General features: G+C 36.6%; 1 protein-coding gene across 1 annotated transcript; it reads left to right on the top strand.

Moving 5' to 3' along the window:
- The first annotated feature begins 5,704 nt into the window (after positions 1–5,704).
- Positions 5,705–85,849, top strand: LOC115343415 (sodium channel protein type 2 subunit alpha-like). The gene is given in 28 exon segments (XM_041124224.1): positions 5,705–5,787; positions 33,378–33,701; positions 35,979–36,097; positions 36,480–36,569; positions 37,448–37,576; positions 38,020–38,111; positions 39,171–39,407; positions 43,015–43,078; positions 44,365–44,506; positions 45,355–45,561; positions 46,421–46,711; positions 47,063–47,443; positions 49,879–50,011; positions 50,841–51,079; positions 52,901–53,074; positions 54,249–54,605; positions 56,518–56,970; positions 65,472–65,589; positions 68,102–68,256; positions 69,495–69,668; positions 74,400–74,522; positions 74,791–75,072; positions 77,522–77,575; positions 78,360–78,497; positions 81,609–81,713; positions 82,125–82,395; positions 82,742–83,882; positions 83,884–85,849. Coding segments are annotated over 27 exon segments (5,979 nt in total). The 5' UTR covers positions 5,705–5,787; positions 33,378–33,428; the 3' UTR covers positions 83,921–85,849.
- Positions 85,850–102,118: the final 16,269 nt, after the last annotated feature.

A 102,118-nucleotide genomic window follows, 5' to 3' on the forward strand; every position in this document is an offset into this window, starting at 1 on the left:
TGCGTGCTGGTAAGTGGCTAAAGAACTGTCTGCTGAGCTTGTCTAAAAGGACTGACTGGTCTACAGGTATTTAAGATTACTCATGATAATGGCTCCACTCCAAACAGACAGAATGGGATCCAGTCTTCAAATACCTGGCTGAGTGCAAGTTATGACACTTCTACAAAATACATTTTTCCATCCACTTCACCTGTTTTGGTATTTATAATGAAGTGAGAAAAGACTGTGTTTGCAGTGTAAAACTGATAATCAGATGTTGCAAGAGTCCAGCAATCCAATGAGATTCTGCACTAAATCCTTAGTTTGATCTCTCTACAGTGTTGGCTCAGTCACTTGTATCGAGACAAAAAAAGCAATACAAAAGGTGTTTTAGAAATACTCATTTTCTTTAAAACTCCTTATAGTCAACAAGAAGTTGAATGCAACCTTTTGTAAACGAGTTATATTTGTGGATGACAATTCCACTAAGAGAAAAAAACCAATATCCAAGTCTTCAGCAAGAGGTAGGAGACCACTGTTGGTGGACTGTTGAAAGAGGGTGAAAGAGTAAAAGCAGTACATTAATTCCCTTAATTCAACTCACCGTCTTGAAGCAGTGTTTTCTGTATAGCCTCTGCAGCTCAGTGAGACCTTTCAGATACTGCTTCTAGGTTGCTTTGCATAGCAAGAAATTATTTTTGCTTAAACTGAAATGGATGTACTATAGGAAAAGTTTTAACTGCAAATTTTGACTGCTGTTCACTTTTCCAGTATTTTTTTAAGTTAGATAATTTCATAGCCATATTCTAGTTCATTAGCAGATTTTGAAAGATCTTAGTACCTCGGTGATAATAGTCCACTAGTTCTGTGGCACAAGCCAATGGCAGATACACTGTGGAAGAGCAGAGGAATCACGTAGCCAGCAACGCATTAGCTTCTACAATTAGCAAGCAATTTGATGCAACAGCACTTTAGAATCAGCTGAAGCTAGACCTGTAGTTCATGGGGCTGCTGCAGCAGTGTCTCATGACACTTTTGGCTTTACTATTTATTTACATACTGCGTATTTTGGCATGTATATTTTCTATGCTAATACTGACTTATACCATCAAAACCCATCTTGCATTGGAAGTTGATGTTGAATTCTTAGAATACTGTCATGGCAGAATGAGTTCACACACATGACAATTCTCCTGTGGGGTGCCATCTGAATGGCTTATCTTAAAATACAGGAGAAGCTACAGTAAAGAAAAGCCAGGAGAAGGTAGATGTTATCATGCCAGAAAGAGACACCTAACTGGACAGTGTAAGCTGTGAAGTCTGATGGTACAATTTTTAAAGAAAAATGACAACTACTGACCAAGAGGAAGGGAAGATTAATATAAGGACATGTTAAAAAAGAATCCAGTGAAAAATGGTTTCTGACTGTTGACAGGCATTGAGGAAGTTGCTGATCTTGGCTTATTGTAGAGACACCAGTGAAACAGCTCCTGGAATAGCAATATTTCATGACTGACAGAAACAAGGATTGCTGGAGAAGAAAATAGGATCATTTTAATTTCACATATATCCAGTCCTCGTGAGGAAACCATCCCATTAATACAAGCATCGTGACTTTAACACGGCCCAATGCCAAGCTGGAAATATGATGCAAGAGGCTAGACTTTCTGAAGCCAATTATCGACCATCTCCTTGCTAATCATGTTCATGAATGAAAAGGTAGCACAGTAATGCATTATATGGTATAATATTATTTGGCAGGAAGCGTGGGCAGAGGGTAAGTCTATTCTGTTCTCCAGGATGATCTATTCTAAGTAGGAAAGTAGATAAGGAACTAAAGGACTAAACGGGTCAAAATTTCTTTCTTAGCTTTTGGAGAAAAGATGCTGGTAACAAACTGTAGTGATTTCCATTCCATTAATACTTCCATTTGGCTCATTTATATCAAGATAGGTACTAGACATTTTTCTTCCAGTATGTTTATATTCAGCACACATTTGTATCCATGGTTTACTGCTCTCATGGTATACAATAAGTAAGCTGCACATTGCCATATGTATAGGATTACTGAGATTATAAATGGCACAATCACTGTGTTTCTTCAGGTGGCAACGCAGCTGTTAAGAAATGTACTGATTAGGAAGCTATATCCAGTTTGAACACTGAGTGGTGCTACGGTATTAACTATTGCAATTCACTCGCTCTTCTCCCTCGGAAACAGGTTGTACCATCTGATAAACCCCATCACTTTTCACTTATTAATTAGCAATTACAGTTATGATCCTATTACTTGTATTAGAAAGTAATAATGGCTTTATTATTATTATTATTATGGGGCGTGACTAAGACTTTGCATGAAAACAGAGACCAAATAAGTAAATTAGCTGTAGTCTGTACTCATTGTCTGTGCGACTCCAGCACTGAGTAATTGCAGCCTAGTAATGAATCCAGATCCCACTGCAGTAGATGTTGTTACGTAAACAGATGAAAAATGCCACAGCTGTGTGGGGACGCTTTTGAATGACTTATTTCAATTTAATGTAACAAATTACTTACTTAATATTAATTTAGCAGTCTGTGTCATAAGGAAATCTATTGGTTGTATAATGCACGGTAATTTTTAAAAGCATTGTCATTGTTAGCCAACTACATATTCATCATTATCTGGAATACTGCAGGCCTGTCTTGTCCCTAAGACAAACATGACATTTCATCCAGTAACGTTGGATACTGAAATATTTCAGATTTCAACACAGACAAGGCATTCGGAAGGAAAATGTACATCAGTACTAAAATGTCAAAATGATAAGGAAAAGAAAAAAAATTGGAAACAACTTAAAAAAACTGAGTAAAAAGGGGAAAAAACCCTTTATTTGGGTTGCGTTTTGAGAGAGAAGGAGAAAAAAAAAAAATCTCCCTCTGCATGTGATCTCTTCCAGTTTAACATTCAGCTTCAAACGCATACAGAAATCTAAAGGGTTTAATTTGTAGTTGCCAAAGTCAGGTAACACTGTCTCCTGTGCTAAATTACAGCTTCTTAGAAAATATGTTGTTCGGAGCAACCAGACTGAAGCTATCAAATACTGTTACTATACTGCAGAGAAGATGTGCCATTTTTAATTTTTTTAAACTCATTTAAAATTAAGAGAAAACTAGACACAATCAAGAAGCTGGTTTCTGGCAGTCAGACAGGACAATATGGGTACCTTTTCGTGCAGGCTCCACGCACCTGGGGGCTGGTACCGAATCTGACACAACTTGGGGAAAGGACTAAGTCTGCTACAGACACACGTGACCCACTACCTGTGCTAAAATGATGGAAGTGAAGAGGAAAACACCCTCTTAGCACCTCTTCCTCCCTGCCGTGGAATGCTGGTGCTGCATCAGGAAAAGTGACAGATTTTGGGCAAGCAAATGAGAGTACAGAAGACAGATCACATAAGAACATTTTCAAATTTATGCTTGTGAATTTTGTTAATGTATTTTTCATAGTTCTAAAGAAGGCGAAGATTTATTTCTAAAGATGAAGAAAACAAATGCTATTACTTATTGTTTTGTTGTAACAGGTATATGGTGAATTTTCATACCCTGACATCAAAACTATCCTATGTTGCCTTTCCCCGCTCTGCAGCAGCAGGGAATTCAAGGTATTTCCAGTGACTTTTCACGGTCTTATGCTATGACCACAGACAAAAAACTACAGATGTGACTATTTTATACAGCCGTCTAGAGCCACTGAGGTTCTAAGAATATCAGAACGGGGAGGTGGTGCAGGCCACAGCAGGTGGTCTCTGGGAATATGAAGAACAAGAACTGGTGGTGGAAGTGCTGGGGAGCCATGGTGGGCTGGCATTTTAACTTGGGGGCTAGGCACTTTAACTTACGCTTAGCTGTGGTTTTGCTTGCGGCTAACTATCCGTAATGGTTTCAGATACACATCGTAAGAAACGAGGCTCTACAGCTCTAATGCTTAGTGCTCTTCAGGTGCCTATGTTCCCCTAAAGCCTGTACCGAATTATTGTCTGTTGTCCACACCCAAAAGCACAGAGGGCATTTTTATTGTCTAAGCAAGACTCAACAACTCTGAGGCACTTCCTTTGGTAAAATAACACGTAAACACTTCCTCTTGCACTGAGCTGCAGACTAGCTTATTTTTCATTGCTTGCTTTCCAGGAGATCTTCAAAAGGTATTACAATTGGCCATCGGTAGGAGAAGCACACCTAAGTATTTTTCACAAGCTCGCTGGGCAAACGTGTCACGTCGCTGCCTTGGATCGCGGCCCACGGACACCGAGGAGCGACTTCCACCCGGCAACCCATTTAGCGTTCCGCGCGACCGAAGAACAGCGAAAGAGAACGGCTGCGAAGAACCACTTCGGCTTGCCGGGGGCAGGAAACGACCCACGCAGGCGAAGGGAAGAGCAGAGGCGCGTCCGCCGCCCCCAGAGCCCCCGCCGCCGCCGCCCAAGCAGGGGCGGGAGCTGGCGGGGGGCCGCGGCCCGCACCCCCCGCGAGCGGACAGACCCGCGGGCCGGCGACGCGCCCGTCGCCCCGCCTAGCGCCCCGCGTCCCCGCTGCCCGCGCCCCTCGGGGCCGCCGTCTCCACCCGCCCCCCCTCCCGCCCGCCCGCCGGTCGCGGCCCCCCCGCTCCGGCTCCCCGTGGCCTCCCCGCCCCCCCCCCCGCCCCGCACGGCCGGCTGCCCGGAAGAAAGGCGCTCTCCGGCCGGGAAGTTTCTACGAGGCCGCCTCCCGGCGGCGGCATCCCCTCCCGCGGGGAGCCCTGCGCGCTCCCTCCACTCCGCGCTCCCGGCCGGGCGGCCCCCGCCCCCGGGCACCCACCCTCTCCCCGCCGCCGCGCCACGGCCCGGCCGCGCCCTCCGGCCCCGCCCGGCCCGCGGCCTTCCGCGAGGGGCGCTGCGGCGCCGGGCGGGGCTGCGGGGAGGCGGTGGCGGTGGGGCGGGGCGGGGCGGGGCGGGGCGGGGCGCGGCGGAGACGGCCCCGGCGGCCGGGAGGAGGAGGCGGCGGTGGCGGTCGCTCTCTCTGCAGCGCGGAGACACCTACCTGTGGCATGGGAGAAGTGAGTATTTTCTTTCCTCCGTCTCGCTTGCGGGGTTTTGCCCCGGCTTTGCTCTTCGCTGCCGCTCGCGAGTCCCTCTGCCCCCTCCTCGCCTGGCCTCGCCCCGGAGGAGGGCTGGGGCACTGAGTAAAAGTAGGTAGTGTATTCGGTTGATTCCCTTGTCTTTCTGTTGCTTTTCTCTTCCCCATCACCGTGGCATCTGGCTTTTTCTGCCCCCCCCCCCCCCTTTTTTTCTTTTTTTTTTTTTTTTTAAGCGGCAGTAGAATTTGGGGAGCTGTTTTACTGGCAGGTGTCAGGTTCTCCTAGTCTACAGCTTGCTAAATTCTCCCACGTACTCCCACCAAGGAAAGAAAATTCAGCTCATACCAAGCTACGTCTGAGGTCCCACTTGGTATCTCTGAGGCAACAGAGAAAACGTATTCTTCTTAATTTGCCGTGAAAGATAGTTCGCAGCCGTGGAGGTGGAGCCGGGTGAGCCCTAGATGGAGGTTTTCCCTCTGTGCCATCACGTCCCCTTGGTTGCTAAGCAGTGGTGACCACATCTGTAGGAAGATGGAAGAAGCACACAGAGGAGAGAGAGCAACAGGGAAAGCTGGGGAGAACAACATGTTCTCATCTCGGGCAGCCTTATCTGCTGTGTACTTGTGTAGAAAGTAAAAACCCGACATATTAATCGTTCTTATGCGCCTTGTTACCTCAACTCTAAACTTGCATCGCATCTTGTACTCCGGGTAGAGCAAAGTTATTTTGTTTATCCACATTGGTTTCTCGTGACTTTTATACAAAGAGTAGTAATTTAGAAAAGCGCTCATCGTGCTTTCCACAAGTGGTATTGCTTCAGGCTCAAAAAAATCTTGGTAGGAAAATGAATGATGGGAGCAACCCTTATACAAAAGTACATGGTTAATTTCTGAAAAGTCATGTAGTGGGAAGTTTTCCATCAAGAAAATGAATTTCAGTGCACTTTTCCCCTATTATGTAAATTCAGATTTTGCCATTTAACTTGAGGACTCCAATCTGTATAATGTTTCTTTGTTACCAAATATCTCATTGTTTCTGGAATATATTAAAAAGACTTCTAGTTTGAGTGGGATGCAAAAAGCAAAATTAAGTAGTGGAAAGGAAAATCTGAAATTTTTTTTTTTTCGCAGTTGAACTTGGTTGTTAGCAAATATATGTGTGGGAGTTAGCAACAAAAAGCCCCCCAAACCTTAGTATTTTGTAAGATGAATTACTGTAATGACATATTTACCATTTGATGCATAGCACTACAGCACTATAAGGAGTGAATTTTCATATGGAATGAAAGGCAGCTCTGACGCTGCCATTTTCGTGTTAATTGTGTGTGTGTGTGTGTGTGTGTGTGTGTGAAACATCTTCTAGCTTCCAAGTGGACTGAAAATCTACTTTTTATTAGAAACTGATCAGTTGCTGCATCGTCGTCGTTGTTTGCCAAATGCAGCTGTTGCAGGCAAATAGGAAGAATCCATCCTATATGTTGGCTCTGATCGCTCTGTGAGAAACACAGCGGCTCTTTGGCCGGTCCTGATGGAAAAGGGTGTGTCAGGGTGGGAAGGCAGGGCTGTGTCGTGTGCATCGCACACGGGTCCGAGGCGGTCAGGGGTGAGCACAGGGTGCTCCGAGATTTGCCAAGGGCCACGTTGGCCGTCAGCCAGTCCAAGGGGTTTGATGTCCTCTTCACCCACACTCCATCCCTGTCACCTGTCTGTGTTAGGGATTCAAGAGGATAGTTTCATCTAGGCTCTTGGTTTTTTCTTCTTTCTTACGTATTTTTAAAAATGCGGTGTTTTTTAAATGGTCTTCTAAAGGTGTATTTTGCTGAAGTTTATATCAACAGAGATTTGGTGAAAGTGCAAGATCTGTGTAAATCTTAGGCATTGATGGATACTTTTATATTATTCCTAAGAGACACAAAAGCAAACGTTGCCCCTTTCATATTTAAAACATTATTCAGTGTTTGCAGCTGAAGTTCAACAGAGAGAAATCGAAATGAGTGAAACAGATTGTTGATTTTAAAATTACACACTTTAAAAGAAATGCAAAGTGCAGATAAATAGTATGAGATGTGGACAAATTCCCGGGCTTTTAAATAGATTTTGCTAATCTAAGGTTTAATTATCAGCAGTACAATACTGATATGGACAGTTTTTGCCTTCAATTTTTTATTTTAAAACTCATTTCTTTTGTTTGAGGCAAAGATGAAGCTTTGGGGTAATGCTGAAAAGATAAATACTTTGTTTTTCTTCATATAAACAAATTTAATTTATTATTAATACATACTTAGTACTAATAAGCAGTCATAGCATGTAGAAGACATTCCACCTTATTCCAGTCCAAGGAAACATACTATTCCTGGATCCAATCCTTTAAGCACATATGTCCTCATTTAATTTTTTTATAGGGACGTTAAGTTGGATGCCTTCTGCAGCATGTCCTTTGGGACTGCATATGTGCATACAAATCCAGAACACATGGAGAGAAAACTGGTATAATTTAATCTTTGAAAAGCTTTTTTCCTCCTGTTAAATAAATTGTAAACTCAACCCAGGACAAGGATGTATTTATCAATAATAATCACAGATGTCACGCTCCTTAGAGAGAATTGAATCTTCTCAACGTTGAGTGGTTGTGCTGGTTGAAGCACTTGTGTCCAAAGTACATTGGTCTGTTACCAGGGAAGATTTCCCATTAATTGTCTTGTTCCTCTTGTTAAGGTTTTTGTCACTGTTAACTAGTTGATTTCCAGATAGGAGATAAACCCTTTCTCACATTTCTAAGTACAGGTTGCATTTTTCCATGCAATGTAATAAGTTCAGTATAGTTTGCTTAAAATCTTGGAAGAAATGCACTGTAGAAATTCAGTAGCAAAGCAGAAGCTTAAAAGAAAAATTAAACCATCTTGCATGCAGTTGTTGCATTCTGGGAAAAAAAAAACCCAAACAAACCCACAATGGAAATTTGAATATATTTTCATATGTGAGCAGCTAAGTTTAATACAGTTATTTCCATAGAAGTTCTGTCAAGTTCTCTGTCAAGATTGGACTCTTTCTTTGTGTCGTGGTTTAACCCCAGCCAGCAACTAAGCACCACGCAGCCGCTCACTCACTCCCCCCCCACCCAGTGGGATGGGGGAGAAAATCGGGAAAAAGAAGCAAAACCCACGGGTTGAGATAAGAACAGTTTAATAGAACAGAAAAGAAGAAACGAATAATGATAATGATAACACTAATAAAAAGACAACAGCAATAATGAAAGGATTGGAATGTACAAATGATGCGCAGTGCAATTGCTCACCACCCGCCGACCGGCACCCAGCTAGTCCCCCGAGCGGCGATTCCCCGCCCCCACTTCCCAGTTCCTATACTAGATGTGACGTCCCATGGTATGGAATACCCTGTTGGCCACTTTGGGTCAGGTGCCCTGGCTGTGTCCTGTGCCAGCTTCTTGTGCCCCTCCAGCTTTCTCGCTGGCTGGGCATGAGAAGCTGAAAAATCCTTGACTTTAGTCTAAACACTACTTAGCAGCAACTGAAAACATCAGTGTTATCAACATTCTTCACATACTGAACTCAAAACATAGCACTGTACCAGCTACTAGGAAGACAGTTAACTCTATCCCAGCTGAAACTAGGACACTTTGAAAGTCACACCATGCAATTTTCTTGCCTGGAGTTCAACAGGTTAAGGGAAAACAATAACAATGCTCCAGTAAGCCTCCTTGAGAATATGCACTTTTGTGACAGATAGTAAATGGGAGTCCCTCCCATATCTACACGTTTAGTTGATCTTCTTGGGTTATTATTCTGTTGATGAGATTATTGACGTATAGCTCTAGTTCATTTTTCTTCTAGCCTGAAATGGTATCTTTCTTAGATGATGCATTTGCAGAATCATTATCCAATGTTATCCTGAACTTTTGGACATAAAATGCTTGTTTAAAATTGCCATATCTTAGAGTGGCCTGAGTAGCCAAGAGACGTAAGGAGTCCCTTTGTGCCCTTGCAGTGTTACCTGCTTCTGCAGATGGGCTGGAGCACATATCCTCTAGCGGCTGTTCCTTGTATCCGCGGGCTGGCAGCGCTGGGGTGCCATAGGGACTGGTACTGTGCCTAGCGTACTTGCCAGGGTATAGAAATCTGATGCCATTTATGCTGCACCCAAAGCAGCAGCAGCAGGCAGGTTGTCTCTAGTTTTGGTCTGTCTTGTGGGTACTCCTGAGAGACTGCCAAGTCTTGCTGCCTGAGTTTCTGGAAAAAGCTAAGCAAGCCCTTTGCATTTGACTCACTGTTTGGCTTTTATCTGGACAAGTATGATTTACTGTACAGATTATCCTGGTATGAAAATCAGTAGTTAATACAGCGAGAAGATATTATGGAGGAAAATTAACCAAATAGCAAACACAATCTTGAAACCCATTTTGATCTCATTTTAAGGTGCATATAACTTTACAATACTTCTATAGATACCGATTTACCTTGCTACAATGTCATTGACGAGGGTTCTTTTGCGCCTTAAGTATGCAATTTGAAATCCTACTGTGTTCATTAATACATCTCCAGGTTTCCTGAATGTATAAGGTATGTCTTGGAATATTTACAACATCCCTGAGAAGTGTTCTGCCCAAATATTTTTACTGTGTATAAATAACTTCTAGATCAGCGGATAGGCTATTACAGATTGTATAAAGGCTGCATCCTCCCCTTCCTACTGCATTTGCTGCATTTCTCTTCCTTCTGTTAGTAATTCTCGACTGTTTCACACCTCATCTTTCTTACCATAGCCACCTTGTGTCTCTACCCTTCCCTTCTGACTTACCCTCATGTTGCTGCCTCCACGCACTGTGATGTTTGCCCTCCCAGCTTTGACACAGTTGTGCAGCAATCATGCTGGCAGTTTAGCTGCACATGTAGAGGAAATGTTTGATATTTGATCGGATAGCAGCTGGGAAGGAGCTTTTTGTTTCTAGTACCCAAATGCTTAATTAATATGTGTATACTTCTTGGCCATCTGGCTTGATCAACTAGCATGCAAATAATTTATAAAGTGAGAAATGTGCCTTCTGAGCAGCTGGCCAGTCAGTGAGGAAATGGTTTTTTTGGAGGTCTGCCTCCTAGTAGGGACTTCTCCTTCTTTGCCCTAAATCCATCAGTGGCTTCTCTCGTACCTGCTGCCTGGGAGCTGCACATTTTCTCAGCATTGGGATTGTGGTTGGCCAGCAAGTGGTGTGGTTTTGTGCTTGCTCAGCTCTCGTATCTCCATCCTGATTCTATCTGGGAACGCTTCTTTTACAGCAAGGTTTATATTCATGCAGAAAACCTCAAAGGAATTGAAATAAATGTAATGATTTGAAGATAGGCAGTACCTTCAGGGTTTTTAATACGTATAGCCAGGTTAATCGGTACAGTCAGAGGCAGAGGAAAGCAGTTGCAATATACTGTGTAACTACAATGTGTTTTATAAAGGCTTTGCAGTGTTTTGTTGATAGAACTTCTGATTTGTTGGAAGTTTTACTGGATTTATTTATCTGGTTCATGGGGTGTTTTAATTTTATTTTTTTTTTTTTTTTTTTCTTCCTAACTACATAGTTGGTAAGGGAAGGGTGGGGGTCATTATTCAGGAGCTGAAATTACTGGGTAGAGTACTTCTAGTATTGGTTGTCTTTGAATACATACAGGCCAACCGAGGCAAGAGGAAGGAGAGAGTGGGGCTCTAAAAACAGTCACAGTGAAGTGATACTTATTGAGGAAAATAATATGTGGAGGCACTGCTTAGGTAACATGTCTATAGAAATAGCAGTGGGGATGAAGAAACTTCATATTTGGAGTGATCTCATGTTAAGGATGCCATGAAGGTGACTGCCTTTCTTACCAATCCATCAAAACCTGAAAGATCTTTATTTAAAGTAGAGACTTCAGGTTCAGCACAGTCAGAGGGATCTCATCCAGGAACAGAGCCACTTATTGGGTAGGAGACACCAATTTTCATGGTGTAGTCTATTTTTTATTCTTCTCTCCTATCCCAGTAAAAGTACAATTCTTTTTCTGTTACAGTACGTCTGTCTTGGGACTTGGACTCCAGCTTTTGTGTAGAGCAGTGGTGGTGATGGGTTGTGTTGAACTTCTGTTGATCTCACGGTCTGTCTTAGAGGATATAAGGTAGTAGCTTGCTTGACCTCTCCGTGCTGTCAGTCCTGTCACTTTCAGATTCAAAATTCTTGATCAATACAGCCTGTATTTCTTCTGTAGCCTGTGCATGAGATTTCAAAGGGCATAACTACATGACATAGTGGACCACTGTGTTAGATAATTTTGAGCTCTATATTTTATACCATGTTTATTAGAGAAAAATATGTTAATTAACTTACATTTGGATTCAATAATAGATCCTAATTCTTGGAAGCTTAGTTTTCTGTTTGCAGGCTAACTCATGTATTTTTAAGAAGGATTTACTATATCTTCCCATGTTAAAAATTGTATACAGCTCTTTTTACAAAAAGAGATCTCAACTTACTCTCAAGTTACTCACTTCATTAATAACATGACCTTCAGTTTTAGGAGGAAAAAGATATTTCAGAACTAGAGTGACACCTGGGAGGACTTGTAAAGAATATATAGATAAGTAAAACCAATGAGAATTGTTATGTTTATTTACCTTTATAATCTTAAAGCTTAATCTTAAAGCTCTTTAAATCTGTTGTATGTCCTTCAAGTGATGTATCAATTTTCAGTTTTTTGTAAGACAAAGACTGTTACAGAGAAGACGTGATTTAAAGCTTTCAGGGTGTAGATACTTGTGGTTAATACTTAATGATTTTCAGAGATGATATTTAATGATACTTTGTAGCAGTTTCTGTGGCTTAAAAAAGTTTATTTTGTTAATTAGATTTAATAAATTGAATGAAAGAAGAGTCCATTTGTCTGGAGCACCAAACAGCCATGATCACTTATTTTGTCTTTCTTTCCTTCACCACTCTTCCGTCTCTTGATCCCTAGAGGCATATTTTATTTTCATCTTGTTGCGTCTTTGTCCTTTTACTAAATTCAAGCAGAATTTTTTCCTTCCATGTAGTGATGATATACTACTTCGTGGATGATGAAAAGGAATAAAATCATGACTTCCATAGGCTTTGCTGCACTAAGTAAACAGAGATTGGATTTGTGATGATCTACACTTATGAGCAAAAGTATCTGCATTTATTTTATTTCTAAATAATCACAGTGGTTTTCTATTTAGGGATAAAACACATACTATTACCGTGAAACATGTGCACCAATACATCTGAGATGATAATTTAGAGAAGTCCAGAAGCTTGAAACGGACTTTGGTGAGGCACTATGAAACTAAGACTGTCTCTCTTTTTCTGCTGTAGAAAGTTAAATTAATTCTTGACAAAGTCTTCAGACACTCACTTTTCGAGAAGGTTTATCTATTGTGAAAAGAGAGTACAGAAATTACCGTAGCCGTGTGCTTTTCCACCTTTTTGTTTTGTGGATTCAAAAAATTTTCCAGAGCCTTTCAGAAATACTGCTTTTCTAGATTGTTGTATGCACTTTCTGCTGCATAATGCTTTACTTACTTTTTGTGGATTTCTTTGAGTTGGACACAGGGCCAAATGGACCAGTGGCCCACAAGATTCAAACTTACCTAATAATTTAAAGGCATGCAGAGGGTGAGAGAGTGTTTCTATTAATATAAAAAAAAATGATTTGACAACTCTAAAATGACAAACCATAGGAATTACTTTAAAATTAAAGAGTACTGCATGGATATGCTGAAAAATTATCTCATAATTTTAGTGAGGGACATAGATATAGAAGTAGGGTGCTCTGCACTGAACCAAAGTCACTCTATTCTAGAAATGAATCTCAAGTTCTTATCCTGTAAAGTGTTTTTTAGGGTTTGTGTTTTGGGGGTGTGGGGGTTTCGTGGTTTGGGGTTTTTTTGGTGGGCTTGTGGGGTTTTTTTACAGCCTTCATATTGTACCATTAGCTTTCACTGTAAGAAAAAAGTAAATAAGTAAATTTCTAGTTCTTGGGGGAGTGATGACTGTTTATTTTTGGATTTTAGAGAAATGGTTGACTGTGGCAACTGAATCACAGAGGCAGATAAACCAGAAGGCAAATAGCATCAAGCATTTATAAGCCTCAGAACAGCAACTCCCATTCTTTTAAGCAAGTGCCATCATTTCTAGGGCCAAAAAAAGGTGTATTGTATATTTTAGAGCAGTACTGATACCTTTTTCTTTTTCTCAAGCTTTTACATTGTTAAAACATTTATGTTAAAACTCTAGAAGCAGGACAAGGGTGTCTGACAAGGACACTAGTTGCTACTCCATTTGTATTTGTTGTTCATGAGGATTCTAGTCAAGCTCAAATGGAAATAATAAATGATGTTTAGTTTTAAGTTTTGCTGTTTAGAATCTGCCCCTGGTCAGTCAGGTTGAGAACAATGTTCCTCCCATCCTTGGAATAATGTGTCAAATGACAGTAGCTTGGTACTTTGTAAGTAATTTAAGAAATGTAAATGTGTTATCCACAAAACCCACTGCCTTTTTCATGGTTTTGCATTACGGGGATGAGTGCTCATAGGACTCTTTTAGAAGGAGATGGGTGTTTAATTTTGGGGATTGAAGAAGTCTCTGGTAACATTTTCTAAAACTGGTATTGTTTTAGTGCCATTCTTCTAGTTTCTTAGGCAGTGTGAATTTTCTAGTTCTTTTCAAAAAATTGTAACATTTCGTTTATACTGGTTCTTTACTCACTTTTAATTTTAGAAAGCTGTGCGTGAATTTGAAGATACTCAAAGTTTCTTTTTTTCTTAAGGTCATAGAGCTGTTTTTTGGCTAAGCTATAAAATGCACAGATAAAAAGACGTACACTTCCACCTGGTCTGGAATTCTAAGAGATGCAAGGAAGTGTGGGGGAAGGAATGCAGGCACAGACTAATAGGCTATTCCTCTGTCCTGATGAATACTTGATTAAATTATTTATTCCTACTGTATGACTGGGAAGGAAGGAACACGGAAGATTTTGAAGCTGAGTGTCATTCCACGGTGCTGCTAAAGTACAGTGGCTCTGGTGGTCTGGTCTGAAACAGCTGCTTTCTTTTTGCCTGAAAAAGAAAATGGTGGTAAATTAAGTAAAACCAGGAAATTACTTTTTTAAACCAACTGCTGCACTTTATATAGTACTTGTTTAATAAATGTTTTTTGTGAATGTGGTGCAATTCTGTTTTAATTATATTGCAGTTGTGCAATACAATCAATGCTTTCTGCAGCAAGGTCGCATTTTGGGGCAAAGACTCCCTTGTTTCTAGGGTACTATGTACTACTACTGCATGTATATTAAGAAAAGTTGTGTGCCTACATCAAGGAACAATAGATTAGTCTGTATACCAAATAACACTTTTTTATTTTTTCATTGGGTGGTTTTGGTTTGGGTTTTTTTTTTTTTTCTTTCTCTCTCTCTCTCTCTCTTTTTTTTTTTTTTTACATGGCCACCTGAAAAGATGTCTTCAATCCACTGGGGCAGCAGAGAAATGTGGGGTTGAGTTTTGGCACTTCACATTCTGAATTCAACAGAATTTATTTTCTTCTGCGCACAAAAGTTACAAATGTGCATATGAGTTAAGCAGTGGTAGTCAATACAGAAAGCTTTAGCCAAAAATACAATACTTTGATGTCAAGATGCATGATGGCAAATGCTATGTTGCTGAACCTTCTGAAGTGTATGTTTGAAATCATCACAATGAGTTTGTAAAAGCTGTTTAAAATACAAGTATTTAATTTTAAGAATATTTTCACACGAAGAAAGCATATTATGATGATTTCTAATATTTTCCTTTAAATTTCATGTTGCAATCCACCCAAGAGCTTTTGTTTATATGCAGTTTGCCCTCTGCTCTCTCAGCTTTGATGTAGGGGTTGGGGAGGAGACACGGCCTCTCAAGCCCTTCTCATTCCTTCAAATGTTGCAAAAAAAGCCCTCAAATTGCTTATTTTACTCCACCTTTACTCCAGATTTTATAGCAAGACCCTTTCATTCAATTGCATATTTGCGTTAGGGTGATTCCAGAGCCTCCCTTAAAATGACAAAATTGTATGAAGAATGAATTTGATCCGGTATTATGGAATGAGCTACCTGTTATCTTACCAGTCATCCTTTATGTGGAATATTGTTTCATCAGTTTTTTAAAGGCACGTTGTGATATAGCCTTCTTTTTCAGTTGCAAATCTGAGCTGGAAGAATTGGGGAAATGTCTGTCCCCCTATATGCTTATGACTACTTTTAGTTACTGTTGCTGTAGACATATTTTCAAAGATCTGCCTGTAGGTTGCCCATATTCATCTGGTGCTTTGTGCTCCAAAGTAAACGATTAACAGGTGTTGTTTCTGGAAGTATTACTAATGGCTCTAGATTTGATGATGGACAAACACTGATAACTATCAGGGAAATCAATTTGGATATTTCCTGTGCTGATCATGCTGTATTAATAAAAGTGGGACTCTATGAAGTGCTTTCATGTGTGTGAGGTGGGGCCTGTAAAGATCAAAAGGGTATTTACCTGTCTATATTGGAGACAGGGACATCTTTCAGGCAGGGGACAGGCAGACATGCCTCTCACTGGATCAGGGTGCTCAAAGCCCTGTCCAACCTGGCTTGTTGAACCACACCAGGTGCCCACGTGGGCTTGTTCAGAAGGGTTGTGAATTGCTAGGTTCAAGGCAGGGGAAATTGGTGATTCCAAGCCAGTAGATGGTTCTGTGACTTCTGCATAGGTATTATTGGCAGACATGTTTCTGTGGGCTTTTTTTTTCCTTCTACCAAGTGGCACACCCTGATAATACAGTGTGAACTTGGCAGATTTTTTTTTAATGTAGTCAGGCAGCTGATTCAATGATTGCAAACATTTTGAATATTTCAGAATTTATCAAAAGCTAGGTCAATAAAACTATCAACTTTGTCTCCTTAGTCTTAATCATTGAATTTTTGAGCATGTTTGGGAAAATATGGATATCTATGATACTAGTATGAGGTGAAAAAAATAATTTTCTTTTGAATTCTTTATATGTTGTCAATGACCAGAAGAGTGGATTGCACCAGAACACTACATTTATCTTTGTCTACAGATTATCATGAAATAGCTCATAGAAGATGATCCTTTTCTTGCCGATCTTCAAGAATCTTTTATACTTAATTGCTGAAAGTTGTTTCTCATTGGACATAGCAGTGACATCCTTTAGACAGGACTCTGAATCAGGTAAATTGGTTGCAGAATGTATTTCACTGGTTTGATTTTAATATTATCAATAGTAATGCTTCATTAATAATGATAAATTTTTCAATATTTTTCAACAATCCAATGTGGTGTAGTGTTTTACTGCTGCCTCTCATTCATGTATCAGCTGGCAATCGATATCAGCCAGTGCAACCTTGATTTTGAAACTCTAACTTTAAATGTGGAGGACAAAACATTTTGAGTGGAAAGAAAATAATTACAAAATTAAATTACTATTTCAGATTTGCATTTCCTTTTTCATTCAGCAGATTTTGTTTTCTTTTAGAGGATACTGTCATATCTGTTTGTTTGTTCAACATTTCCCCTGCAGGTGCAAGGGTAGCATTAACTTTGGGGTTTTGTTTTAAAATAACGTAATCTAATCCAGTTAATTTTTTGTTGCCCATAATCATTGTTTACACAATCTAGGACAGGAGTAATTTTTCAAAAGTGAGTACATAAGAAAAGTAAATGAAAACATGAGAGGTGTGTTTCCAAATGTCCTTTAGAGTCTTCGGTGGTGTGGGTTTTGTATGGTTTTGTGCAAGTTGAGAAAGCTTTCTTGTTGTATTTTTGCCAACTGGATGTACTGTCAGATAATTTTTAATGCAGACCTGTCTCACAATATAGAGCCAAGTAGAACAGAAAGCCAAGAAGAAAAAGGGATGAGGGAGGACAAATACTTCAGAAAATAGACTTTTGGATTCAAGCCCCAGGGAAAACTACTGCCAAAGCTGCCTTTAAGTTCAATTGTTCTGGCTTATGATCACATGAGTGTCTGAAAATGACTGATAACGACTAAGAGAATTAACATTGTTTACAGAAAAGACTCAGTGGTCATAGGGAAAAAATTTCTTTCAAAAAGAATTATATCCCTGAACAAAACTGAGCAAAACAGATGGAGTGTAACAAATGCAGGGCTTATTTGATTGTGAAAGAAACCTGTGGTTGTCATCCTAGTCTCACTATGGCATTTTCTAACACTTCAAATTCAAGCAACCTGATTTCCAAGTTTCTTTCAAAATCTTTTTTCCCTTTGTCTTTTACTTGTGATAGAAAGCAATTCTGTAGTGAAATAGGTCTGACTGTTAGAAAGTGTAGGAAAACCAAAGGAAATGCTTCCTATATCTTTACTTCAGCCACTGGCATAATAGTGGGAATAGTTTGGTTAATATTTGGGTTAAAAACAATGATGATGGGAGTGCCTGTTTTTCTTTTTTGTGATAAATTTGGCATGAGCAAAAGGCCATCAGTGCTTCCTCTCATTCCATTACGTCCACTCTAACTGTTACACTGTTTGTAATCTGTGACCATGTTCTGCATGTTCCTACATTGCTGTTTAGCTGGCATATATATATTTCCTGTATATATTTTCTGCTTCAGCCAGAAAAGTTTCTTTGAAACTCTAACACATGTTGATTTGTCTATACCCTCCTGGCACCTTTGCTTGATGGGCATTCATGTGGATATTACATAGCTACAGTGTCAAAGGGAAGGCACAATCTTACGTTAGTGTTCATATTGACAAAAAGTAGTCGGTTTTTGTGAACTCACAGAAATATAGGCAAATGTAAGTGAATCTTTAATATTACTGTGCTGTATTAATTGAATTGGTCAGGACAGAATATGCAGATGATAGGATTCATTCCCTTATATTTACTATATTTTTGTTTGTAGATCATATTGCTTTTTGGCAGTAAGGCTGGAGTTGAATGTAACTGTGATTTGGTTTTTTTAATATGTATATCATCAATAATAGTAAAATACTGTAGAAAGAGGAGGAAATAATTGAAATCCGAGTTTAATCAACAGTTCCAGCTTGATACAAAATTTTAGTAAAGTCAAAGGCTGTGTTCAGTAGGTTTTGATTCAAAATACTGATTTAAATTCAAACTAAAAAAATAATGTTACAATATATACAAATAGTTATTCCATGTATCCCATTTTGTCTTATATTTTAGTCTTTTAAAAAAGTTACTTGGCTCATAGACCTGCTAATTCAGAGTTGGTAATTAGTTTCCAGGCTTGGTCTGTTGCAAATTCCTGCCTCTTGTATGTCAATTCATGTTCCTATACATCTGGGAATATCTGTTTTCTTGCTCAAGTATGGAAGCACTTTCATTATCTGTTTCAAAAATTATATAATTGATTAATTACTAAATTGTAACTGAGGCCAGGTTGCAGTTTCTGGAGAAAAAGCTAGCTATCATTTTTATCTTGGAATGAACTATCTAAATAGATCACCCAGGACTAAATGTCAGATAATGTTCCTTTCAGATCCCAGAAACTTCAAAGCCTAGGTCATGTTAAAGCTTAAATGTAATTTTAAATATCTTAACTGTGGCCAAAACAAGATCTTTTTACTAACAGATTAGCAAGCACTTCTGTGTTTGTCTACTATTCTTACTATTTGGCAGTTTTTGTATGAACTGCTTTACAAGCTTAGGAAATCAATAATACTTGTATTTCCTTATTTCTTAAATACATCTACTCATGCATGTTGTATTTAGGGGTGCAGTTTATATAAACAGGCTTCATACTACTTTAGTGGGTGAGGGGAAAGAAAAAGGTAACTGAGATTGCCAAGGGACCTCTTCTTTCATTCCAGCCCTTTCTAAGACCCTGCATTGTCAAGATTCTGCAGGTTTTGGTGGCAATCGCTGTTCTGTTCCCATAACTGAGTTACCTCCAGGCGGGACATTGGGAAAACCAGCATCTTTGATAAACATCCATGCAGCTCCTGTGTTCTGGCTTTACTTAGGGGGATACAGCTATTCTTAGAGCACTACTCTGTGAAGAACTGAATGTGAAACTCTTAAAGTATGCTAGTATTTTCTTGCTGCTGGTTTATTAAAAAAATGGCATTAAAAACTGCATTTGTTACGGGTTTTGTTTTGGTTTTAGTGCAGATTCAAATATTTAAAAAGTAAAGCTGTCTATGTATGGATTGGATGCAGTATAAACAGTGGCATCAGTATTGCTCCAAAATGTCTCATTATTGTGGACAGAACTTTTAGCTGGAAGTGGTTAGCAAGGCTTTGTCATGAGAATTAAGTTTCTCTTACATGTCTGCTTTGGTGTTTATCTCCTGTGACTTCCCATCGTGGTGGCAGGTATTCTAGCATATTTTCTCTCTCCTTCTCATGCTCTCATGTTCGTTGGGAAGCAGATAGTGAACTTTGCCAATGTGGTTGACAGCCTCAAAATCTCTTGTAGCAACACAGCACTGCATTTTAGGCTGTTGAACTGGAAAGAATAATTGGTATTGAACTCTCATCTCAATTTTACAGGCTTATTCTGCTTCTGTGGCTTTTTAATGGATGTCATGAGTAAACAGGTTTTTTTCTGATACGTATAAAAATTCAATAATACACTGGCGGTGCTAAATCCTTTTTGAACCTGACAGGTGAACCTTTTCAAGAACATCCTGCCATACATTTCTGCGATGATGTATGCTGATGCAATTTTCCATTTTCAGAGTGTTTGCACAAAGATATAGAATGGATTTGGGAATTTTGCCTCCCTATCGCTATAACCCAAGCCAGGTTTTACCAATCACCCCCAGCCTGCATCCATTTGCAGAACAGCAGCTGAGCCTCACTAGGAAATTAGACAGGCATAAAAAGTAGACTCAGATTACACTAATGAGCCCATTAAATGAAGTATAGGGAGCCTGTCTGGCCAGAATGAGGAACTGGAAGAGGTCTGGCTGTACTCCTTGCTTTGTCTTTTACATTCTGTAGCCAGTTTTCACCTTCTGTATATTTACTTGGCGGGGGGGGGGGGGGGGGGGGGGGAGGAGTTGCTTTTTTCTCCCCCTCCTTCTCTCCTGTATTCTCTTATTTGCAAAAAGAAAAGAAAAAATCTTACTCTTTTCTAACATTTGAGGGAGAAAACCTGATGCTATTGGTGTTTGCAGGCTATAAAGCTTGCAACAAGGCACTAACAAAGCACATTCGCTTTCTAAAATCTTTCAAATGATATGTCTGTTCAGTTATGCTTTCTGACCATTTTATAGAACTCCTTATTTACTACATGGAAAACTAAAGTGCAACAAAATTACTACTTTTTAAAATAATCATTAGAAACACCTGATAAAAATCCCATCATGGTTATTATGTCATAACAATGTTATCCATAACAGCAAATAAACTTAGTTTGCTTCAGAATTTTGGCGGTTTTCCATATGATAATAGACCAGCAAAAACCTGCAGCAAATATTGCAGAGCTCCACCTGGTAGAACGCAAGCCAGAAAGCTGGAAGGGCAGATGATGCCGAGGGCTAATAGAGAGCTGGTAAAAGAAGCCTGGGCTTCCACAAGGAGCAGGTTGGAATATGGTGGGTGGAGGATTTACTAGGGCACCTTGGGAGATCCTGAGAGACCCAGTGGAGGGGCATGGGGAAGCAACCTGGAACGGACCCCTTGAACCTACTGAGTTCTTAGTGTAGGTGACAGAAGGTAGGTAACCGTAGCCTCATTCTGAGCTGGAGTTTGGACTATCTGACTTCTGTAATCTTATTTTACATAACTGATTATAAATACAATACCAACAATTTTATTAGAAATTGTCATATTTTTTTTCTCTAGCTGCAGTTGAAATAAACTAAATCTTCTACTTCAGACATGGCATACATGTTCCCTGTGTGGAACAACCAAATCCAATGTTTTCTTCTAACTTTCATTAAATCAGTCATAATTCACGTAATACTTTCTGCATTAATGAAAGTTTCATTGATGTAAAGACGGTGTTGGTACAGTCAGTTAGGGGGATGTCAATACATTGTCTTTAATCTGACAGAGGTAAGGCATTCAAGATAATTTTATTTTTAAATCAATTTTACAGTAAAGTTATCGGAATGATGACAACAAAACTGAACCTTATAACAGTCTGAAGTCTAAAAAATTTATAGCAAGTGGTACACTTGCATCATTTGGAATAAATCACTTGGAGATTTTTCTGCAGTGTCTGAGTATCATGTATACAAAGTTTGAGTAATTTACATGGAACATTCTGATATACGTGGCTCAACAGATGACTTTTTGATTCCGTGCTTATAACAGCCAAGCTAATAAAGAATCCCATGTACGTGGATGTGTGCAGTTTCTTTGCTGTGCATAGTGCTTATGTACTTCGTAATATTGTGTGCATGTAATTTATTTATTACTGTATTAATAATTCATTAATACTAGATTATGAGGTCTGAACAAATTGTGGATCAGTTCTGATTTGCTGCTGAGGCAGTCTCTCTGGATAGTAAAGATGAACTTTGGGAGGATATATTTTAATGGACCAGCAATGGATTCACTGTGAAAATTCCAGCACCTAGCTATAAAAAGGCAAAAGAAACTCTCAATTTCTTTCCTTCCTCCCAGCCCTAAATCCTTTAACTTGCAGTGGAAACATCTTTAAAGGGAGGATTATCTACTTATTTTCATGAGAGAGAGAACTGAATCTGAAATTTTTCTTGGGTTGTCTAATTTTTCTGTCAAAAGCTTGGTTTAAGTTATTTCTCTAGTAAATGTTTTGTGTCTTTTGTAGCTATGACTGATTCCAAGAATTATCCTCCTTCCTAAAAACTGATAAATTACACAAAATCCAGTGAGTTGCCCTCAGAAAACCAGAGGTTCATCTTGGTGTATCCTAGTAACTACTGACAGCAGTTCTGTTGGACGTGGGGTTTTCCCCAGGTGCCAATGCAGAGGCTCAGCCATATCCCTTCAAGAATTCTTTCTCAAGTAGCACCCTTAAGGGAGTAATTTATCTGAGGCATTTTGCCACTATTCCAGCTCCTCCTGTGTAACATTGTGTTATCTAATGATTGGTAAGAATGACCAATCAGTAAATTTAGATTGTCTTCCAGAGTCACAGGCAGAGCTCTGTAGATATCAGTATGATGATAATATATTGCTAACAATGTGAGAAACGTGTCTTTTCTAAACAAAACCAAGAAAAGCCATATTCTTTTAGTTGGCTTTGTGGACCACACTAAATTTTTGATGATTAATGGATGTCATGGTTTAACCCCAGCCAGCAACTAAGCACCACACAGCCGCTCACTCGGCCACGACTGTGTATTTGGTGGTATGTATCAAAATGTATTTGATCATAAAAGGACGTGGCCATTAGCAGTACCACTGTATAACAAGGGGGAAAAAAAAAGGTTAATCAACAAAATAGGTTATTGAAAACTCATACTATGTTTGATGTAACGGTCTTGCTAGGCTTTAGTTAGACCAGTGTATCATATGGATTAACTTGAAATCCCCTTTTGTTTAAGAAGTGAATGCAGATAGTTGAGATAGGCTCACCTCCTTTCATTTGCTGCAACGTGTTTGCTGACATAGTGTGCAGTATGACCTAACTCCTCCTCCTAAATTTACTTAATGTTGAGTTCTTCTCTTTCAGGGGAGACTCATTTAGAAGTTCAAGTCATTTAAAATTTCAGCTAGATTATATATTTGTTTAGGAAGATAATGAATTGCTTGCTTGCATTATATAGACATGAAGTTCCAACTGCTGGAGGCAAGAAATTTTGTGTTTGTGTCTCTGAAGGAAAGCAGAATATGGGTAATTTAAAGAAGTGACCTGTTTCAGGGGAAACAATATCCTGAAGTGGGAAGTCGTAAACCTCTTGAGTAATAATAATTGTTTGGATGCAGAGATCATTAGATTTGTTATTTCTGGTACTGCTGCTTTTCGCTATGAGACCAGAAAATTCTTATCTGTAGAAATGTATAGAAATTTCTATATGCAAGAAGAGATGCATGTTCCTTTTGTCTCAGCTGTTTAAAATAATCTGATTGCCATTGTTTGTAGATACACATCCCCAGAATTAAAGCTCTCAATGAAGTGGAGATATTTCAGAACTTCTTTGGTTTGATTGACTGGTTGTCTTTGGTTGCAGTATAACACTGGCATTCTCTTGTGTGAGTTTGTTAAAGGTGGTAATTTACTGTAAGGTTGACTGATGCCTAGAGATTTCTGACGCTCAGCTTTTTTCAGAGAGTTCTTGGGAAGAGCCTCTGACTTATTACTGTTTCAGTCGTAGAGTGTTTTCAGTCCATCACCTTTATTCACAGCCCTGAGTTTTGGGAGACTTAACTGAGACTTTCTCCTATCATGTAGTGCTGGACATAGGACTGGTAGAGCAGCTGTGTATTTTGGGTTTTTTTTCCTTTGGTTTTCATTTTACAAAACAATAGTGAAAAAGATCTCTGACAACACTACAGTTTACACACAAGCTTAAAACTATCTTGGATTTTGAACTCAACATGAATATATTTAACATAGAGAAGTGTCATGGCTGTGGTTTTGCAATGAGGCTTCTTGCAATAGAATGTAGATGTTAGGCCAAGTGTTATGTATCTTGTCTCCACGTCCATTTTATTTTGCAGGAAGTTTGCATTTTCTGCATGGAAAGATGCCTCTGCTTTTCATTTAACATGTCCTTCTCCAAGCATGTCACTTAATATGTTAAAATACATTATCCTGGTTTTATATGCAAATGTAATACAATGCAAATTCACTTCTCATGAAAGTTATCATTCTCCCATTAATTGAGAAAAGAAATGTTGCTTATTGTCTCCAAGTTTATAATTTCCAAATGTAGTTTTTTTGTAAATGTTCTCTCTTGATAACAAAGACTGTTTGGGAGACCTTAACCTTTAAAGATAATTGAGTTTGGTTTTTTTTTTTTAATCTCCTTCATATGTTAATGGAAGTTGAGAGTGGCTTTGGATAAAACTAATTTAACATTAGTCATGTAACATAATGTTGTATACAATTATGCTTATTCTTCTGCTGTGCGAGAAAGCAGAGTAGCTGAGTGTCTTCCAATAAATAGTCCATTACACAAGGAGGATCTGCATATCAGTTTTAGATATTATGTTAAAAGCTTCAATTCTCATGTATATGCTAAATCAAATAAGAATTCCTGACTTAAGAACTTGGACCAAATTCTGGGTCTTAAGTTTGTTGTAACTTAGCATTGACAGATAATAAATGAGCTTGTGAACTTGAAAGAAACATTTTTCCAATTTCTAATAGTGCAATTCCTGGATTTCTTTGTACCTGTATGTGAATATTAAACTCTTATTCTGTGGACAGAGTCCTGCTAAGGACCACATAGCTTTGTCAGGATCCCATTTGAAAAAGAAAAAAAAAAAAAAAAAAAACCACAAAAAACCCTCACCTCATTTTTATTTTTTTCCACTTCACAAAAAAAGAAAGATTATTCCTCCAAAAATATTGTTTTTCAAGCAAAAAGATTATTTTTTTTTTACTCATTTTAAAAATTGCATTATCCAAGAAAATGTTAAGTGAACACATGTGCTGGTAATAATACGATGACTGCAGTCTGTAAGAATTTCGTACATGTCTGGACTTTATGTAGGCAGAACATTTGAAAGCAAAAATTCTGCCTATTGTGGCAATTATTTTCTTCACAATTTCATTTGAAGGATGTGTGCTTTTCTTTTTCAGCTGGCATTCATTCAGTGAAGGTGAAATCTGAGCCAGAGAGCTTCTGAAAATTTAATCTAGAAGTACTGTAGTACTTCTTTTCTGAAAGTGTTATTTATTGACTTCTTGGAATCACTGCAGAAAATCTGTAATGTAAAAGAAATCTAACTCGGAAAAGTAACTTGCAATGTTGTCATTGCATTCTTGTTTTTCTTGTAACTTTGAGGTCTTATTCTGGTCTTATTTGAGGTAAGTAAGGCCGGAGTAAGTAATTCTGAAAAATCTGGGTTTTTTTATTTATTGGAGTTTTGTCTTTTTTTAAAACATTTTTATTCCTTCCTTTAAATTTCAATGCTCAAGATAAAAGACACCCTCCTGGAGAACTGTTTTCAATTTACTTTTAAACATCCTGCTAAGCTGCCTTTCCTAAAACTCTATTTTCTCTGTTGTACAAAAATAAAATTTCTTTTTCACTGTGTTTTCATGAACTTCTCTTGGTGCAAAAACTTATAGGATTTAAATGATAAAAGATCAAGTCCATACAATTCTGGATAAAATAAATTTTGGATTGTCATTTGGGGAATCTGGCAGTTACATCCTAAAGAGTTCATATAGGTAAAGCAAGTTTAAGTGGTGTATTCAGTTTTGTAACTGAACACAATTATTGGGTAACAAGTCCTCTGTGTGAAGAAAATAAATCTATCCTCTATGATGGTTGCCCTTCCTTCATACTCTTTTTCAGCTAATGAATACAAAGAAACTAAACACTGTGCAAGTACCGTGATTAGTTGAAAATACATATAGAGAGTACTGTTTCATAGCTTAATCTTTAAGCAGCTCTGGTATGTTATTAAATGGTATCCATGGAGGTATTTAATTTTTCTATTTGCATTTTAAGCATCAAAACAAGGAGTTAGTTGCATGCTCATTTAAAGCCACAGGTAGAAATAGTATTTAAAAGCTTTGCTATGAATTTATACAGAAAAAATATCCAAACTTACACAAATAAAGATCATAATGTAGTTAACTTGATGTCATCATCTTTGGTTTCATAAGAGAGAAGTGGTTTGGCGCAAAGGTCACCCAGCACACATTATCAGTGCTTTGTGTTGGAAATTACATAAAGTCTTATTTTGTCATAATCTGGTTTAATGACACAAAAATACAGCAGCAAACTGAGGGAGGAATCTGGAGAATGAAGGAGAAAAAAAGCCCAACACATTGCTAGTGAAACCTTGCAAGACTGAACACCAGGATTTACAAAAGCAAACCTGCCCCACAAAGTAACATAAACACAAAAATGTAAAAATAACTTTCAATGACTGGTATAATTTATTTGACTCAAAGAAAAGGGTCACTGAACTCGTATCACTGGATGAAAATTTCAGAGATGAGAATTTTTACTGTAAATACGTGAAAGTAGCAAGCACCAGTGGCTGACGGGCTATTGAAGTGAAGAATAGCCTTAGTGTAAGAGCAAATCTGATGTAAACTTGTCTTCATATTGTAAAAGGAATTAACAGTTTGAGGAAGCTTTAAATTAGGATTACTATCCAGGGACTTGACTACATGATTTGTTTGGACCTAATTAGAAGCAGGGTCTTCAAATTTTGAGAAGTATTTCTGTGGTCTGGAAAAATGTCATAGTAGTCACTCATACATAAATATCATACTTGCTAGAATAAAAATATGTGCATGTCACATTTCTGACAATGTAAATATGTTTTTCACTGGTTTTCATTGTGTTGGCAACAATAAAAAACTTTTACAGTTTTGTACTTGCTATGTGTTGGCTCTATTCCAGATTTTCTCTTTGATACATCAGTGATTGGATTGCTTGTTTGTGAGGAGTGAATTTCCTGGATCTGCACTTGATGAATACATTTTCTGACATAAAGGAAAGAGGCAGATCAGTTTGCCTAAGTGGTTGCAGATTCTAAAAATTGGCTTATATTAGAGAAATTTTCTTTTTTTAAGATGAGCTGTAGCATCCTCTACCTTTTAAATATTTTTCTTTCCTGCAATATTAATATTTTTCAGATGTCTTCTGAGTATTACTATAAATTCACATGTTGAAATCAGAGGTTATTGAATTGAAAATAGCTAGTTTAGAGTAACTTTGGAAAAGATACAGGTCATGTAAGGTGAGTTGCATATAAGTTGAATCCCTAGAACCAAACAAATTCAGTCTGTCTTCCACAGGCATTTGTTTTAGTCTTTAAAATGATTTTCAATAAAAAGCTATAGAGGAAGAAACAACTTATAAATGAAGGACATGGCAAAATCTTTTGTTTAAAATGAGTTGTCCCACTTAGTGCTACTGTATTGCCACAGTCTCCTGCCGAGAAGTATCAGGGGTGAAATGTACCTTAGGTCTAATTTATTCAGTCTCAGAGCAATTAATAATTCAGAAATGTTTTAGTTTTTATTGATGTTTAGCATTGTAAGTGGACACATAGTGTATGTACTGTTAGCATCTACACAGGAAACTATTTGAGAGCAGAAGGAAGACTACCAGATTTTTAATTGTTGATTAGAGAAGATGCTTTCTAGATTAACCCATTTTCCTAAGAACTTTCTGGATTTGTATTATCACAGAATAGTAATATTGAAGTAGCAGGGATAAAACCAGCTTATTTTCTGTAGAAACTGTAACAGTGCGAAGGCTGCATCATTGAATAATGACAATATAGTAGTTAATAATGTAAGTCTTAATTTATATAGTAAAATTCAGTATCCCTGGGAAAAAAGCCATATTCTTTTATATACACACATGCACAAAACAGAGTGTAGCAAAGAAAATATATGTAGGTTTGCTTATGACACATCAAATTTGATCATTTGCCTAATTGAATTGCACTGTACATCTTCACCTGACTGTTATGGTAATAGCTTCTTATTTTTAATTAATTTTCATACATGTGAGACATATGGTTATTGAGACTTAGTAATTTCACCTGGCTCCTTTAGTATGCTGAAAACTTTATTCATGTTATTCGAATAGCACTATGAAATGCACCATCGTACAGAGAACACTGAAAATAATATTGTAAAAATTCATCATTATGTTATGGAATATAGAGTAGTAAGAGCACATGTGTTGTTTCTAACTGAAAAATACGAAGATAAATATACTATGTCTGTATGGGAAACACGTTTTCTCAATACTGAGGGTTTGTTGCTGTATGGTTTGGGCCTAAGCTTGACCATTATTTTTGTAAATGTTAAAATAAACATTTTGTAGTTTCCTGTAGAAAATATAAACAATGCGTTCGTGCTTTTCTTTTTTAGCCCAGTGGACTCAAGCTCAAAACCTCAAACTTCTACCTGTAAAATAATATAGGGCTAGATTTAATACAACTTGGTAGAGAATCTATTGGAGCAGCAATCTGCTTACATGTCAGATACAGAAAATGGAGTAATAAGAGAAGTACTGTTTCTAAAATGCCATAAATATGACCCTGATGCTTTTCTTTGTATATATATTAAAAATATATTTTAAAAGGGCATTTAAAAATTATTCTTACTCATTCAACCATATTCTACGAGAATATATTAATGTTTACATTAGTATCATGTTGTTGTTGGCTTGTTCCTGGACCCAGGAGTTTCCTTCTAGTGCTGTGCTACTAGATAGTCAGTGGTATGCAGCAGTTGCCTGTAATCTTCCATTTATAACTTGCTTTTTCTGTCCTGCTTGATGGAGAGAGTTTCCATTCAGACTTACATGCAAAATATAGCCATGTTGGATCACAAGCTTATTTCTTGATAGTAAGCTGAGAAAACAGGTTTTTTTATCTGTTGGTTTTTGTTTTTTACTGTTGGTGGATTTTTTAATGTTGGGGGTTCTTGGGTGTGTGTGTGGAAGCTTTCAGAAGGACTTTTGTGGGTTTTTGGGGGGGGGAGGGGTGTCAGTTTTAGTTTCTTCACGATTCACATTCATTCTTGTTTTCTGATTTGATTTGTTATTACCTCTTAGTTCATAATACAGAAGCCATCAAGACTGCAGAAGAGAGGGATAACGTTTACGTCATTAAACCAATCCATCCATCTTCATAATTTTTTTTCACTCCATTTCTTTCTTGGATAAACTGATTTCCGTGAGGTAATGATATAAGTGGCATCAGTTTGCTCCACAACGCTACAGAGTTTATATGTTTGCAGTACTTTAAAAAAGTCATGACAAGAAAATATGGTTACTGAACTGTAACTTAAGATGTGTTTAATAGGTGTGGGTTTTTCTCCAAGCACAGGTTGTGATTAGGCTGCTAGGGTAAATCATTAATAGAAGAGATTCCTGTTATGTATTGGAAAATAACCTTTTTCTGTTTTATGTTAACACTGAGAGATGTGCTGCAGTCATTGGCTATGCTGTCTCTAGAGAGATACACTGGAGTTCATCTCAGCCCTAAGGTGACCAGTTAAGCCTTGCTGAATAAACCAGTGGAATATGAACATGCAAGCGGAAAGATTGGTTTTCATTCTGATGACATTTGTAACAACTCAGAAAAACTGCTATAAGGCCATAGTGGTATTTGGTAAGATGAACAGTCATGAACTTTTAGTTTCACGTATTACAGACTTCTAAAGAGTAAATTTAGCCTAAATGCATAGACAGACATAAGTGACATTTTTCAAGTACATGTTTGATAACAAGTTGTTTCTCTAGGTATCGTATTCATCACCTTCTGAGTCTACATTCATAAAGTTGACTAGAAAACTATTTTCAAAGTTTTGTAAAGTCTTTCTCCAAGTAATGAGAATATCCTCCAAAAGACTATCTGAATATTATAGTATATATTTGTCTTATTCTCTGCGGGTGTCTCCCCTTTCTTTTTGTTGACATGTTTGTTTCTGTCTGTTTTGTTTCTGAAGATAGTCATCAAAACACAAAGTTGCCTAAGTATTTCTTAGACTGCCAAGTATGCCCCTGCTTGTTTGTAGGCATGGTGGATGGTCAGTGGTGTGTAGATGTGCTGAAAAACCTGTATCATATTTAGCCCATAAAAGGGCAGTATGACTGTAACAGGGCAGCACCGTGTGTACAGGTCCTGTTTTATTTGGGTTTAAGATGTTCTAATGGCTGTAGGTCTTGCTGTCTTGTCTCATCAGACGCTAAAAGACTTTGTGCAACCATCTAACCATTTTGGATAATAACGGTGTGTAGACTGATTACACGTAGCTGCATATATATTAACTGTAGTTTGCATCACTCAATACAGAAAAGGCAAATTTTATGTAAGTGCAGTCCTCAGAATCTGTTACAACACATACAGTATTGGTTAATATACCATATAGGAATAGGGTTTGGGGGGAAAACCTACTATTTGATTTAATACTGCTACCACCTTGGTGTAGGAAAAAGCCCCTGCTAGTAAGAACTTTCCTTGACTTAAAAAAAATTTAAATTGACATGGCTGCTCACAGTAAGGAAATCCTTGTGAATTTTCAGCTTACAAATAAAGAAGTAGATAATACCCCCCCCCCCCCCCCCCCCCCCTTTATTTCTGAAAAAGAGTTGTAAGCAAAGTAAATGACCTAAGGGTACCAAATAAGACTTGTATGACTTACTTTAGCTCTTAGGTAAAAATTAAGCTTATGGAAAAGGATCCTGGTGTCCTTCCTTTTAAGACAGGTCTTTCTCCCTTTTTGCTGGTGCGTGTTCCCTGGGTATTTAGAGCCACAGATGTCATCCAGCTTCTGAAGAAAAAGTACCTTTTCAGACACAGCTGGTTCTCAGCCCAAGCATGGCTGGGCAGACCTTCAGGATTACTGGTGCTATGGATTTGAGAAGGGTGGCCAGAGAAGGCTAAACAACAATCAAACATTTCATTTGAGAATGCATCCATGCCATCTTGAAGTGATTCACCAATTATTCATTTTTTAATAAATGAGGGAAGACTTGGCATTCTTGGGCTTTCTGTTCCAGAGAAAAACATTTCTGTGTTTTCCTAAAGTGCTTTGTGGCTGACATGAAAAATGGCTGATTTCTATAGCTATTTATTAGGAAATTTCTCATCTCTGTACTAGCCTGTGCAAAGACCCCTTTTTTGTGTCTTTTATCATGATAAAGAGTATTTGCTAAGGACTCGAAAGCTGTTGTAGCACAGCTGAAAAAGCAGGGATTTGAAGTCTGTGCATACCTTTGAGTGGCTAATTTTGAGGAAGAGGTGGCTTGTGTAACATTAGGTTGCATGTCCATGAGAATTTAGTTTCTGCTGGAAAATTGCTAAAAAATAGAAAAATTTCCACAACTAACGTTAAGTTGACCTAAAAGTTGACCTAGAAGAGACATATTTCTGGGATTCATGCTGTCATGTGTTAATTGACTTCAGAGCTGTTACACTTCATGAAAAAATATGTCATCAATGTTTTTCCTTCCCAGCACACCCCTACTATTGAGCTTACACTGTGATCAAAAAAAAAAAAGTTATGTCTTTAGCCAGCTCTCACCTCCTGTGTAGGACAGGCTCAGTCTGTGACATTTTTGGTGGCAGAAGCCTATAGCAAATGGAGCAACTCATCTAAATCCGCTTCAGGTTTTTTCCTCTTGGGAGTTAGGCCTCACAGCACCCTGACCAGTATTCACAGTATTTCTGGATTAGGTGTCTGTGGCACCACCTGTTTTGGGGGGGGGGCTGCAGGGGCAGCCTCTGTGAGGAGAGCCCGGGGCTGCCCCATGCTGGACACAGCCGGTTCCAGCGGACCCACCGCAGGACACGGCTGAGCTCCTCAGCCAAGATGGTGGCGCCTCTGGGAAAACAAATCTAAGAAAGGGCAAAGCACCACATGTCAGCGTGAGGAAAAAAGCATGAGAAACAGCCCTGCAAACACCAAGGTCAGTGAAGAAGGAGGGGGAGGAGGGGCTCCAGGCGCCGGAGCAGAGATTCCCTCGGAGCCTGTGGGACAGGCTGTGGTGAAGCAGGTATTTCCCTGCAGCCTGTGGAGGAGCATGCTGGAGCAGGTATCCACACTGCAGCCTGGGGAGGACACCGTGCTGGAGCAGGTGGGTATTCCTTGAAGGAACTGTGGCACGTGGAGAGCCCACGTTGGAGCAGTCTTATCCTGAAGCCCTGCAGCCTGTGGGAAGGACCCATGCTGGCACAGGGGAAAAATGTGAGGAGGAAGGAGCAGCAGAGAGGAGCTGGTATGGACTGAGCCTAGCCCCCCATTCACCATCTTTCCTGTGCCATTTGGGGAGGGAGGAGGTATAGGAGTTGAGAATAAAGGAGTGAAGTTCAGCCTGGAAAAAAGATGCGATGGGGGAGAAGCTCTTTGAGGTTTTGTCTTTGTTTCTCACCATCCAAATCTGTTTTAATTGGCAATAAATGTTTTTTCCTTAAGTCGAGAGTCTGTTTGGCCGGCGACAGTAATTGGTAAGTGATCTCCCTGTCTCCATCTCAAGGCATGTGCTTTTTCAGTTCATTCTCCCCGCCCGCCCTTTTGAGGAGTGGGAGGGAGGGAGCAGCTGGCTGGCAGGCTGGCAGCCAGCCAAGGTCAACCCACCACAGTGTTGTGTTGACAAAGGCTACAACACTTACCAATACCAGCAAGCAGGAATGGATTTCATTTTGTCTCTGTTCATAAAATTGGTTTATTATGAAGATATTGCGCCCATGGGTGTTAACTGTGCTCTCACTGTAGAAAATAGAATGCTAGAAAGAAGTGATCTATTATTGTTTGTTGGAATTTAATCAATTTATTCTCTTTAGATCTTTTGAGAAGATAGCTGGCCTCAGAGAAAGTACTGTAACTTTGGGGAGAGTATGCTGTATTTTTTGTATAAATCTAAAATCCTTCATCATCATTTCCTTAATTATGGACAATAGCACCACCAAAGTTACAATTAAAAATCAGGAAGATGCAAGTCAGGAAACCCAAAAAGGGAAAGACTAAATAAACTTCAGCCCAATTGCTTTCTGCTTGTGCATATGGCTTTAAATATAGAATGTGTTCATGTAGTACCTGTCTAATAGTGTAATATGAACATTAATTTAGCAAGCATAGTATAAGCCACCAGATGGAGTAGTGTTGCCATCAGAAATGAAAAGAGAAATAGAAAGGGCATGTTTTTTCTTTCTACTTTTGTATATAAGTTGCAAGTTTTTTTAAGGTACTGTGCCAACTTGATGCATAAATCCGTATGTTAGAAGTTGTAACCATTGACTGCAGTACATAGCTGTGTTAACACATTTCTTACTTTTTCACAGTGAGGTGTGTTATAACTTAATGTTTATGCTAGGGAAAGAGGGAATGTTTTTCCTTTTTTTTCTTGCTGTGAGGTTTGCATTAACCTGAGTTGACAAACTGTATGCAAATTTGATTTTTTTTTTTTCCTCCTCTCATTTTTTTCTTTACCTCATAACTTGTATCCGTTTGCCATGTCGTTACTGGTAGCTAATTTTCTATTAAGTATCTGACAATTAATTCAAATACTTCTTGCTACAGTGCTTTAGAATTAGAAAAGAGGCAGAAGATGACTATGCCAAAAGCTTTTATTTGGCGATTTTTGTTGCTGTTGCCCTCTATTTTCTGTTTCTTTTTTTCTCTTGTTCTCCTAGGATCTTCTTGCACAAGAGCCTAAAAGCATTTAAAGTTTGCAGAATGAAAAGATGGCACAGGCAATGCTATTGCCACCAGGATCTGACAGCTTCTTCTATTTCACCAAAGAATCTCTTGCAGCTATTGAAAAACGTATTGCTGATGAAAAATCTCATTGTGGCAAAGATGAACATAAAGATGATGGCAGTCATGAAGAAAATCACCCAAAGCCAAGCAGTGACTTGGAGGCAGGAAAAACACTGCCATTTATTTATGGCGATATTCCTCCAGGAATGGTATCTGAGCCCCTGGAGGACCTGGATCCATATTATATCAATAAAAAAGTAAGTGTTTTATATTAAGAGTGTAATTAGAATGCAACTCTTGAACTATAAAGTGATAAATGCTCTGGTATGGAGGTAATCAGAAGCCCTGGTTGAAAGTATTATGCAGTATGGGATATCATGTTAATTATTTTGAATACATTAGAAATATGACTGTAACTCTTCTGCTTAGGTTGCTTTTTTTTTTTAAAGAGCTTTTCTTTTAATATCTAAGGTTTCCTTATGATGATATTTTGAGTTAGTAGACTTTGCATTAGATGTCCTTTAATCTCTTCAAATCTGATTGAATGCTGAAGCATTTGAAAACTTTCTCTCTGTCTGGCTACTCTGTTCCTGGGGTTTCTAGGAAACATAGTACCCGAGATCTAGTTGAGTAGGGTAGTCTTTGGACAAAGTGCTCATTCAGTCATCTGCCAAAACAATTGACTGTCAAACATTCCTTGAAATCTCATAGAAATATTTGTTTTACAAAAAGATAAATGTTAAAATCTATGTGACTAGGGAGGGACATAAGTAAAAAAAAAAAAAAAAAAAAAAAAAAAGAAAAAATATTATTATCACATATTGCCAGCTTCATGTGATGTGATTTCTATGGATTAGTAACAGCTTGTGTCGCTTACAGATGTGGGTTTGTTGTGCTAGAGTTTGCTTCAGGACCACTGCAACTGTTCTGAGTCTAATGGGGAAGATTTGATTTTTCTGACCTGTTACGTTTTTCCTGATGATTTTAATACCAATTCCCCAGCAAGTAATCGCTCCCTGCACTGCCCCATGAAGAACATGAAGACAGTACACTGGTAGGACAATTTGAGGTCATATGTCCTCAGTAACAGTATGTTACAGAGCAAGGAAGTTCCTGAAAGTCTTTGCGTCGTTCCTCTTAGAATCACTTTACATCTGCATGGATGCAAAGTTTTCCCAGAAATTTTATAAAAATGCTTTGGTTTTGTTTAATGTGAAAGAGGATTTGTGGCTCAGTATCAGTTCAGCAAAACAGTATAAAAATAACATTCATGTGAGTAAGCCCCACATTCACTTCTCGTACAGGACTAAGTGTAAAGACTAAAACTGTACTTTGTGTTTCAGTACTGGGTCTATGTTATAGGACCAATATAGATGTGAAGACAAAATCTAAATTTATATACACGTACTGTAATGTGACTCAGTTTCTTTTATAGATATAATGATAACAAAAGAAGAAAAGAGCAAGGGTGATGACTTTAGCAAGTACAGACGAAGATGTTTTTATGTAGGTGTGAAGTGGAATGCTGTTCAGAATGAAAGAAAAATTGAGTTTACATTCAAAAGGCAGTACAAAATAAGCAGTGAGTGGTTATTTTATTGTGCAAATCAATAAAATGCTTGTTGAATTAAAAACATAGAACAGGTTCTTGAAATGAAGTACTGCATAATCAACAGGTTGGTATCTTGCATGTAAGTGACCAAAGAGCTATATTACCTCTGTAAGAAGCAACTGAGTTAAAGCAGTGTTTTTCCTAGTACAGAATGTTGAAGACTAATAATCAGATGTAGGTTTTTTCATTTTTAGTTTTTGTTGTTTCAACTTCACGAACGCTACTGTCAAATGATCTATTTCTTTTACAGTGGAATATCATTAGAAAACAGAAAGATTCTGTGTTAAAACCTGCTTATTTCCACATAGTAGCCTTTTGGGAGAATGATCATAAGATGTAGATCGAATTAAGATTTCATTAGATGACATTTTCATTGTTTCTCCTAGTCAAAATAAAAAATGGTACTAGTGATGACTGCACAGGCAATAAAGGCAGTAAAGCCTTTAAAAGCTGAGGGTGTCTCACCTCAGAAGCAGTTTTGAAGTGCTGAAATGGTTAAATAGTTGCTCATAAGTGTCCAAAAATGGTTAGTTAGGTGCTTTGTTTTGCATTGCTAGCTTTGATCTGAAGTGCAGGTAATACAGCTGGATTAATTTAAAATGTTAAAAATGACAAATTTTTAATTATCTTTTTAATGTAATTACATAATCCTGGAAAATGCTGAAATGAAGATTTTGTTTAAGAGCACAGAGACAAAGAATATATGGTGTTCAGTTTTCATTGCTCGTGAAAATTTAGAATCTGATATTTGCATGTATAATTCTACTGAAAAGAAATTTGGCGACTTATGTCTGTGTAAGTACAGCCTCTATTTATGGCAAAGTTGCTAACATGTATCCTTAATTTCCTATTTCCTATCTTTCCCATGCTCCTCTTGTGTTTTGGGTTTTTTTTTTTGTTGGGTTTTGTTTTTTTTTTTAAGACATTTATAGTATTGAATAAAGGGAAGACAATCTTCAGGTTCAGTGCCACACCTGCCTTGTACCTTTTATCTCCTTTCAATATTATTAGAAGAACAGCTATTAAGATTTTGGTTCATTCATATCCTTTTCAAGTGGTTTCTTGAAAATTATTACTGGTCTTTTAAAATATTTAATACCACTGGGTTTTCTTGTTCAGTGTTTAAATGTGTTCCTGCCCTTAATTCTTTCTCTCAAAATGAATCAGCGCTAAGATTTGTCACTTTAACCCTCTGATTAAATTCAGAGGAAGAGATGCACAGCATGTATACCTAGATTACAGAGTTAGCGGTATAGCCATCGTTATTGTGAAACATCTTTGCATTATTTATGACATTGCTAGTGATAGTAAACTGATTTGTATCATATACGTTGTCAGTATTCTATAGCCTGGTCAATTCTTCATGTTTTGTGTAATGCAAATTCAGCATTAAAAAAGAATATGTTCCTTAACTACAGTCAACATTGTTCAGCATGCTCATTATGCTCACTATTTTGACAAACTGTGTATTTATGACATGGAATAACCTTCCAGACTGGACAAAGAATGTAGAGTAAGTATACTTAAATTAGCTAATAATTTTTTAAGTGGTTTAAAAATGAAAAGCTAAATTAGAGCTAGACCATATAGTTTTACTTACCCTTGTGTGTAACACCAGTATTCTCCTTTTTCTAGGCCAGAGTTTGGTCCTAGCTGCAACTCAAAGCAGCATAGACCTGCAAGCTCTAGGAAGGAAAGAAGCTGTGATATTGTTAACTTTTTCTCTGAACAAAACTGATTAATACTCTTGTTCAGAATGTTTGTACAAGTAATGTTTTTATGCATTCTCCCTCTTGAGCTGTTCCTTTAGCATTTTTATTAAAAAAAGAAAGGGGGGGGAGGGGAAGGAAGAAAATAGCCATTCAACATGAAACTGCTGCTTTTCAGTGTGGAAGATGCTTTCTGTAGCCCATATGAAGCACCTTAATTTTGTGTAACAAAATCTAAAAACGGGACACACACCCTCCTTAAAGAAAATACCTCTGCTGATGATTATTGTTTGACATTCTCAAGTCTACCTGGTCAGCCATCAAGTAACTTTAGTAAACACTAGGTTTCACTTACCCATGGATTTTATTTCTGACATAGCAACCATGCTGAAATTTAATTTTAGCAAAAATATTTTCTTTATGTTAGTCATGATTATTATTATTCGTGCTGAAATTTCAGAACTTTGTATGACAGAAACTACAAAAATATGTTTCCGATAAAATAAATAAACAAAACCAATTACCTTGCAGAAAAATGGTGGGAAAACAGTGATAGTTTATGTGAGTTTGTAACTGCTCTTACAGTGCATGTACTAATCACTGGTTTTGAGTGATTTTCCTTTATGCCTGTGATGATGTATCACTGAACAACAATCTTTAACTTTTGGATGTTTTCTCATAGGTACACTTTCACTGGAATTTATACTTTTGAATTTCTGGTAAAAATCCTTGCAAGAGGCTTCTGTATAAATGATTTTACTTGCCTTCGTGACCCCTGGAACTGGCTTGATTTTGTTGTCATTTCCTTTGCGTAAGTATATGATTTTTTTAAAGTAAAATACCAGTTAGAACTTTTTTTGAACCTGTAATAATTTGTTTGGGTTATCTTAGCTCATTTAAAATGAATTGTAGTTGAATTGTGTTTCAACTTATTCCATTTTATTATTTTACAGTAATGTAGCACACAGCAGAATTAGTGGATGATCCCACAGTACAAAAGAGAAGTTACCACTGAACAATTTTAAATAGTATTTAAATAATAAATCAGGGAAATACATTTCATTTTTAATTTGCATTCAATGGAAATACTTAAGGGTGTGTTTCTTAGGGAAAACTTAATTGAAACAGGAAAATATGAATGTAGGTCTTTCACTTAAAGTTGCTCCTTCCAGAAAGAAATAGTCTGGATTACAGGTCCAGGTCAGTAGTATACACTCTACCTTAATTCTGAATAACTGTAATTTAATCCTACAGGTATATAACAGAATTTGTAAACCTAGGCAATGTTTCAGCTCTTCGAACTTTCAGAGTATTGAGAGCTTTGAAAACTATTTCTGTAATCCCAGGTAAGAAGTAACTGTGTAAAATGGTAGGCGCTCTACATCACTTCTGTTTAATTTTTGTGTGCTGTCGTTGTGTTTGTGTGTGGAATCCCTCACTACAGATATGTGACAGAGTTTGTGGACCTGGGCAATGTCTCAGCGTTGAGAACATTCAGAGTTCTCCGAGCTTTGAAAACAATATCAGTCATTCCAGGTGAGAGCTAGGTTAAACACTGAGGCTGACTGAAATTCCACAGAAGCTGAACTCATATTTTAACAGAAGCATCCAGGTTTTAGTCTTAACTTCAATTTGATTCTCTTTTCTAATTCTCTAAAACACTCAGCCTCAGAGTTTAATACATTCTTGCATGAGAAATTGAATTACATAGCCTGTGTATATTTCCATTTTATGATGTCAAGTTTTCTTTCCCACATTAAGGACCAAAATTAACTCTTTTTATTTTTCTCTTACTAATATGAATGTTACTATTTATCAAAAACATTTGGGATTGAAAATATAAGTCTGTTGTAAAAGTTGAATCACTGACAAAGGAATAAGTTAATAAAGAGTAGCATGGGAATTGCATGATGTGTTTATTACCTTGAGATGCCTATCTTCACCAAACCCTACCTCCAGTTGAATAGGATGCAATAGAATGCAATCATTAAAATTTCTACTACAATGCAATTGTGTTCTGGTTTTGTTTGCTGTTACAGAACCAATATATCATGTGTTGGAATAGAACACTGGCAAAGGTTTGGAGCAAGAGGCATCAAGAAGAAAATAAAATGAACAATCTTCTTTACATGTAGTTTACATGTATAGAGAGCATGAATAAAAATTTACTTCTTCATTGGAAGAGCAGGTGCTTTGGAACATGTACCATTCAATCCCATTCATATTTTCAAATTAATTTGTCGGGAACGATGAGACTTACTGGTACCTTTTTCCTTTGGAAAATATTTTAAGGCTATTTTTGTGAAGCTGTGCATGGTATTTAATAGTGTGTTGGAGTAGTTCACATTGCATTTTAGCTTGGGTAAATATTTAATATTATAATAAAAATCTGCCTCTGTTTGCAGGCTTGAAGACTATTGTTGGAGCCTTAATTCAGTCTGTGAAGAAGCTCTCAGATGTAATGATTTTGACTGTGTTTTGCCTGAGTGTGTTTGCACTAATAGGACTGCAGCTGTTCATGGGCAATTTGAAGAATAAATGCTTGTTATGGCCATCAAAAAATTCAACGTCTTTTGAAAAATACCTAGCTCCGTACTTTAATGGTACAGTGTTTGATTGGACGGCATACATTGAGAATGAAAGTAAGAAATACTGTTGTAACTTGTTAAAATTTTTTGTGTACAAACACACACATGCACACATAAGATCACCATTTCATACTATAGGCTAAAGATAAAAATCAATTAAATAGGATGACAAAGAGTAGGGATTTTTGTGTGTTGCATCTCAAACTCATACAGACATGATTGTTCTTTCCATTAACTGCACTTAGAAACGTATTTATTAGGTTAGGTTGGTTTTAGAATCACAGAATCGTGCAGGTTGGATGGTCTGGATGACTGTGGAGATCCTAACTGCTGCTCAGCTGCAGGTCCAGTTAGAGCAGACTGCTCAATGCCATGTCCAGTCAAGTTTTTAATATCTCCAAGGTTTGACATACCACACCCTCTCTGCGCAGCCTGTTCCAGTGTTTGACCAGTCTCACGGTAACTTTTTTTAATGTCAGTTCAGAATTTCCCATGCTCAAGTTTTGGCTAGTCACCTCTTATCCTTCCAGTGTGCACCTCTGAGAAGAGTCAGGCTCCATCTTCATTACAGCCTTTCATGTTATACTTGTAGGTAGCATGAAGATCCCCCCCCCCCCCCCACCCCTGAGCCTTCTCAAGGCTGAACAAAACCAATTCTCTTAGCCTCTCCTTGTATCTTTAGGTTATAAATAAGACAGAGAAGGACTAGATAAATAACACAGATTTCCTAGTTAAGATGTACTTTTATTATTAGGTAGAGGTAAGAAAAGAAACCAGTTCTCTGTGAAATACAGAACTCACTAGGCAAGTAGAGATTCTGGTAGGGAAGGAGATGGTATTCATCTGTAGGTCCTATTGTTGTTACTAAGGAGGCTGACAAATACATCTTTATCCAGATATTTTTCAACGTTCTTAATCTCTGCAGACTGCAGTGACAACATTCAGGCTGGTTCAGAAACACACAGATACTTATTTTTTGTATTTGTCATTTTAAGTGATAGCACCAGTGAAGTTGTAATACATAGTGAACCACGAGATGTAGTATAACAACTTCTAATTGCCAAAAATTTGATTCATTTTTATGTGTGAGTTTGTGCTGGAAGTGGATTTACAGGATATTGTTCAGTAATTAATTGTAAAAGTAGTGTATTTAAGTAAAAAGAAATTGGTAGAATAATGGATGCTAGCTTTCCTCCTCACTGACTCAAAAGTAAAAGAAAATACAGTTGTTACATGCTAAGTTTTGATGAGTCATATTTCCTTCCTTAAAAAAGGACATTAAAGTTCTGTGCTGTTTTCTGTATTTTCAGATTTTCTTTCTATACTTCTGAAGTTCTGGAAATTCTGTGACTGTATTTACACTTTCTGTGCAGTCTATCAATTTAGCTAGTTTATTTGGCCTAAGAAGGGATGTGAAAATGGAGTGATGATAGTGCTTTGTGGGCAGTTCTGGCTGATAGTTATATGCTGTAGAACACTTGTGAATTCTCTCTTCAAATACAGTATGTAGATCCTCTATTTCCATTTTCCACTAAGTAGCAATCTAAAACTAAAAGACAGAACTAGAATCTTTCAGAATGTCAGTTGCTTCCTATGCTATAACTGTTGACTTTGCTGGGAGACTCTAAGGAGTGCTGATGCAGGCAAGGCAGTTTCATCTAGTTGTGTTTTTGTTCCTCCTTTCATGTATAACCTGTTCTTAATCATTTATATGTCACTTGCATTATAATTTCACTGGCCTCAGGTGTGGATCCTCCTAATATTTTTTTCAGCATATCATATGCTGGTCAGCTGTGACTGAGTGTGATACCTTCTAGTGACTTTTCTTAACATCTGTGCATTTTCATTTATTAAGGAACAAGGCCAGATTCACTTTTTGAAAATACATGCACAGATCTTGGATCCACATGTCAAAGTATTGGCACCTGGCATTTAGATCAGTATCTGAACATTTCAAGTTTTGGCCAGCTCTAAAGATATTATGGAAGTAATAGGATTATAATTTTTCTGACATCGTGTAAGTACTGTTCTTGAATGGTAGGATTTGGGCATCACTAGATTTGATTTAAGTGTTTGTTTTAGAATCCTCCTATCTTCATATATTCTTCATCCTGTGGGCTGTTTCTGACTTTAAATACTACAATAGCTTTTTACCTTGTGAAAACCAAAGCTTTTTGTCAGCTTGAACGGTACATTGAGGATATGAACTGAGGATGACGGAAGATTAGTTTAGTTTGGATAAGAGTTTTTTCCAGAACTCTCTCTGTTTTCTAGATCTCAGTGCCTGGGTATCCTCGTGGTGAAAAGTTTCTCCTTGTATCCAGTCAGAAGCTCTCTTGTTTCAAATTATGCCCGTTTTCTGTCATTCTCCTGCCACACACCAGTGAGAAGAACCTGGCTCTGTCCCCTTGATAACCTCCTTGTAGTTGGTGGGTGCTTTCTACCAACTCCCCCCACAGCCTCCCCTTCTCCAGGCTGAGCAAGGACAGGTCCCTCAGCCTCTCCTCACAGGGTCAGTGTTCTAGTCACCTCATGACCTTGGTGACTCTCTGCTGAACTTGCTCCACTTTATCAATGTCTGTCTTGCAGTGGGGGGGCCAAACGTGGACACGATATTCTAGGTACAGCCTAATGAGTGCTGAGCTGAGGGGGATGGTCGCTTCCCTTGCACTGCTAGCTGTGCTGCTGTTCATGCAGCCCAGGAGGCTGGTGCCCTTCTTGGCTGCCAGGGCACACTGCTGGCTCACCTTCACCTTTCTCTCTGTCCGCCAAGACCGCCAGTGCCTTTTCTGCAGAGCTGCTCCCCAGCTGGTTGGCTCCCAGCCTGTACCACTGCAAGGGGCTCTTCCGTCCCACGTACACAACTCTGCATTTGTCTCTGCCGAATTTTATGTGTCTCCTGTCAGGCCATTCCTCCAGCCTGCCTAGGTCCCTCTGAATGGGGCCTGCCCTCACTCATATCAACAGCTTCCCCAATTTGTTATCATCTTGCTAGCTGTGTTCTTTTTGCTTTTTTCTTTTTTTTAAGGACAGCACAGGTGTTAATCATTAATAACAAAAGATATTCCTTTATTACTGAAGTCTACCACCTTATAATTAAAAGAAAATTCTGTGAAGTTGTTTATAGGACAGCAGCTGTTATAACACTGCCATTGGAACATCCATCTTCCTTGTAAATGCTACCTTCATATTTTCACACAGGATGTGCTAGTTAATGTTGCTCTGACTTCAAAACTGTGAGCCAGCCATTGTAAATAGTTCCATTTTAAGTAAGATAGGCTTTAATTGTCTGATTACAATCTACCTACTGAATAAGAGAAGGAATTTTAAGCTTTGTACGTTCTTTCTCTCATTTACTGAACATCAGATTTTGGAAGGATATTCAGTGTTTGCTATGACTCAAGAAAAGAATATGCAATTTATGGTGTTCTAATCATTGTTCTAGGTTTTTATTTTTACATTGTGCTTCGATTTTATTCTTTAGTTTTGCAGCTTTACTTTCCAGTATGGATGTGCCAGTATTTGAACCCATTATTGGAAAAATATGAATGGGAGATTATGAACATTCAAACCATGATAACTTGAATGGAGGTTCATCCTCACAAAAAAAAAAAAATACTCCTTTGGCTTATAATCATGTTGCTTCCTATTTTTTCTTTAGATCATTTCTATCGCATAGAAGGACAAAAGGATTATCTGCTTTGTGGCAATAGCTCAGATGCAGGGTAAGGTACACTGAAAATTACATACTACCTGTCTAAACAAAATGTGAAAAACATCACTCTAAACTTAAAAAGCTAATTTAGCTGCCTAACTTCGCAATCAATAATATGTGGTCACAGTTCATAGTAAGTAAACACTTGAATGAGTAAAATGTTGAATGAGAAAATACTTTGTTGTAAATTTCTTTTAAAAACTTAGGTAACTAGAAAATTCCATTTCAGCACATAGATATTGCATTATCAATGTCAAGAACATACTTCTTTATCATGGATTTCAAGCCATTTCTCATCTCTAAAATAGGCATGGGGCACTGGGACTTATGACTGCCTTTTGGGAAGACATCTTCAGGATTCTTCTGTTTGTGGACTGCATGCATGGCACTGTCTTGCTCTCTCTGTGACAATTCTTTGTAAAAAAAAAAAAATCACATAATTCTATATTCTAATGTTATATCAGTCCATCCCTTGGTTTTCGTTGGTTATGTCTTTAAAACAGATGTACTTAAATCTTTTTTGTAAACATTTTGTGTATATATGTGACTAACTATAAGATAATTTTATGTGTGTGTGTAAATACGCATCAAATGTACATGCACGTATAAGAAAAGAAATCTTTATAGTGTTTTTCTGTAGAGGTTTTGGAGGCAAGAACCTCCTCTACCCTTCAAGAATGCAATAACTGAAACAGTGTGCCTACAGTTGATACCAAGATTGGATCACCTGCTATCAAAACTGATTTGTACAGTTTCAGGAGATAAAAGTATCACTATGATGGTTATTTGCTGTTGAGGAATTGGTGGAATTTGTTAATTTGACTTGACTAATTCACAAACCTGAAGAAACCAAGAAATCTGGTATGCCAACCCTGCTGACAGACAAAATTCAGCATAAAATATGTATACTGACTTTCTTTTGCATGGAAGTACTGACTTTATGGAATCTCTGTGTTAAGTAAATATATTGTTTCCATAGAAGAGGTGTCTCTAGAGGTAATAACAAATTGTTGGGAATAAGCTTTATTTTGTGTATAATGGTGGAGGAAGGTAGGAAGAAAGATCTTAATTTACTTGTTTGCTCTTTTCTGGCTTTTTTTAAAGAACACTTTTAATTTCCTCACTGATTTTTAAAATGTTGTAAGCCACAAATAGCAGCCCCCTTCACGGATTAGATCTAGTGAACCTTCATTAGAAGCTCAAGGTACAATAATTTAAAAACATTTTAGTGTTAGATGATTTTTTTATATACATTGCTTTACTTTTTTTTTTTATTTTTCTTTTTTTTCCTCCTAGTAAATGTCCAGAAGAGTTTATCTGTGTGAAAGCTGGTAGAAACCCCAACTATGGATATACTAGCTTTGACACATTCAGTTGGGCTTTCTTGTCACTGTTTCGACTGATGACACAGGACTACTGGGAAAATCTTTACCAGCTGGTGAGTGTATAGTAAAAATTGTGGTTAATATCTTACTGGCCCCAAATCAAACACGGAAAGGCTATTCATATTTATATTACATACCATTGCTATTGTTAGCAATTGAAAATGAACAGTATTTATGAAAGGAAGCAAATTCGGTTGCAGAATTAAGCAGACATGGGCACTTACTACAGAATCTCACATGACTTCTGAAGAGGCACATGAGGTTTTTTTGATCCTTTATTTAATTTTTACAGCGTGTATTTCATTTTGTTCCTCATTATAAGATCTTATTTTCAAAAACTTTAATATTGAGTTTATACTGTAAAAATACTCTGACAGCAAAATCTGAATCTTAATTTCTGTACTTTGAATCCTGTTTTTGATAACTAAGAATGCATGGCTTGATATAAATTACTTTTCTTACCATAGCTTTTCACTATATTGTGTGAAAATCTGTTAATTATAATAAATATTATCTTTTAATTATGTAATCAGTTGTGCCATCTTTAATTTTTTTGATTATTTCAACGGGAAAGCATGCTAATACATGCTAAGCACGCTAAACATCCAACCTGCGATGTGTGATTTACATTAATTACTCTGATCCCACATCCTTTTCAAGATTATTAGGCGTTAAAAGAGGTTTGTCTCAAAGCAGCATGATCCTTAAACATGTTTTTCACATACATGAATGCTCCCTTTATTTTGATTACTTTGTAATTCAGAAAGCTTGTATGGCCTTATTACAGAAGGAAGAACAACTCAATAATAGTTTTCTACTTTTCGAATTCAGTAAATGCTTATGAACTGCAGAACTGATGCATGTCTTCACCAAATGGATCGTTTCTCTTTTTCTCCTATAGACGCTACGAGCTGTTGGCAAAACATACATGATATTTTTTGTTCTGGTCATTTTTCTGGGTTCCTTCTATTTGATTAACTTGATTTTGGCTGTCGTTGCCATGGCCTATGAAGAACAAAATCAAGCAACTATGGTTGAAGCAGAACAGAGGGAGGCAGACTTGCAGCAAATGCTTGAACAGCTGAGGAAGCAGCAAGAAGAAGCTCAGGTATTTTCTAACAAGAGTTTGAGCTTTAGTATATTCCTTTGCATGCTATTTGTTCAAAACAAAACCAATAATTAAATTAACATATTAAAAAAAAGGCATTCTTTTACATACCTCACAAGTACTTCAGACTGCATTCTCTGTGGCTTTTTATTGCTGTTTAGATATATAATGTTTAAAGCATTAATGAATTTCTGAACTGAGAACAAAAAGTACTCCCCAAATCAGAATAATAGTTTAAAAATAGATATTTCTTATCTAGGGGTAGTATCTCGTAACCTGTCGTGATGATTTTCCAACTTCTCAGCTTAGAAGTAATTGCAATACTTGTGAAATACTTGTCAAGCCTTGATTAGAGTTTAAAATACTTTTATCCATAAATTTCTGACCAATTTTCGCTACTTGTGTTACCACCAGTGAATGGAAGACTGGAAGTAGTACCCCAAAGTTTTTTCCTAACAGCAACTTAAGGAAGCTGTTACTTAAAATAACAGTTAAAATTAGTTTATTAAATTGATACAGGCTGAAGTATGACTCTGTTTAGCTCTTTTGTTTGCAATTACATTTACTCTAATTAATAAATTTTATTAATTTGCAAGTATTTTCTAATGTACTTCGTGGCAGAATGCTGTAAGCAATGTGGGCTTGCAAAGTAGAACTCTGTTCAAACAGCGACTTTCATAACTGCCCTTTTATTTTAACTCATATTACAGAATTCCATTTGAAGTTTTGCACAGGTCCATCTAGGTTTTTGTCACACATCCGGAAGTAATTTGATATATATCTTAGGAACAAGGATTATAGCTTTCTTTAAAAAATGGTGTGATTTGTAAAGCATCCCATTAAATAATTGCTGTGGCAGGCAATAGCAGCAGCTGCAGCGGAGATGACCGAGTACAGCGGTGAAAGTGGGATTGATGGACCCTCAGATAGTTCTTCAGATGCATCCAAGCTTAGCTCAAAAAGTGCCAAAGAAAGGAGAAATAGAAGGAAGAAAAGAAGGCAGAGGGAGCTCTCTGGAGAAGACGATGACATGAAGGATGAAAAGCTTCCAAAATCTGAATCAGATGGCAGTATCAGAAGGAAAGGTTTCCGTTTTTCTTTTGATGGGAACAGACTTGCTTATGGGAAGCCGTTCACATCACCCCACCAGGTACTGTGAATAGTGCAGTTGTTATTTTGGGGGTTTGTGAGACAACGGTAATATCCAACAAACTAATGTTGTATTGTTTTAAATACTGACTTACTGTTGGTATTATTTTCTAGAGTGTACCTAAACAAACGTTTTGGTCTCTCTCATTTTATTGTTTAGGATCTGGTGGGTCTTAACATGTACAGCAGCATTGCATTTTCCCCAGAAGTCTGAGAAGTCTACCTAAGGCACTGTATTAAAAATAACAGTGACAGATTTCTGGGGAATATAAATTGTTATTTTTTTAATACATAGACATGCATTTTGTATATTTAAAATCTTCAGCCGGTCATGTTTTTGTTTCCTTTGCAGTCTTTACTGAGTGTTCGTGGCTCCCTGTTTTCTCCCAGACGTAGCAGCAGAACAAGTCTTTTCAGTTTTAGAGAATATGGAAGAGAGATAGGATCTGAAAATGACTTTGCTGATGATGAGCACAGCACGTTTGAGGATAATGGGAGCAGAAGAGGTTCTCTCTTTTTGCCACGCAGACATGGTGAACGCCGCAGTAGTAACATTAGTCAGGCTAGTAGATCATCAAGAAAGCTGACAGTGTTTCCAGTGAATGGGAAGATGCACAGCACTGTGGATTGCAATGGGGTGGTTTCCTTAGTGGATGGACCACCACGTCTGTTGTCGCCTACTGGACAGCTTCTGCCAGAGGTGATAATAGATAAACCAACAACTGATGACTATGTAAGAAAGTTTTAAATTACTCGAGATTTCATGACTTTTCTTCATTGCACCAGGCAATGTTTCAATGGAATGAAATGCTTCAAAAATGCTTGAGAAGTTGTGAATGCTTTTGCATATCTTACTGTAATGAAATGGGTTTACGGTGAATCACTCAAAAGTGAGAGGCTGAAGCATGAAAATGGAAAGAGAACGAAGTAGCACATTTTTATATACCTGCAGAGCAAGGATATGCATGCACCTGCACAGTGAATCAAATCAGTAATGTTCCATTGCTAAATCTGTTTTAGAACCCAAAATAGGGTGCTCAGCTGCAGGAGGTAGAAATAAACGGACACATGTAAAGTTGAAAGCAGACGACGTTTATTGCTAAAACAACACATATTTATAATCGCATATTCTGCAAAGTCACTGTACACGCGCACAAGCATAAAATATGATTGGTTATATCAACTCTACACGCGCATAAACTTAGGACATAATTGGTTATACCAACTAAAACATGCGAAACCTGTCTCAGTCTAATTGGTCAAGATAAACTGCCGAATTGAGGTTCTTTGTGCCAAGTTCCCTTTATCGTGGAATGCACACCTTGTGTTCTTCTAATTGGCATTTTTCTCTTTTTGTCGTGTTGTTTATTCTGTTCAAGGTCTTCTAAAGGCGTCTGGAATGCTCTTGTGACCGTTAGCTAAATATGCGTCCACGATTCCCCCTTTTTCGTTTTTTGTCAATTAACACCTGCTGTATTGCCCTTTGCAAAGAGCTATGAACACAATTAATTAAACACGGTAAAAGCAACATTATACCTAATAAAATACATAAGAATAAAAGAAACCCCGATTTTTAACAAAGATACAAACCAACTCCTAAGTCCCCATCCCGCAGCTAAATGCTCTAAGCTGAAATGACAGCTTTCTTAATTGCGTTAAAGCTCTTGCAGCTCCTTCTTGCCTCTGCGGTTCTGTTATCTTGTTTATTAATTGCTCCACTGTCCAAGTTCCTCATGTCCGTTGTTTTTCTGGTGGTTCAAAGTCTGTTCATACTGCAGCTGTCACATACTCCAGCCCACTCATGCTAACTGTGGCCTACTTACGCTAACTCTAAATAATCAGGCTCAAAGAAATGTCCCCCATTTTTCATGAAATCTCCCACACTCAGCTTTCTAAGCATTCTGCATATTATTGTTTTGGTTTGATTTTTTATCTTTCTTTATGGTTTTAGCCTCCCTTTAAATGTATTTCCTAATTCTTTGTCAATAATCTTCTAGTTCTACTTTTTTCCCCCATCCGTATATTTGGTATTGTGCAAATGTAGTATAGCCTTTGAGATTATGTTGATGTTTTAGAAGCTCTGAAACCTTTTTTTTCTCCTGACTCTCAGAGGTTATCTGAGTTTTTCGCTTCCTAGGATCAGGGTATAATTAAAAAAAAAGGAGTAGATGCAAATTCATCCATTTCTCCCTCTGATCAGTTTTCCCTTTTCCCTCAGTATGCTTCAAGAATGGAGCAGAGGGATCCATTGCATGTTTTTTTCTAGAAACCTTCTTTTATTGAAACAAAAATTTTTACACAGGTCACAGCATCTGAAAGTACATCAGCCATATTCCTTACAGTTATCAGCCAGATTCCTTACAGTTTATAATCTTCTTGCAGTTATTTATAATTTCATTTTCATGCATTTATTTAATTTACTGGAAAAAAAATCTACTCATGGTCATACATTCAAAACTTTTTTATGATTGAGGTGTATTCAATGATATAACTATAACACAGCTTTCAATTTTTTTAATAAAACACTTTCAACTTTTGGTTAGTTAAATTGGACTTCTTTTGTTTCTTCAGTTGAAATTAATAAAACGAATCAGACATTATAGCTATTCAATGTAAAAGATACCCATTCAAAACTAATTTAAAGGATATAGAGATCAAGACTGATCTATAAAAATTACTTTTAGAGTAATTGTTATTGCAGAAAACTTCCTAGCATGAATCACTTATTTATAATATCTTGTGATTCAACTTGTTTAGAAGTGAAATATTGGTAGAGAAAGTGTGGAACTAGGAATTTTTCCAATTCCAGTGCTGCAAGTGTCTTGGTTTGTTTCTTTGATTATGGCCTTCTCCAAAATTTCTTTGTGTCTAATGTGGAGTTAATGGTAGTTAACTGTAATGCAATGGTAATCTGGGAACTAAATATCAAAATCTTTTTTTAGTATTTTGTAAGTATTAACAGTATTCAGAAGTATAAGGAGAAAATAGCCATTTAAAAAAAATACTAGGCTTATGTTATATGTATAATGGAAAAAAATCTGCTGTAACAGCACTTAAATACAAAGCTTTATATATTATGAATTCATTGAAACTGAAAAGTCTTTCTGATACCTGTTTTGCAGTATTTCTAAAGCTGAATTTAATTTATGCCCCCCTTTATTTTTATAGAGCACTACTACAGAAACAGAAATAAAAAAGAGGCGTGCAAGTTCATATCAAATACCAGTGGAGTTGCTGGAGGATCCCAGTTTAAGGGAAAGAGCCATGAGTATAGCTGGCATTATCACAAATACAATGGAAGGTGTGTTATAGCTACAGATGCATGAACTTTCTTGACATAGTCTTAGACTTGCTTGAAGGTATTATATCGTAGCGCAAATACAGAAGACAAAAAATATGTAGCCATTGCAAATACATAAGCTGAATAATAGAACAGAAATGCATGTACTTTGTGAAAAAAGAATTGAAGGAATCTGATAAGAAGGCTAAACAAAGAAACACGTTCTGATTAAAATAGATAATCTGTATGTGTTTTATACAAGTTATTCATGTTTAACAGTACAGTTATTGGAAGATATGCCTTGTGATAAATTTTCCACTAACTGTACTGTAAAAATGTTACAGAAGATTAAAGGCCAGGCCTTAGTGAATATGGAGAAGGAAATTTGTAGTAGGATTCTTTGGAACTGTGAAATTATTACTAGTGAAATTCTTGAAAAAGCTTGAATAGTTTTCAAAAATGTGTTCATGGTGAAATTAATCTTATTTTTGCTGAAAATAAATAATTAAACATTTGAGAGGACTGTGAAATTGGAAGTTTTACTGAGAAAACTATCCCTAAATCTAAGCATAAATAGTTTTGGGTTTTTTTTTAAACAAGATCATATGATATTAAAAATAGACAACTTTTTCAACTATTAGCTAAAAACTCCTGAGATTTTTCTTCTAAGTCTTCTAAAAATGTTTTCAGTTAGCAGCAATAAGTTAAGTTCCTGGAAATCTGAGGAGGTTCCTCCAAACATCCTTAATGGTTCCAGGGATAAAGATTAAAACTTGAAAAAGCAGGTAACCAAAAATTTATCTTCACTTTGTCCAAAACTTGTTCACTCTATATTTCTTTTTTTTGCCAGAACTTGAAGAATCCAGACAAAAATGTCCACCTTGCTGGTATAAGTTTGCCCACACTTTCTTAATTTGGAATTGTTGGGAGCCCTGGTTGAAAGTAAAGAATGTAGTTGAATCTATTGTAATGGATCCACTTGTTGATCTAGCTATCACTGTTTGCATAATTTTAAACACACTGTTTATGGCCATGGAACATTATCCAATGACTGACGAATTCAGTAATGTACTTAAAATAGGAAATCAGGTAAGTCCATCCAACTATATCCTTTGATACAGTTGGAACCTGGTGTCTCTTTGAAATAGAATTACTTCTATTATTTTTATTATCATCCCATAAAATAAAGGTTTAATTGTACTAAAAATAGTCTAAAAATACCATTTGAGATATGTTGTATATAAGAGGTTGATTTCTGTATTAAAAATTCTGCAAATAGAGTTTTCAACAACCAGAGTTTGAATGACACGAAACCAAAAGAAATCTGACTTGATTTTGTTTAGTATTACAAAAAACACTGGAGCCAAATTAAATCCCTTCTACTGTAAGTATCATTGATAACACAAGAAGAATTGGATATTATTTTGGATTATGATTTTGCACTGTTATTTTCTTTGTTATTTTTGTATTTCCATGAAGAATGTTGCTTTGATTGGTCCATAACAATTTGGAAGCTGAAGAATGTGTGACTTAATCCAAAGAACGTCTGTTGATATAGACTGTTTGTTCCCTAGTGGACACAGTCTGTAAGTTGGGTTTGGGGTGGTTGGTTTGTTTGTTTTATAATGGCAATAATACAGATAATGTTATCTGCTGTACTTCTTAACCTATGTTTATTGTAAGTGGTAGTTCTGGTGATTATGATGTAGCAGAATAATAAAACAATTTGGTTATTAGAATATATGAAATTCTAGTACATGTTGGGAATGTGTTCAGGTTTAAGTCCCGAGTTGTTAATGTGTCAACATTTAAATTGTATGCTGATGTTTTTAGCCAATACAGACATAGTTCAATGTTTTCACCTTAACCTGGAGTCAGAGATCATTATCGGTGGAATATAATCATGTCACGTTGCTGTTTATAAATAGATTCAGGAAGTATTTGAGGAGAAAGACAGGGAGGACGAATGGGTGAGGATCAACAGCTGTTGCAGAGGGCTGTCTTGTGATCATGCCTGCATGTTTTACCCAGGAAACGCAACCATTTTTTCCTTTCATATGTGATGAAGTAGCTTAATATTAATCTAATTTTGAGCTGTGTGAGTATAAGTGTTCCTTCATAATGATAAGAATTTGTGTTTACTCCCAGAGAGCTAAAATGCCACTATAATACAGGTGTAGTCTCAGCAGTTGGTTTCTTGTTTTTTGAACTGTGTAGCACTATCTTTTAAAGACTGTCAAATGATCCTGCCTTTTTAAAAGTCTGTTCATCTTTCTAGTAAAAGATAATAATGTATGCAGTTCTGTAGATACTGGTAGTCATACATCTACAGTAAACACAATAAATTTATTTCAGAGGTGGTTTTTGCCTTCTCCTTCAGAAGGCCTCAGAGGCATTTGGAGGCAGAAAGGAGTTCTACTTCAAACATGAGCCTTGGTGTAACTGGCCTTTTTTTGGCAGCTAGAGAGGGAAGATATACTTGCTGTATCTGTGAGTTCTCATGAAGACTTCATTTAATAGCACATCACTCTCCAGTTTATGACCAATTCATATTTTTCCACACACCTTTGTTAAAGCAGCTTCCATTGTGGCAAGAGCAACTGTTACTATCTTGCTGAGGAAAGTTCCTTTAATTAGATGGACGGCAGATGTGAGGAGCAAACAGGAGGTCTGTTAAGAATAGTTTATTCTTCACTAGTCACTAAATGTATCTTGGGTTTAAAAGTTAACAGTTATGCTACAGCTCATTTTGATGTTGCCACTTACCTTCTCGGTGAGGTTCAGCTTGTGATAATTTTCCTTTCTGACATCCTGCTGTAAGAGGGTTGTTACTTCTTAAGTTGTTCTTTATCTGCTGGTTCAACTTATTCATACTCATCTATAAAGTAACAATAAACATTCTTCCTTCAGGTTTTTACTGGAATTTTTGCAGCAGAAATGGTTCTCAAGATAATTGCCATGCATCCTTTTTATTATTTCCAAGTTGGCTGGAATATTTTCGATAGTTTTATAGTTACGCTTAGTTTGGTGGAGCTTTTTCTGTCAAATGTGGATGGATTATCCGTTCTCCGATCATTCAGATTGGTAAATAAATCAGTGATAATAATATATCTGCATTAATTAATGCATTATATTTGTATTTTAACTGTACTCATGTAAATAAGACACTTTTTAGTAATATGTATATTTTTTGCTAAGCATCACAGAGTATCTCTGCAAGCATGTTTTACAAAATTATTTATGTTATCACTGAACAGTGTGTGCCATTTTATGGTTCGGAAGCAACTAAGCATTTTTTCAAGGGAAAGAGCTGTAATTTTATTGTAATTGTTTTAACATGGATGGGTAAATCACAGTGAAGTGTACAATTTATTTAGTGCATATTGAGAGATATAAATAAATAAAACATTTGTAGTCTTCTGTCTACTTCCATATCTGGAAATTGCAAAAAGACTAGAAGTGTTCTTTTAAAATGTAGGAGTTACAAAATTCATATTTTTAAAAAATAAAAAAAAAATTTATTTTTCTTTCCCACCTTGGCAAAAAAGGAATACTTTATTTTGTTAGAAAAATATTTTTATTTTAAAAATGAGAAATGAACTATGAGACATTCCATCCCTGTGGTCTCTTTCCATTTTGCATTTCCATTTTGCTTTTATCTGAAAAAAAAAAAAAAAAATTAATACCTTTTTTATTTTGGGTGGGTTACGGGTGAGAAAGAGTATGAATTAAACTTTTTCCCCTTCATAAGCTGAAATGTTTGAGTTACAGATTTTATTTGGCTTTTTTTATCTGGCTTTTATTTCCAGAATGTGGGTCTGTCTGATCCTTTTTAAATTTGTTGGAGGCAATATTCTTTTGAAAGACCTCATTCTTCAAGGATTTCAGAATCCTGTATTTTCCTTCAGTAGAATCCTGTTGAGCTTTATTGGTTTTTTTAATTTGTTTCTGCACATAGTGGTTGAGACGTATGCCATGTTTAGAATTCACTATCTGAACAAATTCAACCAGTGTGCTTTTTCTTTCATGTAGAAGAGAATACAGGTATGCTACACAAAAAAAGAGCAGTCTAACATTTATTATGCTTTAAAAGTGTGGATTTTATGAAACTCCTGTTTCTGTGTAAGTTATGGTTGTTGGAATCATCTTGAAGTTTCTTCTTTTTGTTATTGCTGAGAGGCACTAGTTCATAATCTGTTTATTTCTATAGTGTTTTTATAACTACTGCAAATAATGTCTTTGTATTTTTGTTTTTCAGTTGCGAGTTTTCAAATTGGCAAAATCTTGGCCAACTCTAAATATGCTGATAAAAATTATTGGTAACTCAGTGGGGGCTCTGGGGAATTTGACCCTGGTGCTGGCCATCATCGTGTTCATTTTCGCTGTGGTTGGGATGCAGCTGTTTGGGAAAAGCTACAAGGAATGTGTCTGCAAGATCTCTAGTGACTGTGAACTTCCACGTTGGCACATGCATGACTTTTTCCACTCTTTCTTGATTGTGTTTCGAGTGCTGTGTGGAGAATGGATAGAAACGATGTGGGACTGCATGGAGGTTGCAGGCCAACCCATGTGCCTTACTGTCTTCATGATGGTCATGGTGATTGGAAACCTAGTGGTATGTAGCCAAAATAATTTCAGAATTCATTTAGAGAAAGAATGGTCAGAACCAGTAATGAAGTTTTAGGCATTATTAGATGTGTTATTTAAATATGTATTTTATGATTTTGAATTTGTTACGAGTATGGGTTCTGAAATAGAGTTTTCTGTTTGTTAGATTTCTGATCCTATATAGAATCCTCAGCTTGGAGGATGGGCCCCCTCAAGGGGTCTGGAGTGCAATTCAGAGGGTATGGGTGAGAGAGAGAAGCATCGTGTGTTCAGGTTTTTGTGGACTACTTCTGGTTACCTAGAGAGAGAAGAGCAAGCAAAGGCTCCCCAGGTGTTGTGCTCCCAGGATGGGAATTTGCTGTTTGCAGAAGAGGACATAGCAGGCACTTTTCTCCCTAACTGATGAGGCATCACTTCCAATCACACGTAGCCAGGTTTTTACTTTTTCTGCTCTCTCCTGTCTAAAAAACTGCTTTAACATTCATAGACTCTGAAATCTAAGCCATTTTGAGCCCTGCCTGCTGCACAGCCAACTTTTTACATAAATGGGGTAAGGAAACTTGAATTGGGAGGCAGCAGTTCTGCAGAAAAAAACAGGTTCAAATACTTCGTGTTTTCTTTTACCTCTTCAGCTTTTTGCTTCCTATTTCTTAAGTGATATTTACAGACACTTTTAAAGCTGTCTGTATTATATCTTCTTTTTCTCTTTGAAAGGAAAGCATCAGATCTGTACCATTTGTCCATTACCATGTATAAATTTGTCTTTTTAAATATGTTTTGTATTTATTAACTCACCAGTATTTGAGGCCTTCATTGCTCCACCTTTTGCACTGCTTTTCTCATTGCCTATTGAGTCTTCCTCTATTATTCTACATCTTTTCTTTAAGGCAACTGTCAGTAGCAAAAGAGATTTTAAATTAGCCATCCTGGAGTCATTCTTTAGGAATAAAATTTCTAACAACAGAAATAAGCTAATTATCTTTAAATCAGTCATGCATTACTGCTAGTAGCACAGCCATTTGCTCCAGGATTTTCTACAGTTCTATTGTCTTATAATGAAGAGAACTGTGAAATTGGTTGACAAAACAAAACCTCCTCCTTAAATAGTTTTCTAAACGTAAAGATACAACTTTGTGGAATGAAGTAGCCATCTCTGAATTTTTCCACAGTATTTACTGTATTCTGATTTTATGCCATAGCTCTAGTAGAATTTCTTACAGTAGGCAATCCCTGCTGTATGTTCAGGGCTCTGTTACCACTTGTCTTTCTGTGTTCCCAACACATAGTTTTACTCTGTTGTCTTCAAAGCTGCATAGAAGAGCTGATCTGAAGACGTTAGGAGCTGGTACTCCGCTGCTTTGGCTATCCTAGTACCATTTCAGCTCCTGGTAAATTCTGGGCTTGTATTAACTGATATCTATTCTATGTTTTGTCTTGCCATAAGAGGATGGCTTGGGGGCTAGAAGATGGGGTGTGCTTCACATTTTTTTAAGTTGCATACAGCAACTTTTGTGTGAGTTTGGACCAGCGTTTAAGCAAGCTGTTTTCTGCACAGATCAGCTATGTCTTCTGTTGCAGAGTGCTTCTCTGTGCTAGAGAAGTAAACATTTTGGATCCGTACAGTCAGTACCAAAGAATCATTCATTTCTGACCTTCCACAAACACGAGCAGAAAAAGAATTTATGAGTGTCTTCATAGTCATACAGCAATGCAAAACCACAAAAATCCCTGCATTGGGATATAGGGCAGGTGTTGTATTTAAATTGCATTTACATTTTATTTACTGTGTAATTTCCAGAATCATATACAGCAAAGGAAGACATGAAGCCTAAGTTCATAATGGGTGATCGAAGAAGCATGTGAATGAAAAATTGAGTGAGAAAATTCATCTGTATTGTCTTTTTTTTTTTTTTTTTAAGGTATTGAACCTTTTTCTGGCCTTGCTGCTGAGTTCGTTTAGTTCAGACAGCCTTTCTCCTACAGAGGATGATAATGAAATGAACAACTTACAGATTGCTGTTGCAAGAATTCAGAACGGAATAGATTACATGAAGAAAAAAGCAGGTGAATGTGTCCAAAAGTCTTGTTGTAGGAAACAAGCTGTTGTAAATCAAAGAACAGCAACAGATCAGTTGAATGATGAGAGAGACCATTGCATTTCCAACTGTACCATCGCTGACATAAGGATAGATACGAATTATCACAAAAATGAGAATGGAATGGCCACTGTTATAGGTGGCAGTGATTATACATCATTCATAAACAACCCAAGCCTTACTGTTACAGTACCAATAGCTGTTGGAGAATCTGATTTTGAACATCTAAATACAGAAGAGTTTAGCAGTGACTCAGATTTGGAGGAAAGCAAGGAGGTAAAATTTAAATATTTTATATTTTGTATGAATGACTTATACCAATTGTATTCTCTCGTGGTGTGGCTCTTCCTGCTTAGAAATTGAAAGCGATTCCAATTTGAGATTGTTGGACTGTACTGAGAGTGAATAAACTGAAGTGGGGAAAGTAGAGCTAAAGAGAGTAGGAAATTCAGGCAGACCTGTATAAACATATATGAACCCATTTATAAAAAGGTTTTGAAAAACAAGCTTTTCCAAATTTTTAGTTGGCTAGACAAACTAGTATATACGTACAGAATAAACAGAGATAATTTATATCTCTTTTAATATATGTAATCATATATATATATCATATATAAACTTTTAATATATGTAATCATAATGTTTCCATGAAGTAAGGATGAAAGTAAACTGCTATTAAAAAAGATTAGAGGAGATATTAATAAAGAATATTAATGCCCTTTCCATCTGATTTTTAAAGCTCACTGAATTCTACAGAAATCAGCATTATTTGTACTGGATAATCTAACAGAGGTGCTAACTCAGGCTAATGAAAGCAATAACAACAGGTTTCAAGTTCTGAAGTTAGAATGATGGGGGAAAGCCAAGGGAACAATGTCAGTATTATGAACTGAATATGCCAAGTAAAAATGATGTGGAAAAACTAGAATTACTGAATGAAAAAATATTAATTTCTTGCTTGTTTGTGGAATTTTGAACCTGTCACTTCAAAGACAACTGCCTGACCTTAAAATGGGTGAGCTTTAGGAAAGCAGTCATTTGTCAGCAGCTGCAGACTGAGGGGGAAAGAAAGTCATGGATTTCGGCAGGATCCTGAGAGACACTTTTGAGAATTCAGATTGCTATGCTGTGGCTCCTGTGCAGACTGTGTCTGGTATCAGCTCCCCTGGCACCTGAAGACACAAGGACATTAATGGAGTGTCAATGCTTGTGCAGACAGGCGTACTCCAGCCTGGATTGCTTTGTCTGGATTGTTTTGTTTTCTTTTGGGGTTTGAGGGGTTTTTTATTTGATTGGTTGTGGGCTTTTTAGGTTTTTACTTGTTTTGTTTTGAACTGGCAATGAATTTGCCCATTATTCTTTCCTAATTTTAGAAAAGAAGTTTGGTCTAGCAAAATGTAGTTAAATTAAACTTAAATTTAAAAGGTGTAATAAGGTGACTCTTCTAGGTATTTCTTTTATTGTAGAGTGCAGTGTTCAATAGTATTACACTTATTCGTTATTTCAGCAGCTCATTTCCTGACACTTGATTTGTTCCATCTGCTTTTTGGAGGTTCTGTTACTGCATATATTATGTTGACATCTCAGTTGAGAAGACCTTAGATTACTAAGAGGCCTCTTAAAAGCAAAGCAAACAATATTCATAATTTGTTTTAAAGTATTAACTGCACTTTGTATGGAAGCTATAATGTCTGCTGAACAGCTGCTACACATTTACGTATTATTAATCTGAATTAAGGATACTGCCCTCCTTAGTGTGTTTTAATAAAGTTAGTTTTGGGGAAGGAATATCTGATGAATCCAGGTAATTTACTCTTACTCTTGCTCTGATAACTCTGTTAAATCTAACTCTTACCTGGAAATTATCCAGCAATCGAAGACACCCGTTTTCACTATTTTATATTTAAGAGCAGGGTAACAAAGTCTTTGCCTTCTCACCTCTGATATTCAAGATTAAACATAAGCATTAGCTGTTTATAAGATACTATTATCTAGTATTAATTTTAACCCACTCAAATTTGGAAAAGTAGCTAAGGATTGCCATGGTTAAAAGACAACCATAGGAGATACGTAAATTAACAACAAAAAAACATTTCATGTACAGTAGTTCATAGTCAGTGAGGTAATTGCTTTTCATTTTGTAGATTATTTCAGCCCTTTCTTTCAGACTTTCCCTTTAAATGGGAGCAGTTTATATTGGAGTTGTTAGATAGCTACATTATTTGATGAGCCTTTGAAAAGTCATTGGTGAGAAGTGAGATTAGATCTATACCAGAAGACTAATAAAAGATAGATGTGAGGTACTTGAGGAAATGCAGGTTTATTGCTAGGCATGGGTTTTTGTTCTTACATTGCTATATTTCCATTACAGTCCATAATGCACCTTAAGCTATATGAAAGTTGTTTTTTTGGGTTTTTTTTTTAAGTCATGCAGTTAAAAAAAGCTAATGATGCTGGGAAAAATTGCTTACCAAGAAGTTTTCGTGTTTGACCTGGTATGATGGGTTTGTTTCATTTTGTTTTGCCTGTGGCTTCTTTCTGAAAGTGTATCCTAGATACATATTTAGCATCTAGTGAAGACCAGGAATAACCTTGAAAATGAAATGCAAGGAAAAATATATTTCTGTTACTTTAAAGGTCTAATTACTACCATTTAGGGGATGCGTAAAGCTGTAATATACATAGTGTGGGTGTATCTGTCTGTCTTTTTGGTTTGGGTTTTTTGGGGGGATGGAGGTGGAGGGGTTTTGGGGTTTGTTTTGTTTGTTTGTTTGTTTGAGGGTTGGGGTTTTTTTTAAGTTCAGGTCCAAGTCCAATATACGTCTGTGAGCTTCAGATATTCTGCTAATTTTACCTCTTTCAGTATGTCTTTGGATATGCTTAAAGCTCTAATCAACAGCTATAAATGTTATGTTTTGCAAATGTGTGACACATCTAGAAAACACATTTTTAAATAAGTAGGAATCCATACTTCTGCTGTTTCCAGAACTGAAACACCTAAAGGGTACCGTGTTTTAACTTCATTGCGTACCATTCTTACTTCTCACAGGAGTAGAATCAAGCTGGATCAGTCAAGAATGCAGATCTGGTGCTTTTTAACCAGGCAGAGCAACGTGTCAGCATGTTTACACAGGTTACCTAAACAAATCATACGTATATGATCACTTTTGAGATTGATTGGCCTGCATGCTACTCCGCTACAATATATTTTTCCTCATCCATTGCAATGTAGTGGAAACATGCTCAGCTGCTCTGTAAGCTGAGTCCCATGACTCACATCACAGCATGGTTGAGGGCAACCCCAACATATTCCTCTCTCCTTGTTACGTCTTTGGTATTTTCTGTACTACTTCTGTGGCATAACCTGCATGCTTTGTAGGTTTTTATATTGTTAACTGAATTATTAAGTATCAAGACTGTTCAAGCTTAAAAGAGGTTAACAGCCTATGATTTTATGAAAATGGAAAGGTAATCTTCACTTGACTTTTTCTGTTCATCTGTTGAACCATGTTTTTAGCTGTCATGTAATTACGAACATTCTCTGATCATGTTCATTTGACCAATGCCTTTGTAATACTACATATATGCAATTACTTGTGTGCTAAAATGTTTATATCTTTTGATATAAATTTTCATGATTGTTCACAATGTTTTTATAATTTACATTCCAGTTTTCTCATATAAGAGAAGCTAAAATATAGGATCAAATACATGCTCCTGGGAACAATCAAACATATATTTTTTTTTTTATACAGATGCATAATCCTTTTGAATATGGATGTAATAATTTAGTTATATTCTACTCATGAAGTTTGTGTATGTCTAAGATTCAAAGTTAGGGAATCATTTCTATCAGTCTTGCTCTTCATCATCTATAATTGTCTCTTTGTGAACTTAATCCAGTTGCTTTATTTTTAGAAAGACAGAATAAATAATTTCAAGCAAAAATTCTGTGTAGGATTCTACGTAGGTGTCTAAACAAATCAGGGTGTTTTAAAACGATATAAATAAGGAAGTTCAAGCAAGAAAAAAAATAAAAATTAGGAAAATCGAGGATAAGGCTAAAATTAAGACAATTGTTAAACAGACAAAATAGGAACTAGTACCCTCCCAGACCTCTAAACTCAGGAACTCCAGAACTGTAAAACGAACCTTAATTGTACCAAGCTATGTGTTTCTTATTCCTGATGATCTGTTTTGAATAGTTGGGCAGTTCTGTTCCTTGCCATTTACGGGTCATTGAGGTATTCCTTTTCCAAATACAAATTTTGTTCACTTAGTTTTGTTGTGGAATCCTCAATTATCTTTTGTATATTCTTTTGCACTCTATTATATATTGGAAATATTTCAGGTCTCACTTTTGTGCCAGGGGGACCTGTAAGTTATTCAGAAAGATGGAGTGGAAAAATGTCTCTCTAAGGATTTTTCCAAAAGATTTCAGAAAAGGCACTTAAGTAGGGGAGAGTAGAATGTGGTAGTATCCCATCCTACTGGTGCTAAGTATGGGGGGATGATTCTAATTTTATGGATGTTGTTTATGTGACACTGCTCCTGCTTCAAGCTTCTGCTGTCGTGAATCTGAACAGGTATAGAACAGCATGCAAAATAGTAAAGCAGGGGCTTGTAATCATTTGACTGAAAAATACTTGAATCTTGTTCATTTGGATGTCATATTGTCTTACTGTAACCTTCCTTGCATAATAAGGTGATGCTTTTTTTATTTTTAATAGATATGCATGCTTTTTTTTTTTTTTTTCTAAATTACATAGACTAGGAGAGGTAGGTTTTGGTTTTAGTTTGGTGAAAAAACCCAAGCATTTTCTATGGACAATACTTTGGGTTCCTTTAAAAGGTAAATTATTTGCAAGCTTTATTTACACACATACTGACTTTTATTCTTTCAGAAAAAGATAAATAAAAAGATCCTAATAAAAGTGACTTTACCAACTGCGCTTATGCTGAAGAGTACCATACTCAGTGATATGTCAAGCTGATGTAGTGAAGATGATGCTTTCTGTCCTTTTGTTGTTGAGACTAAATGGAAAAATGAGATTATTTTTATCTCATAAAAAGATAAAAATTTATCTTTTTTATCTAGAAAAGAAAAGATAGAAGAAGTATTTCCTGCTGAAAATAGATCTGATTAAGCAGGAAAATATTCAATTGCTGGAATATAAGCAGCGTAACACAGGTGTGCTAAGGTTTTCTGTTGCATTTCTATGTAGTAATATTTTTGGATCCTCTTTTCTAAGAGGTTCGTGAACATACTCTCCAAAGTGCTGTTATCAACAATTGTCTTTCACATTTTACTGCAGTTCTTTATCTCCTTCTCCAGCAAAAAGAGAGTCAGTCTACTTAAATTAAAAAGAAAAAAGAGAGAGAGATCCTTAGTAAGTGAAAAGATGAGAATATGCAGCACAGTCTTCCTGTGGGTTTGTTTTGTTTTTTCAAAATTACACAAGACAATGTTTCCCTTTTATTCCTTGTATTAACAGCTGTATTTCTGGTACGTTTGTTCTTTGCTTTGGAGGTTGGGAAACATATCAGATTTTCCTTTACTATTTGAATACCAAAATGTGAGTGACTTACAAGTTGAATGCACAGTATGTTGCACCATGTGAATAATCAATAGCCTACTTATTATTAGCTCTTATTATGCAGTTTTCTTTGCAGTCATTATCTGCAATTTTTTGTACATTTTCAGTTAGTATTTTTAAGATGATGGTCACTAAAGATTGACTCTTTACTAGTTACCTCAAGCAATCCTAAGTGGCTTCAGTGGGACAGTTTGTAGTAGTAACATTAGTCTTGCAGGTATTTGTGCCATCATACCTTGACTCCTTCAGGAAAAAAGGAAGTCATGAGCTCCAAATTTTGACCTTGTAACAGTACAGTAGATATTTGTATTGAAAAAATTAATGTATTCAAAATCTCTGTAGCTTTTCACTGCCAACAGTGAAAAAGAAAAAAAGGTATTATGTTGAGGGAATTTTTCTCTAACAATGTTTTAGCTGCTGATTTGCAAACATCAAGGCAGCTAATCAACTTCTGAGTACATGAGTTGACTTCTGAGTACGTGAGTTGACCCATTCAATCCAGTGCTTAGTGTATATACAAGGAAGCCGCCTTATCTTAGTTTGGTAAACTTTGAACAGCAGCTAAGTGCCCTGGAAGGTGAAGGATGAACATTTCTTTCTTTCCTAAAAGTCCTGTTCCTGGAGTGATTCACAAAATCAGTTAGATCTCTGTGAACTTTATACATAGCAAAGGAACTAACTGAGTTTTTATTTAGAACAGGAAACTCTTCTATGCCTATTGCTTTTTACCATCTTTTTTTGTTTGTTTTTTGATACCTTCATCTTAATGAAAAATATGAGCACCTCACTTGAAAAAGAGAACCATTGTTTAATTAAATCTGTAACTCTTCAAGCACAGGATTATATCCTACACTGTCCTTAGAAGAAAGAGGGAACCAGGCTACCTGTCCTTTATATCAAAATAGTTCATTGAGCCTCTAATTTGATTTCTAGAGTGAAGAAAATTGCCTTTCTTGATTAAAAATAAAAAAAATTCTCTAATCTCTGATTCTTCTACCATGTATTAAATGAGATCTATAGCCTCATGTTCTAAATGCATTGATTCTTTTAAGTTTCTTCTCCATTTATGGTTGTTCATCTTTTAATGTTGTTAATTCATAAAAATCTGTATTCTTTCAGTTAAATTCATGTCATCTGCTCAAACAGTGTACTAAGTAGCTTACACTTCAAATGACCCAGGGTACCTCATGTTTTTAATTTTTATGAGCAGTATGACACAAAACTTCCTTACTCTTAAAAAATAGATATATTTAAAATTAGTAATTTGCTTTATAATTCAATTCGTTATTTCAGTTTACCCACCACTGCTGCAACATTTTGCAATATATATATGACATGTCATGGAATGATGAAAGCAGCTTATTAATAAGGTGGTATATAGTGCTATCCTCAGGTTCAGTAGAATTAGTGATAGGAGAAGATGTTTGCTGTGAATATTGGTATTTTAAAATTAATGCTATGAAAAATGAAAAAGAGGTGTTTGCATTAAATATGAGTAATTTGGGGGTTGTATTCCAGATAATCAGTTTTTAAAGTAGCAGCACAATAGGCAGTATTACTGAATCATTTTTAATAAAAGTTAATGCAGAACACTGGGTTACTTTTTCTTACTAAATTGTCTCTGTCTTCTTTCAAAAACATAGCAAAAAAATTAATTATTTAATACCTAAAATAATTTTGTCCTTTCATATTTTGCAATTGAGGTGTAAATATAGCTTGATTGCATAGTGCCTGTAACTTGTCTGCTTTTGTATATTAAATGTCTCTTAATCATGCAAGTCTAGCTAAATTAATGAAAATGGTGTTAATTCTGCAAAACTGAGGCTGTTTTACAAAGTGTGCTTACATCATTCCCTACAGACATTTAGTTGTGTGAATTCATTACTGATGTTACATACTTCTTGGTAACATTGTAAAATGTCAGAGAATGCTGTGACCAAAACTACTTTGACTTACTTTGGTACTCATACTCAGATTAAGTGTACAGGACACCGCATCTTCCTTTAAGATCTCCAGTCTATGGATTTTTGCAGTACACATGCAGATTACAAAAGAAAAAATAAATTAAGGCTTATTCTTTTATTAGTAATTTTTTTAGTACTAATGTCACTTACGTAATTTTGATTATTAAAACAAACAAACAAAATCCTTTCTTTCAGGTGTTAACTGTGTACCAGAGTAATGGGTAGTTTCGGAATGCACAATGTAATACATACGTGCATCGGCAAAAAAGAATGCAAATTAATGCCAGTTGAAATGTATTTATCATACTTTTTCCTTTTTGAAACTTAACAGTATTTATGAAAAAACATAAAGGGTGTTCATATGGTAGTGATAATTATGGGTTAAGATAGGGCAGGTTTAATTTGTTTTATGAATGTGTTGAGGGTAATGTTCAAATTCACATCTGAGACAAGGTTTCCTGTTAATCCTGATTTTACTTTAGCATTTTCCAATCTAGATCATAAGAATGATCTTAAAATGAAAAATAACTAAATTATCTGTGGTCAAAGGCAACCACATTTTAATACAAATTGTCCTATATGCCAGAAGTAGTTAGCTTCCATCATACTGATGTTTAAGATGCCAGTGAAAAAGAACTGATAATTCATTTCCTTTATTTTTATATTATGAATAACGGGCACTGAATTAAAATCAGTCCTTAAAAATCTGCTACATTTTCTCCCTTGGACAGTTTACCCTGACAGTTCACAATTTAAGCTGTCAGAATTTACTGTCTTCAAGTTGAAGAGACTGCTCTAATGAAAGTAGCTATCACTATGCATCATCTTAAAGCATACAGTATAACGTATTGGTTTAAAATGTAGCAAGAGAAATTATAGTAAGAAAATAAGAGTAGAAAACAAAATAAATAGAATATGTATGAGAAAATCTACTTGGTAGTAGTTAATTTTGATGAATGATAATGCTGTACTATATTTAGACCAGAAATTCTGAAATTCCTTGAAAGATTACATGATATGCCTTGCAATCTCTAGGTAGAAAGTGGATGATTTATGCACATTTCAACAGCATTGACTGCTATATGTGGATGTTTGTGTGTATTTCTGGTGACAAATATTGTTCTTATTATTACTTGCACACAGTGTTGCATGCTTCAAGTTATGTTACAGTTCTAAAATTGTAAATATTAGTAAAGTTACTGAATTTTATTTTCAGAAGCTAAATTTTTCCAGCTCATCTGAAGGAAGTACAGTTAATTTAGCTCTCTTTGGGGAAGAAAAAGCTGAAACTGAACCAGAAAAAGCATCAGAGCTACAGGCATGCTTCACAGAAGGTATGGAAATAAAATTTGGGGTTAGCAATTACGTTTTGGTTGTTTGCAACAAGCATTGGCAGTTCAGGGAAGCTATTTGCTACAGCAGTCCTGGATCTTAGTTTGCAAGTCTTATGATATGATTTATTTTGCCTGTTGTAGATAGCTGTACGGAAGTCAGTGGAATCATTTGTGTGATGCAAAGTTAAATATGTGTGTATGCAATCATTTATAATATTTTTAAATAAACACTAGATGCAATTCTATCAACTGATTCTCAGCAGTCAGTAATGCTGTTGGTTTAAAAGACGTTCTCAGTGAAATCTGCAATACCAAACCCTACACCAGGTTCACTCCACTGGGATTTAAACCAGAATCATGCGATTACCCACAGTCCCTTCATAGTGCTAGAAAGCAAGCCAGTTGATGATTCAGATCTTGGAAGGTTTGACTCAAACAATAGAGTTATTATCTTGATATTACAGCATTAATGGGGGGAGGGGATGCATAAATATAATGTGGGATGCAACAGGTGAATGAGATCCTATGTTTTTATTCAAGTAAAGAAGTCTTAAGAGCATATTTGCATGTCCTTAGAAGTTTTGATTTATTTTAGTTCTGTATAGCTAATTCCTTTAGAGGACTAGTGAAAATTACTGTATAGGAATGTATTTCCCATTTTTGTGGTATTACAGGTCTTACTTTCCTTTTAGGTCATGATTAAACTAATTCAAAGCAAAATGTGTTCCAGGATTAACTCTCCTATGTTATCCATGCTTTTTGATTTACTGTTATGAAGACACCTTTGACTTAGGCTAGGTCGCTTGTCCTTTGAAATGTTATTTCACCCATCTTTAGAAAAACAAAATTGTTTTGGAACGTGTGGCTATATTGATATAGCAAGCTCTTGATTAAAAAAAGAAGTACACTTCACAAATAATTTCATGTTATGTTAAAGTTCTTCCTTATCCTTATATTATGTGATGTCTATCAATCCTTGAGCATAAGATTAATTTTTCCGTAAAGTAGGCATTTTGAGTAGTTGAAGGTAAGATAAATCATGCACTTCACAGTGGTAGCTGTTTTATCTGAGCTGATGACATATAGTGTAACCTACTTGTAACATACGAACTTAATGACACAGGAAAACTGGAATGCTGCCTTTGGGACCCATTAAAATCATTTAAACTTGGTTATGTTTCTACGTGATTAATCATTTTTAAAGACATAAGGAGACTACTATTGGCCAGGCAGATATTAAGGTTCACTGAAAACTGTGCCTAGAGGCCCTATGATAAGGTAGGGAGCTCTCCACTGTGAGGCACAATTCTGTGGATGGTTGCCACAAATCTGTACTACATGGAAAAGCTCTCACAATCTCCAGTTAAATCAGTTGTTTGTGTCATGAAAGAGGTATCCTTAGTCAGCCCTTGAAGCAGAGGTCATTCCTCAGTATAATATAATAAAATAAAGGGTGTTTACATCTGCATGATTTATTTGAACCTGTTGTGGTTTAACCCCAGCCAGCAACTAAGCACCATGCAGCCACTCACTCACTCCCCCCCACCCAGTGGGATGGGGGAGAAAATCGGGAAAAAGAAGCAAAACCCACGGGTTGAGATAAGAACGGTTTAATAGAACAGAAAAGAAGAAACGAATAATGATAATGATAACACTAATAAAATGACAACAGCAATAATGAAAGGATTGGAATGTACAAATGATGCGCAGTGCAATTGCTCACCACCTGCCGACCGGCACCCAGCTAGTCCCCGAGCGGCAATTCCCCACCCCCCACTTCCCAGTTCCTATACTAGATGTGACGTCCCATGGTATGGAATACCCTGTTGGCCAGTTTGGGTCAGGTGTCCTGGCTGTGTCCTATGCCAACTTCTTGTGCCCCTCCAGCTTTCTCACTGGCTGGGCATGAGAAGCTGAAAAATCCTTGACGTTAGTCTAAACACGACTAACAACAACTGAAAACATCAGTGTTATCAACATTCTTCACATACTGAACTCAAAACATATCACTGTACCAGCTACTAGGAAGACAGTTAACTCTATCCCAGCTGAAACTAGGACAGAACCTTAGCTGAGAGACAAAAGTAATTTTAAAAGAAGCTGCTGTACTCTTGAATTAGGTCATGTGAAAGTTGCTATGTGTTTATGCTCTTTGTTTCTACTCCCTGACGCTTCTCATATGTTCTTCGATTATTTGTATATAAATGAAAAATAATTCTTTAAAATGTGTTTGTAAATGAAAATTAGCTCAATTAGATGACTTTTTTTTTAAATTTTATTTATTCTAAGCTTGATGTAGTGTCAGGGTAGTAGAAAAATTGTGTACATGCAAGTTTTCCTACATCCAAAGTATCAAATCAAGAAGGTAAGGATGCTTTAAGTAGCATGCAGTAATTTGAAGCATAAATTGAAGTAATTTGAACCTTGTGAAACAGTAGCCAGTTAAGAATGATTTTGCTTTTTCAGGATAATGAAAATTCTACTGTATAACAATTTATCATTGTATTATTAGGCTGTATACAGAAGTTTAAATGCTGTAAAGGCAGTATGGAAAGCACAAAAGGAAGAATCTGGTGGAACCTTCGAAAAACCTGCTACAAGATAGTAGAACACAACTGGTTTGAAACATTCATTGTCTTCATGATTCTTCTCAGCAGTGGTGCTCTGGTAAGTAGAGCTTGCACCCATAGAAACAGTACCTATAAAAAATGTTTTATCAGAGATAGGATTAATAACACATCTGTGTTCATTAATTAAAAAATACAAAGTTGGCTTGAAGGAGAGCGTGGAACTAAATTCCCAGAATATTTTGAGTAGTGCATATAAAATAAGTCGTTAAAATTCTGCTGTCAAATAACATTCTGCAGGTGAATTTTTGATAAATACAAGGTGATATGTGTGTGTGAGAGTGCTTATGAAAAGGATTACACTACAAATCTTGTTTAAGAAATTATAAAAATAATACAAAATGAATTGTACGCAATAACTGGAACAATTCTTTAAATTAAAATTGTCCCCAAAAGCAGTACAGATACTGAATTCATCATGTTCTCAGTTAATTTTTTGCTTTAGTTTTAGTTTCAGTGTTTCTAGACTGTTACATAGGAATCCTTGAATTCCTTTATACTGTTCTTAGTGACATTTAGTCCTTCACACAGCTACTAAGTATTGGGTTGGTTTTGGTTGGTGATTGATGTAGGATTTGGTATATACTGTTATTATCTGTGCTCCGGCACCTGAAGCACCATGTCCCTTCCTTCTTCTCTGACCTTGGTGTTTGCAGGGTAGTTTCTCTAACTTTTTTTCTTCGGTCCTCATACTGCCATGCGGTGTTTTGCCCTTTCTTAAATATCAGAGGCACCACCAGCTTCACTGATGGGCTCAGCTGCTTCCTGTGGTGGGTCCATTGTGGAGCCAGCACAGGACAGCCCCTGGCCTCTTCTCACAGTGGCCACCCCTGTAGCCTTCTGCTACTTAAAACTTGCCAGCAACACTCGATATTGGAATTCAGCAAAGATCAGCAGCAATATAATGTTAGGTTACTGTAGCTCATTATTCTCTTTTGTTAGTTGAATTTATTATAATCGGGAGACTGCCTTCTGACTGAGCCTGACTGGCTTTTCAGGGTGACAAATTGTAATTCTGTGTTGACTGTTACTGAAATTTCTAAAACCCCTGTTTGGCAACTTCAGTCATTACATTGTAATACCATTATCAGGCAATGATAAAATCTAAAACTCGGAAAGAATGCAGTTGTAATCTCTGCTCATGCTGGCTTTTCGAGGTAAAACACCTAAAGTTGAAAGTGATTTTACTTTGCCGTTTTTAATTCAGCTCTTTTGGCTTAATTTGTAGTTTGCAAAGAGCTATGAATATCTGACTTATATGTAACCCATTCTTCACAGGCTTTTGAAGATATATATATTGAACAGCGCAAGACTATAAAAATCATACTGGAATATGCTGATAAAATCTTCACTTATATCTTTATTCTGGAAATGGTGCTAAAATGGGTGGCCTACGGTTTTCAAACTTATTTCACTAATGCTTGGTGCTGGCTGGACTTCCTGATTGTTGATGTAGGTACTATACTTTCTAAGTAACCTATTGCTGTTGTTTAGGCAGGTCCTTTTATGTAACTCTGATCTGATACATATATATACAGTGAAGAATATAAATTGGGTTTAAAAGAACAGAAAATGACATACTGGTGAATAAGATTCCATTGTAATTATTCAGTGAGTAACTAAATCTGCCTTTATATTTATGCTATCATTGATTCCATGTGTTCTGTCTGTGTTTTACTGCATTGCGTCCCAATAAGTGAGTGAGGACTATCAGCTGATTGGGCTTCAGTCTTCTGGATTTGGTGACAGAGAACAAGGAGGAAGTAGACACAGAAGGGAAGGGAAATATAAGTGAGCACATGGAGTTGGGGTAGGACAGTTGATCCTGGGCTTCATGAATCACTGGCAAAGAACTGCAGGGGTGAATGTTATCAGGAAATCAAGACAGCAAAAGAAGAGGGGTGGGGGCAAGGGGGCAGCAATTGGAGTAAAGAAGAAGGATTGAAGAAAATGAAAAGCGGTGGCCTATGGATCGATATAAAAAAGTGGGAAACACTCATTCGGAATCCTCATCTTGATTGTTATGGGGCTCACTGTGTACTAGGCTGCAAGGCTAATTTCGCTGCAACTCTTGCACTTTTCATTGACACATGACTTTCTAAGGATACTTTTTGGAAGCTGAAATTATTTTGGTTTTGTTTGGCTCCGTCTCCGATCATGGAGAATGCCACTTGTTGCCTGTCTGAATTCTTATAACAGAAAAAAAAGCCGTGTTTTAGGTGCCAGAGTTAATGTTTTTCAACAATTATGATAAAATTACTGTTGAAATTGCACTCTAAAGAAATTAATGAAATTAGTGACATTGTATGATATGTTCTTATAAAGGAGTTCTTTCTCTTTGTGTAGACACTTGAGTGGAAATTCAACAAATGGACAGGGGAAAACTCTATTAATCAGATGGAATCTGGAATCTAGGACAGAAATTTTGTCCCCTACCAATAGAACAGAAACTTAGCTAATGCTCTTTTTTAAATAGGTTGTTTTGGAGGGAAAGGCACAAGTGGTATTTGTTATCAGTCTTCCTCACTTAACTATGCTTCTCTTTTTAGCATCAGTTATAGGGCGGGAACACAGAATTCCCGTTCTGAGCAAATGGGCTAACTCAATGACATGAAATAACATATGTTCTGTCTGGGAAATTCAATTTTCTGCTTTTTGCTTTCATATCTTCTCCATTTCTTCTGTTATGAAGACCCAATATATACTTATACAAAGCATAAAGTCAGCATATATTCCCAGAACAGATGTATTGATCTTTAAGAAACTTAGTAAGTGTAAGAGTTCTCCCCTTTGAATTGTGTTTAAAATCAATTCTTCTTAGTATCTCCATAGGGATAGTATGGGCTATTCCTTTTCCCAGTGATTTCAGTGCTTTCATGTAGCCATCTTCATCTCTTGCTTGGAATGCCTACATCTTATGACCCTATAGCAGCAGATCATAGACTAATTTAGTTGGAAGGCACCTTTGGAGGTGGTCTAGCTTTCTGGTCTAGCTCCTTGCCTTGAAAGCAGGCTCAGCTAAGAAATTAGTTCTAACCTCAGGGTCAGATTAGGCTGCTCAGGGTGACACACGGTTTTGAATGGCGATTCTGCCACCCTACTTGGCAATCTGCTTCCAGTGTTTGACCACCTGTATTGTAAACCCACTCCTCCCACCACACCCATCCCCCTGAAAAAGTCAGTGGTGGTCTGCATAGCTTTTTCTGACTTTATTGCCAGATTTATTTGTTATTGTTTTCAGCTAGTAGCAAGCAACTTTAATTCTTTCTCTTACTGCTGGCATTTTACCTGTTGGTTAGGTAACAGGCAGTGTGCTGCCCTCAACTGTTCGAATCTATCTTTGCTTTATCTTCCTGTCCTGTGCCTTTACCCAGCTAAACATTGAACAAATTTGCCATACCAGTACCAGTCTAATTAAATGTTTCACAGTGAGGCAACATTTTACAGGATCTTTTTAGGCAAACCGTTTTGTACCTATTGGTCTAAACTCTCCAGCTGTCCCCTTCTTGGGAAAGAGCTACAAACAGAAATTCTTACCTGTTGTGATGTTCACAGTGTTTCCAGAAAAGGATAATTAACCCCAAAACAAGTAGAAATGCTGGTTTAGCTCAGCTTTCCATGTGCAAGTTCAAAGGGTATAATAAAAAAGATCAAACATGGGATTGTGTAGTGTGTGACAGCTTGCTTGAGCTACCCTTAGAGGAAAGAAATCTGCATAAGGCTTCCTCATGTGTAAATGCAACAGGAGACAGCCATCTGGAGTGGAAGATTCAGTGAGGACAGAAGTCATTGACTCTCACCAGAAAGCAGCCGGACAATCGGCTTTTGAGCTGTTAATCCAGTTGTACTGAAGGTTTCAAAAATTCTTGTGGATTAGACCCTCTCTTCCACAAAAGTAACAGTCTTAAGAGAGGAAATAAATCTCAAGGCACATTAATTGTCCAAAACACAAGCAGTTTAACAATCCAAAGAAAGGTGTTTCCACCTTACGTTAACAATGTGCTTTTCTGCAAATGCCCCGTTTGGTAGTTATAAGAACAGAAAGTTCAAGTGAAGGTGAGGGTGGATTCTGTCTCACATGTATCATTACAGTGTATTTTTTACATTTCCCTTTCTTTTTGTTACAATACACCTTTTGAATTTACTGTATTTGTGATAGTATATAATATTATTTTCTAATTTTACATCACAGAAGTGTTACAATTAGCACTTTTATATGTGGAAGAAAGTTCAGAGCCTGGTATCAGGAGTTGTCCAAACCATGATCATAAATAAGGAAGAGGAGGAAATCATTTATTTAAAAAAAAAAAAAAAAAAAAAAAAAAAAAGCAACTTGTTTGCATATGCACACACATCCACGGATGGTACCAGAAAAATTAGGCTTTAATTGCTATCATCACAGTGTGATGAGATGAACTATCCTCCCTTACCTTTCTCCCCTCCAAAAAAAAGAAAGCAGAAGAAAGTAGTATATTAAATTGTATTTTAGTTTACAAAGAAAGATAAAATTATGGCATCATTAAGTAGAGATGTGCTAGTCTTGCAGGAAGAGGATTTCTTGCAATGCAAATATGCAAATATAATAACTGCATTATCTAAGAAAATATGGTTATCTGACAGGAATACTTGAAACAGATTTTCTCTACGTCTTCTCTAGAATTATAAAAGTAAGGCCTAATGATCTTAAGGTCTTGATGGATTCATATGGATTAATGCTTTCCGTGCTAAATGTTTGTCTAGTATTTGAATTTAAAGAAGGCACAGTCTTCTGAAATTGAGTATTATAGTTGAGTTTGTATAGGAATTCAGATTGGTGGCATAAACGAAGGTCATTCCACTCAGTGAATGTGTTCTTTTTCTGAATCTTGTCCTAGTTCTCTTTTTTCCTTTTTTTAATGAAATTTTCTTCTCTTGAACTATGTGGCCTAATTATAATTACTTCAGCAGCTGAATTATCTAAAGTTTTCAATGGGTTATTTTATAAGTACAGGTATATAGTCACCATGATAAGGTATTGTAGTGATCACTGGCTTGTATTTCACATATTGCACAGATGTTGAGTTCCTTGAGTTAATTTGGTTTTAACTGGTTTGTGCGATTTACAAAAACCATTGCATCCTGATTTTTTAAAAGCACCCTTGATTTTATGAAAACATTGCATGCTATGTTTAAAAGACATAAAAAATTAGCCAGTTGCTCCTCATTGTCTATGTATTTTATAAAGTGCCATTGTTTAACCCATTTCAATACTCTAAGGCAGATAACTCTAAAACATATCTGCCAGCTTCTTGATCATGCTTGGATTTAGAATTTTTAACTTCAGTTTTGAATTTGAAACACTGGAAACAGTGGTTTTTTGCCAAATGGAGGTAAACACAGATTTTCTTCTGGTATTATGATTTTGAAATATCCAGATTGCAGTAGTCTGAAAAGACAACAAGCCATAGCTCACAATTAAATTATTAACTCTGTCATAACTCCACTTCCCAGGAAAGCGCTGTCTACTGTTCTATGCATTTGAGTGCATTGCTTTTAGGTAATTGTATTGACATTGGTATTTCTTTGTGTTTATTGTACAGTTAGGAGTCACACATGTCAGATTCCTGTCTGACTGAGCGTATACCACTTCTAAGCCTGTCGTCATCTGCAGGCAATATGAATTACTGGTTATTTGTATATCTGCTATTATGTGAATTACTCTAAGTGCAAATTAGCAGAAGCAAATGCTGCTGGCTCACATTTTATCATGACTATAATAATGCATCTGTAGTAGAGCACTGTTTAGTATTGTAACATGTCATGTAGAATGGGATTGGGTTTTCAGTACATTTCAGGCTTTGGCTGAGTTTATTGGGAAGACGAGCTTTTATTCAAATTCTTTTTGTCCAAATTGCCCTTCATTTTGCACAGGTATGATGTCCATTCTTCTAACTAGCACTCTGTCTGCGATGAAAATTGCAGAGATTAAGGTCTCTGTTTAAAATGTTCTGAAATTTACACACAATGTTCTATTAATTTTTTAAATTTTTTGTTCTTTTTTATTTGTTCTTACTAGAAGTCTAGGGTCCTAATGAACTTTTTTCTGATATCCAGATCAAAGTTTTCTTGCTTGAGGCATTACATTTGTATTGTGAGGCTATTAAAAAAAAAAAAAATTCTTTTGTTTTGCTTTGTTTCCTCTAGGTCTCCTTGGTTAGCTTAGTAGCTAATGCCCTTGGTTTCTCAGAACTCAGTGCAATTAAATCCCTCCGAACATTAAGAGCTTTGAGACCTCTAAGAGCTTTGTCACGCTTTGAAGGCATGAGGGTAAGAAAAAAAGAAATAGTGTGTAAAGCAAATCCATAAAAATATGCCTAATTATAAAATCACAGAGGAACACTGAACTGCATGTCTGTTTTCAAGGCCAACAGTAGCATGTTTGATTGTATTATATGTGTTATTCCTTTTCTGTTAGGATTACTTCAAAGTATTTTAATGTTTTACATTATATCTTTTGCTACATTTGAAATAAGTGATCTTTTTACTTCTTTACATACTGCTTTTAAAAAGTTTTTTTTCTCTGTTTATTTACTAGGTGGTTGTGAATGCTCTTACTGGAGCAATCCCATCCATTATGAATGTACTTCTGGTTTGTCTTACATTCTGGCTAATTTTCAGCATCATGGGAGTAAATTTGTTTGCTGGCAAGTTCTATCACTGTGTTAATACCACAACTGGTGAGAAATTCTCACCAGAGGAAGTCAGTAATGCAACTGTGTGTAAAAATCTTATGATGACTTCTGTGGAAGTTCAGTGGAAAAATGTGAAAGTAAACTTTGATAATGTTGGAGCTGGTTATCTTTCTCTGCTTCAAGTAGTAAGTGTATAAATTTTGATAAATTAATTTTCCAGCTTTAACTTTTGTAGCAGTAACCCTTAGTTCCATAATTTTCAGTGTTATTTTACAATATATGAACAGATGCAGGATTTGGTTTTATTATTGTGTTCTAGGAAGCTAATTAATATTGCTTATGGTAAAAATCTGATACATTCTGTGGCCATTTTGGAAGAGAATATTTACCGGAGGGATATAAAGTTCCTTGGCATCCAACTACTAGCACCTTTTCAAGTTCTACAGAAATAAATCATCTAGTTAAAATTTAAAAAAAAAAAAAAAAAAAAAAAAAAAAAAAAAAAAAGCAGCTAGGATGAATTTTCTTTTATTTGCTTGATCTGTTAAGGCATGTTGGCTTAAATTTTTACCATGGTAGTCAAATAGATATATTCTAGGGCTTATCTGATCTTCAAACAAGAAGAGAGCCAACTATTGATTTAGAAAAAGTTTTTAAATTCACTTTTTCCTTTCTCTTCTTTCCCTTTTTACTGTTCTTACTAGTCCCACTCCAGTCATTGTCTGTTATTATCAAGTGGGTTTTTTAGAAATAGTTCTTAGCTTGTTTTTAAACTCTGGATGAGCATTTGCAGAATTTGCTAGTGCTAGATTTTTAAGCACATGCCTTTTTTAGAGGCAGCGTCTAAATTGGAGCCAATAGGACAGAAGCCTATGTTCGTATTTGGGTTTGCTTGACAAACTGCTTCTGGGAAAATATTTGTGCTCATAAGCACTTGGTAATTATTCTGTCTTTAAAAATCTCCAACTGGTAGTATTTAGTAGTTAGTATTGTGCCAGCAGGCTACCATCTGATTGCTTCAGGGAATAACACTAGCTATTGCTAAATAGCACTAGGCAGTTGCATAAATTACTGGTGTAGAGGACAGCAGTGCTGTTAGCTCTTGTAACATATCTTGTATAGAATGGTTCAGCTATGTAATGTTTCCAGTAAACATACCATTCATACCTTGTTTTTACTTAATATCATAGCTCACAGGAGTAGGCTTGATGGAAGGCCCTCTAGATGGATAAAGACTTACAGTCAGCGGCTTAATGTCCAGGTGGAAACTAGTAACAAGTGGTGTCTCTCAAGGGTCTGCACTGGGACCACTATTTAATAGCTTCATCAATGACGTAGATAGTGGGATTGAGTGCACCCTCAGCAGTTTGCAAATGACACCAAGCTGAGCGGTGCAGTTGATTTGCTTAGAGGGATGGGATGCCATCCTGAGGGACCTTGGCAGGCTTGAGGAGTGGGCCCCTGTGAACCTCATGAAGTTCAATAAGGCCACGTGCAAGGTCGTGCACCTGAGTCAGGGCAATCCCCAGTATCAGTACAGACTGGAGGGTGAATGGATTGAGAGCAGCCCTGCAGAGAAGGACTTTGGGATTCTGGTGGACAAAAAATTGGGCATGAGCCGGCAGTGTGCACTTGCAGCCCAGAAAGCCAATCATATCCTGGCCTGTATAACAAGAAGTGTAGCCAACAGATCTAGGGAGGTTATCCTCCCCATCCACCCCACTCTCATGAGACCCCATCAGTACAAGAAAGACATGGACCTCTTCGAGTGAGTCCAGAGGAGGGCCAAGAAAAAGATCAGAGGGCTGGAACACCTCTCCTGTGAAGAAAGGCTGAGAGAGTTGGGGTTGTTCAGCCTGGAGAAGAGAAGGCTCCAGGGGGACCTTATTGTGGCCTTTCAGTATATAAAGGGGGCTTATAAGAAACACGGAGAGAAAATTTTTCCCAAGTCCTGTAGTGACAGGACAAGGGGCAACAGTTTTAAACAGAAAGAGGGTAGATTTAGATTGGATATAAGGAGAAATTTTTTTATTTTAATGATAAGGTGGTGAGAACAGGTTGCCCAGAGAAGTTGTGGATGCCCCATTATTGTAAGTGTGTCATGTAGTGAAAGATGTCCCTGCCCATGGCAGAGAGTTTGGACTAGATAATCTCTAAAGGTCCCTTCTAAGCCAAACCATTCTATGATTCTGTTATTTTCTTAAGATTTGTTGGGACTACTTATCTTCTGGAGTTTCTTCTAGGACTATTTGCATGTTCTGTCTGAAAAATGCCAACCCATGGTGGCTGATTTTTGAAGTCCTCCTCCAGTTTTTTGGTAGTCAGAAAGTTAGAACCGAGTGCCTTCTTATAATTTGCAGTCTTCCTGTTATTCTCAGATATTGATTGCAACTCATCCCACATGGAGCTTATATGAATTTACATGAAGATTAGAATTGATTCAGTGTTTATGTATTAGGGAAAAGTATTCCCCAGTAAATTACTTCCTGTGAATACTTCACACGTGTCTTACCAGACATTTAATATTCTTCTTTATTTTTGTGGGTGCAAATACATTGCAGAAGACAGTGTTTTATTTAGAATGTTTACAATATTGGAGCTTTGATAGAAAATATTAACAAACTTTGTTTTTAGGCAACATTTAAAGGATGGATGAACATCATGTATGCTGCGGTTGATTCTAGAGAAGTAAGTGCAATATAAAATTTACCGAGTGAAAGCAAATATAAGATTAATGTAATGCTTCTTGAATGGCAGTTGAAATAAAGTAAAATATAAAGAATAAAAAGATAGCACCTTGACAAATTTTCTGTATAAAGCTATGCACTATAAAGTAGTTAAGTGCATATACTTTTAATCGTTAAAAAAATTATAGCGGTAGATCTATATAAAGTGTTACTAATTTAATAAGTAAACTGTAAATAAAAAAACTAATAAAATCTGGTTTCCTATTAATATATGTCACTGAGATTGTACAGATTAGGAAACAAGTTTTTCCTGTGTCTCCAGAAATAACCCAAATGATCAAGTGACAGCTAATCCAGAGCTGCAGACTCTGGTGATCTCAAAAAATAAAATGGCTGAATTTTGCTTGTTTTTCTGTTAATGCTGGTATTTGTTTGCGTCTCTCCTCTATCCAGCTCCTGATTTGCATACAGTCCGTAGGAACTGAATTGCTTTTGAGATTTGCATACTTCTGTCAAAATTAGTAGAAATTACATGAACCATTAAATGTCATTAGAGAGGAACTGGCAGAGAGAAAGGGGAGTGTGATGCAATTATAGACATCTTATTAAATAGATTTTCAAGTTCAAAGATAAGGGAAGTGTAGGGAGTGCTCCAAAACAGCTGTTTTTCCCACCTTGTCAAGGAGTTGCTGTCCAGCTGGATGCAACTTCTGTTCCTGCTCGGTATTCTGTAATTTGTCTTAACTGTTATTTGTGATGTATTCCTGTTTTTCTGTGTTACATAGACAGAGAAACAGCCCAAGTATGAGGACAACCTGTACATGTATATTTACTTTGTTGCCTTTATCATCTTTGGATCGTTTTTCACCCTAAACTTATTCATTGGTGTCATCATAGATAACTTCAACCAACAAAAAAAGAAGATAAGTATCACGTGTTTCATTTTCACAACACTTCATTGTTATTGAGCATTCAGCAAATGTATGCAAGGATAAATATGAGTGTCTGAAATTTCTCATAGTAATAGAAAGAAAAAAAAGAAATCACCTATTAAGATTTCCTTTTATTCTATTCAAAATAATGAAATAATAGTCTTTGCTTTTTAAGGCATTTGAAGTAATTTAAACTTACGCTGAATGTCCAAGTGTTCTCCACATCCCTGTACAGTCCAATGATATGTCGTACATCAGAAAGTTATGTATTGTTCTTCGCTGAATGTCCAAGTGTTCTCCACATCCCTGTACAGCCCAATGATATGTCGTACGTCAGAAAGTTATGTATTGTGTTTCGCTCACCCTTACAGTGCTGTGACAAAGCTATGTGAAAATGGAGATGACTTAATTCAAGCAAATAGATGACAGGGAAGAAGAGAATATGCAAAACTACAAATATCAAAATTGATACACAGATAATGCATAGCAGTACTGTGAAGGCCTTCTCAATTATAAAGAGACTAATACAGACAGGCTGAATGCTGGAACTACTCTCTGTACTGTAAGATTAGAGAGGGTTGGGAAACTGTCTCATGAGTTAGTAGTGAATTCGCAAGAGAAAGAAAATTGTTGACATTTGAAAATGTGTAGTTTTTCTTTTCAACTGAAATTGTTTCTATTATTCAAATGAGCACAAGATTGTGCCAAGAACTCCAGTAGCATTTAAATCGATTAAAATTCAGACTATGATGGCAAATTAAATTCTACTTATTATTTAAACTATAAATGCTGTCTAAGGTCTACGAGAGTCTTATTTTCCTGTACACATTTGGAGCAGAATCATACTGGAATATTGATTTTTTTTTTTTTAAAAAAGTGAGCTAAGTAATAGCAAGGCAGTACATAATTTCTTCATTTGTGATTCTAGATGGTTTGTCAAGTTTGATTCATTGTACTGAAAAAAAGATATTGCTAGACTTACTGCAGTGGAAACTTCCAGTAAATCTTTCAACTTGAGATTGAAGTATGCAGCTTCGTATGTTGCTTCTTCAGATCCTTTGAGTCTCTTATCTGCAGACCCACATAATAGAAAAGATGAGTTTGTGGTTCCAAACCTGATGACATCTTCATCCTTCAAGATGTTTGCACCTCCCTTGGAATAAACATCGGGGGCTTCCAGTACTTAAAAGGAAGGTGGTTCAGTTTCTTATCCTTGGAGAGGAAGACTAACGTTATATACATGCTATTGGCATTTTGTCAGTCTGTATGTAACAAGGTGACCTTACTTGGTAATGAGGTGATTATAAATTCTATTAAGTTCACTTGGCAGACACCGTCTACTGTAGTCATTATAACTCAGAAGCCAGAGAAGGGTTCCTGCTAAAGGGCTTTTTCTGGCAGTGTGGTATACACCCCTTGTACATTTGTAGCTGTTGTAACTGTCACCAAGGAAGTCGAATACCACAGATACCACAAAGAACAACAATTAGGCTGGGGAAAACTCTATCTACGTGCTATTCTTCAGTTTCATGTAGCAAATTAGCAAACGTTAGTCGCCTGTCTTTTGAATTTATAGATGAACCCGTGCTCATAGAAATGTGCAGATCATGCAGTGCACGGCCACCCAGCAGTATTTTTCTTGTCTTTGTTCTGCCTTCACATCACTGAGATCTCTCCATTTTGGGCAACATTGTTGGAATATGAATGGGAAAGACCTCATGTTGCAATATACTGTCCCTGTGTGGTTAAACTGTGTGCGTTTCTTTGGTCCCTGTGTGCATCCTACTTTCATTACATTAGTTCCCATGGGGAAAAAAGTGTTCCACTAGCTGTCAAATTCTTAACCATTACAGTCCTCAAAGGGATATAATGTGTCTTGAGACCAGTGTTCTCCCTATGGACAGCACACTGAGACAATGATGATTATTCACTCTTGATAGCCATTACATCAATAAGGCAGCAGAAGAAATCCTTAGTTCAATGCCAGTTCCTTTATAGCTTGCTTTTTTTTTTTTATTTTTATTTCCCACTGGGTTAAATCTCCTGACAGAGTCACATCACATTTCCACCATAATCAACAAATTAATTTCTTGTTTTTCTTCCAAAACCCTTACTCTCTAAGAACTGAATTTTACTTCAATATTTGGCTTATTACGAGAGCATGCTAAACAGGATCTCTTTTGAATTCTAAAAGTTCATGTCTATATGTAACCACCACTGAAAGACTCAAGCACATCTTCATCTGGATTCATCATTACTTTCTCAGTAAGATCGATACTTCATTTGACAAAGTCACAGAATCACCTGTGACTCTGAAATCCATTTCCAAGTGCCACTGCTTTGGCATCACGCATACCTGGAATGTACATGCAAACAAATGCATTAAAGAAAAAAAGGAGGTTACTTGTCAACAGAAATTGTATTCCTGACAAGTGTTTCCGTATGTTTATTACACATACCGGTCTAGATACTCTTTTACTCAGACTGCTGTCCTCTTATTCAGGCAAGAAACCTCAGAGTAAGCCCATGCTTCTGATGATCTCTGTACAATGTAGGGGGATCAACCCTCACATACACTGTGGAAATACTACTGTGGCAAAAAAACCATCTGAACTGAGATATCCATACTGAAAAGATAAAATGTGCATCCTGAAAAGTCACATCAGTAATTTCTTTTTCCTCATACAGTTTCCCTGAAGGTGTATCAGCTCTTGGTGAATCTTTCTACCTTTGAAGCTTTTCTATTTCTGGTCAATTGATTTACAGTGTGGAGTTTATGATGTTAGATTTATAAGTATCTATGGAATGTGTATTTTTTACAAGGGTTTTTTTGTACGTATTTAATTGAATTAATCAGGTATGTATTTTTTTTTAATAACAAATAGATAGAAGTCCTAGAGGTTTTTTCTGTTCCTTAATTTTTTTATTTTTCCATCAAGACTTGCCAGATATTTTAACAATCTTTGATATAATTACTATATTTTGGTTTTGGTAACAATGTATAAGAATGAATACGTGGTTCATAAAAACCATGTTCTGCAGTGCTGTGAATTAATGGATTATAAGGCTTGGCTGTAATCTGTTCTGGTTTTATTATTTTACCTTGGAGGTCAAGACATTTTCATGACAGAAGAACAAAAGAAATATTACAATGCAATGAAGAAGCTGGGATCCAAGAAACCACAAAAACCTATACCTAGACCAGCGGTAAGAATGTGTCCTATTCTTGTATCATATACATTTGGGAAGAAATCGCAGCAGTACATTAACTATCAAAAAATTTTTCTCAACTCTAAAATGGTTTAGGCCTAAGTCAAGTTAGCCCTTCATTCTGAATTGAAACATATACATATTTCTGTTCTGCAGGAGAAAATCTCTCACATTTTTTATGCCTGAGGAAGTAGCAAATCAAAGAATCTGAAGAAATAGAAGCCTGTTGGGTTTTGAGGGGAAAACTTAGAGCTGGCAAATAAAGAAGTTACTGAACAGTGCTTTTCTTAGATTTTTCAGCCTTTTGCTTGGTTGTATATTTTGGGGGGAGGAAGAAGGAAATGAAGAGAGGAAAAGGATGTTCATTATGTGCAAGATAATACCACCTTTTCTTTTTTCTCCCCTCAGAACAAATTGCAAGGTCTGGTATTTGATATTGTAACAAAGCAAGCATTTGACATCACTATTATGGTTCTCATCTGTCTTAACATGGTCACCATGATGATAGAAACAGATGGCCAGGGTGAACTGATGCAAAATATTTTATACTGGATTAACTTGGTCTTTGTTGTTCTTTTCACTGGAGAATGTGTCCTCAAACTGTTCTCACTCCGTTATTATTACTTCACCGTTGGCTGGAATATTTTTGATTTTGTGGTTGTTATTCTTTCAATAGTAGGTAAGAAATTCTTATATTCAAAATGAAATATAGTAAGACATGTATTAAATGCTTTATCTCTGTCAAGTTTTACAGATCAGTGGAAATACTGAATGTCTCCTGATTATTTAGGAAATGAAAAGCATACTTTAGAATAGTAACTTTCTAATAATTCTATATTAATTTTAATACTCTTTCTAAGAGTGCTGGAAAAAAAGTTTAAATTACCCGTAGCAGATAAAATTTATCTCCAATTATAATTTCCACTAATTCTACAGGTAGAGATGTTCTTTATTTATACTTTGTTGTAGAAAATCTAATCTGTGATAAAATGTTACCCTTTTAATTTTATTTTTATGTTTTACAGGTATGTTTCTAGCTAAGGTGATTGAAAAGTACTTTGTGTCCCCCACTTTGTTCAGAGTTGTACGACTTGCCAGAATCGGTCGAATCCTGCGTCTCATTAAAGGCGCTAAGGGAATCCGCACTCTGCTTTTTGCTTTGATGATGTCTCTTCCTGCTTTGTTCAACATTGGTCTGCTGCTGTTCCTGGTCATGTTTATCTATGCGATATTTGGCATGTCCAACTTTGCCTATGTTAAGCAGGAAGCTGGTATAGATGACATGTTCAACTTCGAAACTTTTGGCAACAGCATGATCTGCCTATTTCAAATTACCACATCTGCTGGCTGGGATGGTTTGTTAGACCCAATTCTTAACAGTGGGGAGCCAGACTGTGATCCCCATAAAGATCATCCGGGGAGCTCCGTTAAAGGCGACTGCGGCAACCCTTCCGTTGGGATCTTCTTCTTTGTCAGCTACATTATCATATCATTTCTGGTAGTGGTGAACATGTACATTGCTGTGATTTTGGAGAACTTTGGTGTTGCTACTGAAGAAAGCGCTGAACCCTTGAGTGAGGATGACTTTGAGATGTTCTATGAAGTCTGGGAAAAGTATGATCCAGATGCAACACAATTCATAGAATACAGTAAACTATCTGATTTTGCAGCTTCTCTGGATCCTCCTCTTAATATACCAAAACCAAACACAATTCAACTTATTGCAATGGATCTACCTATGGTAAGCGGTGACAGAATTCACTGCCTTGACATCTTGTTTGCTTTCACAAAGCGTGTTTTGGGGGAAAGTGACGAGATGGATGCCCTCAGAATACAGATGGAAGAACGTTTTATGGCAGCCAATCCTTCAAAAGTCTCCTATGAACCAATTACAACTACGTTAAAACGAAAACAGGAGGAAGTGTCCGCTACTATCATTCAGCGTGCTTATAGACGTTATCTTTTAAGACAGTCAGTAAAGAAACTTTTGTTTATGTATCGGAAAGATGGGGTTGATCTGCTTATCAAAAAAGATATGATTATTGGTAAGCTAAGTGAAAACTCACCTCCAGAGAAAATAGATATGTCTTCATCCACCACATATCCACCTTCTTATGACAGTGTAACAAAACAAGAAAAAGAAAAATATGATGATGATAAATCAGAAAGACAAGGGGAAAGACAGAAAAGGAAATAAAAAGTAAAAGATAAAGAGGTTGTCCATGATGAATGTTCACAAGCCTGAGAAGATGACGTTTCTATCAATAGCACTCTTATTGGAAGACTACGCCAAAATGACAAGTTTTTACATATTTACCCGCTGCTACAGTCAGTGCCTATACCAAGATAATGACCCTTCACTAGCAAAGTCTCAGTCTGTAACAGGGAAGCAACCTTGCAGAAGCATAGTTTTTATCATCAGCTGGCACTAATGGAGAGGAGACACAAGATTTCTACTTGGACTGTAGGAACCCTTAACGGAGTGCAAAATTACCAGTCGTAGTAAGTCTGTATTTTTGTGGAATAAGTGTATGCACTGTGTACATTTCATCTCCTATGTATGTTCTATGTGTGTCAATTTTTTTCATGATCTCATTTGCTTTAATTCACGTACTGCTACAAATGCCAAATTGTGCCTACAGGGAATTACTGAAATAAAAAAAGTGGTAGTCTTTTTTCTTTTTTTAACTGTAGACCCTGTAATTTCATGAGTAGCTTCCATACTTCATTACAAAGTCTGTTTCTAAACTTCTTACTTCATATGAATATATCCCACTTAGGACAATAATCAAAGCTACAGGTATAAATTGATAGCAAAATACCTTTGGGGACAAATACTACCTTAATGTATACCTCAGATTTAAGTTTCCATACTGTGGAAGGATGGGTCATGCCAGCAACACAAAATACATACATCAGAGGTGGTTTTGACCCCCCCATGGTACTTTAGTCAGGTTTCCCCTGTATGTAATGCAATCTTCTGTAGAAAACTGAGATGACTGAAAGGATGTATTTAAATCAGCTTTATCCTGCATTGTGATTTAGATTACTTTTTTTATCATCAAGGCTGACACTATATATGTAAGTAAAATATCCTCTGGTATTTAATCAATTGTTTTACACAGTGATACTTGTTTGAACAAAGAGACAGTGACCTAAGTACTGTATTTATTGCATCACATATATACCCTAGTAAGTGTAGCTTATAACATTTCAACACATAATATGATATATTCTGTAATACTGCAAATAATTGGGAAGCTTTAACTGATGCATGCTTGCTGCTATTATCCTACAGCTATTAAAATCTAAGATGGGAAGGCATGTGAGTGGTAAAAAGAAAAAAAACTGTTCGATGAGACCATCATTCCTCATACCAGTAAGCAATAGTTTGCTGCCATTATAGATTTTATTTTGTTTGAGTTTTGTAATCAGCAAATATGCAGTAAATAACCAGACTACACAGGACAAATATATTGGGGCTAGAAAAAAAACTTTTATAATATATATCTATTGATCTATTCTTGTTATTTTGAAAATAGTTTTATTTTATAACATTTTATACTTATTACAAGAAACTACACATATCTTCATGTTGCTAGTAATTTTTACTGCTGTCTATCTGTGACACTTTACTGTTGGGAAACCTAAGATACAATGTGAATTGGTAATTGCATATTGTAATAAGGAATAATTTTAAAAGAAATGGACAGTACAGTTCTTTTTTGGATCAGTAGGTAGGTCTTTGTATGTGAAACAAGATAGAAAGGTTTCTTTTGAAATTATAATCCTGTCTGTCAATTTTCAGGGTGATCTTAGTCATAGAAACATTGCTTTTCCCCAGTGTTAGTCTCGCACTGTCTGCTTTTCTTGTTGATTCATACCACAGTAGAAGCGCTTTAAATATAATTTGTTGTTCAACATCTTTCTTCATGAGAATGAATAGTGAACTTGTGCAGTGGACAGTGGAATACCTTGCATTTCTTACACAAGAACTAGAATATAGATGGGCTCCTGCTTTTATAGAAACTATTGGCTCATAGCGTACTGATGAACTGCATGCAGGAAGTTGTTCTACCAAAAATAACTACATTGCTAACAACCCAAAACAATAAAGATGACCTTTTTATGTACTTGTTTTAGTCTTCGTGTTTTTATTGTATGAAGTTTATACATGTTAACAAGTAATAGTTGGTGAAATTAAGGGGGAACCACTTTAGCAATGAGGCAATGTGTTTTAGACATCTAGATCACATGTTGTTTTATGACTTAGATCAGTACCAACTTGTCACCATCTAGATGAAATGCCTATGTTGTCCTGACCAGAGAAGTTTTTCTAGAATTCAGAAAAGAATCCCATTCCAACAATGTGGCTTTTTGTCAGATTTTTACAGCTCCAGTGGTGTCCTCTGGTGGCCAAGTCCAGTGGAGGATGTCTCCACATTCTTGCTGAGCAGCGGATCCAGCAGACACTGCTCACCCTGGGGTGGGTGGTCTGAGATCTGTCACCGAAATAGCCCCGCAGGGGGATAACAGAGTCACTTCAATCCCATTCCCCCTCAAGAAATCCACGCTTGCCAAGAGAAGGGAAAAAGACCTGTTAGAGCTGTTGATGGCCATCCCACTGCTGTCTTCAGGCAACTGATGCCTTTACAGAGCCTAACAGGCATGGTCCCTGGCAAGAGGTTACTACATACAGGTGGCAGGATATGGGGCAGGGTGTGTGCAGGTGAACCTGTGCATGGGGTAATTAATGCATTTTTTCCCATTCTCATTTCTGTTGTGAAGAGTAGCTGCTGTACAGCTAATACAGCTAATAGGAAAAAACCCTCAACTATGCTGTGCTTTGAAGGACAACGTGTATGTTTTTAGTAACTGTATCTGATTTGAATTAAAATTTCTTTTTTTTTAATCCAGAGTAGTTATTGTTTTACTGTCTTAGTTGCTAACAGTAATTACACAAAGTAATAATGTAAATGCTGTAAAAAATCTTGGTCATACTCTTGAATTGCTGTTTAAAGAACAAAATTGTTTTAAGTCAGTGCTGGACAGGTACATAGTTAACTTTAAAATTCTATGTGGTATAAGCATGAAATGTGTATGTAATAATTTTCTACAAATTTTATAGTGTGCAGAGGTATGTGAGGTAATTTATAAAATCATTTTACCCTATAAAATGTCTATCATTGTTAAAGTTATGTTTATTGAAACTTAATCCAACTGAAGTCACTCTCCATTTTTGTTGACTCAAATTCTAAACTTTTTGGTCTGTTGCAAAAAGAGTAGTACATTTGCAGATTTCAAGTGTATATATTTGAATAAACTTGTATCCTTTTATATATCTTTGAAACTATTCCAGTAGCCCTGGAAGTTATTTGCCTTGATGGAAGACGGTTGACTTGCAGTCTTCCTCCTTAACCTGCAGGTATAAAATGTATTTATGTTTTATGTTGATATAAGACAGATGTTTCAGCGTAATGGGTCAGTCATATATCAGTATGCAAAGCATTAAGCAAAATTCCTAGAACAGGAGGACACTGCACTCTCCTACTGTCCTAGTTCACAGAGAATGAAAAATTAATAAGAAAGGCTCCTTTAAAATATTCTCAGAAATGAGCTTTCTTTACTCTCTCTTACCCACCCAGGAATGTAAGTGTATTTTATTTTATGAAGGTGCCATCAACCCCCCACCCCTGTCACCAAAAAACCAACCAACCAACCAACACCTATATTAGGACATAAAAGGGAAAAAGTTCTGAGGTTTTTTAAATCTTGGCCTTGCTCGACTCCATAACAAAACTCTGTTTCAATTCTATGGAGAAGATTTGTCCAGCATCCAGTGTAAAAAATTACTGGTATTGTAAAAATATAAAAGGGAAAGATGGCACGGGGAAGAGGTAGGATATTGCTCATTTGCTTTTTGTTTGTAAAGAGACCTAAAATATGTTCTGGGGGTTGTCTGTATTATTTTTAAGCAGAAATGTATGTTGCTGAGTACCATAAATACATCAGATTCAGTAAAAGAGTATCTCTCTGGCTGTCAGCAGCACAGGATTGATAATAAATTGTTAAGCCTGACTGCATCCAGAAGAGGGCACAACCAACTGCCAGGTGACCGTGGTGCTGTGCCTGGGTCTTCAGCAGCAGAAGGGATCAAGAAAATACAAATTGCAGTCACAGGCAGAGGGGACAGCTTATAGTTTTCCAGAGAATTTATAGATTTTATACTTGTTTTGTTCTAGTGAACTAATGAAGCTACAATATGATAATTCGGCTTGTTGTGTAAAGATAGCTTTGTTGGTAATGCTTCTGTGACTGGACCAGCAGGTTTTGGATTTAGGTTCTGTACCCTGTAGGGCATGTGGCCCTGTATCCAGACCTGACACCACATTGCTTAAGAACTGCCACATTTATCTGAGCTTACTAAAATATAGTTGAAGGGTGTTGATGCACTGGGGAATTCCACAGATAGCTTTAGCTTTACTTTCATTAATAGGCATTATTCATTTAATCCCATGGTGCACCGATGAAAGAGCCCCAACCTTCTAAAAGAATCACATATGAAAGTATCTGTCTAATTTTCATGGCAAACAGTCATAAATAACATGAAGTAATATTAAAAATGCAATGGGTTTTTTTGGACATAGAAAATTCTTACGATACTTGTTCTTACAGTATGTATTCAGAAAGGCTTATCTAGCTTTATAATGCATTAGGAGAAATAATCTGAAATATCTGCAGTGCAGGAATATTTAATGGCTCACAAACCTCTGCATTAGCAACATCATTTTCAGTGGGGGATGGTACCCATCTCTTCCTCTGAGCACAGCTAGGTTTTGTCTGTGATACAGCATGCAGTCTCTGTTACTTAGCATATTTTATTTTTCCTTGCTGATCAGTGGGAGCTGTTGCACAGTGAAACAGACATATCCTAGTGCTTGCCTTTAAAAAAAAAAAAAAAACGATGATACTGCAGGGACTGCAGTGTAACCCAAGCAAAGTAAACTGCGGCACATTGTCATCCCTCCAGAAGGGGAAAATTGCATGCTGAAGCACACATGATCTCTGCTGCAAGAAAAGCTTTTGATGAAAATAAGGAATGACACTTCACAAACAATTTACAACAATCAAAACCAGCAGTGCCAGACATGCTCTGCACTTGCATTTTCTATTGTTTTAAAAGCATGTTATGTTAACAGCAATCTTGATAATAATCTTTGTAGAATCTGACAGCTGATTAAAAAAACCCACAATGTTTTTCAGAAAATGTATATCTGAAACAGAATGCAATAAGCTGTTTTCATTTTCAAAGTAGTAAGTATCTGTAACATTCATGTTCAAAAATGGTCAGAGAATTACATGCTGTATTGCTTTATAAAAATGTCATGCTTGCAGATACCATAGCAACCCCTGTCATGCGGTACTTTTTGATTGCCAAACTATACAGTAGCTTTATGCCCATATTCTGCAGCAATACTTGCATAAATATCTGTATATAATGTTCAGTAAAAACTGCATCTGCATCCACTACATAAGGCAAACTGGACTATGCCAGCGATGTTCATGGTCTCAGGCAGGCAAAAAGGTAAAATGCTCTCTCTAATTATAGGCATTGTGAATCCCTGTAACCTTTCTCGTCTTAACTTCTTGATGGCCATTAAATGTGATGTATAAAGGTTCATGCAGCATTGCTGCAAATACTAGTATGTTTATTTATATAGATGGAAAGCAGCTGCTCACACTTTAACTGTGTAAGATTGGAAACTGGATGTGATTTATGTGGGGACAAATAGGTGGGCAGATAAATGCAGGCTCCTGGTAGCCTCTGTCTGGAGGTGCATGTGCATCCAAGAAAAAAAAATATTTTGGGAGTGATGCTCAAGAGCACTGTGAACTCACCAGCTTTACTGCTCTTCCTCTCTCATTTATTTGAAAAGCATTTACTTGAAATTTCATTTACCTGCTATGTTGCAACAATCTTTTAGAATTTCATTACTTTTGTATGAAAATTAAAAGAACATGGAAGTGAGAATGTTTGTGTTGAAAGGATGGTAACCAGTGGCAGATACGGAGAAAACATAATAAAATGTTAACGTGACTTTTCTACTTGTGTTTTAGGATTAAAACCTTTATTTCACAATTGAATTCTACCCCATATAAGGAGAGCTTCAAACACAGGAAATTTCAAAAGGTACATAGGAGAACTGAAGACAGGAAAGGAAATTACAGTGCAGATATTACTGAAAGGTTATTAATATAAAATACTTTGCAGAAGTTAATTGGAAGTTGATGCACTCTAAAACTAAAATACTGTACCAAAGAACATGAAAGTGAGAAAAATTTGCAGCAGGGTACGATTAGAAATGGTTGTCTTGGCACAAGTGAATCTGTTTTGCTTCTGTGATCAGAGAGAAAACTTCATACTGAAACCTTGGATCCAAAAATACTTTACACATCTGTTAATATCCAAAACGTATTTATGTGTATGTACCCTATTTATTCATGTCTATTATTATATAAACTTCTTTAATAATTTTAGAGTCTAAAAATCTCCTCAGTTTTCTTAAGAAAAAGAAAAGGGGAAAGGGTGTAATAGGAGGGCATGCAGGCTCAACTTTTCCATATTACGTGGTACCTACTTGCACGCCAGCTTTCTTTCCTTGTTCCACTATCAATTCCTTTGCATGACATGAAGATTTCACACGACAGTTCAGACTGAAGTGGTATGAATGAACTCCTTTCAAAAATTCATCATGAAGTAAAACAAAATAGTTTTTCCTCTCTGAAGGACAAGGAAAGGTTGAGTTTGCAGGCCTTCCTAGCCTTGTCAATAATAGTGTCCAAAAACCTCTGTTGTGCAATTTCTTAGCTTTTAAAAATTTCTGGGCTGTTAAGTCAAAGAAGCTGAATCTGAAAGGTTTCCTCAGTATCCCCCCATATAGACAGTGTAAAAAAAAAAATACATTCTTCAGAGTTGCATTTAGCCTACAAGCTCTGACTCCATTTTTGCCATTGTTCTTATGGAAGTATATTTGTGGAAGTCTCAAGGAAGAACAGGTAAGTAGTACCCATAGTATGCCATGTCGGCGACAGCAATAGCCATCTCTTTTCAATTACACCTAGAAAACTAATTTCTCAGTATATCCACTTCTAACATTAGATCCAGATTGAAAACTACCGAAAACAATAGGCCTTGTACAACAGCTTTCCATAGAATTTACATCAAACCCATACTGACTTAACTGTTTTCCAGTTACAGACTTCCTAAAAGAGAAATATTTCTACTTTCTCTCTTCTAGCTCTGTAGTCTAAATAAAATGACTCTCAGTGTTTACCTTATGGTAAAAGGGTTGCTTCCTTATTGCCTTGTCTAAGGAAGAGTACAAGACATGCCTTCAAAAGTACAATATTGGGGAAGGACGTTAATTTTTCTCAAGACAGCTGTGCCAAAGACTCGCAACATCTGCCGTTACTGCTCATCTTTGATGTAAAACACATAGAAGAGGTTACAGATTTAGCATTATTATTTCACTAAAGATAAGTAAGATTTATAAGCTCAAGGTAAATTGTGGAGGGAGAAGACTTTAAAAAATGAATTTAAGAGGATCGCATTAGATGTGTATGCAAGAGCATACAGAAGTCTCTGAAATGTTATTTATATATAAAAATGTTGTATTGTGTAACCCCTGGGGTTCAAGGCCCTGGAAGGAAGACATGCATGTAGAAGAATGGACAGGAAGGACTTCAGAGTCAAATAATGAATATAAATGTCTCTCTAATTACAAAAAGTTAATCTCAAACCCCTTTTTGTGGCATTTTTTTCTGCACCTAAGGTTAAACATAAGTCACTGTCGTGGTTTAAGCCCAGCCAGCAACTAGGCACCATGCAGGTGCTTGCTTAGAGTGGGGCAGGAGAGAAACTGCCCCACTGCCACCGGGGCAGTTATGTTTAACCTTGGGTGCAGAAAAAAAAAATATATATCACTACAGTGATAATATATATCACTATAATTCATTTGTTTAATATTATGTGTGATTATTAATGTCTATAGTTTATCAATATATTGCTTTTTCTGTTCATAGTTGGAATTGTTGGAAGACAGCAGTTGGCATATTGGAAAAGCCAGCTATTGGAAATGGCATAATTTTAGTGAAATAGCACAAGCATTAATAATATTTAATGGATCTTTCTGTATGAAAAGAATGTAAATAAGCCCTTCTAACTGCTATCAAGTCCCTTGGCAATTAGTCAAGAATAAATTAGACTACACCTGGACTATCAAGGTTAGATTGCCATGTCATTGGCATGATAACCCAGATTAATTAACAATAATACTATGCCTATTCTGTGAGTAACTAATAGAAATTTAAAAACAAATTTCATTGAGAACTGCTAAATATTGGGAGAATGTATTGGTTTTAGCTTACCAACATTACTGTAAAGCAAAAAAATAACCCCAGTTGAAAGCTTTCTGTTCATGTATATAAAGTGAGGATTTCTGCAAGATTATAAATCATTAAAATCCATAGGTTTACTGCATAAAATACAGCATCTCTAATAGCTTGATTTCAGTGTACTTTCTTGATTTATTGTCAATTCTCTGACAATATAAGAGGAGAAATGAAAGCAATTACTTCAAGTACATGAGACCCAGCTTTCTAAGGCAGTATTTTAGAACTGCCTCTTACTAAAATAAATAGACAGGTAAAGTGTACAGAAGCTGTACTGTGCTTTTTCTAATATCTACAGTTGTCACTGTTATTGTTTCAACAACTGACGATTGGGACTCTTTCAAAATTAAGATTTCTTAGATAATGGATTTCATTTTTTTTATCAATGGCTCTTTTCAAAATCTTTACCAGTAACTTTTCAGGGGATAGAATTACCTGCCGCATACTGAAAAGAGGTGTTTATTGCTTTTAGATATCATTGTCATTTTGCTAATATTTGTTTTGATAATGTTTCTTTAATATTAAAGTATGTCAGCTTGCACCAGCAGTTGATTTTGACATGTGCTGTCTGTGATGGTCAAGACTAAGACAATTTGTGTGTTGTCATCCCATTAGTTAGATACTGGATTATGCATACAGCCTGGTTCTACTGTCTTGCCTAGTTTCCTCACTTTTACATTTTATCATTGACAGTGATTTCATAGGTACTGGAAATGTCCGAGTGTTTCAAAAAGTTTCCCCTGAGGCCTGGGAAGACAGGTCTAAGGTTTGATTAGTTAGAGAGCTCAAATAGCAACTATATTGAGATATTTTTGAGGACCTGATCTCTATGCATTCATAATAAATCTAGAGAAAGAATATGTAAAAACTTGGTTTTTTCTAAAAAGGACAAAAAGTAAAAACTGGAAAAATGTTAAAATACAATCTGTTGACTTCTTATTTCTCTCCCTTATCTCAGAGAATAGAATTTTTCAGAGGACAACCACCTGATTAAAGCCCAGGAGAAATGGAGATGCTTGAACACAAGTGAATATTAAAACTTCTTACGAGGCTCAGGTCTACTCATATAACAAAGTTTAAAAGTTCAGAATTCATATTCACTTTTATGGAAGTGCTTTGTCTATAAAGGCAAGGGCAGCAGATGTGCATAGGTGGTGTAAGGTTCAAAAGAACAGTAAAAGAAATATTTTAAGGTATTTTAACATCCCAAAACAAAAAACAAAAGTAGTCATCAGGTCCTGTGTAAGAATTTGATCTGAAGTCTGTCATTCTCAGTATGAATTTTCTCACAGACTTCTCCTCTTAAGTTTCTATTTGTGTAGGTGAGATGCATTTGACATGCATGTCCCTTTGGTTGAACAAGCAATTCAAACAAGGTATAGCACTATTTGTTCAAATGCCCAATAAGTAGTCTGTTTTTGGAGAAAGTGAGAGTTGGTATACCATAGCATGCTGCATCTCAAATCCTATTGCAGATGCCCAAATTCCTTCTTCGTCCCCAAGTTTTGGTTTTAGGTTATCAAGTCCAGTGAAAAGATATATTAGAAGGCCAACTGTAATTGAACCAAACAATGGATTAAATTATATAAGTTCTCTATATTCCTCAATTCTGATACTACTCCTCTCCACAGGTAAAGAATTACTGAACTTTTGAGTTGCATGTCTAACAGTTGAAAAAAATTTTAACAGCTTCAAAATTCATGTAGCACCCATTTGATATGAAGGGCTCAATACGTTTACCTATAATGCCACATCTAAGAGCCTACACCTGTTTCTCTAGACATAGGTTCTTTTCCCTTCTGACTTTAAGGCAGATCTAGTAGAGTATAATGCAGTCTCCATCTCTTTTCCTTCTCCTTCCTGCTCTATTCTCAGTCTGGAAGAGAGAAGAGTTGCCTTTCGAGCAGGAAGACCGCAAATCGATCTATTGCAGCAGATGGTTCAAACAGTGGAGCTGAAGAGTAATTGGATCAGCTGTAGCAGTTATTTCACATAGGACAGCACCAGCAAATGGTGGTAGGTAACCTCATTAGCAAATAGACTTCAGCAGCAATTAGAATAAATGTTAAAGCATGAAGAAAAAAGACATTGTTTTTTAGAAAAATAAATTAGAGACAAGTTGAGGTCTTTTAGGTTTTATAGGTAATTGTATTCCACATAAACCTATAGATTTTTGTATGTATGCTTCGAAAAGCAGATGCACAGTACTCAGCCGTCCCTCATGGGGACAGAAGACACTCTAGAAGTGATATTAAAAAACTTTGAAATATGGCAAAAATGCTACCTTAAAATGTCCTGATTAACTGTAAGCAGAAGCAGATAATAGTTCATACTTAAAGACTGATAATCCACTTACTTTCTGCTTGTACTTATTTTTTTTTTTCATATAGATAAGTTGGTTCTATCCTTTTAAAACATGTTCCATCTGATAAAAGTGATAAGGACTTTTAGAAAATACCTGGTTTATTCATAAACTTGTGAGAGTTTCTTTAGGTTTGACTGCATTTTCTCAACAGTTTCAAGAGTATAGTTAAATGTCAGGGTAATTTCAGCTATGAGTTTCTCTAACACTTTAAAAGTTTTCTCATGGTGCCTCATGACTTTTCTAAAATCTTGCTAACCTATACAGCACTAAGTATATTTAAAAAAATTTTAAAAGTAGAATCTGGCAGAGCCCAATCTAAATTTCTAGTCTTTCTGAGCACAGCTGAGATACTGCTCTGGAAAACCTTCCTTGGAGATCACCAGCTGCTGGCCATTCGGGTGGTGAAAAACCTTGAGGCACCTTTAATGCCAAAAAGCTACCAAATGTGTTAGCAAGCTAATCTAAGATTTAGCTGATTCCCTGGATGAGAGGCTGACCAACCTATTGCTTTCTGATTCTTCCCAGCCTGTTCATTGCACAGGCACTGGATAAGTCATGGTAGTTACTGAGCAGGTAGAAAATTCCATCTTTCAGCACACCACAAACAAGAGCAGAGCATCTTAACCCTTCAATAGATCTGTTTGTGAAAGCACGACAGTTAACAAGTCACTCCTCCACCCTGCACACTGTGGTGAAAGCCTTGAGTGCAGAACTGGCAAACTCTGTTGTGGATGAGGCGGAGTTTCTCCATCACAGTTCTCTGCTCTTTACTGTTTATCAGGGTGTGAGGTGAGGGAAAAAAGGCAAGAGATAGAAAGGAAGAGGAGAAGTAACTCTGTTCAGAAAGCTCACAGGGAGGTGGGCAGAGTAGGCATAAACACAAAGGAAAGGAACAAAATGAAGCTGGGCAGTAACTTCTGTTCCAGACTGTCAAAGACTGAATCAGCTGAACTGGTTTATGACTAGTATTATAGGCAATCCACTCTTTAGTTTAGCATTAAGAAAAATGATGTAATAAAGTCATGAGTCCACTGAAAACATGAAAATTTTTCAACTTGATTTCAGTGAGGGGATTCTTTCGGTTAAGGGGTATTGAGCAGTTGCACAGCTTTCTTTGTATTTATAAAACATACATGCTCAAGAGTTTCTGGCTGCAGCTGCTCAGTTTATGTATTAAGGGATAAGTGCAAATTTGTCTAAAATAATCGAGATCTATTACTGTCAATTACACTGACACATCATGATTAATCATTATTATCACAGCGCAGTGTACTTCAGTTAGCATCTCATATCACTGCTTTTTCCTAATCTTAGTTGTTCTTACCTAGGAGAGGAGTTGGGCCACCTCATTGGTTTTATCAGTGCTAAATACCCTAGTACTTTTAGAAACTCCAGAATTGTTCAGGCATTTCAAAGCAGATTAAAAACATGGGGACATTTATATTCCAATATAATTGAAGAACATTGTAAGTGGCTGAGAAATCTGCTAGGATACACTGTCAGTTTATCAGTTCCTTCACAACGTGGGTGTGAAAGGCATTCTGGGAAAGTCTTGTGAAAGTGTTTTTGGAAAGAGTTTGTTATAGTGCTGTTAGGTACTTTTCATGTTCAGAGTTTATATAAGAGACTTATTAACACAGCTGCTAGACAGTGAATGGAACACAGAGAAGTTCGGGTCAGATCTTAGCAAATAAGTGAATTTTCCTGAAGTTGAGTGATTTAGGAAGAAAATGTCATTCTTTGCATATTATCAGTGCAAAATTATTCTCTTATTTTATAGACTTACATCAAATTATTTTCCAGTATTCCAGTTTCCTTCCTTGAAATCTAATGCATTAATCTTGAATCTCCTGATTCAGTGTGAATATAGTATGAGTAATACTGACAGTCATAACTTTTATAAAGCTGGTTATCATACAATCATCATTCCATTTAAGTGGGTATATTTTATGTATCTGTGGCTTTCTCTTTCCCTCCTTAAAATTCTTGAGAACTCTTTGGTGAGTAAGATCTGGTGCTGGTGACTCACTGTGATTTTTGTTTCAGTAGCACTTCTGACAGCTGACATCTCTGAAAGTGTCTCATCCTTACTAATTGTCAAGTAGAAGGTCTAAATTAGGCCACAGTTTCGCAAACATATTTAACTGCCATAAGCTGGCAATGTAAGTGAAAGAGGCCGTGCCCTTCCCTTTCCCCTAGGTTACCACAACCATTTGTGTTGCCCTACAACAGACTAGATTGGAGAACTAAAAACTCAGATAATTTTCCTATTCAATTCACTATACGGCCATAGAAATGCTTATGGTAGACAGAAGGGAGGTGAACAGCAGCAAGCAATGCCCTTTTGTACAAATTTGGTATCTGTGAAATTATGGCTTTGGATATCTCTTGGTGGTCCCTCAAGCCAAAGCCTTAATGTTTTCCTTCCATTGTAGAAGAGAAAGAAAACTACAAAGTAAACAAGAAAGCATCTATATTAAGAGAATTAAAAATCAGGATTCAGACTCCATGGTATCTTTTGTCAAAATGGCAATGTAGGTCAAACCCAAACCTGTGTATGTTCATTTTACAATACTCCATACCCTTGACATAGTCTGTTCTTAAAACCAAGAAATTTGTTAACTAAAATTGGTAGCTTTTCACTTTTGTAATACAGATGAAATTTCCATTTTTATCTCCATTGAACTTCACTTTGTGTATTAAACCCATTTTGCTGAAATAGACATTCTTCATATCAACAAAGATAATACTCATCAAAATTCTCAAAATCCTAGTTGGTTTGAAATTGGTATATGATTAATTTATTCTGAGCTCTTTTATTTTAAATGGTGCCCAGTTGCCAGTTAAATCCACTAGGAGAAACTCAGTGGGCTCCAGAAGGTGCTGCCTCTGAAAGCAGTGAGGGGCTGCTCATCAACAGGATTTTGCCAAGATGTGAAGCAGCAGCTCCCACTGAGTCCACAGCTCAGCAGAGGCCAGAAGTTAGGTATCACTAGTTAACCTGTCTCACCTTCCTCTGATGATCCTGTGATTCCCAGGAGCATGACTGCTGCATACTACTCAAAATCCAGCCCCATGCTACCTTTGCCTCTATGCAAATGCTTGCTGACTTGTAGATTAAACATCTACAAGTAGATTAAACATTAACTAATATGGTGTGTTGTTATATTTTTCTGAATTATTTATCTCTACCATAATTTCTACATTATAAAATGTTGCTCATTAAAAAAAAAAAAAAAGAAAAAAAAGAAAAAAGAAAACAACACCGAAACAAAAACCAAAACCAAACCACAAAAAACAACCAAACAAAAACCCAAGAAGATATTTACGGAAACTTGGAATCTCAACACCATTGTTTCAGAACTTTCGTGCTTTATGACTAATGAACAGCTTGTCTGTGGACACCTAATATTTCAAGTTTCAGTTTATTATGTAACTTTCTGTTCTGTTAAGATTATTTAAAAAACACTGTTGTCTGGTACTGTATTGCTATAAGCTATGTCAGCAGTATAGATATGTCCCCTCACAGCAACTCTGATGTTCTTCTCTAAGTTTAATCACAATAATTAAAATAAACTCAGGAGCAGCTTTTGCTTAGTAGCTTTATTTTCCATGCCTTCTGCTGCAGCTAGTTTTATAGCCTCAAATGCATGATACAAAATTCCTTAATTGTGTGTTTCAAACATTTTGTGTTCAGTACAGGAATTATTTTCTTCAAAGTTTTGTCTAGCCAGAAAACTGCTTTCTTGTTCTTTTAGCATCTTGGTAACAGTAATCCCTATATTTGTCACCTCCAAAGCAGACTACTGCATGTGTAGCTACTGATTTATCAGCCAGTCATTTTGTCTACCTGTAAGAGAAATAAGAGGTGTGTAGCCGATCAACTTCACTTACTTCTGAGTGATGATTTTTAAACCTCGATCCTTTATAGCCCTTCTGGGCAGTTACCTCTCTTTACCAATCTTGCCACAAATAATTAGACAAAAGTATGACTACAATGCAGTCCATAAATAATATACAGTGCCACCTCTTAAGATGTGCTCATTCTGGTTATTCCCATTTCCAAACCCACAGTTTTTTGACATTGAAGGTTTAGATGGGCATAGAGCTAGGGAAAGCCAACACAGGCTAGTTCCATTTTAGAAGGGGATGACTTTGCTCCAGTTCCAGGCAGAGGGATTTCATCTAGTACTCAGTTGTAGTATATACAACTCTATTTTTGGCTGACATGACAAGGTACCTTGGCAGGGGGGCAGTGAGATGGCCGCAGGGTGGGTGGGTGGGTTAAGGCAGAGGCAGTGACCTGGTGAGGTAGGAGGAGAGCCGATCATTGCGGCTCAGCTACAAAATGTCTGAGAGCAACTACCATGAGACAACTGATGTGACAACTTTGGTACGTGGTTGTTGTATAAAATCCAGGGTCAGGGATGAGATGTCATCCATTCAGTGAATTTACTTTCATTTTCAAGTTGACTTTCATCTTTTGGTTGCATCTCCCTGTATTATTTATTCCATGAAGATCTGTGAATTTTTAGACTCATGTAAAAAAAATCTGTTAGGTTGGGTTTCTTTCTGAATTTTGAGTGTGCATAAGAAATGATTAGTGAAGAATATGTAGAATCTGGGGATTAATATTATTTCCTCTTTAGGATTTGCATAACTTCGAAGTGCGCCACGCATAACTATCTTTGCCATAGCCATGTTTTCCAGGATCAGAAGAGATTTTTTTAAGGAGTTTTTATTCAATTAAAGATAAGTCTTTGAATTCCAGAGATCTTTTTATGAAGCAAAATGTCTCCATGACTTTTTTATTAAATAGGTTGTGTACATGTTTATTATCATGCAGTCGATTTTTTTAAATTTTTTTTTTTTTAATTTCTACGCTAATTGTTCTTAAGGTATTTAGAGTCAAAATTAGGGATTTGTATTTTTTTAATCACTTCTTAATGTCTGACAGGACAGTTAATAATATTAAGATGTAATGTCCCATGAGGCATTTTTCTTTTTAGCATCTTGCCACCCCACCTCTAATGGCTTTTTATCACTTTTGGCTGCCTCAACCTACCAACCTGAGTCATGCCATCAGGAAGCAGATTGTACCTAAGCTGAATGCAAGGATTCCCAGATGGTGATTTTTTAAGTCAACCTGATAGACTTACCTCACGTTTGTGAGCAACTGTGAGAAATTCTCCCTCCCTCCAAATCTTTATCAATCATTAAATTTAAGAAATTCAGCTTTTACCAGCAATAAACCTTCTGATAAAGAACATGCATAAATTCGCTTCTTTGAATAAGCATTGTTTCCGATACGACTATCTAAGCTGTACACCTGAAATAACTGATTAGCCTAATTCATACATATATCTAGTAATTACATATGCCTCTTAAACTAATAAGAGAATAAAAATTATTTTCTTAGCTTTAAAGAATTTCGTCAAAGCGGTACTCCCCTACGAATGAATAGAATCATCCTCTCTCATCTTTGGGCTCTCTGCCAAGATTCCTGAGTATGGCAAAAAAACTAGACTGAAGACTTTAAAATTACATCTTACCTGTCTCTCCACAATGCTAATAAAATGGAAAAAAATAACTCACTTGGATGCCAGGCTCAGTAAATGTACCAAGATTTGGGGGGCTGAAATGGAGAGAGACTGGATTAATTCTGCAGCATGCTTGCTGAGTAGGAGGTTAAATTTCTGGAGCAGGCAGCCATGCTCTGCAGCAGTTTGCAGGTGTTGTTAGGCCAGCAGCCTTTTGCAGCTGGTGCTCGCAGAAATCCACTGATTGTGCTGATGCCTTTGAAGAGAATATTGAGAAATTCAATAAACTCCTGGTTCCTTAGAGGCTCATGAGCATAAATTAACACTATGATGTCCAGAGGTATGAACTGGCTAAAATGATGTCTTCTTCACTCTGTGGATTCAGGAAAGTGTCTATGTTATTGTAACAAATAACAAAAAACCTGCTAGTGCTATTGACTACATTTGTAGGAACAGAGATTGGTAGTGACTCTTTAGCTTTTGCGGGTTTTGTTCCAAGTGTGGAATGTAAACTGATTGAATAATGAACTTCGATATAAAAAAAAAAAAAAAGAAAATATTCACGTCACAATATTTTTGGGAGTAAAGGGGAGCACAACAAAAACAGAATAGTGCCTGTGAATTTATTATTTCGAGGTGAATGGAAGACATGTGCCTATTAGTTGCATTCTGATGACATTTTTCAGAGCACAATTAGAGGACTGATTACACATACCATCAAATGAAATGTTAGTGCATGGTAACTTGAGGAATAGCCAAGAATGGCAGCAAAAAAACCTGTGGGCTGATGGCTGGTGTAGTGGGTGAATTCATTCAGTACTGCCATTGCTACGTGATTATTGAGCAAAGTGTGAAGTTATCAGCATGTAAACAAAGCAGACAAACGTTACTTTGAGCCTTATTTTATTGACAATTAAAAACCAACATAGCGAATCAACTGTAGAGGAGTTCATTTCTACCTGCCATATGAGGAGGGAGGCATGCAGGGTTCACAGAGCCTGAGTCAAAGACTTCCGTGTTATAAAGAAGGGCTTGTTCTCTAGAAGTCACAGCTGGGGGGGGGGGGGGGGGGGGGGGTAGCAAGAAGATCAACATCTTTTCCTAAAAGCCAGTGTCTAGACAAGCCAAGTGCCTTCAACATTTGGTGACACAGTTAGACCTAAATGCCTTTGTGCCATTCTGTGCCCGAACCCATTACACTCAGAGTATACAGACATGTGGGAGTAGGTCTGCAGGAGTTCGTTTCAGTCAGATTGATGTTATTTACTGTGCCTCAACACCAGCCCTGTCCTAGGCTCAGTGCAAAAACAGATGGGTACCTTTACAGAATGCTACCCTACTACTCCCATTTTTTCCATTATTTGGTTAATGAGAAAGACAGTGTTTTGATTTTGGTGGCTATAATAGAGATAAGCCTGATTTGCTGCTGCTTTAATAATTACAAAGCAGCTGATGTGAAGGTGAACCTGTTGTTCTGTGGAATGAGGTAGACACAGAGAAGTAATTTCAGATGCGATCTTTTTTTTTTCTTTCTTTCTTTTTTTTTTTTTTTTTTTTAAATTCTGCAGAGCATGAAGAAGTTCCTTCTGTCTCCTGACTCTGCCATCCAAAGAATTACTGGTAAGTCCAATACTGAATGAAGTATTCTTCTACTTTGTTCAGGTTTTCTTTAAAAAGCTTTTCATACCGGTGTTTTAAAAGGGAAATTCAAAGAGGATGATTAGATATTACCTAAGAATTTTACCTACTGCCAGTTATACTATGCCTGTGTTCTTCAGCATTGCAGAAAATGACAAGACATGCTAAATAAAATAAAGTTATACAGCTAAAATGCAAACAAGTTACTTTTAACTCACTTCTTATGGCACATAAACAAATATCTGGCAAATAGTGGTTCCTCTAATCCTACTTGCAATATTTTTTGGTGTACCTAACAAAACTTTTTTTACTGGAGTAGTGTTATTCCAATTAACAATAAAGGATGCTGCTTCATTCTGATGATTGATAATGAGATACAATCCCTACTTCTAGCTTTAGAATATGAA

The sequence above is a fragment of the Aquila chrysaetos genome, chromosome 6, assembly GCF_900496995.4.
Source record: "Aquila chrysaetos chrysaetos chromosome 6, bAquChr1.4, whole genome shotgun sequence".
NCBI classification, from domain to species: domain Eukaryota; kingdom Metazoa; phylum Chordata; class Aves; order Accipitriformes; family Accipitridae; genus Aquila; species Aquila chrysaetos.